Consider the following 144,179-nt stretch of genomic DNA (forward strand, 5'->3'; position numbering starts at 1 on the left):
TCAAAATATAATAAAAGATAAAAATGTGACTTTTATTAATATATAAAATAAGTCAAAGATTTTATTTCTCCTTATTAGTCAGTTTAGGCTTGGCACAGTGACTTATATCTGTAATCCCAGCACTTAGGGAGGCCAAGGTGGGAGGATCACGTGAGGCCAATAGTTCAAGACCAGCCTGAGCAACATAGCAAGACTACACTTCTACAAAAAAATAGAAAAAAAAAGATAACGCCAGTTCAAAGGAGAATTTGAATACATATATATATATATATATATATATATATATATATATATATATATACACACATCTTTTGTATAATAGCAATATGTCATTTGCATAATATGTCAAATTTTTATCCACTAGAGGAGTATGAGTTAATGTTTAGGATCATCTTTTCTCTAAGGCAGAAATCAGTTGTATCTCTACCTACTAGACAAACTCATTTGCATTGCTAAGGAAAAAAATAATTTGAATGACTGTCAGTTTTCTACACCTTGATTTCTACCCCTATGCAATTGTAAAATAGGTTAGTTAATGAAAAGAATTTTACAGGAACATACCTGTATAGTTCAGGCCATCCCTGAAAGTGTTTGCCAGACAATGCCCAGCACTTCACTGAAAGAGAACACACAATAATATTTTGCCCATTTCCAAGTTGGTGACATTTTTTCCTAATGTGAGGAAGGATATACAAATTTTAATTTCTAAGCACTTAGCTATTAAAAGATGATCATCAACCAAACAAGGAGTAACCCAAGAAAGTATACTCAAGTTCTGGAGGACAGGTAATCCATCCAGCACCATTGTTCTATTACTTGAGGAGAGCAGATCTCCAAGATGACAGTTAAGCATCAATCACAGAAGATAACCATTCAGAACAGCATGCAAAATCTAAAAATGCAATTTATCTGTTATCAATATATATTGGAGCATTTGAGAATATCATCCCCAACATTTGACAAATCTGTTGGTGTATTTAGAAAAGAAAAATAACAATTAATGCATAAAAATCTAAACAAATGAAAGAAATGCAATTATTCATGTCAAGAAAAACATGGTTTAATAGGAATATACAAATAAATATTGCCTATAGTTCTTGGATTGAATACAAACCATAATTATACATAAAAATAAAATCAGCTCTGTCTGTTGATTTGATGCACACTTATGATGTAACTACATTGGTTTAATGAATGGTAGGGAAAGATGCCTGAAATAAAATGGCTAAACCATTACCTAACATAAGTTATGTTATGTACCTAAACCATTACATAACATAACATAAATTAAGAAGTGATGTCTAAATTTGATAGATTGGGAAATAAAACTTAAAGAATGTTTTTTATTTTATTTAAAAATACCTGGAAAAAATAAATGATACTTTTGAAAATAGTTGTCTCTGGAAAGAGGTCCTAGGTTAAGTAAGAGCTAAAGAATGTGTTTCTAGTTTTTATTATGTCTTTTAATTTTATTTGATTTATCGCATAAATCTATTTATGTGCAATTATAACATTGACAAAAATAAAAATAATCTCCAATAAAATGAACAAAAGTATAACTGCATATTATGTGTAGTAAAAACTGGATTAACATATGTGGGTAAAGTTGGAAAATTATGTTTAATTGAGGTGACAATTGATTGGGTACCCATCATAAAGTTCAGATTTCCCTTGATGAAAAATGAGAAGTAAAGGTTTTACAGCAGAGAAAATATTATGTGAGTAGGTCTCTTACATTCATATAAGTAATTTTATTGAGTTATGGATACAACAGAGTTGGGGATAAAATTTTGTAGTAAAAGATCTCTGATATTTCCAGACTACTTGCATAAAATTTAAGTCTATATACAATAAAATTACTGAAGATTATATAAGTTTATATTTGTATTTTCCATTCATGTTGTGTTACATGGGTTTGTTAGTCTTTGCTTTTCAGATGTTCTAATACTTTAGCTTTCATTATTCAGATGAGAACACAAAGAAAAATGAAGAATAAATTACATGTGGATTAACATAAAAAACTTTCAAATTCTTGTATGGAAAGTAAGTCTTTAATGTATGCAAGCACATATTTTCTCATAAACAGATGTTGAGGTTACAAAACAACAAGTAATTGAGCACAGATGGTGTGCTTGGCATACTAAAAAATGCTTAAAGGAGAGTTAGCACTTAACAGAGAGAGCAGATTTCCTTTCAGTCAGGGTTCTTTTGGCTTTAAATGTTCCAGATTTTTTTTTTTTTAATAACTTAACGCCTCTTTGCCAAGGGAGTGTTCTGAGCCAGTATGAAAATAATAATATGTCAAATGTTAATGATAGATACAAAATGATTTTTATTCCATATCAACCATAAAGAAACTGTGCTGCATAGTCTAAGTATAAATGGTAATATTACTATTATGCTTGAATTACCTTTGTATCTTCTATATCTTTTGTATTCCATTTAATTTTTTATTTTAGTGAGATAATTAATGCATTCATTTCTATAACTGAGTAAATTAAGCTTGCTGCAGTGGCAGCTTAGTATTATTTAATATTTTTTATAATTGCAGTAAATTAGACCTGTAGCATAATAAAATAGTGTCTACTTTTTCCTATTTATATTTCCTGTTGAAAATGTGTCTAAGTACTTAAACAAAATACTAATGACGATAATTAAGGGAAGAAATGGAGAAAAAAGTAAACTCTTAAATGTAGTTAGTAGATAGATAATGGTTTCAAATTACCATTTTCTATAGCAAAATAACATCAATTTTCATTTTTAAAAATAACATCAAGATATCTTCATCGTGTTAACAGTATTGACTAGAAATGTGAAAAAGAAATTTGAAGATTTTTTCTCTTTATAAAAAAAGGAGAAGAGGCAGACTTTATATCTAAAATTTCTGGGCTGTGCTAAATATTTTATGTTCAATTGAGAAAGAATTTGCATTATTGTATTCCCCAAAGGCATTTTTTCTGTGCAAAAGTTTTCCCTCTGACTTCAAAGTGGGAACCACAAGAGTGCATATTAACATTGAAATGGATGAAAAACAGACTCAAGTTTTTGAATGAGCATAGCAAATTGAAAGGTAGCTATTAGAAATAGAGGTTCAGTCAGGCTAACAGACCATTTAAGTCTCTATTGTATTAAAGTCAAATTTAAAAGATGGACACAATTTTTGCTAAGAATGTGAAAAATTTCAGACAATGGAAATCAAAACACAGGAAGGAAGGAAGCTTTCAACTCCTTTAATGTAATGAAATATTACTATAATTTAATGAAGCAGGTAGAATACTTTGCTCTTGGTTATGGAATTTTACTTCTCATGCTAAATCCAAGGATGTACAGTGATTATGGTCAGAATAACATCACAGGGAAATTGATACTTTCCGAGGAGGAATTTCCATGGATCATTCCCAGGAGGACTTTTCAAAATAGGAGAGAAAAGTATTTTGGGATTTCGGAGTCCAGAAGATCCCAGAATTAAACAATCTCTCTCTCTTTTTAAAGCATCTTAGACTATAAGGGGGGCCATAACAATAGGCTACCACCTAAGATTTTTGCTGTGCCTTAGCTACTGCTGTCTCAACAATGAGTTCCTTAGGACCAAACAGTTCTTAATTATTCTTCACAGTTGTGCTTTTATGGGTTTTGTATTAAATAAAAACCTTAGAAGAATTAGATAGCTCTGATATTCTCCTCTTTAGGACAGGTTATATTTTTAGGATGAATTAGTTTGTTTTCACACTGCTGACAAAGACATACTCGAGATTGGGCAATTTACAAAAGAAAAAGCTTTATTGAACTTAACAGTTCCAGATGGCTCAGGAGGCCTCACAATCACAGTAGAAGGCAAGGAAAGCAAGTGACATCTAACATAGATGGCAGCAGGCAAACAGAGATCTTGTGCAGGGGAATGCCTCTTTTTAAAACCATCAGATCTTGTGAGACTTATTCACTATCACGAGAACGGTGCAGGAAAGACCTGACCCCATAATTCAATCACCTCCCACTGGGTTCCTCCAACAGACAATATGTGAGAATTGTGGGAGCTACAATTCAAGATGAGATTTGGGTGAGGACACAGCCAAACCATATTATTATACCCTTGGCACCTCCCAACTCTCATTTCCTCACACCTTAAAACCAATTATGCCTTCCCAACAGTCCCCCAAAATCTTAACTCATTTCAGCATTAACTCAATAGTTCACAGTCAAGTGTCTCATCTGAAACAAGGCAAGACCCTTCCACTTATGAGCCTGTAAAGCCAAAAGCAAGTTAGTTACTACCTAGATACAATGGGGGTACAGGTATTGGGTAAATACTGTCTTTCCATATGGGAGAAATTGGCCAGAACAACGTAGGTACAGTAGGCCCCATGCCAGTCTGAAATCCAGCAGAGCAGTCAAATCTTGAAGCTTCAAAATGATCTTTATTGAATCCATGTCTTTTTTGAATCCAGCATTCATGTCACACTGATGGAAAAGTTGGGTGCTCATGCTCTTGGGCAGCTCCACTCTTGTGGCTTTGCAGGGGACAGCCTCCCTCCCTGCTGTTTTCATGGGCTGGTGTTGAGTGTCTGCAGCTTCTTCAGGCATAGGGTGCAAGCTGTCGATAGATCTACTGTTCTGAGGTCTGAAGGATGGTGGTCCTCTTCTCACAGCTGCACCTGGTGGTGCCCCAGTAGGGACTCTGTGTGGAGGCTCTGACCCCATAAGGCCCTAGCAGAGGGCTTTCCTTCCATAAGGCCCCAGCAGAGGGCTACCCATCTGACAAGAGATTAATCACCAAAATTTATAAGGAGCTCAAACAACTCTATAGGAAAAAAATCTAATAATCTGATCCAAAAATGGGCAAAAGATTTGTCTAGACATTTTTCAAAAGAAGGCATATAAATGGCAAACAGGCATATGAAAAGGTGCACAACATTACTGATTATTAGTGAAATGCAAATGAGAAATGCAAAACTACAATGAGATAATATCTCACCCCAGTTAAAATGGTTTATATTCAAAAGACAGACGAAAACAAATGCTGGAGAGGATGTAGAAAAAAGGGAACCCGGCCGGGGAAGGTGGCTCACGTCTGTAATCTCAGCACTTTGGGAAGCCAAGGCAGGCAGATCACGAGGTCAAGATATTGAGACCATCCTTGACAACATAGTGAAAACGCGTCTCTACTAAAAATACAAAAATTAGGTGGGTGTGGTGGCATGCCTGTAGTCTCAGCTACTCAGGAGGCTGAGGCAGGAGAATCGTTTGAATCCGGGAGGCAGAGGTTGCAGTGAGCCGAGATTGCGCCACTGCACTCCAGCCTGGTGACAGAACGGGACTCCATTTCAAAAATAAATGAATAAATAAATAATAAAAAAAAAAAGAAAAGACAAAAAGGGAACCCTTGTAAACTATTGGTGGGAATGTAAACTAGTACAACCACTATGCAGTAGCTAAAAATTGAGCTACCATAGGATCCAGCAATCCCACCACTGGGTATATACCCAAAAGAAAGGAAATCAGTATATTGAAGAGATATCTGCATTCTTAACATTTGTTGCTACACTGTTTACAATAGCTAATATTTGGAAATAACCTAAGTGTTCATCAAGAGATAAATGGATAAAGAAAATGTAATGCATATACACGATGGAGCACTATTCAGCCATAAAAAAAGTGAGATTCAGTCATTTGCAACAACATGAATCAAACTGGAGATCATTATGTTAAGTGAAATAAGCCAGGAATGGAAAGACAAATGTCACATGTTTTCACTTCTTTGTGGCGTTTAAAAATCAAAACAATTGAATTCATGGAGATAGAGAGTAGAAGGATCGTTACCAAAGGCTGGGAAGCGTAGTGGGGGTCTTGGGAGGAAGTAGGGAAGGTTAGTGGGTAAAAAAAAGGTTAGAAAGAATGAATAAAATGCTTTTATTTGCTAAATAAAAACTATATATTTGATAGCACTATGGGTTTACTATAGTCAATAATAACTTAATAGTACAGTTTAAAATAACTTAGAGTGTAATTGTTTGTAACTCAAAGGATAAATGCTTCAGGGGATTGATAACCAATTCTCCGTGATGTGCACTTTTCACATTGTATGCCTGTATCAACATATTGCATGTACCAAATAAATAAATAAATAAATACCTATATGAACCTACTATGTACACACAAAGATTAAAATAAAATAAACAAAAAAGCCAAAGAACATTCTCAGCATTTGTTGTCCTTTACTTTCTTACTTTTATGGAAATAGAAGGGTTTTGTATGAGATAGAGATGATAGAGCAAAGTGGCTCAATCTCCTTCTAGCAGTGATTCTCAACCTTGGATTGACTGTTAGTATCAGATGGATAACTTTAAGAAGGTACTAATTCTCAAGCTGTACTGCCAGATATTCGGATTCAATTTGTCATCACAGCACCCAGAAGTCAATATTTTTAATAGAGTTTCCCAAGGAGAATTTTTTTTTACTGTTGATCATTGTTGAATCACCAACATTTGTTTCTATACATACTCAGAACTCAGTAAGTATTTGCCAGATGAATGAACAAACGAATGATAATCAGACTGCTTTCAGGTGAAATACCAATAGCTAGATAGTTGTATATTATTGAAAGATATGTTAACAGCTCAAGGAGAAAAAAATAGGTGGTCCTAAAATTTTATACACCATTGAATTCTTAATGAAATATGAAGAAAAATAAGCATGCTTTGAAGTATGTATACACAGTTCACTACCAAAGCACACTAAATGAAAATATGATGCAATGTCATGCTATAGCCAAATATGTGTATATACAACACAGAAATCATAAACCAATTCTAAAATAATTAAAAGAGGATCCAGTCCACCCTGCCACTTGGAAGATTCTCATTACCACAGGAAATTTCACTGATTGAAGACTACATTTCCTGTATTTGCTTTCCAGTCATGCTATTGCTTTTACAGCGAATAATTTTATAAATTTCAAATGCTGTGTAAACTAAATCCAGCAATTAATACTTAATACCATTACCAAATAAAATATAATTTTTAATAACTACGGTATAATAAGAAATATATTTGGGATCTGTCCCTGGATCCTGGCACTGAGCTCCTCACATGATTTGGAGATGTGAATAAGGTGACTTAGGGTGACATCCCTAGATCACTTCAAAATAATCAGAATAATTGGAAAATTTAATCTCACCTTCTGACCTTGTGGAAGGGGGCTGGAGATTAAGCTCTATAGACTCTTAAAATGTGATGAGCCTTAGACTTGACAAACCCATACGCATGCTGAGTGGCAGGCCAGCTCCACAGCAACAGAAGCTTTCAGCCCAAGACCCTTCTGTCCTTGTTCTATGTACCTCCTGATTTGGCTATTGATTTGTAATCTTCTTGAATTTTGAGACCACCCTCACAAATTATCAAACATTAGGAGGAGGTTCATCAGAAGTATGGACCTCTGGGACTTGAGACCAGCATCTAAAGTTGGGGGCAGTATTTTGGAACTCAGCCCTTAAATAACAGAATCTGCACTAATTTTGAGTAGTTGGTGTTAGAATTGAACTGAATTGTTGAACATCTAGTTGGTGAATCAGAGTATTAGTTGTTGGTGTTGGAAAATATCCCTTAAAATAACCTTTAAAATTTAAAAGTAACTAAAAGTGAAATATTAAAAGGAGAGTTATTAGAAAATACAGAAATTATAATAGTATCACATTTTATAGTAGGGAGTTAACACATAATCATTAACATTAATTAATCATAGAATATGGATATAAGTACTAAATTTAAAATCTTAAACACTGCCACAGAAAATGAAATTTAATAACCACAACCTGAAGCTGTGGTGGAAAAGGGCAGTAAGAGATAGTGTAAGTGCTTCAATTGTTCTAGTGTAAGTGTATCAATTGTTCACCTTTCATAGTTGGCAGCCAACAGATGTTATAGGATGTTATAAAATAGTAAATAGAATTATAAAATTTAAACTTATACTGGTAACTATAAAAGTAATAACAACAGAAACTCTTTTATTTTTCTTTTATTTATTTATTTATTTATTTATTTATTTTTTAAATAAGGTCTTTCTCTGTCACCCAGGCTGGAGTGCAGTGGCTCAAACAAGGTTCACTGCAGCTTCGATTTCCTGGCCTCAAGCAATCCTCCCACCTCAGCCTCCTGAACAGCTAGGACTAGAGGCATGTCAAATTTTTTATTTTTTGTAGAGACAATGTTTCCCCAGCTGGTCTCTAGCTCCTGAGCTCAAAGGATCCTTCCACCTTGACCTCCAAAGTTCAGGCCTTACAGGCGTGAGCTACTGCACCTGGCCAGAAACCATTTTCTTATAAAGAATAGCAGCCTCTAGGGAGTTGCAGGGATCAAAATGGTATTTTTTGTTTAATATTCTCATGTCCTACCATAATTTTTGCATTTATTACTTCTATGATTTAAATATGTAATTTAAAATATCATTTGAACTGCAAAAGAAAGCACCATATAACAGATAATTCAGAAAAACATATTAGTCTTAATATTTTATTATTATGCTTTATAAAATGCACATATTTGAAAATAAAAGACATAACCCTATGTGCGCTGTTTTTATAATTCAGTTACACTATACATGCAGTGCAGTTTACACCTATTATATATTCTAGAGCTCTCTGTTTACTTATTAATACCTACCTATTTCAGAATTACAGGTTGATGTTTTGGCTTGCCTTTTTCAAATATGTTGGGGCAGGTAAAATTTATTAAAACCTTTCAAATTATGTTTTAATTCCACCACACAGATATCTTCCTTGGATATTTATAGAATTATTCACAGAGTATTAGGTAGTATAATGCTGTCAATATTCCTATCTCTTTTATATAATTTATTTCTTTGCATGTATTTTTTACTTTGTGAATATTGTAATTTTGTGACAACTATATGAAACTTACACAGTGTGCAATTAAATTAATCAGGGGCCATCAATGTGGTATATTGAGTTACTGAGCAAGAGAGCCTTAAAAACTACTTAGAACTTGATTAATTTTGATTTATAATGCATCTCTATCAAATAGAGTATCTAAAGCACTAGTTGTCATGACTAAAATATGAAGAGAAATTTAAAGGAGTAAGGTTAGAGAGTACTTTTTAAAATACAATGTGTTCCCATTAATATTTGCAAGTTTATACGTGCAAAAAGAACTTGTCTTTGTAAACTTATGGTCTGTTTATGCGGACACCTGCTTTCAGAATGCAGTTTCCCTTTTGTGAGCTCTAGTGGGGAAGGTAGTGGGGTACAGGGAGTTCACCCAAATACACAATTATGAGGATGGTCCCACCTAGATTTAGAAATTGCTCTTCTACAAAAAAATAAAATAAAATAAAAACTTGTTTCTCAAAAGAACTCTAAGAATATGAGAGCAATGTGTTTGGAGGGGAAAAAATAACAGAATTGATTTATAAATAAATTAAAACAGAACCAATTATACATATAAACAGTAGAGGTAGGTTTACTTAGGCTGTTTGATTATATCTCAGTGATAATAGTTCATTAATCTGAGAAGGCTGTGTGTGCATATTTCAGTATGTTTTTTATTTTTCTGCTGTTTACTTATGTCGTTTGAGGAAGCCTTATAGACTTCCTTTGCAACTTAATCAACATGCATTTATCCCGTAACCCAAATTTGCTGCTCACTTTCACAGTCTGGCTCTTTAAAAGCATTACTGCACTCTGCTGTTTCTCTCTTTCGCACAATTTCATGTTGATTGAGCTCTCCATGACCTATTTTCAATGCTATAGCTCTTTTTCCCCCAACACATAGCTTCCTGTTTTTCTGTTTAGCCGTGTTTGTACTAGTATTTCCTATGGCTAGATGATCACTTCAATTCTGCTTTTAATTTTTTTCTGGCTCTTGGCTCTTGGCAGGTTTTATTTACTTCCCAAAGGAAATTCTGTATATAAAGGGCTGCCTAATTAGTGAATGGTCACAAAAAAACCTTTCTGCCATCACAGAACACTATACAAACATTCTCTTAATGGTGCTTCCTGGCTTCCTTCCTTTAAAACATCCCCTGACAAAGCTAAAATATAGCTATCTTTAAACCTTTGGCCCTCCACTGGAGTGATAGAACCTTTGAACTCTTTTTTGTCCAGTGAATATAGTATGCATTTCTATGTGGAATATGGTTTAGAAGATATGACAAGTTATATTTTCTTTCAGCACTTCCATTTCCTCATCTACGAAAATGGGAGTAAATAGTGCTTACTTTTTTAGTTCATGTTAGGGATTAAATAACATCAACACTTTTTAAAACTCCTAGCAAAGGGGCTGATGCAGAGTGATTTAATTTGGACATCTATTTTGAAAACCACTGCTGATTAAATATTTATTAAAAGACTGCTATTTTTTATTTTAATTCTGTAAGAAATGACATGAGTTGCTAAACAATCTTTGAATGCTTTCTCAGTTCATCTTCATTGAAACTATGATAGAATGTGAGGTGCACCTGCTGTATTATACTCCATTTCTTAGAAAAATAAAACAATAAAAATAAAAACAATTTCAATTATTTAATCAATGACCATTATTGATAGAGCAGAGCCCAAATGTTGTGATATAAATGTGGTAATTACTTCTATTGGTTTGCAGAGATGGCCCACCACACACTCTCACAACACACACATACACATTTGCAGATTTCTCCTTTTGAGTTACAACTTTTATACAATTTAGTTTGGAGAATATAGCCATAGCAAATTCAGCAGAAATAAATTCAGCCAGAAATCTAAGTTATATCTATGGTAAAATCAATGAAGTATTTTTAAATTCAGCTGCTTAACTTTATTAGTGTGGGTTTAATATTACATGTAAAACAATAGCACAAAGTTCAGGAAGTGAAAAAAGAGAACTTCATGATTTTTAATTTCTTATATCATGCATAAAGTGGTATAATATCATCAGAAACTAGACTGTCATAACTTAAAGATGTAAACTCTAAATATTAACATATTCAAAATTATTAACATATTCAAAATTTTTAAAAATAAAAAAATTGTAGCTAATGAGTTAGCAAAAGAAATAAAAGAGAATCATTAAAAGCATACTCATCAAATTCAAAACAAAGCAGCAAAAAAAGACCAGTGAATAAAAAAGACAATAAGCAAATATCAAGTTCATAGATTTACACCTAGCCACATTACTGATTGTACTAAATGTAAATATTTTGAATGAAGACACATTTATGTCATCTTTGTATGTATATTATATATGTATACACACACATATGTGCATATATATGTAACTTGATATATATGCAAACATTCATACATATATACCTGTAACTGTATATATACATCACTTATACATATCTCGGTGTGTGTATGTGTGCATGTGTATACACATGTTATATATACACACATATATATATTTTATATATATATAGTCACCTAATGAACTTATGTAATGAATTTTTCCATGGGTCAAGGCTGAAACTCTGTTTGAAAACCATCCCTTTAATGTGCTCAAATTCTGAGATGAAAAAATTTTCAAATTCTGAGATGAAAAAATTCCTAGAAATTGAAGAATAGGATTGGCACAACCGAACACTAAATAATACAAAATTTTAGACCTCAAGAGGAAAATAGTAACTAGAAGAACAGTGGAAGAAAATAAGAATATATGTCATACATTTAAGAAATTAAGATTTCCCAGAAGTGATAAGTCATTTCAAAAGGGGTACATGATTCTAAAAAGATTCATGGTGTGACTAACAGTGAGGTACAGCTAGAGTGATCAAAGTCCCAATTTTCTCAATATATGCATACTTTATACCTGATAATTTTGTTGTCTGACTGATACTGACTTGCCCAGTATTGACATCTGTATGTTTTGGACCTGCTTGAATTAGTAAATTCCGGTGCAGAGCTTTCCATTTTCCTTAGATGAGCCAACTTGGTGTCTGCAGTCATAGTTTTAGTGCTCATCTTGGGTAAAAACAAAGCAAGTAGCACACTTTGTAGAACAGACCCGAGAAATGCTTCCTTTCTCTGTCAGGATGTACTACCACACACACATATTATTTCACCAAAGATATTTTACTAAGTATTTTTAAACACTTTGTAATCTAAATACCTCACTTAAAAAAGCTTTTACCCAAAGTAGTTTACCTCCAACATGAAGTGTTCAAATGCAGTCCTTATTTTAATATTGTTTAAAATTTGTTTTAAATATTATTTGAAATATTATTAATAGAAAGCTATGTTATTTCTGAAATTATCTTAATATGACTCTTCTTTTTCTCCATATGCCCATATATATCACTATCTCTAGAAGAAACTGTGATAGCATAAATTAGAAAATAAAGTGATCAAAAATAGCAGTATAATTTTAAACCACGAGGTAATAGAGAGTATCATAAATTGAAATTCAGAATTGCAGTTTCCAGTTTTGTTTTTAACTACTATTGTTATCTTGATTATTCTACCAGCTTCAGTTTTCTTATCTAAGATATTATGACATTAAATTAGACGACTTTAAAAGTGTTTTTGTTGTTAAGATTGTGTGAAGTGACTTTCTACAGAATTAAATAATTCTAGTCAAATGTTAAATCATTGATAATTGTTAATTCACCAAGCCAGTTATTGATTTTCTTCAAATAGGCTTATTCAAGTGTATCAAATTTAGTTAAGAGTTTAAATGCACATTTTGAGACTACTGTTTCTCTCTCTGTTAACAATTATTTAAAGATCATTTTCTTCTATTGACAATTATCTCTACCCTGTTAAATTAATCATTCTTTTGGCAGGTTTTTCTAATGTCACTCTTTTTGCTATAGGTAAGTCTGCTTAGTCCAAACTCTTGTTTGAAAAAGTCTGGCCCTCTGAGAAATCTGTTTATTTCTCCCAGGGATTTGGCTCAAACCGACAAGTTAAATAAAGTTAAAGAAGAGGGGAAAACTCGACAATGGCTCAAATTCTGAGTCAGAGCTGCACGGTGTGCTCTCATTATTTTGTTCAACGTCAATTCACGAAACATTAGATGTGCTCGTATGTAATGTGAGTACAAAATGCAAGTACAGACACAAAAGCCAAATATAAATGGAGAGTTGGCTGATTGCAGGGTCAGAAAATATACAAGATGACTTCAGAGCATCACGTAGTGCCAGAAGGTTAGGAAGCACCCAACACAAACACAATGATGGGACTTTGTCAAAGGGACGGACAGAGGAGCTAACTGAAAGAGTTCCCAATGGTCAAAGCTAGAATAACTTTAGCAAAAACATAAGATAGAAATGGATCATAGCCCAAAGCATAAAATAAATATAATTTTATATGCATATAAATAATTTAATAAGTAAATTGGAGGGAATAGACAACTCTTCCATGTAGAAGAATTGTAAGTAATGTATGTAGATACTTTTGCTTCAAGGAGTTGGAGCATGATTGCTCACTTCTTAAGTGGAAGCTGCATATAGTGAGTTCCTTCGAAAGAGCACAGTAGGGAACAGGAAAGGAGAAAAAAGGAACTTTACTGTAGAAAATCCTGACAAACCTAACAAACACGATGTTAGCCAGGTGAGCAAGGTTGACATCAAAAGTGATAATTCATTTTTTATATTATGTACCTTTGATACAATCTGGTGAAAATGGCACCTGACCTCTGTGGCCTTCCTCCCAAGAACACATGACCATTTCTTATTATGAGAAAAAGATCAAAGAAATCTCAATTGAGGGACATTCTACAAAATACCTGACCTGTACTCTTAAAAATTGACAAGTCTATCAAAAACAAGGAAAGAACGAGCAACTGTCACAACTAAGAGAAATCATAACTACGAAACGTCATGTGATTTCCTGAATAAAACCCTGAAACAGAAAAGGATATTAGATAATAACAAAGGAAATCTAAATATAGACTTTAATATTGGTTGATTAATTGCAGCAAATTGTTTTATTAATGTACGAAATTAAGGAACAGAGAAACTGTTGTTGGATATAAGGGAAATCTGCACTACCATCTCTATTTTTCTGTAAATATAAAACTGCTACTAAGTTAAAAGTTTATTTTGAAAAATATCCTTGTCTCTTTTTGGGAGGAATTTTTAAATATCATTGCTTTCATTTCAGTGATGACCTAAAATAATAATGTGATCATATTCTGTTTCACCAAGATGACAATTTATAACAAAATTCTACCAAGTAATTTCAACTTTCAATATTTGCATTTGTGTATACGAAAAATTATCCAGAGCTGCTGAGAAGCAAATATCAGCTTAACTAATAATCAAATATTTGTGCCAAGCAAGTGATGTTAAGCAATCCACAACACATTACTGCTTTGTACTAGTTCTACCCGCTAGGATATTAAAACATTTATCTCTAATCTATTAACCTATATCTTATAAGCAAATTGACTTCGATATTCTATGTTTTTTCTAGATTTTTTCTATGTCTTAATATTCTCCACTTTGATTACTTCATAAAATATATATATTTTTTCAGGTGTCTATTTCTTCTTAGTTTTTGAGGAAAAATTCTCTTCAGAGCTGCATTCCTTTTGGATTATGATCAAGGAATATGTCTTGCTGTACCTCTTACATTTATTTTTTATTTTTGTATTTTTAACATGGGAGCAAAATCATTAACATGAAAGAGTGAAATTGTTTCATTTATGATGGTATATACTACTACTGTGTACCAACATCTTTTTTCCTTTCCCACAGCAACATTGGCACATGTACATTTCAATATTTTAATATCACCCCTCAGCTGATAGGTGCTAAGGTAATGTAAAGAGAGGTGAGAGATGCATAAATTAGTAGCTAATTTATCTATTATATAGCAAAACACAAACTCTTAAGCTAGATGTATATTAAAGTAACTGAAGTTGTTAAAAAAGAAACAAAGTCCTAGCTTTTCTTATTTTTATATTGTTAGATGAATCATAATCCATCACGTTTTGTTTTAAACAATAATGAAATTATATTACGGTAATATATAAAGTTATTGGTTTGTGATGTTTTAATTGGTATTTATATAGCATTTTCAGTTTCATGGATATTAAGAAATTCATAAGGAAAATACCTGCTTCATTTCTCATTTCTTCATACGAAATCTCATTTCTCATTCTTCATTTCTCTTCATACTCTGCTATTATTATTGAAAATAATAGCAGAAAGTGGTATTAACACATTTAATCATTAGATTTATTTCTCAAGCATTCACAATTGCTAATTTGGAAAAGACAATTGTATTATGAAGGATTTTCTCAGAGATTTTTAAATTTATCAAATTAGTATAGTGCGTTTATCTTGTGGAGAATGAAAATTAATTTTAGCCTATTGTTTATTTTTAAGAGCATTTAAAATTTTAAATTGATAAATTACATCAATTGAATTTTAATAAATATGAATCATTTTGTATTATCACAATAATAAAAGAGCTATTGTTCATTATTTTTACATGTATTAACATAATGATGCTGTCTGAAATGCTTGACTGATTTAAAGTGGTGATTTTATTCTTTACAAAATTAAAATAAAATCCCAAACTTTTAAATACTATCTGAAAAAATAATAGACCTTCCTTTAGTATGTTAGACTTTTAAGTTTGATAATTTTTAGTATGTCATAACCCTTTAAACAGGTAATTATGACTTAGAACGATTTTGTAAAAGCATTTCAATTACAGATTAGAAAATTAAAGTTTTTTGAAACCCCAAATTAAATTTTTAAAAACCCCTCATTTGCTATTGGAAAGGTTTGTAAAAGGTAAAAATTATTGAAATTTCAATATATTTATTTTGCTAAAACTTTTGTTGTATAAAAATAATCAGAACGGTATTTTTTGCCAATATTTGATGTTCCCATTTATCATGGTGGCATCAAAATTCCTTCTTTCTCATGAAATAATTTTAAACTTTTTCTTTCTTTATTTCTCACATTGATACATCAAATGGAAATATATCTTGTTTAAAACTGAAGAAGTATGGGATTTACCAGTAAAATTTGCAGTTATGTAGTTATGATAATTCTGAGATAAGGGCAAACAAGAAGTAAGGAGGAAACCTGTAAATTATTTGAACTTATTTATTTATTTATTCATTCCATGAATTTTTTAATTTTAGTTATTGATGTGTTTGGATTTGTGTCCCCACCCAAGTCTCATGTTGAATTGTAATCCCCAGTGTTGGAGAAGGGACCTGATGGGAGGTGATTGGATGATGGGGCAGATTTTCCACCTGCCATTCTCATGAAAGTGAATGAGATCTCACCAGATCTGGTTGCTTCAAAGTGTGTAACACCTCCCCCTTCATGGTCTCTTTCTCCTGCTCTGGCCATATGAAGATGTGCCTGCTTCCCCTTCACCTTCCACTATGATTATAAGTTTCCTCAGACCTTCCCAACCATGCTTCCCACACAGCCTGTGAAACCATAAGCCAATTAAAACTCTTTTATTTATAAATTACCCACTTTCAGGTATTTTTTTATAGTAGTGTGAGAAAGGACTATACAGAAAATTGATACTGAGAGTAGGGCATTGCTGTAACAATACCTGAAAATCTGAAAGCTGCTTTGGAACTGGGTAACAGGCAGAGGTTGGAATAGTTTGGAGGGCTCAGAAGAGAGGAAGACAAAGGAAAGTTTGGACAGGTCCCAGAGACCTGTCAAATGATTTTGGCCAAACTGTTGATAGTGATATGGACAGAGAAGGCAAAGATGAGGAGGTCTGAGATGGAGGCAAGGAACTTATTGAGTACTAGAGCAAAGTTTACTTTTGTTATGCATTAGCAAAAAGGTTGGAGCCATTGTGCCCTTGCCCTAGTGATCTGTGAAACTTTGAACTTTAGAGTGATGATTTAGCATATCTGGCAGAAGATATTCCTAAGCAGCAAAATGTTCAAGATGTGGCATTGCTGCTTCTAGCAGCCTATGTTCATATTTGTGAGCAAAAAAAAAGACATAAAACTGGAACTTACATTTAAATAGGGAAGCAACGTGTAAAAGTTTGGAAAATTTGCAGCCTGGCCATGTGGTAGAAAAGAAAATCCCATTTTCTGGGGAGGAATTCAAGCTGGCTGCAGAAATTTGCATAAGTAAAGAGGAGGCAAATGTTGCTAGCCAAGATAATGGAGAAAACACCTCAAAGGCATTTCAGATACCTTCCTGGCAGCCCCTCCCATCACAGGCCTGGAGGCCTAGGACAGAAGAATGGTTTTGTGGGCCAGACTCAGGGCCTTGCTGCTCTGTGCAGCCTCAGGACTTAGCACTCTGCATCAGGGCCACTCTAGCCCCACTCATGGCTAAAAGGGCCCAAAGTACAGATAGGGCCATTGCTTCAGAGGGAGAGTGCAAGCTGTAAGCCTTGGTAGCTTCAATGTTGTGTTAAGCCTGTGGGTGCACAGTGTGTAAAAATCTAGGTGGGATCCTCCACCTAGATTTCAGAAGATGTCTGGAAAAGCCCGGATGTCCATGCAGAAGTCTCCCACAGAGGCAGAGCCCTCATGGAGAACCTCTACTAGGGCCATGCAGAGGGGAAATCTGGGGTTGGAGTCCCCACTCAGAGTCCCCACTGGGGCACTGCCTGGTGGAGCTGGGAGAAGAGGGTAACCATCCTACAGACCCCAGAATTGTAGATCCACTGACAGCTTCAACTGTACACCTAGAATATCCACAGGGACTCAATACCAGCCCATGAAAGCAGCAACCAAGGCTGTACCCTGCAGAGCCACAGGGTGGAGTTTCCCAAGGCCTTGGGAGCCCAACACTTGCATCAGCATGCCCTGGATATGAGACATGGAATCAAAGAAGATGATTTCAGAGCTTTAATATTTAATGATTGCCTCACTGGGTTTTGGACTTGCATGGTACCTCTGCCCCCTTTGTTTTGAGCAATTTCTCCCATTTGAAATGGGAATATTTACCCAATGCCTATATCCTCATTGTATCTTGAAAGTATCTAACTTTTTTGTTTTTTGTTTTTTTGTTTTGTTTTGTTTTTTAGTTTTACAGGCTCATAGGTGGAAGAGATTTGCTTTGTTTCAGATGAGACTTTGGATCTTGGGCTTTTGAGTTAATGCTGGAATGAGTTATGACTTTAGGGGACTATTGGGAAGGCATGATTGTATTTTGAAGTATGAGAAGGACACGAGATTTGGGAGGGGCAAGGGGTGGAATAATGTGGTTTGGATTTGTGTCTCCACACAAATCTCATGTTGAATTGTAATCCTTAATTGGAGAGGGGCCTGGTGGGAGGTGATTGGATCATGGGGGGTGGATTTCTCCTTGCTGTTCTCATGACAGATAATAGCTAATGAGTTCTTAGCAGATCTTGTTGTTTAAAAGAGTGTAACACCTCCCACTTCACTCTCTCTCCCTCCTGCTCTGGTCATGTGAAGACATGCCTGCTTTCCCCTCACCTTCTAACATGATTGTAAGTTTCTCGAGGCCCTCCTTGTCATGCTTTCTATACAGCCTGCAGAACTGTGAGCCAATTAAACCTCTTTGTTTTATCAATTGCCCAGTTTCAGGTATTTCTTTATAGCAGTGCGAGAATGAACTAATACAGATATTATGGTAGACGCTGATGACACATGATAAAATAAAATGTGGTCTTTGATTTCTTAGAACTTTTCTAACATTTACACTGGGTATGTATAAAATATGTCTTCCTGGTTACAATGTATGTGGGAATGCACTGTGATTAGAAGGTTCCTCTGCTTTGGTAATCAAGGAGACACATAGTCAAGAATCATCTTTCTTCTGTGCCTAGGGATTGGAATTTTGATTTACTATAGACATAGAATATTCTAGGAATTTCAAAGAAACTTAGCAACAATTAAATGGTATCAAATTATTTGGTTAAGATTACACATTTATTTTCAAAGACAGAATTTTACTCTACTTTTAATAATGAAATTATATTTTCTAATGTTGTGGCATTAAAAAATTATGTGACTACATTATTGTTTATATATCCTTTATTTCCTTTTATGTCATAAAGAAAGAAAACAAACCTTTTTTTCATTATATTTATGCAATCTGAAGTTGATAGGTAATTATTTGTATGGCTTCATCTATATTTTTATCTCCTGTTTTCCCTTTGCTACATGACTTTAAATATAAAAACAAAAATAAAAACTCAAACTATTTGCTATTCTAACAGTTTAAAAAAAACTTGAACACAATGCTCCTAATGATTAATAAATGTTAATAGCAATATTTAAAGAATCTTTAAAATTAATGTGACATTTAATACACAGAGCAAATAAGTCATATTAAAAGTGTAATTTCTTTTATTTCATTAGAATCTAACAAATTGTTTATCCTAAATTACTTTTGCTTTTACCCACTCCTTAATTTCTCTTGCTTTCTTAACTTAAGAATATCTTTTTATCTTCTCTAATTCATTATCTTTATTTTATTTATTCTTAAATTTATGAATGATTTAAAACAAAACGAAGCAATATACTACGGCCTATATTTAATTAGAATTGCAGTCTAATGACCTATATGCCTCTTGCATATGTCCAAAGAAATTGGAGAATAGCTTATACCTCATTATTTCACCCTGCCCTACCTGTCATTAACGGCCACTCCTCATGTTTTCATTGCCTTGCTTCAACATGCTGCCTAACTACCCTTCTGTAGCCACCTTTGTATTCCCTGATACTTTTTTTTTTTTTTTTTTGAGATGGAGCCTTGCTCTGTCACCCAGGCTGGATTGTAGTGGCGCAATCTCGGCTCACTGCTATCTCTGCCTCCTGGGTTCAAGCAATTCTCCTGTCTCAGCCTCCAGAGTAGCTGGGATTATAGGTGTGTGCCACCTCTCCCAGCTAATTTTTGTATTTTTAGTAGAGACAGGGTTTCACCATCTTGGCCCGGCTAGTCTTGAACTCCTGACCTCGTGATCCACCCACCTTGGCCTCCCAAAGTGTTGGGATTACAGGCGTGAGCCACCGTGCCCAGCCTCCCTGATACATTTACTAAGTTTCCCAAACATTATCCACTTTTCATATTAACCACTTGATGTATTTTTCAGATACCATAAATAATATTTCTAATAATTTTCCAATCCCATCCAAAATGTGTAAGAATTATTAAGAAATTAATATCATTTTGTGCTCATTATGAGCAGCACATTTTTGAAAGCACAATCTTTTATAAAGACACTAAAGTGCATCAGATAGTTTTTCTGATAATTTTTGTATCCTTAATAAAGTGCAATTGTTCTGCAAGGATAACTACATATAGCAAAAATCCATTAAACTGCATATAGCAAAAATCCATTAAAAATTATGAAAATTTACAGACAGTAAATTTTCTGTTAAATAGAATTTATCAAATTGGTATATAAATTTTTGGAAAGAAGGCAAAGCATAAGAAATCTATCTTTTTATCCCAAAATATTTTAAACACATTCATATACCAGGAATGGTATCACACATAGCCATTTTTTATTATAAGAAAAATAATGTGCTACTTCCTTTGAGAAAACAATCTTTGTCTAGAAATTTCACCAAAAAGCTTCTTAATAGAGCTTTCTACCTTTAGTCATAGGCCGAAGTTTTAACTCCTCTTCTATTACCCTCTACTCGTCAGCTATGTGGCTTCCTATGCACTTTTATTGCACAATGCTTCGCATTCCTTAAGTAGTTTTTTATGATACGATATACTGTCTCTCAAACTAGATTAAATAATTTGATGTCATCTTATTTTTTATATAAATCTAGGTTCAATATTGATACTTGCGGGTTGAGATTTGCCGCAGCATCCTTCAATAACAATATACTTATAAAATTGTACTGAAAGAATTTTCTTTGATATTGTATTTGATAAGATCCTGAGCCAAGGACATAGAATTATGGATAAGAGCAGAGTACGTCAAGAATGATGATGATTTACAGCTTTGGTAAATAAACCCATCGTGTTTAGAGATTGGGAAGGGGCAAAGGTAGGTGAGTTGGGAAAAACACAGCAGGAACAGTGGCTGAGTGTTGTGGCTCCAGCTTATACCCCAGCACTTTGGGAGGTCAAGGCAGGAGGATTGCTTGAGGCCAGGAGTTTGAGACCAGCCTGGGAAAATATAGTGAGATCTCATCTCTACATTTTTTTTTAATTAGCTGGGCAATTGTGTGTGTGCCAGTAGCCCTAGCCACTCAGGAGGCTGAGGCAAGAACATTGCTTAAGACCAGGAGTTTGAGCTTGCAGAGAGCTATGACTGCACTCCAGTCTGGGCAATAAAGCTACGCCCTGTCTCAAAAAAGAAAAAAGAAAGAGAAAAGAAAAGGAAGAGGGGAGGGGAGGGGAGGGGAGGGGAGGAGAGGGGAGGGGAGGGGAGGAGAGGGGAGGGGAGGGGAGGAGAGGAGAGGAGAGCAGAGGAGAGGAGAGGAGAGAGGAGAGGAGAGAGGAGAGGAGAGGAGAGGAGAGGAGAGGAGAGAGGAGAGGAGGAGAGGAGAGGAGGAGGATAAAAGCCCAACAGGTTTACAGGTGAAAATAATGAGAGTGGATTTCGATTCTTAAGCTTCGGGTGCCTGAATTACTTTCAAGTGGTAATGATTAATAGGCAGTAGGAAATACAGGTATAACAAAGAAAGGGAGGGTGATGAAATAGATTTGGTAAAGCCTAATATTTCAAGCCATTAGACTGGATGTAATCCATTCGGACAATATTCAAAGAGGAGGAAGGAAAGAGAGAGAGAGAAGAGAACCAACAGAAGAAAAATGGCTCAGAAGGCTGCCTGTAAGACCAGAGTTCAGTTGTTTTAAGGACAGATTAGTAGACATAGACCAAGAGAAGGCACAACTGACGAGCTTAATCAATGGATATAAAACAAAGTAGTATGTAAATATGATTTATAATTTGTAAACAGAGTCTGAAACTCAAGAATTCTATCTAAGAACATAAGAAAAAGAAATTCACACAAGTTCTGATGGACCACTGAAGCCATTGAGCTCATTTTACAATTACTAAGGCCCTAAACTATGAGAACATTTGAACTCAAGATTCAAAAACCTTAGCTAATAAGCAAACATGGGTAGGAAATAGGAAACTCAGTCAAAAATGGGTTTAGATAATAGGATCATTAAAATACTTATTACAGAAATTGTGATTCACCTAAGAGCTCAGTTAATAAGAAACTCTAATACGAATGCAAAGTAAGGGCCCAACTGAGTGCCTTATAAAATCCCTGTATATCCCCACTAGTTTCCTTTGTGTCTGGAGTAGGCCTCATCCATAAAGCAGAAGTGAATATCATTAAGTCATTTCCAATGCTACGTCTATGGAAGTGAGAAGCCAGGCTTATCCACTGGTAAATATAGGCAGCTTGGGGACAGCAGACCTCTCCAAAAGAAGATCAGACCAGTCAGGCTGACCCAAAGAAGAAAGGCAGGGTCTCAGGCTCAGCTCCTTTCAGATTCTGTAATCATATTAGTCCCTCTTCTTCCATGGATGGAAGTGAAAGCAGAGTATGACTTCCAGGAATGTTCCTCCAAATAGAAACATGAGAATTGAGCATAAAGTATTTTCCCCTGAGAGAACACTTAAGGCTTATTGTCACCCTGTTCTTCTTTCAGGAGTTATTACTGAAGATAATAAGAAAGTTCTATCATTTCTCTAGGCTTGCCTTTTAAAAGTTTCCTATTATAATTTTTTAGAGTAAGTATATGTAATTAAACAGTGATTTCCCACATTTGGTGCTGCCCTAGAGTAAGACGCTTGCTGTCTTTTACACTAAAGCTAAGAACCAAACCAAAGCAGATGAGATTTTTGATAAGAAGAGGGTAAATATGTGCTACTCTAATAAGTCACTAGAATTTGCCAAAGAAGAGGTATTAGCAAGACAATTGTTCATATAAGAATTGTTTCATTTTGATAACAGAATAGGATGTTTACTTCTCTTTCTCCTCTCCTACATCTTGGGAGCATAAAATCTGAAGAAACCTATAAACCTTGTTTTCAACTCAATAGAGAGGAAGTGAGGTGTTACCTGAGAACTTAGGATCTGCCCCAGAGAAGAATTGGTCTGGAGATGTCCTGTACCGCAAAAGCAGGATATAGTTAGGTCATTTGTATTTACATCTGTATTTACATTTATATCCTTTCACTAGGAAAAGTGTTAAATCCATTCCCAATCCTGTATTAATGGTATTTTATTTTGAATTTTTGTTTGATACAGCACTGTAGCCTTTGTGCTGACACAGGTCTCTTCCTAACTAGAGCTTTGGTGAGTCTTTCCCCACACCACTTTGGAAGTGTTTATCATATCTGTTGCTTTTTCAGCAGTCCTCTCAGCAACTGTGTTCATTTCAGATTATAATAGGACAATTGGATAGAATATCTTTTAAATACAAAAGAACTTTGTGAAGAAATATGAAAAATAAATTCATTGGATTTCAACCCAATGTTCTATATTGATTAACTTTTAGTTTCCAGATGTAATGTTGTATCCAAAAGTCTCTGATAAATTACAGTGGCTGTTAATATTTCAAGAGGTTATATCAGATACCTGGGAAATTTTCTCCTGCCAAATTTTGCTATACTTCATTTTTTTAATTATCAGTTTCATAATTTATACCTTTTTTCACAGAGTCTTTAAAAATTTTCCTTTGAAAAAGTTGATTTCTTTCTTTGTTAACTTAGAATTTCTTTTCATTTTTTAAAAATGTATTTTGCCTTTTGTGTTTTGGTATAACTTTATACCAACCAAGAGTGTCATATTTAGACAAGAATTAAAATTATGTACATTTTATTGTAGGTTCTTGAGAAGTTTGTAGTTAAGTGGAAGAGAATATCAGACATTTGCGATTTTGCATTCTGGATTGTGAGCTCTAAAAAGGAGATAATTAAAATAAAATAAACAGTAGTAGACTAACTTCTAAAGAATTAAAGGAAGTAGGCCAGGTGCAGTGGCTCACACCTGTAATCCCAGCACTATGGGAGGCTGAGGCGGGCGGATCACGAGGTCAAGAGATCGAGACCATCCTGGCCAACATGGTGAAACCCTGTCTCTACTAAAAATACAAAAATTAGCTAGGTGTGGTAGTGCAAGCCTGTAGTCCCAGCTAGTAGGGAGGCTGAGGCAGGAGAATCACTTGAACCCAGGAGGCAGAGGTTGCAGTGAGCCAAGATCATGCCACTGCACTCTAGCCTGGTGACAGAGCAAGACTCCATTAAAAAAAAAAAAATTAAAGGAAGTAAAAGAAACATGTAAAACTGAATTATCTAGATGTTTTTATTCCACACATAAATATAGACACTAAATAATGTTCATTTACTTCTCACCTAATTCAATCTCTTCCTATGATGGTTTCTACTATTTTGGTATGATATCAATGTCTGTATTAGTTAGGATTTTGGTTACTTCTATATCAGACCTATCCACGGTGGCTAAAACAAATACGATTTTTTTTTTCAGTTAATAAGAGTTAGGAAGTAAGCCATTAAGTTTCATGCAGCTGCTTAAGGGAATCATCAGGGACCTAGATTAATACTAGCTCCTGATCTGTCATCTTTAGCATGTAATTTTGGTTCCTGCTCCACTTCCAGGGAAATTCACTATACTTCAGTAAATAAAGGCCAAAGGCACTGCAGTTATGTCTTTGGCTACACTACAGTAAACTTCAGTGCAATTATTATTATTATTATTTTATTTTTATTTATTTATTTATTTATTTTTTGAGACAGAGTCTTGCTCTGTCACCCAGGCTGGAGTGCCCGGGCATGATCTCGGCTCACTGCAAGTTCCGCCTCCCAGGTTCACGTCATTCTCCTGCCTCAGCCTCCTAAGTAGCTGGCACTACAGGCGCCCACCACCACACCCGGCTAATTTTTTGTGTTTTTAGTGGAGACGGGGTTTCACCGTGTTAGCCAGGATGGTCTCGATCTCCTGACCTCGTCATCCACCCTCGTCGGCCTCCCATAGTGCTGGGATTACAGGCGTGAGCCACTGTGCCCTGCCAACTTCAGTGCAATTATTTTTAACTCAGTTTTAGCCAAATAAAAGCACGATTCTTTCAGTAAGTAAATAATATACCTGCTATCATACTGCTAGGATAAAAAATGAGTTACAGATATGACATGGCACATGTATACAAATGTAACAAAACTGCACGTTGTGCACATGTACCCTAGAACTTAAAGTATAATTTTAAAAAATGAGTTACAGATATGTGTTATAATTCTAACACTTTATAGTGATTGTAGAGGTTTTCAAAATTCAGAATGCCTAATATTCATATAGAAAGTTTATAAAAGAGACAGATTTTAAGTTCTCAAAAAGAGATACTCTTATTCAACAGGGCAGAGCATGTTTCAAAAGTTTCTATATGCAACTATCATCATAGCTACAGATGGTTCATGAACCACTTTTTGAGAAATACAGGTAAACTTTGATACAATTTATTGAAGAACCTTTCCATTGATTAGTAAAGGTCAAAGATAATTGTCTTTTAATTTATTTGAACTCTATGCTTCAACTTCTTATAATTTTATTCTTAAACTTCTTCTTAATATTTCCCTTCTTTGTTTTTCTTTATTTTTAAAGATGAAACTACCAGGCTCATTGCAAATTATGCCATTTCTAAAGAAAGTAATTATTAAGTGAACTTTACTAATTATTTTTCTGTCTTCATTGATTCTTAAGTCATAGTCAGTCTGGAAGCTGTTATGTACTTTTGGGAATATATTCTGAATCTATTACTTCAGGTAAAATTTAATTACTTCAAGTTATATTTGAAGATGGTGACATATTTAGTATTTTTCAAGTTTGAGAGTATGAAAGCATCAAGTCCTCAGGGTTGCTTGTGAAAGAAGACCTTGTTTCTGTCTGTCTCTTCCCTTTGACGTTGGTACTGATTTTTGTAAATATCTCTTTCAGTTTTCCATTGAATAGAATGTGGTCTACCATAAAGGAAGCAGAGAGGCCAGTAGTTACTATGCAGTTCCTCCCTTCATGGCCCTTATTTAGTGACTTTCTGGAGCAAGCTCATGCTGGATTCTGAGAGTTAATTCTCAGCATCTATTCTCAACTCTGTGTTCTGTGACATTAGCTTGATAGTTAGAAATTGGCCACGGTGGGTATATTTTACACCACAGAAATCAAGAACTGCTACAAACCAGGCTTTTGTTTGGTTTTTACTAGCACATCACAGCCTACATTCACCTGTGTCATCTTGTGGATATGTAAACAGCTGTCAAAGTCAAATTACCCACCTTCCTCACCTTCAGCCCACTAGGAGTCTTGTTTTGCATGGGCTAAGCCAGAGTGCTGATTGCAGAATTACAACTCTTAAATAAGAAACATCTAAACATAAAATGAAGCACCAAGATGACTTTCCATTTCTGTTGTTACAAATTAGGAACCTGATCAAGAACAATGAGGTCTTGTAGTAGAAATGGAGTCACAGTCTTTAATTTATCAAAAAGTTATTTATAAATGTTCATCGAAATGACAACATTGGAATTCTTCTTTGCTTTGGGACATGACTATTTTCAAAAGTAAGTGAGCAAAGGTATGAAAGAAGGAAAGAGAGGAGGAGATAATGAAACAAAGGGACAAAAAAGGAAGAATAAAAGGAAGGAGGAAGGGAGGGAGGGGGAGGAAGGGAAAAAGAGAAAAAGAAAGAGAGAAATAAAGAGAATACTTGGTGAAATCAATAAAAATTTGCACTTGCTTTGTTTTCAATTTTAGTCTAAATAAAAAAAATAAATTGGCCCCTCACGCCTATAATCCCAGCACTTTCCAGGGCCAAGGTGGGCAGGTCTCTTGAAGCCAGGAGTTTGAGACCAGCCATGGCTAACATGGTGAAACCCAGTCTCTACTAAGAACACAAAAATTAGCTGAGGGTGGTGGTGCACACCTGTAATCTCAGCAGCTCAGACGGCTGAGGCAAAAGAATCACCTGAACCTGGGAGGTGGAGGTGAGCCCCCTGGGAGACAGAGTGAAAACCTGTCTCATAAAAACAAAACAAAGCAAAACAGAAACCATGAACTGAAGTCTGAAGATGTGAAATAGAATCATTATTAATAAAATAAAAATTTTAAAAACATTTTCTCTATATAATAACTAGTTTCTAGTAAAAATTTCTTGGTTGCATTAAAATTGTTTTGCTCCTCTTTTTGCAAATAAAGAGTGAGGTGTTTTTGAAAAACAGGATGTACCACGGAGAAGAAAGGTGTTAAATAGCTCTAGAACAAAGTATGTCATATAAATGATTTACTATGTTCTGTAGGATACAGATCATTATTGCTGAGATCATTACAATGGAAAATATTGATTTGTTTATAAGAAAGTATAAAGTCAGAACTGAGTCAACCCTCAAAGAACACTACAGAATGATGCCCTATAAAATCCTACAAAGACAAGCTGTATTGTTAATCAGCCTCTACACAGCCTGATTTTGCAAGATGTCCTTGATTGAGGCACAGCGTCAGCTATCCTTACGTCAATACAGTATGTCAATAGTGAAGAAATATGTTTGTAATTGCTTTTGTTTGTGAGAGAGCTCTATGGAATCCTGAAGGCACTGTGAGATGGGATGGACTACTAAATTAGCACTCCAAAGATAACAGTCCCATATATCATTGATAAACAAATCACCACACATGCATTCTGGCTGAGAGTCTGTATTTTGTAAGTCAATTTAAATGAGTAGGGCACACCGTGTAATAGACTTTTAAAAAGATCTCAATTAAGGACAGGAGTTTGGGAAAGACAAATGTATCAAAAAGACATTGAAAGGAGTGCAGTCACCGTCTCTACCAAAATAACCAAACATTATTCAAGCTTATTTTCCTTGGATTTTCCAAGTAGATTAATTGCAATATTTTAAATATTGCAATAATTTAATAAATAACAGAAAGACAAATCGATATTTTGTGAATAGACAAGGCAGTCATAAGAATGTATTGGCTATATATCCATACAAAAATTATCTTATTTTGATTCTAGTGTTTTGTAAATCTGTCACAGTGTGTGTAGTTCCACCCACTTTCACATGTACCCACAATGCCAGACATCTTTCATATTGGTATTAATATTGTTATTATTATCACCAAACGTACTGCTAAAGAATTATATACTGGACTACTAAAGTAATGGTGAAAAATGTTCCAGGTAATCTTATGTGTATTAAACTTCTTTAACATTTACTTGATAGAAACCTAACTCAAAGTAGAGAAATTGAAAAGAAAAGGGTCAATTTCACAAAAACTGAGGACAGGTGTGGAAGTAACATAGGCATAAGAGTGGATCTGGCGCTCATGTTCTATTCTTAGAAGTGTACTTGTCCTGCTTCTCTTTGTGTTTTGGCCACATTCTCTGCTACTATAGAAAGGTTTCATTCATGTGGTGGGGAAGGGTGGTGAGAGTTCTTAAACTCCTTCCTGCAATGGGAACCCAACAGCAAGAAAATAACTTTTCACCTTCCTAGCATAGAAAGAATGTCTCAGCCTAGTTTAAATTATGTGCCCATCCTGGAACCCAATCACTAGACAGGACAGTGAGACAGTCTGATTGATAAGGTCTAAAACATAAGCCTTCTCCTAAATCTGGGAGTGACTGGGATGTTATGGTTGACAGGTCCACAGTTACTGCAAGAAATAGAAATGTAAATAGTTGCCAAAGACGGAGGTTTCAAGGGCAGACAAAATCAAGAGATATGCACTACGCCATTTAGCAAAGTATTCATATTTGATTCTGGTACTTTCGAGCTCCCCAACAAAAGTAAGCAGAATTTATTTATTTATTTTTTGAGGTGGAGTCTCGCTCTGTCACCCAGGCTGGAGTGCACTGGCACGATCTCGGCTCACTGCAACCACCACCTTCCAGGTTCAAGCGATTCTCCCACCTCAGCCTCCCAAGTAGCTGGGATTACAGGCGCTTGCCACCACGACCGGCTAATTTTTGTATTTTTGGTAGAGACGGGGTTTCGCCATGTTGGCCAGGCTGGTCTCAAACTCCTGTCCTCAGGTGATCCACCCGCCTCAGCCTCCCAAAGTGCTGGAATTACAGGCGTGAGCCACCGCGCCCGGCCAAAAGTAAGCAGAATTTTAAATGTTCTCCAATTCACCCAGGAATAGCTGACGAACATATATAACAAGTTTCAACTAACAACTTCACAGACGCAATCATATTTGCTTCATGTAGTTTGAGTAGGTAGGCTTTTGTCACTTGTAACTGAGAGACCTGATTAACAATGTTTTCCACATGTTGTTCAATTATTATAATTATTCCAAATAAAAAAAAAACAGATCCCAATGAGAAAAGCAAAGCGGTCCCGATTTTGATCAATTTCAACAATTCATCTTTATTCATTTATGTATTTTAATTTCTGTACTTTTCTTACCCTGCCTTTTGAGAGCAACCATGCCCCCAGGTAAGTAAAGATTCCAATGCTGTATTCATTTCAATGAACATTTCTAAGTTAATTTTGTTGAATTAGACATCACTCCATTTCCACTGGAAGACCTCCTTGTTCTTGATGAACTTACTAATTGGTAGCAATATCAATAGAAAGTCATTTTGTTCCTACAACACTGTTAGGCGAACATATTGTTCAATTTTCTGTCCGTTTTGTGGAAAAAAATCAGAGTACCATTAGCCTAAGCCTTTATTTGAAAATGCCAGGAACAAGGATGCTCACTAGGAGTGTTTTGTCTTGGAGAAGGAAGGAGGAATTTTATAAAGCTTTAGCAAAAGGGATTATACAAAATTCAGCTAATTGGGAAATAGTTGGTCAATATCAATTCTGAGAAGAGGGTGAAATTGTTATGTGAATTTGTAGCTGTTTATTGATCAATTCAAATGTAACAAAGGTGAGGAGGAAGAGTTAGGCATTGACTCATGTATAAATTAAGTGGGAAGGAACAGTTGAGAAAGGAGGGGGACAAAAACATGCAAAGGCCGCAATGGACAATACAGTCTTTCAAGATCTCTTACAATTGTATTCCAGCTTATGAGGTATGAACTCATCTCCCCTCACTTATTTTTTTGGTAATATTGTCTAGATTACATGTAAATAGAATTGTATTTACCCTCTCTTATTTATGTACAAGAAGATCTAACTTTTTGGATTTTTAAGTTATTTGTACTTAACCCAATCAACAACCAAAACCAAAACAAAACAAAACCCATTTTTTAAAGCCCCTTTTTACTTTCACAGTTCAAAGAATTAGAGTATTCTCCTATAACTTTGTTCTATGCTCTAAAATAACCTATAATTGGATAATAAGAAAAATGTAAAGCTTGCTTAATACATGAATGTAATATATAATGTAATATAATTAAATGATGAATACATATCCTAATTTATTTTGAATTCCTTTGAAATCTGTGCTACCTTTAAATCATATTACGTGGAAATTAGCATCAGTAATTCTGTTCACTGGAAGCTATGTAATAGGAACCCTGCAAATGTGTGGTAGCTGAATAATATGCATTTGGAAAAATATCAAGTAGTGGCATTTGTCATATAATATGCACATTGGCAATAATGGTTATCAGGTAATGCAAGATAATAATTCAATATGACAGCCTAATTTGAATCAACTGCATGCTTTATTGAATAACATAATTAAAATATGTCCAATCTATTGGTATTTAAATGTATTTATATGGTGACAAAACAGAATAAACCAACATTTAAAGGTTCCCAGTCAACATCATAAAACAACATGGAAAGAAAAGCAAAGAAACCAAGTGGGACCTGTCTATGTACACAGTGTTCATTAGACCCACGTTATGTTTGGTTAGACTGGTTTTGAAAACAGAGCTTTTGCATAAATAATAAATACATTCCCCACAACAGAGAATATCCCTGTTATGATAATAATAACAAATGAAAACATATCAACTAATTCATTTCTGACAAAAGACTGGAATAATCTGGGTTAGCATAAATGTTTTATTTGTAAATATTTCACTGTCAACATATATTTTCAACAAACAATTATGTAATACATAGTACCATTGTTCCTAGGAAGTTATCCAGAATTCTAATATTTAAGGTTTCCTCAAATATCATTGCCTGTCATTGGATTAAATTGATAACATACAGTAAAAATAATCTGAAGTAGGAAGACTGTGACCAAATAGTTCTTTATAAGAGTACATTTAAATATGTCTTCTTTCCTGGGGTAGAGCCTTTCAGAAATAAATGCAGCAGGTGAGAAATAATGTACCATCAATCGAAGACACTGGGCACCTTACTGCCCAACCTTCCCCAGTCCTGCAGAAACCCAGTGACATCAAACTCTCTTGCCTGTCAAGATGAAGAATTCCATAGTGGTTAGACACAGATTCTAGAAGCAGCTACTTATGTTCAGACCTCAACTTTATCACTCACTGCCTTTAAGACTTTGGACAAATAACTTATAATACCTACCTTATAATGCTTACCTTCACACAACAAATGACAAAAGTAAATAAAAAACCAATCCCATATCATTGCTGTGATGGTGAAAAGATTGGGTATGTACAAAGTGCTAAAGACGGTGCCTGGTTCATAATATGGACTGTGTAGATGTGAGTTCATATTATTGTTTATTCCTGTTCTAGGTGTCCACACCATCTTTCTGTGGGGGAAAGCTTTTAAATAAAGTTTAAGCATAAGCCTAGGCAGAGACAAAAAATTTGGGTGACTGACGACTAATTTGAATATGTCAGAAAGAGAACTTGTTGAGAAAGATGGTAATATCCACCAAACTCCAACCCTCCAGGAGCATACAAGCAGAGAGCAATTAAAGGTCGGATTTTTATTTTCTTTCTTTTTTTTCTTTTCCATAGGCTGTTTTTAGAGTACAATTCTATGGGGCTACTTTCAGTGTAGTTTTGGCTCACAGTCTCAGTTCTCAGCCTGCCTCCAAGCAAATACTCAAAATATGTCTGAATTTTGAAGATAAATTTTCCTTTTACAGAAAAAATGACTCAATTAAAAAATAACAAATTTATCTTTCATAGGTCACACAACAACTCATACATAGGCAATCCCATAATAGAATCAACTAATTAAGCTTTTGATTTACATTTCATACCCTTCCCCTTGTTCTAAGGCTTTAAATAATAAAACTCACAGGTTGAAATACTTCCATTTGGAATCCCATTATATGAAACCAAACCAATCAAGGATATATTCAGTAAAAAATAATTTAAAATGTGAGTGATACAGAAGCAAAAAATATAAGTACTAGAACTGACCATACTGTCCAAGTTGAAGTCTCAAGGCAGTCCAAATTTCTAAGGAAATTTCTTATTCTAAAGTCTTTAAAAAGTGTGCTTTCTGAAGTCAGTTAAATTTCCTCCTCTGGTGTTCTATCTCTCATTACCAATAGTACCATTTTTTCAATGTGAATGGCAATCTGGAGATTCATTCTAGACTTTACCTTTCCTTTCAAATTATTATACTGCAAAATCTCTCTTCATTTCCTCTCTAGCTCCCTCTTTCGATTATCTCAATTCAAGATTCAACCAGTTTTGTCGAATTGCTTCCTGGCCTTCTTTCTCAATCATCTTGCATCAAAGTCAGGAAATTCCAAAACCTTAACATGAAACTAAAGTCCCTGCGTAATGTGACCCAACCCGTTTCCAACTTTGTTTCTTACTACCCCCTACCAGCACCCCACTTCGTCACTGCAGCCTACACAACTGTTGTCCTGAACTCTAGAGTTAACATGTTCTCATGTTTCCATGCCTTTATACGTTATTCCCATAGTCTAAAATGTGCCTTTCTTCCTCCTACTCTTCATTCTTTTAGATGAGATTCAAATACTTCTACCACTGAATTTCCATATTCTGGGTTAGCTACTGGGTTAATTAGTGTTTTGTTACTGCTGTTTTCCATTCAGACCTCTTTCCTGACCTCCCACAAGAAGTAGGAGGACATATGTGTAGGAGGAAAGTCACAGTGTACCCACTGCTGTGGCAATTGATATTGGTCTAGGACTGTTGTAGCCCGTCCAACGAGAATCCCTTTCTGAGATTTTTCTTATTGTACCAACATGGAAACTCTCTGTTCTTCCTGGCACATAGAGCAAGAAACATGTGAGCCTGGGTAAGTTAGTGGCTATAGTCTCTATCATTTGAGACAGCCTGTCAGTAGGAGAATGAATGATGCCAAGTAAAGAGAAAAGACAGGTAGAAAAGTAGTGTTGGCAGAGTTTAATTTCTTTTACAAACCCCGAGGTCCTCAGAGATGGCTACTTTCCTATAGAATTTCCATTGATTATGAGAGCTTCTTTGTTATCCTTCCAATGTAGCTCCGCTTTTGCATAAGTAAGTTATTAATAGTTGGATTTCTGTCACTGGCAACTACAAAGTCCTGACTAATAAAAATACCCACACTTGACCACATGCTATTAGAGTACTCTCATAGTCTACTGTAATGAATTTATTTATTTTCTCACATATTCCCTGAATAAAACTGAGGACTTTTGGGGGGCAATGGGTGGGACTTCATATCTGATTCTGCAAAATATTAGCACAATAAAAATATATAATTGTTGAATAAATACGTTAACAAAAGCCTAACTTAGCAAGCTTTAAAAATAAAGCAAATGAAACTTCATTATGTGCAGTTATGAATTTTGAATCAATACATTTTTATAAATTAACTTTTGGGGTTTTTCATAATAAAATTGATTAATTATATTATTTGGCCTCACTTGTCATATACCCCAATGTTATCCTTTTGCAGATAAAAGATACAGGTTTGAAGTGATGAAACATCACCAAGATCATATGGTTGATTGTGAATTTTCTCAACCTTAAATTTAGTGTAAGTGTAATTACACTACAATAGTTAAAAAGAAAAATTTTTAAAAAGTAATTCCATGAGTTAAATTAGATACAATTACTTACTCATCTTTATTAGTGTGATTGCTTTCAATTATGTATAGCTTCCTTTATATTTGTTGTTTCTGCACTAACTGATGAAGCTTCCAGGAATTAAAACTCTAATCATTATAAAAATATATTTATTTTCCTTTTATGAATTTATCTTTTTCCAACAGGCAGTAAATCAATAGTAAAGAATAGAGTGAACATGTCAAGTTGATGCTCCAGGACACTTAATTGATTCTTAAGCTTTTGACATTTGCCCTAAGTATATACTATAAGCACCACCCATCGAAACTTTTTAAAGATGTTTCCTATAGTAAAAGTAAACAGTAAAAATTGATGTGAATCAACCTTACAAAACATCTCTGAAATAGACATCTCACAGAACACTTCATGAGAAATGAAATCTTTCAGAAATATGCATATATATTTTAGTCTGAAAGTTGTAAATAATTCTAAATCAGATAAACAGCATGTGAGATTTTAGAAGGCAATATACACTTTTCTTTTTAATAAAAATATTATTTTCTTTAAAAAAATTAATATTAAGCTGTGATATGGTTTGGCTGTGTCGCCATTTAAACCTCATCTTGAAATGTAACTCCCACAATTCCCTCGTCATGGGAGTGACCCAGTGGGAGGTCATTGAATCACGGGGGCAGGTCTTCCTTATACTGTTCTCGTGATAGTAAGTCTCACAAGATCTGATGGTTTTATAAAGAGGAATTCCCCAGCACAAGCTCTCTCTCTCTCTTTGCCTGGCACCATCCATGTAAGATGTGACTTGCCCCTCCTTGCCTTCTGCCATGATTGTGAGGCCTCCCCAGCCATGTGGAACTGTAAGCCCTTAAACCCCTTTTTCTTCCCAGTCTGAGTTATGTCTTTACTGGCAGCATGAAAAGCAGACTTATACAAGCTGTTTATACAAAAATTCCATCAAAGCAAAGTTAGGGATTTATTTAATCAATTTCGTATCTGCATAAAACACCTTTATTGTACTCATTCACCACATCTATTTTTTCAGGAAAAAATTCACCATAACATAAAAGTATACCACAAATTGGATCACTTATCATCTCCACTGCTGTCACCTTCATTCAGCCTCTATCATCTTTTACTGGATACCTGGATCATTTCAGTAGGTAGTTCAGTAGAGTCTTAACTAGTAAAACTCTTGGTGTTTTACTGTCTTGGACACCCCACCTCCACTTTCTGTATTACACATATTTTCCAGAGGAATGCTAGTAAAATATAACTTAGATTTTGCCTCCTCTATGTCTTTTTTTTTTTTTTTTTTTTTTTTTTTGACAGAGTCTTGCTGTGTCACCAGGCTGGTTTGCAGTGGCGCCATCTCAGCTCACTGCAACCTCCACCTCCTGGGTTCAAGCGATTCTCCTGCCTCAGCCTCCTGAGGAGCTGGGACTACAGGTGCCTGCCACCACACCCAGCTAATTTTTGTATTTTTAGTAGAGACGGGGTTTCACCATGTTGGCCAGGATGGTCTCCATCTCTTAACTTCGTGATCTGCCCACCTCAGCCTCCCAAAGTGCTGGGATTACAGGCGTGAGCCACCGCGCCCGGCCTCCCCTATGTCTTTATAGTTTCTTCCTACACACTCTAGCCCAAGGTTATCTCTCAGAGTTCCAATTACTAAATCACTCTAACCATGTTCCCAGCCACCCACTTTGCGTGACTATTCTGTGAGCACATCATTCATGCCCACGGATAAGGGCATATGCTTTTTCTTCTCTTTGTCTCAAATGCTCTGTGCCATTATTTACAGATGTTGCTTATTTACTTCCTTCAGATATCTGCACAAATGTCGCTTCTTCAGAGGGACCTTGAGAGGGTATCCTATATAAAATTAGTTATACTCCTGTAACATACTTTGCTTTCTTAGAGCAAATATCACCAGCTAACACATTGAATTCTTATTTGCCTATTTTCTGTCTCCATTCACTATAATATAAGCTACATTGGGCCAGGGATATTGTCTGTTTTGTTTACTACCATATCCTCAGAAGCAAGTGGGTGCTCAAAAATATTTACTGGATAAAAGAATAAATGAATTAAAAAATAGAATAGCAGTATTTATTTCCATACTGCAGCATTTAAATATATTTATAATCATTTCTAACTGTTGTCATTACTTCAATCATTTTCATTTCAGAATTCGTGGATTTTATTCTAAGTAAATTTTATATATTCTAACATTGGGGTTAAATGTGTGATTTGATGTAAATATGACATTTATTTATTTTTCTTCCAGGTTTGTGAGTTTGAGAGTGTATTCTTGCTAATTTGACTCTTCATATTAGACCACAGCCCTAGCCAACATCTTGATTACAAACTTGTGAGAACTTTTAAAGGAGAGAACTTAACTAAGCTGTTGCTAGGTTTCTGTTCCACAAAAACAGCTAAAAAAATAAATTTGCATTGTTTTAGGCTGCCAAGTCTTGGGATAAATTGCTATGCTGCAATAGATCACTAATACAGACAAGGTAATTTTGCATATATTTATCTGCACATAGAACTTCAAAGGTAAAAATTCTTGTTCTTTTTTAATGATAAATGTAGAAATTTATCATTAGCATAGGATTTTTTCTTCCAAAATATTTTTTTCTTAATCGTGAAAGGTATCATCACCCAGATCTGGGAACAATCAAAGCACCTTAAAGCTTTTTCATTCTTTTGGCTGGGTGCTGTGGCTCACACCTGTAATCCCAGCACTTTGGGAGGCCGAGGCAGGTGGATCACGAGGTCAGGAGATTGAGACCACCCTGGCTAACACGGTGAAACCCTGTCTCTACTAAAAATACAAAAAAATAAGCCGGGCGCGGTGGCGGGCGCCTGTAGTCCCAGCTACTCAGGAGGCTGAGGCAGGAGAATGGCGTGAACCCGGAGGCAGAGCTTGCAGTGAGCCGAGATCGCGCCACTGCGCTCAGCCTAGGTGACAGAGCGAGACACTGTCTCAAAAAAAAAAAAAAAAAAAAACTTTTTCATTTTTTCTTAATATAAGTTGTTTTAAAAATCCCAGAATCTATTATATGCAAAGGTTAAATATGCTTTGGTTTGTCTATTATGCTCAATTGTCTTCCCACATAGTATTTTATTGTTTCTAAAATAAATTGCTTATCTGTGGAACTTTCCATTTGCTATCTGTTGTAGAGCCTTTTTGATAGTTTATTCTGTTCATTTTTGTTTTGGTCACATCCCTGAGATTACTCTTTGCCCACACAATCTGTCACCTAATTTTATGGCCAATTTTTTTTTTCTTTGTGACTCACTATTGTTTTCCTTTGATGAACTGGAATTTTTTCCCACAGTGATATACTAACTTTTCCTTTTTCTTTATTTATCTAAGACCTTGTATACCAATTTTTTAAAAAATAAAAAAAATGCCAAAGATAATCAAGGCTTTAGGGATTGCTATTATACTTCAGCAAATTTAATTTAGCAGATTTGTGTTACGACACAATAATAGATCATTTGTAAAAACAAGGAACTCAAGAGGGGCTTTTGTTATGGGAAAAGAGTTGGCTATAGCTAAAGCTAATTGAATTTAGAAGCCACAAAACCAGCATCATTATGCTAGAATTTCTGATTCTACACTTCCTTGAAAAGGAGTGGGTGATCAATATCTTGACAAGGAAAAGAAAATCGGAAACAAGTAAAGCATGTTCAGTTTTCATCAGGTTGGGATTGAAAATAGAGAGTAATTATTTCAAGATAATTTCACCTTAGAAAGAAAGCAATTACTATCCCCTTTGCTGCGATTGGTGAATTGCATAAAATCTCTATGTAATTAAGTGTTTACTGTAACCTGGCCCAGCCCTTCATTTCATTAGATTTGTGAAAGAAAACCACTGTATTTCTTTCCCCTATCACTCAGCAGGATATATCTCTGTGTATAACTACAAATAGAGCTTAATTATGCGTCTTCAGTATGACACAGTTCAAACTATTGTTTGTCCTTGGAACTCTTTACCATTAGATATAAGAAAACAAGAAAGGGAAAACAAGAGAATGATGTTTGCAATCCTAAACAACAAAAATATTTATTTTCTTGTTTTAAGTTATTTTCTACACAGGAACTAATGATACATTCTATTGTAAATGATTAGCATCCTGATTTCATGCACATTTAAGTTTTAGTTGGAGCTAAGTGAAAACTAATGGTTTAGTAGCAGTGATTTTATATTGTTCAGCCTAGCAGGATACCTGATCTCAAATTATTCTTTTAAGAAACTTTAGCCTACATTTGAATTATTATTCATTTGAAATGAATATTTGCTTCTCAAATTGTTTGGAAGTAAATTGAATACTTGTCTATAAAAACATTTTCTCTTTTCCAAACTCATTTTTAATCATATATTTTTGCATATCTACAGATTTGAGGCCACACCATTTTATATATAACACCAACTAGCTTACCTCTTAGCCTGTGTGTGGGCCTGCAGATGGGACAGACTCACATTTGTGTTGCAGTTGTCTATAATTACCTATGAAAATATGAAGCAGCCTTTCTAAGCCAGGACTGAACTCCCTTCTCAGTGGAACATGTGGTCAAATTGATTTTTTAAAATAATCCTTGTGGTTTTAAGATGATAATTGTAGTGTTAAAGATAAACTTTGGCAAATTAAAGTTTTTAGGAGTTTATTTCAGCAGACAGCGAAGGAACACAGAGTGTTAGAGCTTCCTCATTCTAATAGCTTTCCATTTAATTATTGTAACATTTGAAAAGTTAGAATACTTAATCAGGCCAAATGAAACCAATTTCTACGTAAAATACCTTCATTAACATTCTGATATATGGTCTACATTTTTCATATAATATATTACAAAAATCAGTGTATGCACATGCATTATATCTCATGTATTGTGTGTGTCTACTATATTGTGTGTGTCTGTGTGTGTGAGTGTGTATGTGGTTGCATAGAAAAAAGTGCATGGTTGATGGACCTGTTAACATTTTTTTTTCTGAATTCTTGTTACTATGATATCCTCTCTCATATTGTATCTATTAATATTTTAAGGCAAAGACTAATTATCCATGATGCTCTCATATTTTTTTAAAATACAAGTGTCTGTATATTCTTCTAATACCAGTACATAAATACGTGCTTCAACTCATGTACAATTAAATATAAAGGAAATTGACATTTGTCTAGTGAATTAAAGGAAAAATAGATAGCTGACTACTTAAACCAATAAAGGCAGAAGAAAATAAAATATAATAGATTAATTTAATTACTTCCTAATTAATCTAAGACAATAATTGCTAAAACTACAATTAAATTCAAACTAGGAAAGTCACTTTCCAAATATGTTCTATAAAATGCTATTTTAGTGGATCTTTTAGGTGTAACAGAAAAAAGAAGTTCAGTAACCCAGTAAGTTTGGACATACTTAGCTTGAGTGAAGCAGGTTTTGTTGCGGTAGTTTGTTATTGTGTATTTATTTGCGTGTATTCTGACATTAGACCCTCTCAGATCTGTAATCTACTAATGTTCATTGTAAATATCCAATACTAGGTGGTAGTGTTACCAGAAAAACTGGTCTTCATCCAGACCCCAAGAGAAAGTTCTTGGATCCCACATAGGAAAGAATTCAAATAGAGTCACAGAGTGCAGTGAGAAGAGACATTGTATTGCTAGTTTAACGGGCATCCCCTTTCTGAGGACACCCATTACAGAGTAGGGTGTCCTCACAAAGCAGGCAAAGAAACACATTGGCTTTAAGTTTTTCTTCTGTTGTGGTCTTGTCTATGTAAAGACTAAACTAAGCTGTGACTACATGCAGTTGGGCTGACAGCATGACAGTATTTATTATTCTATTGATTTAAAGAAAACTATCTTTGACATTTTAGTGTGTAAGTACATCAAAGCATAACTATAAATATCTTAAAAGCACATATTGTTATGGGTATTGGGACATCTGGACTTTTTGCCATTGTAGGAGTGTGTCCTTGTAGGTATATTTAGGCTGTTTCCTCAACTATAAGCATCTTAGGACCATGGGTTAAGACTGGCAAATAATGCATCTTGCTAGTCTTTAAGATTTAGTTGATTCTAAAATGGTGTCACCTTGGCTATCCTAGGCTCCTGTTTCCCTAAGAGTAGGATACAATATTTCCCAAAATTGTTGGCCATGGACATGCTTTACTCTGTTTGTTGAAAGAGCTGACTAATATTTCAGTGAACAATTCCTGGCAAATGCTAGTGTAAAAATATCAAAATATTTTCCTTGAATGCATTGTATGTTGTTTATTGTAGTAGATTCTATATATAGACTAGACTGTAACCCTTTATGTAGATTTTTTTTTTCTTGAGACGGAGTCTCACTCTGTTGCCCAGGCTGGAGTGCAGTGGCGTGATCTCGGCTCACTGCAACCTCTGCCTCCTGGGTTCAAGCAATTCTCCTGCCTCAGCCTCCCGAGTAGCTGCGACTACAGGTGCATGCCACCACACCTGGCTAATTTTTTGTGTTTTAGTAGAGACAGGGTTTCACTGTGTTGCCCAGGCTTTTCTCAAACTCCTGAGATCAGGCAATCCACCCGCCTTGGCTTCTCAAAGGCTAGGATTACAGGTGTGAGCGCCCAGCCTATGCAGATATTTTAATATCACAGCATCACCTGTCTTAAAGTCTTTAAATTTAGTGACCTTCGTGGCCCCTACTTCTTAGTCTCCAAGGTATTTTGACATTAACTTACATTGTATAAGCATAAATTATGAAATATTTCTCTTTTATTACATTTTTTATCTTACTTCTTTCACTTTTTTACTTGATTGAACAAATTCCCCATTACTGGTCATCACAGTCAGTATTTACATGCACCTCTTTCTTTTCCCTACTTTGGCTTTGTGTATCAATGTAACCAATTGGAACTCCAGGCTTGGCTATTTTCATAATAGGCTTACTACTCCTATAAAATCTCTCAGAAACTATGGGCCTGCTTCTACTCTTTCCTTCTTGTCAATTTCCAGATATGAATCATATGCACAGCAAACTTACTTCACAATCACCCTACCCCCGATTTCCCTAAGAGCAGAACCTTATTGAAAGAAGTCTCAAAGCTATGCTAATAAAGTAGGCATCCCTACTGAGCCCTCACTGTTACTCTGAAATCTTTGTGTGTGTGTCTTCTTGATAACATTACCAAAGTTTGCACATAAACTATCCCAGACCTTCTTAACTCTCCTAAAAGTACTTATCCCACTTTGAAACCCTAAGAAAATGACCATGTGTTCTAATTTTTAGAGAATTCAAAGTCATTCTTAGAACATGTGAAAAAGGCAATGTCAAAAATAAAACAAAACTAAAAAATAAAAATAACAAAACAAAACAACACAAAAAAGTCGTTCTTCCTAATTCATTTTATTATCCAAGAATATGGCGCTATTCTGTTCGCCAGGACTAATCCTCTGTATGCATTTGCATCTCACTGTTCCTTAACTTTCTCCAGGACTCTATTTTATTGGTCTTCTTTCGATTACATGTTTAATCTTTTTCTATTTCTTACTTCCTTCCCTTCAGTTTTAACTGCTCATAGGTAAAAAAATCAGGAAATATCAAATTACTTCAATTCATTTCTTTCTTCCTCAGCCCCCAGACCACTTCTTTTCCAAAAACTAGTTCGCACAAACTAGCTCCCCTTTTTCAACACTCATTCTCTCAATTAATTATAATATGATATTCACCTCATTCCTGAAAGTTAATTCTCTAGCCAGCAGTTAACTTCCTTTTCAACAAACCTGAAACCTCTTTCAGTTCTCATCCTAATTGTGTATGAACAGTTGGCCTATTGAGTATCCCTGCTTATTTGGCTTCTTTTCTTGTTTGGCCCTCAGGATCTTGCATTATTCAGTTTTTCCTACCTCTCTGTGGTCTCCTGTTTGTCTACTTCGCTGATTCACGATTCTACAGTGTGTATTTACATACTCCACCACCTGCTGATCTCATTCATATCCATACCTTCAATTTTCATGCTCTATGGTATTGCTTCTTAACTGTGGCTGCATACTGGGAAGATTTTTAAAATTATTAATGATTATATTTACCCCCAAGTATCCTGATTTAATTGATCTGGGTATAGCATATATATTGGGATCTTTATAATCTTCTTAAAGTCATTATAATGAACAGCCTAGGCTTAAGTCACTGCTCTGTGGATTTCTCTTGCTTATAGCAATTGACTTTTCAATTCAAACAATGCCTCGAAATCAACAAATCTGAATCTGTAATATTTTATCTGTTTGTGATCATACTAAGTTCTGATGAATTTACAATTTTATATTATTTTTTGTCTTCTAGCTCCGCTATAACCGACATATTCAAATGCTTTCTTACAGATAATATTACTGAGCATCTCATATATTTTGTTCAATAACCCCAACCGTAGCGACCTGTTAATGCCATATTGCCTCCTGCTTAGACTTTTACAATTGTATCTATTCAGTATACCTTTTCAGAATAATATTTTCAGAAAACAGTTTCATCATATTATTGCCAATTTGTTAGCTACTAAAATTAAGTACAAGCTCATGCAATATTTATTTCTCACTGTCCCCAAGCCTGTTTCATTTAACAAGTCTAGACTCCTCAGATCTTTTGCTTCTTCACTCATCTTTTTATCCCATTGCTTATACTGTTTTTTTTCTCTCTCTCTTTATGTTCAACTTTCCAAGTCCATCGGGGACCAAAATAAGATCTTTGATTTAGTTTCAAATCTGATCTTGTTATAGTGGGAAATTTTCTTATCCTCTTTTGGTCTCAGGTTGGTTGCTTGGGTTTTTTTATACCGGTAAGGTTGAGATGACATCTTTCTCTCAGAGTTTGAAATTGAAATACGATAGTAATTGCAAAGTTCCTAGCTAAATATTAGTCCTCAAAAATGTTAACTACCTTTCCTGATTTTTCCTTCCATATAGTTCTAAAATTTGTGTTGTTATTTTTTATCATCTTCACTCAACTCTTTTATGGTTGTGTGTTTTGCCTCCTCAACAAGCTCTTAGGGACTGTGCCCCGTCTTGAATCATACTTCTTTTGTTACTACCACATACTTAACATGTATTATATTCATTGTAGGGCTCATCAAATATTTGTTGAATGGGTTTTGCTAAATAAATTACAAAATCTTCAGAGTACAGATCAAAGTTTTGTAAGTCTAAATTACGGAGGATTTTTGTGGGAGCTTCTAATTTGTGGCTGAAAGAACAGAGCCAAATAACTTCCAGTATTAAAACACACACACACACACACACACACACACACACACACACACACAGAGACAGAGAGAGAGAGAGAGAGAGAAGAAAAAATAAAACAAGGAAAGGAAAAAATCAATTAAAATAATTTCTGGAAATCAAAATGCAGATATGGTTTAAAACTGGATCTTATTCTCTGCCTACAATTTTAACCATACGGAAATGCTGGGAGAAAAATAACTGATGTGTCTTAGTTTCAACATCACTAAAATGTAGGTAAATTGTTTTTAACTTTCTTTCATATGAGTTATGATGGTTGGCCAATGTCATGAATGAAATATACTTTGAGGTTTCTGTAAAGCATCAAGAAACTGCTGTATTAAAGTGAGATTATTACTGTATATACTATAAATATTGTGTAGGTGTGTTTCTTCCAATATTTAGAATATTCTGTTTCTTCTTCTAATTTTTTCAATGTTTCATTTCTCTTTTTTACTTCATCAAGACAATCAAAGTACAAGTGCTGCACATTAAAAATATACAAATACATCACTCACACCACATCAACTCCTACAGGCAAAAGGGCTTTTACTAAACATTACTCCTCTTCAAAGCACATAATCACAAGCTAAATGTATCAAGAGCCATCTGCTGGTCCAATGTAGCCAACTCCAATTAGCAAGATGTCTATTAGTGTCTATATTTCCAGGCCACTGAAGCTGAAGAGCTTGCCAAGGCCTTCTTGCCACTGGTTGAGGTGGAAATGGTCTGCTCCAAAGCCACCAAGGGTGATGCTTAGAGCCAGAGCAATAGACCACTTATAGCCTCCAGCCCAATTTCAGTGCAGCATTTTGAAAAAAGTAGTTACCCAAGTCATGAATGTGTTTATCATGTATTTGGCAGCATAATGCCGTTGAGGACAGGACCTCATGCAGCTGGTAGAATTGAAACATTCATATTCTGTTTCTGGAGGCTTCCATCAAAATCAAGTCATGTTGATGAGAAAGTTACTTTGGGATTTTAACTCCTAATCAACACAGGCAACAGAAGGTTTCACTGTACAGTCAAAAGTGACTAGCTTCCCATAGACACAGAGGACATTTGTTGTGCAGTCTATAAATTCTGCAGAATACCTGCTACACAAACCATTGCTTGAACATAAAAGGTGTAATTTCGGTACTTTCACTGCCCAACAGGAAGTAGCACTCTGAGAGTAAAAGCAGCACATGGCACAGGCAGTGGGGACCCCACAGCTGAGCTGTTAACAGCCACCCATAATTTTGTTTTCTTAGTCATAATTGTTTTTGTTTTCATATCATTTATTATACTATGATCTACTCTCCCTCCTCTGACTCTCTTTGCTAAATGTGCTACCTGAAGTTCAGGTCTATCCAAATTCAGCTTCCTCGCCCATCCTCAGTTGTGCGTTTTAGGTTACAGACGAAACCTCAGGATGTCTTTGTTATAATTAGAGTACAGTCAACTCTTAATTATCTATGATAATGGATTACTGGGAGAGCCTGAATAAACAAATTGGTTTGAAGATTTGTCACCTTGAGTGAACTCTGTCTCCCATGCTGTCCCTTGGGAGTGGTAGCAAGGGTAGGGTGAGGGAAACAGGCGGGCCAACTCCTCACAGTGACTCATGCTCCAGAGGGTAGCTTCACAGATAACTTCTGGAATGTCCCTGTGTCACTCCTCTCTTAAAGATGAAAGGATGGAAAAAACTGAGAGCCACTAGCAACAAACATTTGTTGAGTGAATGAATGAATGAATGATAGGATTTACTTGATGTGGTTCCCATAAAGAAGAAGTCTCATCTTTCACTTCCATCACCAGTTTGGAGTGACTAAATGCACTCACTGAAGAAACACTGTGGTAGTGCAAAGACATCACTAAGAAGGCTCTACATAGATGAGGTACATTTCTGTCAGTGCTTATAAATCATGGGCAATTTAAATATATTCACTGCAATAAAGCAACAGACCAACAAGGAAACATTTTAAAATTAATGCTATATAAGGAATAATGCTTCTATAAATATTGCCCAATGTTTATAATATTTATATCCATTTCTTTTTTGCTACTTTGGAAATAACTGGTATTTTCCCGTAGGAGATACACAGGAAAATGTGAACCGTTTGTTGAAACAGATGAAAAGATACAGATCTTCTAATTGTGCTGCTAGTTGTCAAATGACTAATGAATTTGAATTCAATCAATGTTCATTAAACATTTGTCAATTGTAGGCATTTTTCTAGTGACTGAGCATGAAGAGATAGTTCAACAAAGATAAATAGGATATTGCAACTGTCCCTTCGTTGTTTCTATGGATACCTGGTGTGAGTTACAGGAGAATTAAACTCCAGACTCAAGTTCTTCCTAGGCAATGTGATACTTTCTATGCATTTTTTTTTCTAAGAAAGAGAATATTATAATTAAGGAAAATGTTATAATTTAGCTAAAGCTGAGTGTATTATTTTTCAGAATTAAGACAGTAAGTATTGCATTAACAGAGAAATGTGAGGAATCCACTTTCCTTGAGGCAACTTGAAGAAGAAAAAAAGCACTCTGAGAGTTCAAAGGTCTTAATTTCAGTAATAATTTCACTATGAACTATCTAAAAACCTTCAGTTGTCTGGTATTCTTTTTGATCTTGTAACATGATGGATTTGGAGTACATAAACTTATAAATTCCTCCCAGACCTAACTTAAAAAAGACTCTGATAAAAGAAAGATTGAATTTCTGAGAAATACATGACAAAAATTAACAGATCTTGGAGACATTGAATATGAGTAGTTGGTAGAGTAATGAGTCTAAGGAGATTCTGAAAAGGCCAATTTGAATAACTGATGTCTGGTTAACAGAGTTAACTGTTAAATCTCTCAAAATGCAGGCAAAATGAGGAGAAAGCAGCAGCCAGGTGATTCACATATTTGACAATTGAGCACTGATTGCTTAGGAAAGCTATCATCAATCTTTTTTTCTTGTTTTCTTTTCCTGACTTGTGTATTCTTGTTCTAACCACCTAGAAAAATTTCCTTGGCATTATGCATAAAAACTCGTTACTCACTTAGCATGGACAAAGCAGACACTCTTCAAGCCTCATTTAATTTGTATCTATGAGGAATGATGAACACTAAGCATGGGCTCTAATTATAAATTTAAGGTAGTGGGGTAAAGCTTAAATTAGTGACTACCCCTGAGCCTAGCTAATGGTGGTATTAGGTGCAATAAAGTGGAGACAAAAACTTGCAGAGCCAGTTTCAGCTGAGCTTCCATGGTGACAGAGACCTTCACAAAATGCTGTTAAGTCTGTTTGTAATGACACATCGTTGCATCAGGCTTTGAATATTTAACTCATATCACATACTTTAACTTCATTAGATATGAGAGTCTGCTTTTTTGTGTATGTATGAAAAGTCTGAAAGATTTTAAGTTCAAAATAAGCAGATAATTTTTTATTTTTATAGTAATTAGAGGATTCTTCATTCTCAGTCATTGCAATTCATTATTTTGTGTGTGAAATAATGGCCATGTAATTTTCTACCTAAGAATGATATATTACTTGTATATCCAACATGTTCATTGCTAAAATAATCCTTTTAAAATTATACATTAAGATAAAGGTAGGATCTAGTCTCTTTCCAACTGTACCATATTCAAAATGTAACTCCTTACATGCCAAAGTTCAGTCATAAATTGCCTCCTCTCTAGCTTAACTAAAGTGAAGTAATATTAGAGGAAGATGGTTAAATGTTATTGATGATTATTCACAGATATTAAAAAATGTTATAAATGTTTCTCAAGATTTCTGGAAACTCACCCCATATATTAGGTCAAAATCCATGTCTAAAATGCATCTTAATTTAAATGCCATTTGATCCTTTTTAAAACTGTTTTGCTTTAAATTTGTATAATCTGACTACCTCCATCTTCTTCAGGCTCTGGAGTTATCTTTCTTTTTGATATATAAATAAAGCCACTTGAAGCTCTCCTCTCATGTGTTATAGGTAATAAATGTTCTAATATTTCCTACGATTACCAAATGGAATGGAAATTTGCTGCTTCTATCTTTTTCATTTAAATTTCTTTTCCTATATCAGGTTTTTTCTTTTTAAGAAATCACGGTGGGAGATTGTTGTTAAGTTAAATTGACATTTTAGGAGGTTCCGAGATGGAACAGCTCCACTCTAAAGCTCCCAGCATGAGTGAGGCAGAAGACAGGTGATTTCTGCATTTCCAACTGAGGTACTGGGTTCATCTTACTGGGGCTTGTCGGACAGCGGGTGCAGGACAGTGGGTGCAGCGCACCAAGCATGAGCTGAAGCAGGGCAAGGCATCACCTCACCCTGGAAGTGCAAGGGGTCAGGGAATTCCCTTTCCTAGCCAAGCAAAGCCGAGACAGACGGCACCTGGAAAATCGGGTCACTCCCACCCTAACGCTGTGCTTTTCCAATGGTCTTAGCAAACGGCATACCAGGAGATTATATCCTACGCCTGGCTAAGAGGTTCCCACGCCCATGGAGCCCCGCTCATTGCTAGCACAGCAGTCTGAGATCAAACTGCAAGGCAGCAGTGAGGCTGGGGGAGGGGCACCCGCCATTGCTGAGGCTTGAGTGGGTAAACAAAGCCGCCAGAAAGCTCAAACTGGGTGGAGCCCACCGCAGCTCAAGGAGGCCTGCCTGCCTCTGTAGACTCCACCTCTGGGGGCAGGGCATAGCCAAACAAAAGGCAGCAGAAACCTCTGCAGACTTAAATGTCCCTGTCTATTAGCTTTGAAGCAAGTAGTGGTTCTCCCAGCATAGAGTTTGAGATCTGAGAATGGACTGACTGCCTCCTCAAGTGGGTCACTGACCCCCGAGTAGCCTAACTGGGAGGCACCCCCCAGTAGGGGCAGACTGACACCTCACACGGCCGGGTACTCCTCTGAGATGAAACTTCCAGAGGAATGATCAGGCAGCAACATTTGCTGTTCACCAATATTAGCTGTTCTGCAGCCTCTGCTGCTGATACCCAGGCAAACAGGGTCTGGAGTGGACCTCCAGCAAACTCCAACAGACCTCCAGCTGAGGGTCCTGACTGTTAGAAGGAAAACTAACAAACAGAAAGGACATCCACACTAAAACCCCATCTGTACGTCACCATCATCAAAGACCAAAGGTAGATAAAACCACAAAGATGGGGAAAAAACAGAGCAGAAAAACTGAAAATTCTAAAAATCAGAGTGCCTCTCCCCCTCCAAAGGAACGAAGCTTCTCGCCAACAATGGAACAAAGCTGTAAGGAGAATGACTTTGACAAGTTGAGAGAAGAAGGCTTCAGACAATCAAACTTCTCCGAGCTAAAGGAGGAAGTTCGAACACATCGCAAAGAAGCTAAAAACCATGAAAAAGATTAGACGAATGGCTAACTAGAATAACTAGTGTAGAGAAGTCCTTAAATGACCTGATGGAGCTGAAAACCATGGCATGAGAACTACATGACAAATGCACAAGCTTCAGTAGCCAATTCAATCAACTGGAAGTAAGGGTATCAGTGATTGAAGATCAAATGAATGAAATGAAGTGAGAAGAGAAGTTTAGAGAAAAAAGAGTAAAAAGAAATGATCAAAGGCTCCAAGAAATATGGGACTATGTGAAAAGACCAAATCTACGTCTGATTGGTGTACCTGAAAGTGACGGGGAGAATGGAACCAAGTTGGAAAGCAATCTGCAGGATATTATCCAGGAGAACTTCCCCAACCTATCAAGGCAGGCCAACATTCAAATTCAGGAAATACAGAGAACACCACAAAGATACTCCTCGAGAAGAGCAAGTCCAAGACACATATTTGTCAGATTCACCAAAGTTGAAATGAAGGAAAAAATGTTAAGGGCAGCCAGAGAGAAAGGTCGGGTTACCCACAAAGGGAAGCCCATCAGACTAACAGTGGATCTCTCGGCAGAAACTCTACAAGCCAGAAGAGAGTGGGGGCCAATATTCAACATTCTTAAAGAAAAGAATTTTTAACCCAGAATTTCATATCCAGCCAAACTAAGCTAAATAAGTGAAGTAGAAATAAAATACTTTATAGACAAGCAAATGCTGAGACATTTTGTCACCACCAAGCCTGCCCCACAAGAGCTCCTGAAGGAAGCACTAAATATGGAAAGGAACAACCGCTACCAGCCACTGCAAAAACATGCCAAATTGTAAAGACCATTGATGCTAGGAAGAAACTGCATCAACTAATGAGCAAAATAACCAGCTAACATCATAATGACAGCATCAGATTCACACATAACAATATTAACCTTAAATGTAAATAGGCTAAATGCTCCAATTAAAAGACACAGACTGGCAAATTGGATAAAGAGTTAAGACCCATTAGTGTGCTGTATTGAGGAGACCCATCTCACATGCAGAGACACACATAGGCTCAAAATAAAGGGATGGAGGAAGATCTACTAAGCAAATGGAAAACCAAAAAAGGCAGGGGCTGCAATCCTAGTCTCCGATAAAACAGACTTTAAACCAACAAAGATCAAAAAAGACAAAGAAGGCCATTACATAATGGTAAAGGGATCAGTTCAACAAGAAGAGCTAACTATCCTAAATATATATGCACCCAATACAGGAGCACCCAGATTCATAAAGCAAGTCCTTAGAGACCTACAAAGAGACTTAGACTCCCACACAATAATAACGGGAGACTTTAACACCCCACTGTCAACATTAGACAGATCAACAAGACAGAAAGTTAACAAGGATATCCAGGAATTAAACTCAGCTCTGCACCAAGCAGACCTAATAGACATCTACAGAACTCTCCCCCCTAAAATCAACAGAATATACATTCTTCTCAGCACCACATCACACTTATTGCAAAATTGACCACATAGCTGGAAGTAAAGCACTCCTCAGCAAATGTAAAAGAACAGAAATTGTAACAAACTATCAGACCACAGTGCAATCAAACTAGAACTCAGGATTAAGAAACTCACTCAAAACCACTCAACTACATGGAAACTGAACAACCTGCTCCTGAATGACTACTGGGTACATAACAAAATGAAGGCAGAAATAAAGATGTTTTTTGAAACCAACGAGAACAAAGACACCACATACCAGAATCTCAGGGACACATTTAAAGCAGTGTGTAGAGGGAAGTTTATAGCACTAAATGCCCACAAGAGAAAGCAGGAAAGATCTAAAACTGACACCCTAGCATCACAATGAAAAGAACTAGAGAAACAAGAACAAACACATTCAAAAGCTAGCAGAAGGCAAGAAATAACTTAAGATCAGACCAGAACTGAAGGAGATAGAGACACAAAAAACGCTTCAAAAAATCAATGAATCCAGGAGCTGGTTTTTTGAAAAGATCAACAAAATTGATAGACCACTAGCAAGACTAATAAAGAAGAAAAGAGAGAAAAATCAAATAGATGCAATAAAAAGTGATAAAGGGGATATCACCACAGATCCCACAGAAATACAAACTACCATCAGAGAATACTATAAACACCTCTATGCAAATAAACTAGAAAATCTAGAAGAAATGGATAAATTCCTGGACACATACACTCTCCCAAGACTAAACCAGGAAGAAGTTGAATCTCTGAATAGACAAATAACAGGCTCTGAAATTGAGGCAATAATTAATAGCTTACAAACCAAAAAAAGTCCAGGACCGGACGGATTCACAGCCGAGTTCTACCAGAGGTACAAGGAGGAGCTGGTACCATTTCTTCTGAAACTATTCCAATCAATAGAAAAAGAGGAAATCCTCCCTAACTCATTTTATGAGGCCAGCATCATCCTGATACCAAAGTCTGGCAGAGACACAACCAAAAAAAAGAGAATTTTAGACTAACATCCCTGATGAACATCGTTGCAAAAATCCTCAACAAAATACTGGCAAACCGAATCCAGCAGCACATCAAAAAGATTATCTACCATGATCAAGTGGGCTTCATTCCTGGGATGCAAGGCTGGTTCAACATATGCAAATCAATAAAAGTAATGCAGCATATAAACAGAACCAAAGACAAGAACCACATGATTATCTCAATAGATGCAGAAAAGGCCTTTGACAAAATTCAACAGCCCTTCCTGCTAAAAACTCTCAATAAATTAGGTATTGATGGGACGTATCTCAAAATAATAAGAGCTATTTATGCAGACCCACAGCCAATAACATACTGAATTGGTAAAAACTGGAAGCATTCCCTTTGAAAACTGGCACAAGACAGGGATGCCCTCTCTCACCACTCCTATTCAACATAGCGTTGGAAGTTCTGGCCAGGGCAATCAGGCAGGAGAAAGAAATAAAGGGTATTCAATTAGGAAAAGAGGAAGTCAAATTGTCCCTGTTTGCAGATAACATGATTATATATCTAGAAAACCCCATTGTCTCAGCCCAAAATCTCCTAAGCTGATAAGCAACTTCAGCAAAGTCTCAGGATACAAAATCAATGTGCAAAAATCACAAGCATTCTTATACACCAATAACAGACTAACAGAGAGCCAAACCATGAGTGAACTCCCGTTCACAATTGTTTCAAAGAGAATAAAATACCTAGGAATCCAACTTAAAAAGGATGTGAAGGACCTCCTTAAGGAGAACTACAAAACACTGCTCAACGAAATAAAAGAAGACACAAACAAATGGAAGAATATTCCATGCTCATGGGTAGGAAGAATCAATGTCGTGAAAATGGCCATACTGCCCAAATTAATTTATAGATTCAATGCCATCCCCATCAAGCTACCAATGACTTTCTTCACAGAATTGGAAAAAACTACTTTAAAGTTCATATGGAACCAAAAAAGAGCCTGCATTGCCAAGTCAATCCTAAGCCAAAAGAACAAAGCTGGAGGCATCACGCTACCTGACTTCAAACTACACTACAAGGCTACAGTATCCAAAACAGCATAGTACTGTTACCAAAACAGAGATATAGACAAATGGAACAGAACAGAGCCCTCAGAAATAATACCACACATCTACAACCATCTGATCTTTGACAAACCTGACAAAAACAAGAAATGGGGAAAGGATTCCCTATTTAATAAATGGTGCTAGGAAAACTGGCTAGCCATATGTAGAAAGCTGAAACTGGATCCCTTCCTTACACCTTATACAAAAATTAATTCAAGATGGATTAAAGACTTAAATGTTCGACCTAAAGCCATAAAAACCCTAGAAGAAAACCTAGGCAATACCATCCAGGACATAGGCATGGGCAAGGACTTCATGTCTAAAACACCGAAAACAATAGCAAAAAAGCCAAAATTGACAAATGGGATCTAATTAAACTAAAGAGCTTCTGCACAGCAAAAGAAACTACTATCAGAGTGAACAGGCAACATACAGAATGGGAAAAAATTTTTGCAATCTACTCATCTGACAAAGGGCTAATATCCAGAATCTACAATGAACTCAAACAAATTTAGAAGAAAAAATCAAACAACCCCATCAACAAGTGGGCGAAGGATATGAACAGACACTTCTCAAAAGAAGACATTTATGCAGCCAAAAAACACATGAAAAAATGCTCATCATCACTGGCCATCAGAGAAATGGAAATCAAAACCACAATGAGATACCATCTCACACCAGTTAGAATGGCGATCATTAAAAGTCAAGAAATAACAGGTGCTGGAGAGGATGTGGAGAAATAGGAACACTTTTACACTGTTGGTGGGACTGTAAACTAGTTCAACCATTGTGGAAGACAGTGTGGCGATTCCTCAAAGATCTAGAACTAGAAATACCATTTGACCCAGCTATTCCATTACTGGGTATGTACCCAAATGATTATAAATCATGCTGCTATAAAGACACATGCACACATATGTTTGTTGTGGCATTATTCAATAGACTTGGAACCAACCCAAATGTCCATCAATGATAGACTGGATTAAGAAAATGTGGCACATATACACCATGGAATACTATGCAGCCATAAAAAAGGATGAGTTCATGTCCTTTGTAGGGACATGGATGAAGCTGGAAACCATCATTCTCAGCAAACTATCGCAAGGACAAAAAACCAAACACCACATGTTCTCACTCATAGGTGGGAATTGAACAATGAGAACCCTTGGACACAGGAAGGGGAACATCATACACTGGGGCCTGTTGTGGGGTGGGGGGAGTGGGGAGGAATAGCAGTAGGAGATATACCTAAGGTAAATGACGAGTTAATGGGTGCAGCACACCACCATGGCACATGTACACATATGTAACAAACCTGCACGTTATGCACATGTACCCTAGAACTTAAAGTATAATTTTTTAAAAAATGACATTTAAAATTTTGTTTACCAAATTCTTAGCAAATATGCCCCTATTAGATACAAAATTATTGGTGCTGCTTAATATCATAGAATCATGAAGACTTTAAGTTATCTGTGTTTTGTAGTTGTTAAAACAATCCTCAAATAGTAAGTTATTTCATTGAAATACTTTTAGAAAGAATATTTAGGAGAGTCTTTGAAAGCTCTTGTTACAAATAGTGGTAATATGTAGTGTATTTCATGTTGAAGATAAACACTTCATATGAAACATTGATTTAATACATTTTTCTAATAATAATTCTAATTATTAGAAATATTTCCAAGACTATAGAATAAAGCTTTAAATTCTTATTAATATTTACTTTTCCCTGGGCTTATCAATGAAGAACTTTGTATCTAACTAATAAACAGGTATATTGTATGTGACATTCTGTAGGAGAAGCAAAAAGGAAGGATGCAACAAAAGAGACTAGATAACTGCGTTATATATCTTTCACACGAACAGCCCATTGTGAACAGTAGAGTTAATTAAATGCACACCAGATGCCTTTAAAAGTTTGTTTGCCTAAATGGCAATTACAACCTCCACATACAAACAAGAAAAATAAAAATAATACAGGACACTATATTTTTAATGATTATAGTACACATACCACTTCTAACCATTAACTGGGTTCTCCCATATTATGATTTGTTTTCTGCTCAGCATGTTACTTTCCCCAGCTTCTCTCAACTCCACTTTTTTCTGATAGGTGGACATGGAATCTTTTTTATTCTCCAAAATATTATAAAACAATACTTTTGCATGAAAAGAATGCTAATGAGGTTTGAGGATAATGACTCAAGTGAAGCTCAGAAAAGGAACAATTCAATTCAAATGTATGACCTCAAAATCCATTGCTAACTTCTCACTAGGAGCCACCTGCTTACTATCACTTTATAAGTCTCAAAACTCAATATTGCAGGGTTATTTTTCATTTTTGATCACTTTTTTTAATTTTACATCCGTTTGTTAAAATTTGAATCCTCTACTCCACTATGGTTTCTTAAGCAATTTTTTTCAAATAAACAAAAATAATGACTTACACAGAGTACCAAGACAAAACAACACAAACCACTGAGATAAATTTTTACACTTGCCGTAGCAAGTTTTCCTTTGCATAGCAATTTAAATTTTTCCCTGATTGATAGATTTACACAATACTTTTTTTGTTACAATCTTTTGCATTTTTTGGAAATTGAAGTTTTGATGTGACACTCTTGATGTTATCTATTATAAAATATGTGTTTAATAATAAGGTATCTGTACTATACTTATAATAATACAGTTTTTCTAAAAACAGTTTTTGAAGAATAAAAGAAATACATGCTGTAGTATTTTTAGCCAACAATCATGTACCTTTTTTTCTATGTTATATTAGCAATTTAAGTCTAAGTGTTCTCATTAAGAATTTATAAGTTGTTCTATATTACTTTTAAGCATTGAGAATTATGATTAATTCATATGCATATAAAATATTGGTTTTCATAACAAGTATTTACGACCTTTATTTCTTTATTTTGAGAAAAACATGGAATATAACAATCTGCAATTCTCCTTGGCCATAACTTGATTCCTCAACATAATTAAGCATTACTGGAAAAATGATTTTTTTCTAAAAATAAAGCAGATTTTTTTTGACAAATTGTCATTTGATACCTGAGCGATAGTCTTTATAATACATAAGTTACATCAACCTCTCTTAACTTTGAAAATTCTGTGGTCTGGCTGGGCGCAGTGGCTCATGCCTGTAATCCCAGCACTTTGGGAGGCCGAGACGGGCGGATCACGAGGTCAGGAGATCGAGACCATCCTGGCTAACACGGTGAAACCCCGTCTCTACTAAAAATACAAAAAAATTAGCCTGGCGTGGTGGCAGGCGCCTGTAGTCCCAGCTACTCGGGAGGCTGAGGCAGGAGAATGGCGTGAACCCAGGAGGCGGAGCTTGCAGTGAGCCGAGATTGCACCACCACTGCACTCCAGCCTGGGTGACAGAGGGAGACTCCGTCTCAAAAAAAAAAGGAAAATTCTGTGGTCTATTCTGGGGTACTTGGATGTTTCTACTGCCTTTAATTGCTCAGCCTGTTTTGTGAATAGAAAATCTTTTCAATGACCATATACAGTGCAACTTTATCTGTCTTATCATATTAGAAAACTTTTGGCTATTGCCCCAAATTAAGTATAAATGTGGTCATCCTTCAAGGAAGAACACATACATTGCTTGTAATGCTTGTGTTATAGCTGATCTCATAGCTCTGTTTTTGTTCTCTTCCTATCCACATACAAATTTTTATTTCAACGATGGACTGTAGTAAAATATATTAAATAAACTTTTATGATGGAGTGAAAGTTGCATAAATACTCAAATGAAATAACAGTAGAATGAACAGATAGTTACCCTATAAATAATCCCCAAGAGCTAAGAGCAGAAACTGCAGCAAAACCTACTGTTCAAACTGATGGGCACTTACATATTTTTGACATATGTATAGTGATGCATCCTTCATTATAAAATCAAGAAAATATTGGACTAATAATGGTTGCTATAATAATAAGAGTCTACTCTATACAAGGTGAGATGCTGAGTATTTTTCATGCTACATCTCCTATCTTTAAAGCATTCCAAAAAGTTAGGCATTATTATTATCACAATTTTCCAGTTGAAGAACTTCATGAACAGAATAGTTGAATAATTTGATTAAAATCATGCAAGTAACTAGGGCTTGAACCCAAATTTGAACCAAATATGTCCGGCTTCTTAAAGGAGACTTGTCTTAATTATTTTGTAGAATAAATTACTTTTAATTTGAGCCAAGAAAAACGACACTTTTGGACAATTAACTAGCCCTGTTAATGTCATATTTCAGGAAAATAGTGTAAGACACATAAAAAATATCTGCAGTACTTATATGATAACAGGAGTTCCCACAGTGGTCTAATTTATTCCATCATTTTCATCTTAGATTAGGCACTATTTGAAAAAGAGACAATAACCTTTGGGCACCTGGAGTCTCCGGATCAGCCCTTTAATACATTTCTGTTTCCCAATTACCCTTGGCTTGGGACCTAGTGCTTTTTATGTTTCTTCCAGGTCAATGAGCTCTATGCATCACTTTAGGAATGCTTCTCTCCACATCCCTTCATTTAGCTTGGTAAAGTGTTTAGTCATCAGCTCTGCTGTGAGTTAATAAACCACACTCTAATGCCATTTCTTTAGAATCATTTGGCTAGATTTTAAAATCACAAAAGTTAGGGCTGCAATCCAGACCACCTCAATCAAATTCACCAGGGTGAAGTTCAGGAATCTGCATTTTTAACAAGTACTTTTTGTGAGTTTGTTGTGGAAACAGGTTTGGGAATTACCTCCAAAAGACTCATGACTTGGCTTGACCTAAATTTAAATCTCCAATGCAGGATATTTTCCTCCTTAGTCTGTCTTACTTTTGAATGATAAATCCCAGTTACCATTACCACCCTCATCCTTTGTGAAACTGCTGTTCCTCACATTATTTGACATTTTGGTATTTTATAATTTTTTGGACGATTACTTCAGGAGTGGGGTGGTATGCGTGGATGCTAAAAGAGGGATATGTAGCTTTGATATCCATCTTCGGGCTCTTTCCGTCTCAGGTAATTTAGAGGTTTTGTGATAAGATTTGTACTTGGAAAGCAAAACAATTATTACCAATCACCATGCCATGCACCTGAACTTACTTGAGAACAGTGACTTGCAAATTTCACAGGATACTAACAAATATTTCAAAATCTTAGCTTCAGTTCTGAAAATGTATAAAACTTTTCTGTTCCCTTGTCTGGGATATGACAAATGCTACTTAGAATAATTTTTTGTTGTTATTGTTGAGATGAAATCTCACCCTGTCACCCAGGCTGTAGTGCAGTGGTGCGATATCAGCTCACTGCAACCTCCGTCTCCTGGGTTCAAGCGATTCTTCTGCCTCAGCCTCCAGAGTAGCTGGGACTACAGGTGCGTGCCACCAAGCCTAGCTAATGTTTGTATTTTTTTTTTTTTTAGTAGAGACAGGGTTTCACCATATTCGCCAGAATGGTCTCGAACTCCTGACCTCGTCATCTGCCTGCTTCAGCCTCCTAAGATGCTGAGATTACAGGCGTGAGCCACTGTTCCCAGCCTAGAATAAATTTTAAAACTTCAAAAATAGTATTTGAAGTCGAAAAACCATACCTTGATTTTATATCTGTATAAGTACCAATGTATTTGCCCTGAGTGATGGAAACAGGAAAGAGAGGAAGTGGTGTTCATTTCAAATAAAGTATGTAAGCAATATTTTACCCGTACTAGACATTTAACTTTTCTTTCATTACTTACAATAATAAGAGTTAACATTTATAGAATAACTATAAAGTTCCAGGCACTATGCTTGCCCTTTTGTTACATATCTAATTTTATTAACATGTATTGGCAAATATTAGGTTCCAATCTCTGTTGGACACTAGAGATATTAAAATAAACAATACAAGTTACTATTCTCTCCACCTCTATTTACAGAATAGCTTTTTCTGTTCTGGAAACACAAATGATGTCCCTTTTTCCCTAGCCATACATTGTTTGGCTAACATAATCATGACTCTTTTGTCTATCATGGCCAATAATAACAACCCTACAGCCCCACCCTAACTAATCTGGAAAGAAATGAGAGATAAGAGTGAACATATCAGGAGAAGCAGAGTTTTGAGTTTTAACTCCCTCCTTTTTCAATTAGTAGGCTACTTTAACCTCTTCTTAAGGTGGTTCTATAAAGAATAAAATAAAATAAATAGAGCCATGTGCAATAAATAAAAACCTAATATTTGTTGTGCACGTACCAAATCTATTGAAGGAATTATTCAATATAATTTGACCAAGTTGAAAACCTTAAAGGTTATCTAATTTAGCTTTTTAATTTTTTTATTTTAAATTATTTTCTAGGTTGGAATCTGACATCCTAGAATTCAAATTGTTTACAGCCTTCAGGTTTCCAGTTCTCTGTTAGTTGACTTTGACATTACCCATTACGCTGCAGCTGTTTGATGTTCAAAAAAGCCTTTAAAGAGCCTCAGCAAAGAAACAAGAAAGTTAGAAGGATATTATATAGGAAACACTTTTAAAGTTTTTAAATTATAAAGATCCTGTATTTTGAAATATATTTATAGTGGAAAAGAAATATGTCATCCCTAAAATCATCAAGTTAAAACAAAAACTTGCAGAAAAATTTTGCATTTCCAATTTCATATGGATTTGCTTTTAGGTATGCAGTTTTTATTTTTAACATAGTTTGTTTACAGGCATTTGTGAAATAATTCCTTTTAAACTAGATTTTACTATTGTATTCTTATAATGAGAAATATTAATATTTATAAATTTCAGTAATCTGACCTTACTCTAATAATACCCGAGAACCTACTTAACACCTCCTGTATTATCAGGATTTTAATTTGCTGTTATGCATAAAGCTAAGACAAATACTTTCATGCATATATGTTTTCACAAATTTTGGAATATTTTCCCTCTACTTATTATGAATTGTAGGAATGCTGATTGAAAGCTGTGAATTGTTGATCTATACTATTATTTCCAAATTATTTTCCAATATGTTACACCAATTGCCGTAAGTAAATCTAGGGGTTTACTTATCAAGGAAGGCCATTTCATTCACTTTATTTTCAAATGGAAAGTTCTTCAATAATAGGAATGGTGGGGCTGTTACATGATAGAAATGCATAAACTCTAACAATGCTGAGAAAATGAGAACTAAATACCTAAAATTCTGATACTTACAGACCAGAGTCATTATAGACATATTTAGTCTTGATTTTTTGTTTGTTTTGTAGAGACAGGGTCTCTCTATGTTGGCCTGGCTGGTCTCAAACCCCTGGCCTCAAGCAATCTTCCTGCCTCAGACTCCCAAAGCACTGGGATTACAGGTGTGAACCACAACACCTGGCCTTATAGACGTATTTAGTATTTATGACTGCTACTTGTTCTCTAACCTCTAGTCTTTTTCTTTTCTGTTTGGCCGTTGCTTGAATTTTTAAGTAGTAACTTGTAAGCAACATTTTCTCATCTCAGAATAATAATTAGTGTTTTAATTTATCATTAACTACCCCTATAGGTATGAATTAAACAAAACTGAAGAAAAATATTCTTCCCAAATTGAGTCTTTTGGAACTTTTATTTCATCCTAGCAGAAATTATAGAATACTTGTGCTAAGACAACTGTTTCGATATCTGATAATTTGATTAGCACTTTCTGAAGCACCATACCTATGGAAGCATATTAACAAGATTCTGTAGACTTTGAAATCAACTTGGGCTGTTGAATTCCTGGCAAATGAGGATGATGTCAATCATCATTCAAGAAAAAACCTAAATTGTCTCCCATCTTTATGCTTATGTCTCAGTCTCGTAAATTATTATTGGGCTTGATCTACTAAGGCCCTCCTTCCTTTGTTTTAAGCAGATTGTTCTGTGCATTTGTACTTAATATACCAAGCTCATGTCATTGACTCTTCTTTTAATTTTATTTTTAAAAGATAAGTGGTATTTTATTATAACAATAATTGAACTCCCATAAGACTTCATAATTTGCAACCAAGGACAATACTAGCCTCTAGGGAATGCTTGGAAACATTAGGGATGAGAGGAGGGGTTAGACGAAGACAATTTTGCTTGTCCCAGTATATAGCAGTACCATTGCCAGTTTGTAGGAGGCATCCTGGTGTGCTAAATGTTTTTCAGTTAATGGGAGAGTCTAGCAGACAAAAAACTCTCCTGCCAAAATGCCAATAATGCCACAGCTGAGAAACTCTGCAGGTTAAGCATTTTTCTTATGCAAACATTCATTTCGTAGCCTCATAAAGTTCCTAAGTGGACTAATGATACAATATTACTAGATATTCTATTTTTATTTATGTCATGGCCATTACAAATATTACTAATTAAATTTAGGTATTCTATCCTATGCAAATTAGTAAAAATCTTAGACTTCTTTGCATTCAAATGTGTTTTGATCTTAATTTTGTTAGTCAGTTAATTTGTTTTTCTAGGGTAAGGATAGTTGTTTGTTTGAAATTTCAGAGAATTTCCTAACTTTTTCAATTCACTTTGCTGGTATACAAAATAATGTAAGAAAGAAAGTCTACATGCATGAGAGCAAGAATCATTTGAATATGTGGTTGAAAGTTTAAAACTAAAGCATGAATACACTATAAAGAATTAATGTACTATTAATCTACTATATTCAGTGAAATTATTGAATTCAGTGGATAAAATATAGTTCTGAAGTGAGGGCTTAAAACAAGCAATCAGTAGGGAATTTCCAAATTTTAACTTGAAGACAATTATCAGTTGAATAATTTAATGAGGAGAAACAAACCTAATTTATGACAGTAACACAAAAGGTATGAAATTCAGAAATAAATCTTATATTGCTTGTGCAAGAAGAGAATAAAGTTTTAAATCCTGCTGAGGGACACAATTGAAGACTTGAACAAAAGGAAACACATAAGGCTCTCAGACAGTAAGTCTCAATATTAAAGTAGTCAGTTTTCCCTAAATGTATACATAAATTTAGCACGCTCTCAATTTAAAATACCAACAGACTATTTTTGTAGCTGTGCAAGATGATTATAAATATTGCAAAATTTATAAAGAACAGGAAAATTTTTTAAAACAAACACGAGTAATAGGAATATATAAATAATTAAAATATACCAAATCTTAAAAGGATTATAAAGTCACAATAATTCAAATTATGTAGCTCTTGAATGTGAATACACAGCCAAATCAATGGGATGGCAGAAAAAATCCAAAAATAGATTCAAAATATGTACCAGAATACGGTTCACAATAAAGGGGGTATTTAAAAACAGTGGCACAACGTTATTTGGCAAATAATGTGGAATAACTTGTAATTACCTAAACAAGATTCAATTATCTCCATAAGTTTAAGCATGTAACGAACTTAATTTCAGATGGTTGAAAGTTTACAACTAAAGCATGAATACACTCTAAAGAAGCATCAGAGAAATTATTTCAAAAATTATTTTAAAAATTATTTATCATGCAGTGTGAAGGCCTGTTTAAAAATGACCAAAAAACACTTTACGAGTTACTTATCCATACATTCAACTATATAACTTAATTTTTTGCTTTAAGATAAATTAAAAGACAAATAGCATACTCTGTGGGTGGGAAGAGTACATTAACAACTTGGGTAGTAAAAGATTAATTTTTATAAAGATCATTTGTCAATGTTTATTAAATTTGAAAATGCCTCTGTTACCCTTTAAGCCAATATTCCTACATCTGGCAATCTAGTCTTACAGAAATGCATTGACAGAATGACGTTGTTTATAATAGTAAATTTTCAGAAAACATCCAAATGCCTATAAGGAGGGGATTAGTTAAATAAATTATTATAATTGATACAATGAGTTTCCCTGCTGCTATCGAACACAGTATGGAATCTCTATATGAACAATATAGGGCCATCTCCAGAATAACCACATCTCAGAATGAGTAAGGAGTTATGTAAGAAAAATATGAGGAAGAGTCTGCATATTCTTCCACAATAAATTGGAAGAAATATGTATAAAACCTAATAAATAGTTTTGTTCAATCTTACTTCCTGTATATTTACGTTTTCATGAAATAACTAATCTTAAAATAAATTGTGCATTATATTAGCAATTATATAATTCACGGTCGGGTGTGGTGGCTCATGCCTGTAATCCTAGCAGTTTAGAAGTCCAAGGGGGCAAATTGCCTGAGCTCAGGAGTTCGAGACCATCTTGGGCAACATGGTGAAAGCCCGTCTCTACTAAAATACAAAAGAAATTACCAAGCGTGGTAGTGGGTGCCTGTAGCCTCAGCTACTCGGGAGGCTGAGACTCAACAATTGCTTGAACCCAACCCGGGAGGCAGAGGTTGCAGTGAGCCGAGATCGCACCACTGCACACCAGCCTGGGTGACAAAGCTAGACTCTGTCTCAAAAAAAAAAAAAAAAAAAAAAAAAGGATAGCAATTATATAATTCAACCTGAAAGAAGATTTATTTTTAATACAGCCAAATAAAAGACCACCCAAAACAATATCACAAGAAAGGTATAATTATTTCTTTTATTATTTTGGATCAGTTACAACATGATAAAATGATATATACTTAATATTTGTCACATCATGTTTATTAAACCAATCAGGCAGTATGAAAAGAAATAGCCTAGTATTTAAAAACTATATATCAGGATAAAATGTATTTCTTTGTCACTAGAAAAATATGTTTTAAATAGATTATGTCTACTTGGAAAATAATTATAAAAGGCAGCCACAGAAATATATTTTGTCATGTACAGTAGATATTTAAATAAATATAAAAATAAAATTTTAATGGATTAGAATAGCTTCTACACACTAATGAGGTGTTGTTATTTTACTTAAGAAGAAAAATGAAATAGATATTTTGTTTAGGATATTTTAAAGTTACTTTCTGTGTCTACCATTTAAAACCCAACTCTAAAATATGTTTTTTCTCATAAGCACACAATGAAATAAAAAATTCTATAATATAACCATTAAATCAGCTTAAAGAGACATTTGGGGTTTATTAAGTCAGTAATACTATTATTAAAAATAAACATTGATGCCACATTTAAAAAAATCGTAGTAGCATGAAGATTTAATTTTTCTTTCCCAAAATGTATAAGGTCAATTACTGTTAATGTTTTAAGTCTGCTAAAATACGTATTCATTCATGTACAAAATGTACAAGCATCATTTACCATCTATAAAACACACACACACACACACAAAAGCTACAAACCTCTAAAATTTAGCCACTCAATTCAAAAAGGGAGCAGGGGGCAAAGAAGTTAATAGGAAAGAGTAAGGCTAACAAGACAGATGATAAAGTAATTTAATAAGAATTCATTGGTCGGGCACGGTGGCTCACGCCTGTAATCCCAGCACTTTGGGAGGCCAAGACGGGTGGATCACAAGGTCAGGACATCGAGACCATCCTGGCTAACACGGTGAAACCCCGTCTCTACTAAAAAAATACAAAAAAATTAGCCTGGCGTGGTGGCGGGCGCCTGTAGTCCCAGCTACTCAGGAGGCTGAGGCAGGAAAATGGCGTGAAGCCGGGAGGCGGAGCTTGCAGTGAGCCAAGATCGCGCCACTGCACTCCAGCCTGGGCGACAGAGTGAGACTCCGTCTCAAGGAAAAAAAAAATAGAATTCATTGAAGGAGGGGAATTAGGTAAGTGCATAAATATATATAGCGTAAGCCAGAATAAAAATGCTTCTTATGAGAAGTACCTCTAAAATATTTCTGGGTTCAGAGATGAGATTCCAACTAATTGAATGGAACAAACGTATATCATAGAAGAGCTAGCACATTAAAAAGACTGTGGAAAGGGTAAGATTTCAGAGCATTGCAGAAGGATAAAAAGGAGAATTCCAAGTGGAAGGATGACCAAGGATGAATCTAGGTCCTGTTACAGAAATTAAGAATAGTCAGCTTTGGTTTGTTTCTTCTAGCTGCATATAGCAATTTCATAGTTAACCTGTCAGATTACTCAAGAATTTATACTTTAACATTTCTATAGATAATAACATTACACTTTCTATCAAGTTCTATACTTATAATTCCAATTCTCACTTAATTTAATAACAAATAGTTCAGTATCCAGACATGAGGGCATTGTATTTCAGTACTTCTATTTGTGTTAATATATTAACATGTAACTGTAAATTAAGAGGTTCACCATGGTAGCTGATGAAGGATTAAAACTTAATGATTGTAGTGATCAAACGCACAAATACATTTGTATAACTAATGAGCAAATGGAAATTCTGAAATGAATTTAAAAAGCAATGGTACTGCTTTCTGAGACTTACAAACATTATTTACTGTAAAATGTAGAAGAATTGAGCCTTAAATGCATTACTGTGCTTAACTGTATAAAAGCAGAAGTTAATTCAAAGTTTCTAAGATGAAATTATCTCTCCAGGCCTACTTCTTATCAGAACCTCTTGAATTCAGATAATTAGTCAAATAGATAAGCATGTTCTTTCAGTATTTTCTCACTAAAGATAAGAATAATTCAAAGAGATGACTTCCACTGTAGGAAAATGATACAATGGGTTTATCATTTACGATGATCTTCTGAATTTGATCCCCATTAGTGAACAATGAATATGTCAGTGGCTTATATTGTTGAATAATTTTATGGACTCTTAGTCAGGTGAACTTTCCTTTCACAGATGACTATTCAATTTTATCTTTTTTAAAAAAATGTAACCGATGCCAGAATTATTACTCTTTATCACTGTATTTTTCCATAGAATGGAAATTTCTATTTTTCTTACCAGCCAACTTGAAATAAGACCTGAAAATATCTATTTTGGTACAAGAAATGATAGTATAAATGCTCACGAAACTGAAACAATCAGAAAATTCTAAATGTCTTCCCAAAGATGAGTTAAAAGACAGGAGAAGGCAGGAACAAATATGTTAAGAAGATTTAAGGAGCAATATATTTTTTTAAATGAGTTAACAATAAAGTTGCTTTAAAAAATTAAATACTTTTCAAATTTTGAAAGTAAAACAATAAGAAAACTGAGTTAAAACCTGCACTAAAAGTATGCAAAAGAATAAAAGAGAAGAAATGAGAAGGATTGGGACCCTTAACCAATGTCCACATATTAAAACTAAGTAAAATAATATTTCTACTTACATGTGCAGTGACACACAGGAAAGATATCAGCTAAATAAAAATAAACTGCAGCAGTACTCAGTTAACAGTACAATAAAAAATAATTATTTCATTATGATTGCATCATGTGTTCATTGGCAGGAAGGAAGCAAAGGAAAAAAAGAAGACGGGAGAAGGAGAGATGAAGGCAGGAAAAGAGAGGAAGTAAGGCAGACAGGAAGGCAAATAAGAAGAAAGTAAGCAAAGAAGGGAGAGAGAAGAAAGCACATTTCTAATTAAAACACAAGCATAGTAGGCCATAATAATGATTGTCAGTCAAGATAAGACCTAAATAATCCCTTCAATTTCTTGAATTCTTACTAGTGTGTTGGGGATTTTGCTGGTACTTTTTTAGGAACTAAGTCTCTTTTAAGCACTTTAGATGAAGAAATAAGACAATCTGAGTTATAGCATAGCAGAATAAGTCTTTTGTCCATGTGGTCTCCTCTCTGTAGGTTCAGAGACAAAATGCTAATAATTATAGCAGATTCTATTTTATCCACAGAAGGGTTCCAAATTCCATCATTGCAACTTTTGTAGATAGGACATAAACAAATAACACTATGACTGATTTTCTCTGTAACCCACACTATACCTCACTCAGTGAATGAACATGGGTTTGGTCAGGAGATCTGAATTGCCAGATAGCAAACATCCACACATAGCTCTTAATAAATTGAGGCTTCTTTATAAAAATTGCTGTTTGTATGCAGCACTTGGCCCTGCCTCATCTGTACCCTATACGTGTCTGATTCCCTGCCAGTATTTATACATGTCCCAACAGCAGCCTGTTTCATAGGCCTCAACAGGTAGAAGGGTTCAGGAAGTGATATACATGATACGTTGTATTATCAAGGATCAATTAAAAGAACCAAACTTTGAATTAATGCAGTTACAACACAGTAGCTCCCATATACTTTACAGATTTAAAAATTCCAATTATACAGTGTTGGAAAAATATATATTACAGCACATTTTAATTCTACTTCTTCATGTTTGAATATTTGGACTGTCTAATATTGAGGATTGCTTTTAAAGTTTATGTAAATCGTTTTCCACAGACGCTAAGGAAGATTATCATATGATTCCCATCAAATTATTTCTGTGTTCTACAACGACAAGCTATTTGTGCTGCATTCGTGATAAATAGTTCATTGCTTGAACTTGCAATAATTAAAGTTCCTTTGGAAATTTCACATCAGAAACAACACATTTCTCGAGTTTTTATTAACTATTGAATACTACAATATGATTTACATTTTTTTGAGTGTTATATTTAAAATGAGGTTTCCTATTAAATTAAACAAACATTAAAACATGAAAGCAGGTCAGAAAGGAGCCATTGGAACTATGTTGACAACAGCACCACATCTCCTACTGTTGTTTCGGAGTCCTGACTGTGGTTAGAACTGATACCAGTGTCCGAGTCTGTGTCATTTGTGTAATTGCTAAATACTCTTTGAGTAAAGGGAGGAATCTCCCCATTGCTACTGGGAACCTCAGATTCCTTCGCTCTGTTTTCCTTTAACTGGCACCCATCTTTGTTGCTAATGTGAAGTGAATTGAATTCCTTGGCCAGGAGTTCATATTCTTTTGCTTTCATCTGAAGCAATGAGTCACTGTATTTAATCTCTTTCTGGATGCCACTCAAATGAGAGTGAATTTTCAAACCAGCTTTCATGCTTTTCTCCAAATCACACTTAACACTCTCTAAATTAGAGCTTTCCAGTTCACTTGCAGCTTCCCCTTCCGCATCTTCATTTATATCAATGCAAACACTTTTTACCTCTTTTTCTATTTCAGCAGAGAGCTTATCAATGAGTATTCGGTAATATTTCAGTCGTTCTTCCAGCTGTTCAATTCCATCACTTTCGCTCAGGTCCTCCAGAGTCTGGTTTTCCTCATACTGCAAGTCTAGATTTTGCTCAACTTCACTGAAACTGGGCATTAAATATGCATCCTGAACATAGTTTTCTCCATCATTTTCTACTCGATCAAGATGGAACTTAGCTTCACACTTTTCAATTTCCAGATCCAGCTCTTTCATTCTCTTGACTTGCTGATGAATAGTATGGTCCTGGGAAATGATCAGATGAACTAATGTCTCCATATTATCTCGATCATGAGAAACTGTGTCCTGCTTAATTTTAGCCAGTTTCCGGAAAGTTTTCCTGACTATTCTTTTTTGTTTATCTGGTGGTAAAGTCTTCATGTAGTTTGCTGGGCTGAGCTCCCACAATTTTTCTGTGTTTTGCACTAATTTGGCTTCAGCTGTCCGCCACAAAGGAACTGGAAGAAAAGCATCTGCTTTAACCAAAACAAATTGCATATTGGGCTGCTCATCTCCCCACGCTTTCCAAAGCTTCAGGATTCTAGTTAGTGGAGGAAGAACCCTTTCGGAGCCTCTCCACTTCTCTATGATGCAGTAATCACTGGGCTTCCCCAGAAGAAATCGTTTCTCTCCAAACGTAGCCTCATGTTCCTCAAGCAAAGCCTGGATGACATCAGCAGAGGTGGTGCGTTTAGTCAGCCCACAGACAAGCTTCTCTTCTTGGCAAACCCAAACCACAATTTCCTTCTCTTCTGAATCCATGTCTTTAGTTGGAGATCTGAAAGAAAAACAAAAGCACATTATATTTCTGTCATTGCCTGTGTAAACTCAGAAAGATGGTTTAACATTAGTATGCTTTCTAGATTTTTACCCTTAATGAGAGAGGCATTTTTTTTCTGTCGCCCAGGCTGGAGTGCAGTGGTGCGGTCTCAGCTCACTGCAAGCTCCGCTTCTCGGGTTCACGCCATTCTCCTGCCTCAGCCTCCCCAGTAGCTGGGACTACAGGCACCTGCCACCAGGCCCGGCTAATTTTTTTTTTGTATTTTTAGTACAGACGGGGTTTCACCATGTTAGCCAGGATGGTCTCGATCTCCTGACCTTGTGATCCACCCGTCTCGGCCTCCCAAAGTGCTGGGATTACAGGCGTGAGCCACTGCGCCTGGCCGAGAGAAGCATTTTTAAGTTGAGAATAAGAGTCAGAAGATTGGCCGGGTGTGGTGGCTCACGCCTGTAATCCCAGCACTTTCGCAGGCCGAGGCGGGTGGATCACCTGAGGTCAGGAGCTTGAGACCAGCCTGGCCAACATGGATAAACCCCGTCTCTACTAAAAATACAAAAATTAGCCAGATGTGGTGATGGACACCTGTAATTCCAGCTACTCAGGAGGCTGAGGCAGGAGAATTGCTTTAATCCAGGAGGCGGTGGTTGCAGGGAGTGGAGATTGTGCCACTGCACTCCAGCCTGGGCAACAGCGTGAGACTCCATCTCAAAAAAAAAAAAAAAAAAAAAAAAAAAAAGTCAGAAGATATAATGCAAGAAAAATATAAAAACCATGGAAAGAATCTTAATTATCTTTTTATTTCCTAGTGTGCTCTGGGAAGAGCAAACTTTCATTCAAGAAAACTGAGGCTATTTTAATTAAAGCATAGGTAGCGATAGTGAAATCATAGAGTTAAAAATAGTACAAAATGGAAAAATCGTCATTCTTTTTCATTAACAATTGTTTATTTCATGCCAACTATATGCCAGACACACCTGAAGATACTAAGGATATAGTAATAAACAAAGAAGACAAGAATGCTGACATGAATATGTAACTAATGTAATATCAAATCACAGTAAATGCTATGAAGAAAATTAAATGGGGCAAAGGAATAGAAAACGACCTGGAAGAAGGGCGGACTATTTTACTTAAAGTGCTTAGGACAGTCTTCCCCAAGGAGGTGACATTTGAATAGGGATATCCATTATCAAAAAGAGGCAATCAGAGTTCTCAGGAAAGAATTCCAGGAACAATGAGCAGAAGTATAAGGATCTAGGGACAGCAATACTGTGAATGTAGTTGAAAGCTGAGGATAGCAGAGTTGGAAATTGCTGCTGGTGGGAAGGAGAGATTAAATAATAGGCAACAGAGGGGATGGAGAAAAGCAACATCTCCTTTCTCCATCCCCTACTTTAGAGAAGGGGGAAGCCAAAGAAAGTGTTAGCTAACACCTTCCTAAGCTAAAGCAACTGGAAAGTTTTAAGTAGAGGTAAAACTAATTTATGCTTTACATATGTCTGTCTTCTGTTTGTGAAATGGACTGGAAAATAGAAAAAAATAGAAGCAAGAAGCCTATTCCATCAGTCTAGAAAATAGATGATGATTTCCTGGACTAGAGTTTTAACAGTACAGATATCATAAAGGAATCAGAGTTGGGATATAGATGATTAGACAGATAGATCCCCCCTACCCAGCACGGAGAGGCACACACATGTATTTATGTAAATATACATGTATATATGGGCTTGATAGTACTTTTCTCTGTTCTATAGAAGGTCAAGGGGAAAAAAACACTTCAGTTCTCTGGAGAAAAAATGACACAGGTAGTAAAAGAAGCAAAAATTCCATGATGTCTAGATCATACCTATTGGAACATTTTTAAGATCATACTTTCCATCATGACTATGCATCAAGTTGACTGTGTCTTTCATAATGCCTCTTTAAAAGAATGCTAAGAAACAAATGACATGAAATTAGTTATGCTACAATGTGATTTATGATGGTATAACAGTTTTGAGTAGTAATTGGCTTCTTGTGAAAGTTAAGTCAAATCATTTATCACTTTATTTATATAGTGCACTCAAAGGATATGACTCCAGGGACCACTTACCAAAGAAAATTTCCCTGCCTTCTATAATAATTTAACATTTAGAATTTATAGTGTTTATGTTTTGGCAGCAATAGTGATTAATTCTATGTTGCTATCTTTATTTTAAATTAACTAACTCTTATACTTTGGTTATTGACTCACATGAAGTAAAAAAGTTATTACTAAAGGTGAAAGATACATCAGGGATGCCAAGTAACACTAAAGATTAGGTCCAACTCCTAACAAAAAATTTCCAGGAAAATATAAGTATTCACATGGAGGAAGTAAAATGTTATAGTTTATTACTCAAAAAATCACACCAAGTTGTGTTAATTCTCTTATAAAATATTTTGCACTTAATGACTCAATACTGAGTATTATATTTTGAAGTAAGTATGATATTTGACAATGTTTATAATTCATCATTTAATAATTGCAAGTAGCAAAAGAGTAGGTTAGAAATTAGAATACCAAACTTACTTTCATATTTTGATTAGTAGAGATATAAGACACAAATACTGTCTAAACAAAAACAAGTAAGTTCTTTAAGTAAGTGATACTAACTTACTGTGTTATGGCTATATAGCACAAGTCAGCTCTAAATAAATCCTTACCTTAATATGTTTTAATTATGTGCATGCAATATCCAAAATTAGTATAACATTTTTTGTACCACATAGAGTTAATTTACTTCAACTAGGATATTTGAAAAGCAATAAACAATATTCTATGTACTTATTGCATGTTAAATTACAAAATTTTATTTTAAAATAAATAATGGTAAAAATAAAATTAAATAGTGGTCATAATTATCAACCTTATAATGCTAATAGTTATTATGTTAAAACTAAGGACAAATTTGTTTTATGTTATTTTTTGGTATTTAAGATTAAATTCTAAAAGAAACCCTGTTCAAAATAAATAGCATTAAAGATAGTAACTATCAATCATAAAGTATCTAAAATGTTCCAGGCACTGTTCGAATCTCTTGCATGTACTAAGTAATTTAATTGTCACCATTCTGTAAGGAAGGTAAAAATATTATCCCCATTTTACAGATAAAGAAAGAGAGGCACAAGAGGTGTTGGTAGCTTGCCTCAGGTCACACAGTGAGTGGTACAATGAAGGTTCAAACATAAGCAAGAAAACTGGCTCCAGAGTCCGCAGTTCTAACAACTACACTATAAAAACAAATTTATAAGTTTTATAATTTAGATATGTGGATTAATTTGGAAATAATATGAACCACTTTTTTAGCAAGAACTTAAATTAGTCTTTGATACCAATGGAATGAACCACAGTGCCCCATTAGAGCACTCAAATGATCGAGGAAGAACTTTTTCCACTAGGCAGCCATAAAGAAATGTGTGCAGAAATTGTTCTCTTCTGTGCCTTTTTAATTTTAGTCAAATCTTGTTCTATAGTTGATGCAGTAATAAAATATTTCTGGCTGACCTGGGTATCTCCCTTAGCTGACAAAACTCTCATGTAACCAAAAACCTCTGTTGTTGTCTCCTCAGAGTAGTCCCTATTTCCTGTAGCAGACATATAAATTCTTCATCCCTACACTAGAGCTCTGAAGGAGACTCAGAAACTGAGCATATATTCATTTTTAATAGTAGAATAGTAATAATGATGATGATGATGATGATGATGATGATGATGATGATGATGATGTATGTGACAATTCCCCAATACTCCCATGACCCCTATTCCAATTGGAATCCTTCCTGCTTAGGAAGGATCAAATTCTTGTGTATTGTGGCCTCCTCCAGAGATCTGCCAGTTTTCAGCTCATATGGAAAGAACACTAATGATCATCATGCACATTGGTTCTGTTACCTACTAAAAAAGTAATGCCTTATTAATAACCTCACAATCTGACTGGCACCAAAACTATCATTTTCTTTTTTTCTTTTTTAAATCTGCCCCGAATGTCCTTCTATTTTCTGCAGTCAGCTATTTCTCAATATTTCGGGGAAATTTTACAATCATTCAAACAGAACAATTTTTAAAACTTCTTCTGAGCACATTTAAAAGTAATAACCATCTATTACTGAATTCAGGCAATAAATCATTCATAACTATTATATGCTTCACCAAGCCTAGAGTCTCCTTTATAGCAGACTTAGGATTTATTTAAAATAAACCATATTTATTTTATAATGTGGCTGCGGCTGAGTTTCTATTCATTTATTCCACAAATGTTTGTTAAGCACCTCTTCTGTGGCTGGCACTGTCATGGGAAATGTGTATGATACAAAGACATGTGTGATTTACAAGAAAATGTTTCTCTCTTATGGTGGGAAACAGTGCCAGGGTTGAGAATGGAACGTTTTGTTTGTTTATTGGTGGTTCTAGCGCTAAATTCCTTATTACATTAGTAGCACCCAGTTGCTAGACTGATATAGACTTATGACCCTCAGCATCATTTCATAAAGTTAAAAAAATTAAAAAATATAGAAAGGATATGGAATAAATATCCATCAAAATTAAACCAGTTTAGAAATCTTAAATAATCATTACTTTATAGACATAAACACTTTCATTTGATCACAGCCCCATGAAAATCCAGTCGTCTGATATAAATAAATATTTTAACACTCGAACTGGGCCTAAATAAAATGTTCCCATCTCAATCTTTGAAAATTTACTATTTAGTAGAAATAATATCTACAAACGCAAACACAACTAAAGTTTAAACATACAAATTTAGACTAGATAGCTTGGTTCGTTATGTAATACCATGTAACAAACAGTTCTTAACTAATGGATTCAAATCTAGTAGTTGAGACACACAACCTCTGATTCTAATGCAACAGGGGATTGCATAAAATATGCACATATATTGCATGTGTAAAATTGTTATTTGTTCTGTTTTACTTTGTGTGTGTGTGTTTGTTGGGGCTGAGCAGATAAACATTGCTTTATTTTGTTTCTAATTTATGAAATCTCATATCCCAAGATTCATGTCCATTTTCTATTCTTACAAATATTTTCCAATTTATATGAACTGATTATGTGTCAATAGTTATTTTTAAATTAACACTTGGAACTCAATGCACTTTTCCTCATAAAATTAATGTTTTACCTACTATAGTTAATCAAACTCCTGGGTTGAATGCTTTTAGGTAAGGTATAATTTTGCCTCCCTTTAATTCTATTATCTTCTTCTTGAACATTCAGTATAAAGGCAAGCATTGAGAGAATCCCCTGTATCTGACTCTGGAATACTAGAGGAATAGGGACTGAGACTGAAGGCAGATGATAAAATTGATATTGATGTTGGTTCCAGGAGTGATCCTCACTAGATACTCTGGAAGGGAGTAACCAACTGGTGGATATCCTAATGGGCACCTCTATAGGAATACCATAATTGTTTGCAAGTGTAGGTTAGTTTAAATTAACTGGTTATAAAATAGAGATTTCCTGGATTATGGGATTCCAAATTTATTACTCCTGTGTTACATTATAGAGGAAAAGCATTTACTCAAAAAAGTGTACATTTAACAGAATAAAGTAACTATCACACTCACAATTTATGCCAGTTTCGGTCTTGAATTTTAGGTTAACTTGATAACTGTTATCTTCGCAATTTGCAAGTAGATATAAAATTTCATAAGCCAGAATTCAATCGGGTCATGGCTTCAAAGTATAGTACTTAGCATCCTAATAGCTTATTATCCATGAACTTTCTTTAATAAATTATATGGTCAGAAAGATTTGAATCAGTTATCTACACCATTACATATAACAAGGTAATTCACCAGATGTCCACTTTAAGCAGGAAAAACAATGAACAAATAAAAATTCAGAGTACCATCTTACTCAGTGTTAATTAGGGTATGTCACATTTTGGTTCTGATTAAAACTCATCACAATCAATAAAACTTAAGAAGTTGTACAATGAAATATATGTTCAAAATTGAATAAGATCATAGCTGTGTTTGGACTTGACTTGAACTAGTTTGTCCATTTCAAGAATGGTTCCTAACAAAAGAGAAAATGCTCTTTTAGTCATATCTAAACTATGACTCCCACAATTTCATAACTACTCCACACAATTATCTTTTTAGTTATTGGAAATTGAATGAAAAGCAATTCAAAACATCATTCAAAAGATTTTGTTACACTATTATATGCACATATTATGCTACAACTATATGTAGTATACATTTATGAAATTTCTTATGCACATAACTATTCTTAGTTGTATATGTGTTTTTGATACCTTATTAAATTTGATAATATTAAATATATCCTAAGGTTTTCACAGAAATATTTTGTTTTGTTGCTTAGCATACTTCTGTTTATTTTAAAGATAGTTTATAATCACATAGTATGTTTGAAAATTATTAATATATACACAAGAGAAATGTTTTAAAGTTCATAATGCTATAATATACATTTTAATTTAATATCCCCTGAAATATTGATGAGATTCATTTGTAAATATTTTGAAAAATATATAGCAGGAACGATTGAACTTGAAAATTTAAATTTATGATTTTATCTTAGTTTTTACTATCAGATTTTAAAAATTTAGCTAAATCTTTTTTTCTAATTCTATATATTCTTCACTATAATACTGCAATATAGATGTCTGGCATATTTCTGCAAATAAAAATAAGAGTAATAGAACTGGAAAATTGTGGAAAATATACTGTATAAATACAGGTTATTAGGAATGACAATAAAATTACCACTATTATTATTTAATACAGAGAATGGTGTAGTGTTTTTAGTATTCTTATTCAGTAATCTTATTGAACTTACTATAGTAGTTAGCAATATTATTTTATAAATATTTTCTAACCTATGCACAATGTTTTTTCACCTGTTTCAACTAGTCTGTTTTTTTATTGGCATGAACTCTACCAAAATAAAATAACTCTTAACCAAATAAGAGGCGTTTTAAAAATCATTAGTATACACTTTGGATCAAAGATGAGCCCAAGAATGTTTTTAATCTTCCCCTGATTTATAGTTTTCTGATTTTGACTAAATTTGTGCTAATGAGGCACATTTCACTGAAAAGATAGATATATACTTGGTTATTCGTCAACACCAGTTTAATTATTCAGGTTTTGCCTTTTTAGAATATCTTCATCATAAATTCAAGAGGATTTATATACTACATGAAACTTTCAACAACATGTGTTAGCCTCAGGGATATTTTTCCATATTCATTCTGAAATATTAGTGAAAAATTGAATATGAAACTTTTTACATTGACTCTATTATGAAGAAAAAGCTTAAAATAGTTCTCCATTGATAATTAGCATTAATAACATAAAAAATTACACAGAATTAAAATGAGTTGGCTTGTAATAAAAAGGCAAGATTCATACAATCAAATATACTTTGAAAATAATTTAATTGACTAAGCACAAAGCATCAAGAAATAAATTAAGTTTAAATCTTGAAGTTTTAAGATAAAATATTGTCTATGATATTGTAACATCAAATTGGAGATTCAACAGAATTTATATTTACAGAAAAAGAATTTAGTGTGGAGGTAGAGAAAAATGAAGATAAATGGATATAATTTGGCAATCTTTATTCAGTGATCCAAAGATAAAAGGCACTAAAGTTGGGGTCTGGAAAATCAATCAAAGAGCAAAATTTCTTCCTAGTGTATAGTAAACACTAAACTTTGGCTGAAATTTTATATATAAAACTTAGCAGGATGAATACCAAACCCTTTCAAAATAATAAGAATAAATAAAATAGTAAATTATTAATTAAGAATAATTACATTATAAGATATGCTTCTAAAACCCATTATATGAAGACTAGGATGCAATCTGTAAATATTTATGGAAAATATTGAGAACTCTGAATGTATTTTTCCATAGAACATATGAAATAACTCTTTATTTCCTAGGCCAGCCTGGAAAGTATAATACTAACACAATCTAGCTACTGTGTAAAGGAGTGATTCCAAGGGAAATGCTTTTATTGCTTGAGTCTCTGCAGAACAAGACTTCGTGCTTGAAAATCAGAGTCTGGACCTTTTCAGTTTCAAGCTATTGGTGGCACCTATGCCTAGAGATTGTGATGGAAACTTCCATCAGATTGAAGCATAAGGCCTGTGAAGCTTTGGGGGCATATCTGAGTCTTGGCCAGCTTCCCAAAACTGGTCTTTGTTTCCTTCTTATTACCATTGTTTATTCTCTAAACTGAAGTTTATCTCAGTGGTTCCCTACCAAGGGTGATTTGCCCCCAGGAGATATGTGACAATGTGTAGAGACATTTTTGGTTTTCACATCAGGTGGCACTGTTGACACACCCTGTTCCAGATTTAAAACCAAACAGTATGTATCCAGTGGGTAGAAGCCAGGAAGATAAATATCCTACAATGCACAAGACAGCCTCTCACATCAAATAATTATCTGGCCTGAAATGTCAATAGTGGCACTGCTGAAAAGCCCTGTTCCAGATTTAAAATAAAACATATTTTCATCATAGCTCCCCTTGTACCCCTTTTTCTTACCACTTCTAGGGAATCTAAGAGTAAAATTTATTAAAGCAAAAATAGCAAGCCAGGGAGACCCACCAATCTCAAGTAGTCTAAAACATGATTAAAGGTGGCATTCTATTTAACAAAATATGAATAGAAATTTTTTTTTTTTGCTCCTTTTCATCCCATCATCAACCTTTATGCTTGCTATAATTAATTCTACCCAACTGGGCCTCCCTTTGTTAACTCCAGAGCTGGTTCTAAGGAATAAGATTAATTTTAGTTCATGGAAAGGCTTCCATTCATAGCCTTGTAAATTTTTCTTCTTGATTAAGAAATTGTATTTGAATATATGGCCACTATATATGGGAAATGAGCTATGGGATAAAAAGAAGATGTGTGGATGACATGACATACTCAGAATGGTGGAGACCCATGCAGTGATGGTTGTGGTAGGGCTGTGAGTCAGCACAATAGGTTATTGCAATTCTCTTATATGCCCTCCTTGAAGTTGTTATTTCTGTCCTGGACAGAAGGGACAAACAAAGATCAGAATTAGGAAGGAAGATTTCTAGGCACTCAAAGGTTAAGGAAAGAGGTGGCCAAGAAATTATTTGCAGTCTTTACAAGGTGAAAGGGAAACCCCACACACAACTGTACGAAATGAGAGAGAGAGAAAAAAAAACCAAAAACCTCTGGTTTAGGGGAGTTGTAGGCATAAAAGATAGGTCTAAATAAGTCAGGGACAGCCTTTGAAAAATAGCTTAGCAATAAAATTAAACTGAATATAATATTTTGCTTTTGTTGTCCAGAAGACATTCTGGAATCTAATATGGTCACAAAGTCACCATTATTCATGTGAATTGGTGACATGCATTATTCTAAACAAAAATATGGTTATTTGTGCTTTCTGATTGCTGAATATAAAGCAATGGTTGCTCCTTTGGGTAGATACCCAGTAATGGGATTGCTGAGTCTAATGGGATTTCTGAATTTAGGTCTTTGAGGAATTGCCACACTGTCTTCCACAATGACTGAACTAATGTACACTCCTACCAACAGTGTATAAGCATTCCTTTCTCTCCACAACCTTGCCAGCATCTGTTATTTCTGGTTTTTTTAATAATAGCCATTCTGACTGGAGTGAGATGGTATCTCACTGTTGTTTTGATTTGCATTTCTCTAATGATCAGTGATGTCGACCTTTAATTCATATGACGCATTGGTCGCATGTATGTCTTCATTTGAAAAGTATCTGTTCATGTCATTGGCCCACTTTTTTATGGGATTGTTTGGTTTTTTTCTTGTAAATTTGTTTAAGTTCCTTATAGAGGCTAGATATAAAAATGCATGTACATACGCATATTTCATTGCAGCACTATTCACAATAGCAAAGACATGGAATCAACCTAAATGCCCATCAACAGCAGACTGGATAAAGAAAATGTGGTTCATATACACCATGGAATACTATGCAGCTATAAAAGAATGAGATCATGTCCTTACAAGGATATGAATATAAATGGAGTCCATTATCCTGGGCAAACTAACAGAAACAGAAAACCAAGTACTCACATGTTCTCACTTATAAGAGGGCGCTAAATGATGAGAACACATGGACATATAGAGGGCAACAACACACTGGGGCCTTTCAGAGGGTAGAGAGTGGGAGGAGGGAGAGGTTCAGGCAAAATAACTAATGGGTACTAGGCTTAATACTTGGGTGAAAGGATAATCTGTATAACAAACCCCCATGACAAAAGTTTACCTATGTAACAAACCTGCACTTGTACCCCTGAACTTAAAAGTTAAAAAAAAAAAAAAGCAATGGTTACTAATATTCTACATTTTATCAGTAGTTGGCTAAGCTAAGATAATGTCATAGCCTGATGTTTTTCATGCTGTAGAGGGTAAATAAATGTTTTCAGCCGAAATTTTCTTTCCACAGAGAAATGGGGATTATCTTTCTAATATTTTCTTAAAACATAATACACGTAATTCCCTTCAAAATTTCAGTTAAATATCAGTACACTTATAATAATATAATCCTCAGTAGATGGAAGCTGATTTTACCCTAATATCATCACACAATTTAAAGTCATAGCATGAAACAAAACCAGAATTAGTACAAAATATTATTCACCTATATGTGTTTGATATTCTAACATATGCAATATGAAATAATAATACAGAGAAAAAAATTGATTTCTGGTCAGAGAAGCTGACAAAGCAGTAAGCACAGATTTTAATAACTTTTCCATAAAAATTAAACTTTTTATGAAAAATATAAATGACTAAGCCAGTTATGAAAATCCTTTCTAGATAGAACATCTTATGCAAATAAGTTACTGAGTCTTATGGAGAATGAGGTCCAGCCTACTGAAAACCTCACCAGCTCACTGTATATGGCATTCATATTAAAAACATGCCAGCAAACAAAACTTGGAGATAGAATAACTCAAAGATGCCAAGTTCGGAAATAGAGTTAGGAATGGGAGCTATAAAACAATAAGAAGACAAGATATTATATTTCAGTATATTTATCTCAGGCTTAAATGTATAGAATGTGTAGAAATTCATACTGCTTTGAATGAAAGCATATAATACATTAAATAATAAAGATGTGTTTAATTATAAAGAACAAGTTTACTAAATTTAATCCCTGTTCCAGAAATTGTAAACTTGTATTTGAGTTTGCAAACCCAGCTCTATACCAATTATGAAGTTTAAAGTGTTTTAAGATGCCATGAATAATCCATTTAGATGTTAAAGAGTCAAATACAATGTCACAGCCATTTTCAAACTAAGAGATCATACTTTTAAATTCAATACTATCTTTTCCCACGAATCAGTTATTAGAGTGCAACTACAATTGGTTTACCTAATAAATTAATTTAGCTTTATTATGACTATGTAAGAGAAAAATATATCTTTTGTATAATATGACTAGTTGTCTTTGTAATTAGAGAAAAGAAGCAATCCAAACCCAAGCAGAAATTTAGAGAGAAAATTGGGTAAGAATAAATGCTTAAATGTACAATTTTTAATAAAAATTTTTATATAAGTAAATTGCATTTATTCTAGGTTACTTTACCTCCAAATACATTGTTCATTTTAAATTATGGTATATAAATTATTATAATTTGTTTCAACATGTATTTGTTAATGGAACTTCAGTTTTAACAAATATGATTTGGTATTAAGGTTATAAAAGAAATGGAAGATAAAGTGATCTTTATATTCAGAAAATTGTCACATAGCTGGAAAGAAAAAAGTACATGTTTAGAGAAATAAATTTTTAAAATTCAAGACCACACTAAGCATTACTAGAAATCATAAGATATGCTCTGTACAAATGTACTATACAATTTCAGAGAAGAAAAACAACAATAAAGTTAAGTAGTCTTTAATAAATAATAAAAAAGACATAGAAGTTGTCCTCAATACCTTCAATTCATTCACAACTTCCACAACCCTTTGTAGAAAGAGCTTCAAGAGATTTAATGTGGGATGAAGGTGGTAATTTAGATCTTGTCTGTAAAGGAGGCCTATTCAAACTGTGCCTTAACATGATTAATGTGGGCATGGTAGCTGAGGCACAGCTACTTAAAAAATAGTAAGATAACTAAAGAACAGTTGAGGATAGGTAAAAGATACATTGGATAATAATAACTCATATTTATTGTATGCTTAGTAAATGTCAGCAAGTGTTGTAAATGCTTTATGCATATAAATTCACTTTTCATTACAACCATATCAAATAGGTTGTATTATCAAACCCATGTTACAGATTAGAAAACTGAGGCACAAGAGATTGTTTGTTCAATGCTACCCTCAGCTAATAAGTGGAGTAAAATAAGTTTAGATAAATGAATTATAATTGAGTCAGACCACTGATGAACTCTCTAGTAAATCCAATATAATAATCAATATGTTTTAGTAAGTTTTTTTCTGAAAACAAAATATAATATCTGAGTTCGATTTGAACCTATTGAGAAAATTTGCTTTTTTGGCATAAAAACATAAGACAATATATATTTATCAACTACATCAATGTATTATCAATATAGAAGCTTATCTACAATGCAATATTCAATAATTGATTTTCTTGCAATCCAGTGGCTCATCATACACAGTCTCCTAATTTTTTAAAGCAGTTTAAAAGGGAACTATAAAACTTGCCGGGCGTGGTGGCTCACGTCTGTAATCCCAGCACTTCGGGATGCCGAGGCGGGCGGATCATGAGGTCAAGAAATCGAGACCATCCTGGCCAACATGGTGAAACCTCGTCTCTACTAAAAACACATAAATTAGCCGGGCGTGGTGGCGGGCGCCTGTAGTCCCAGCTACTCTGGAGGCAGAGGCAGGAGAATGGCGTGAACCCGGGAGGTGGAGCTTGCAGTGAGCTGATATCGCGCCACTATACTCCAGCCTGGGCGAGAGAGCGAGACTCCGTCAAAAAAAAAAAAAAAAAAAAAAAAGGAACTGTAAAATTATTTTGTAATTTCTGTGGTGAACACCGGAATAAATATTGAATTGCCCGTTCAATTCAGATTTCTAAAAATATTTTTAAAAACTGGATTAAACAAAGTTTCTTCATGGTATTGTAAACCTACAAAAAAATATAATGAGTAACTTGGAAGGAATCAAATGCATGCATGTTTGATTACTGGCTTTTTCACATACTAGGCAATTTTTACTGCTTTAAGCATTTTTTTTTTTCTTTTTTTAGAGACAGGGTCTCACTATGTTGCTGGAGCTGGTCCCATACTTAAGTGATCCTCATGCCTCAGCCTCCCAAGGTGCTGGGATTACAGGCACGAGCCACAGTGCCTGGCCGCTTTAATTATTCTTGATTATACTACAATGTTTATCGTAAAAATTAGCAAAATATGGATTTTAAATACGAAAATTTAAAATGACCTATTCATTCCTGCACCTGGAGACAATTAGTATTTAATTATTTTCTAATAAAAAATACCAATATTTAATGAACACTTACTATGTGCTATGCTCTAAGTGCTTTACATGTTCAAACCTATTTAATCCAAACCAATGAGGATGTACTAAAATTATGCCCATTTTATGGATGGGTGAATGAATAAGTACAGACAGATCATTATGCACATCTAAGCTTCAATTTTCTCATCTACATAACACACCCAAATCACAAGTTTGTGATAAATATTAAATTACACAATATATGTGAAGTTCCTAAGCCAATGACTGATAGATAGTTAGCATTTATAATGACTAGTTCCCTGTCTGCTTTAGAAAAACCAAAAGAAAGAAGACAACAATAATGTGGTTATATGAAGACCAGCAGAACGCCAAGTTCATATTTGTAAATAATTAGTACCTTGTCTAGATATTTAAATATACAAAGCTAAAATGTCTCTGCTAGTTTTGGAAATGGAAAATTGAAAAGGATAACTGGTTCAGTTATTTTTCTAGTTTTCTTTAGACTTGTTCATTATTCAATAAATAGGTGATAAGTCAATGTTTTGATGTTCAAATAAATTTGGAAATTATTTGGCTACCACAGTGTTGGCAAACTATAGCCCTTTGATCACATGCAGGCCACCACCAGTTTTTGTATGGTTCATGGGCTAGGAATGTGTTTTACATTTTTAAATGTTTTTAAAAATTAAAAGGAAAATAACCAGCTTAGACATGAAAAACATATGACTCAAATTTCAGTGTCCATAAAGTTTTATTGAAAACCAGCCATGCTCATTTGTTTACATATTGTACATGGCTGTTTTCATGCTGCAATGATGGAGTTGAGCATCTGACAGAGAGTGATCTTATGGTTCACAAACCTTAAAATATTTACTGTTAGTCCTTTACTGAAAGTTTGCCAACCCCTGGATGAACACAGTGAAATTTCTTCACTTTAGGAATTCTGAGGGCATTTAATATGATGTTGTTACATCATAAAGCCCCAAGAAAAGGAAAATGATTTCAGTATGTACAATTTTCTAAATGTATTTGACCTTGGCACAACATTTCACAATATTTAAGGTTTACATGAAACATCTATAATGCACAAATTCAACTTTTTTTACCATATAAAATGAAAAATGTCATTTTTTCCTCAGAAGTCACCTGTATTTGCTAACAAGAAATTAAATAATATTTCCCTCATGTAAATAATGTATAACTGCATATATTCTATTAAAATGCTGATGGGATCTCTTACATAAAACATTAAAAAATTTTTTTCAGGAATACGTATTGAACATCAATCTAGGACACCTTTGAGTGTCTTCTTTAAGTTTTAGAGAATTGTTCAATTTATTTCTAGTAAGTTTCAAAGCATGATATGTTCCCCAACTTGTTCAGCCTTTAAAAGCTACATTGAGGCCGGGCGCGGTGGCTCATGCCTATAATCCCAGCACTTTGGGAGGCTGAGGTGGGCAGATCACGAGGTCAAGAGATCCAGACCATCCTGGCCAACATGGTGAAACCCTGTCTCTACTAAAAATACAAAAATTAGTCAGGCGTAGTGGCACGGGCCTATAGTCCCAGCTACTTGGGAGGCTGAGACAGGACAATTGCTTGAACCCGGGAGGTAGACGTTGCAGTGAGCCAAGATGGCGCCACTGCACTCCAGCCTGGCAACAAAAAACAAATAAATAAATAAAAAATAAAAGAAAAAAAAAGCTACATTGACCAATAAATTCTAAGTTTGTTTGGCTATTTTCTACACTTAAAAAATAATCACCTCAGAAAAAATGAAGGCATTTTAGGTAAAGCAAATATGCCACACATGAAATAGGAAGCTCTGGCCCAAAACTAACTGATTAATTTTACACAGTATGTGGCAAATGTCTTCTGAAGTAACATTAGTTTTTGGATCATAGAGCTGCAATCTTAGGGAGAGATAAACACAGAACTCATAAATAATACAGCTCTTTTCTTAGGTTGCTAAGGAAATTTGAATCACTGTTTTGATAGATAAAGCATGAAATATAGTGCTATGAAAATAGTTTCCTCCAAACACAAACCATTAACATTTTTTAAAAATAGTTTGAAAATTGGAGTCTTTCAGAAAATTAATGACTCTATGAAAACCTAGGACAGTCATCACTTAATAAAAACAAAAGAAAAAATTATCTTGAAAATTAAAATTTGATATATATGTTTGTGTATATACGAGTGTGTGTGTGTGTGTTTATTTGTATTTATTAGTTCTGTGCTCTACTAATGCTACTTTAATTTTCGAAGAAGTAATATTATAAACCAGTCATGCGGGATAAGAAAAACCCTAGACATTCCATAGTGGCCGGGTAGCTATAGAACATAATTCCCATGAACAGGGTAAAGGGAAGAGAATGTGTAAAGAATGTGTATTGGAAACTACTTGGGGTTAAGTAAACTAAGCTCATAGTTCAGATTCCGGAAATTGATTATAGTCCAAATGTAAATATTTAACATGTGTTATTTACCAGATGAAATGGTGAGAAAATATCTAATCTTGTTGGAAATTCGGGTGTACCTGCACCTGGGAGGTTGCTAAAGTGCCCTTACTGATTGGTATTTTGTAAAGAAATATTTCGCAACAAAAAAAAAGTGCTTATTAAAAGGAAAGTCACCTAGCCTTAATGTTTAGTTTACTGATAACTATCGTTATTTCAGCTATTAGTAAGAGATTTTCTTTTGACAGCCGAATCCACATTGGCTTTGCCTTCTTAGTGGAAGATATTTCCTAATGATAATGATTTTGAGCTTATATTTACCTGCAACCACCTGCTCTTCCCCTCTAAATGTATTCCGAGATAAGCTGGTAAACTTGAAGGACATAAGTCATATGCAGGAATTTCAGTTATCCAGTTGGATAGCTGAAAACATGAGGTGAGCCCCGTTATCCCTGACTTCCATTTTCTGAATATACCCTGTAATGAACTGCAATAAAATAACTTCCAGTTGGAAGCTTCATCTGAATAATCAACTATTTACATTAATCACAAATAAATTTCTTGAAGAGAAAAAGAAAATTATTAACTTGTAGAAACGAGAGTATATCAGGGCCTGCCACTCTATTTTGTTAAGGAAAAGGAGAGATATTATTCTTGGGAACATTATTGATAAGAGAAAAATACTAATCATCTATATCAAAAGTATTGTGCCTTTATTTTTCTTCCCTAGGTTTTAAACTCTTTAATATGCTTTGAATTTTACTGTCGCCACCTCTTCTAGGACTTTGCTTTATAATTCACCCCTTCGTAAACTCTTTTTATCTTCTGCCTTTTTCTCTGGTTCTTTCTACTATCTTGTCACATTAAAAGAACCTTCGCTTGACCACATATTCCCCTCCACTATCTTTCCTTCACACACCAAATAGCAATCCATCGTTATTCTCTCTAGTACATCACTTTCCAGAAACTCCTCAGCCCACCACAAAATGTCTACTGCCGGCCAGGCACGGTGGCTCACGCCTGTAATCCCAGCACTTTGCGAGCCCGAGGCGGGCGGATCACGAGGTCAGGAGATCGAGACCATCCTGGCTAACACGGTGAAACCCCGTCTCCACTAAAAATACAAAAATTTAGCCGGTCTTGTTATTGGGCGCCTGTAGTCCCAGCTACTCGGGAGGCTGAGGCAGGAGAATGGGGTGAACCTGGGAGGCGGAGCTTGCAGTGAGCTGAGATCACACCACTGCACTCCAGCCTGGGCGACAGAGCAAAACTCCGTCTCAAAAAAAAAAAAAAAAAAATGTCTACTGCCTCCACTCATCCTCAGTAGCCACTTTTCTTCTTAGGGTTATCAGAAATCTCTTAACTGCCACACCCAATAGCCACTTGCAGAACTGATCTGACATATCCTCTTTGTAACATAATGCATTGTGACCTCCTCCTCCCATTCTTGCAGCTTTCCTCTCCTTGACTGTTACGATGCCATTCTCACATGGATCTTCCTTTGCTTTTCCAGCTGCTTCTTCCCAGATCCCACATGCACCTTGCTTCTTCCACATAGTCAATAGATGTGGATGTCATGCAAGTTAAGATTAGCATGGCCACAAACACTTGACAGTTCTTCCCGTTAAGAGAAGCTCTCTATTTCTTCACCCCTTGAATAGACCTTGGAACTTGCTATGACCAATGGAATGTGGCAAAAACCATGTTTGCATGTTCTGGAGTTCAGGCTTCAAGAAGCCTTGTATCTTCTGCTTAATTCTTTTTGGAATGCAGTCCTGAGACTGCTGTTTGATGAAAAAGCCTGAGTTCAAAGATTACATGGAGAGAAAAGAGGCAAACCATCGAAATCAAGTTGCTCTACCTGAACTGAGCCCTCAGCCAATCAGCTGCTCATGAGAGAGCCCAGGTGAAGCCAGCAGAAGAACCAGTCTTGCTGACCCACAGAATTATGGAAAATAATAAATTGTTCTTCCAGCCACTAATTTGGGGAGTGTTTTATTGTGCAGTAAGTGGTAAGTGATACAATTGGCATCCCCTAGGTTTTCGACTGTGACTCATTTCTTGTCTCACTATACACATTCTTGTGGGTGACTGCAATAATAGTTGCAGTCTGTAAACCAATTGTATGATGATGGTTCTCAAATCTAACTATTACGACCTTGAGCTCTAGACCTATATTCCCAACTTCTTTTTTTTTGCATCTTGATATTTTCATTTTCATAACTTACAGACACCTCAAATTTGACCCATGAAAACTAATTCATCATACTCTTCTCTAAAATATCAAACTATTCCATTGCCTGAGTTCCCATCCTACTGAATGCAATTATAGTGAATGCAAAAATAGTGTTCCCCACCTGTCTACCCAGCTTGAAAACTGAGTTTTCCTAAACACTTTCCTTTGCCTCTCTCCTCTTACTTTAACAACCAATCACTGTTTGTTTTATCCTTTCTCTTAAATATCCCAAATATCTGCCCTCATATTCATCACCCCTACCACAATTCAGATAACTCTGTTTTACTATATATTACTGCAGTAAGATATCGTAGGTTGTTATAAAATCTTTCCCCTTCACATTTGTGCCCCGTAATCTTACCAGACTGTCATTTTTAAACTGCAAATCTATTTTTTAAATTTTTTTATTGAAATCTTTAAACTATTTCTAAGTCCTGCATTTTAAACCTGTCTCTGTCTCTCTTTATCCCACTATCTCTTGTCTGCTCCTAGGGTTGCTTCCATAATCTGACTCCTCTAACTCATAGCCAAGCATTAATTAATATACACATTGAGTTAGCCATTCCTTACTTCTTGCTGATCTCTGACAGATCTACTATGAGAACAACCTGCTGTTACACATATTACATTATTGATTGCTAGACTGGAATGGACTGCATCTGCCACGCTTTTATTTTGACTTCGAGCTTTTCCATAACCTGTTGCCTTGTCCTGAAACACTCTTTGATCCCTTCTCCATCTAACTCTTACTCTGCTTTAGGTGTTAAGTGTTGCTTTCAGGAAAGTTCTCTGACCTTCTCTGAATAACCCCACTCCCACAAACCGAAATGGAAATGTGTGCTCATTTATTTATTTATTTATTTATGAGAGGAAGTCTCACTCCGTGACCAGGCTGGAGTACAGTGGTGCGATCTCGGCTCACTGCAACCTCTACCTCCCAGGTTCAAGTGAGTCTCCTGCCTCACCCTCCCTGGTAGCTAGGATTACAGGTGCGTGCCACTATGCCTGATTAATTTTTGTATTTTTAGTAGAGACAGGGTTTCACCATGTTGATACTTCTACAAAATCTAATGTACACTTAGTAGCAGCACTTTGTACTTTGGATAATGCATCCTTTTTTGCTAGTTTGCCAGTCAAGTCCTGGGCTAAGTCTCACTTTTGAAGTCTAAATGCCTAATACAGTAGGTATTAAACTTGGGAGTGGGGTAGAGATGAGAAGGGGGAGTTTTAGGGAGATATATAAAGGGAATTTCTCAGTCAATAATCTAGATCAAGTGTCTGAAAACTAAGGACCTCGTGGTTATAACTGCCCCACCACCTGTTTTTGTAAATAAAAGTTTTATTGAAACACAGCCACATCAATTTCATTATGTATTATCTATAGCTGTTTTCATACTACAAGGACAGAGTAGTTGAGATAGAGACATTATGACTGGGAAAATATAAAATATTTATTATGTTTTTTACACAAAAAGTTTGACAACTCTTGTCCTAGATAATTTGGCTGCCCCAGAAATCTGCACTGTATTTATTTAAATAATAAAATGTTTATTGAACTTCAATATCTACACAAGTTTTCTCTGTACCATTCTCTAGGAGATCAAAAGGTAAAAATAATGTGATCTTTACACACACACACACACACACACACACACACACCCTTACAGTCTAGTGGAAATAATGGCTATGTTTGAAAGCAATTTCAACCAAAGGTAATGATTAAAGGATCATTAAAAGGGTGACTGCCTTATGTGGCCTGACTGTGATTAATATAAGATTAGTCAGCCTGACAGCCCTGACTGGGAAACCAGTTTGTGTTTTGCCTTGAAAGCCCCACTCCAGGTGCACTGTACTATTCTGTATTAATCAGCCCCATATGGTTGTCAGGAGGGATGAGAGTGGGTTGGATGAAAGGCTGCTTTCACAGTCCCATGTCAGGTGCAATGTGTCCAAACACCAGGTGTTTACTGGTGGAATATTTAGAAACATTCAAATCACACCTTAATTTTCTTCACTCTTCACCCTGATGTTCTTCCCTCACCAAGCCTATCTCTGCCATATTTTCTGTTCTTTATGATGACACACATGTATCTCCAGTTACTCAGAACCAAAATCTAGTCACGAATGGTTCTTTTTTCCATCCTGATATTGGCCCCATGCACTGAATTTTGAATTCCTATAAATTCCGCCTCCATGGTGACTCTTGAATCATTCTTCTCTTTCTATTTAAGAAAGTCCTTTAACTCCCTCGTACCTGGCCCACTCGTATTCTTTCTCCATTCCTTCCAATATTTTTTTTTTTTTTTTTTGAGGCAGAATCTCGCTCTGTCGCCCAGGCTAGAGTGCAGTGGCACGATTTCGGTTCACTGCAAGCTCCGCCTCCCGGGTTCACGCCATTATCCTGCCTTAGCCTCCCGAGTAGCTGGGATTACAGGCACCTGCCACCGTGCCTGGCTAATTTTTTGTATTTTTAGTAGAGTCGGGGTTTCACTGTGTTAGCCAGGTCTTGATCTCCTGACCTCGTGATCTGCCTGCCTCGGCCTCCCAAAGTGCTGGGATTACAGGCATGAGCCACCGCGCCTGGCCCATCCCTTCCAATATTTTTAAATATATTTCTTCAAGTTTAATATTTATGTGACATAATGATTATATCATTTTCTTGCTCATAGCCCTTCAATGGTTCCCACCACAATATAAAGAAAAATTAAATTAAATTTAAAAAATAAAATAATCTGTTTGGCCATTCACAAACTCGCTGATACTATTATGCCAAATATTTTACATTTCTTCCTCTTTCTCCTTTACCTACAATATTCTTTTTCCCAACTTTTTATATTCTAATCTTCCCTCTCATTTAGATTCTAGTATAGACGCTGTTTTGTAAAACCCACAGAGGTTGCTTCTCCTTGTCACCTAACATACCACTCTATCTCAGTCTTGAGCTTCAGGCCCAATATCTTACTGAATACCTCTACTTTATGTATTTAACTGGCATCTGAAACTTAGCAAGGCTAGAGAAGAATCACTAATTTTCCACACATTCTTCCCAACATCTTCTGTTTGACAAATATCTTCAGAATCATCCCTGTTAAAACCCTCAGAATCATCCCTCATTTTTCATCTTCACTCACTCAGTACAAATTTAAGTTCTCTTTCTAAACTGTATCAATTTTGTCACCTACATTCCTTCTCTACTATCATTACACTAGTCATCATATTTTGCCTATACTACTGTAATGTCACCGCAACTAGAGTCCCTGCTTTCACTCCTCGTCCTAGTACAATTACCTCTCTACATCCTAGGCAAGTTGACCTTTTGAAAAATGTAAATAAGATTCTATAATTCCCCTGGTTAACACCCTTCAATGGATTTCCCTTGCATTTAAAGTACAATCAACATCCCTTATAATCCACAAATATCTAAATAATCATACTCCATCTAGGTCCTCAACTACATTCCCTACTCGTAAGCCCCTTACTAACTGGTTTTCCTTCATGTTTTCCACAGCTCCAAACCATATTCTGTCTCAGTTACTTTATACCTTCTGTTCAACCTGGCTAAAACAGTCTTCTACCACAAGCCTGACATGCCTGATTTCTTTGGTTCATTACAGTCTTAACTAACAAGCCAACTCTTCCCAGACCACTCTCCACTACATGAATCTAGTTTTTCCTGATAACAGTAATTACTATCTCAAATGTCTAATTCACATATTGTTTTTGCATTGTCTGTCCATCTACCACTGCATTATACATTCGATCAGAGGAAAAACCTTGATTATCTTTCTCATTACTTTATCCTTAGCATCTAGAAAAATATATGGCACATACTACAAGGTAAATAAATATTTATTATTCAACATATGGATTATATTATGACACTTTAAAATGCTTGTTTTGTATTTCAATTGTTTACATATGGCTTGTGTGTCTTGTTAATCAGCAAGCTCCTTAAAAACCTAATCCATACCTGATTTATCATTAATACTTCACAATATAACTCGATATAAATATATATGTGTGTATGTGTGTGTGTATTTAAGTAGATCACAAGTCTGACAGAGTGAGATTTGTGATCTACTTAGAACATCATGTATATTTTTTTCTGAGATGGTAAAATAGGTTTTCTAGTATCTAATAGCACAACAGTGTGGTTGTAGGCAGTAATAATTTAATTGTACATATTAAAATAACTAAAAGAGTGTAATCAGATTGTAACACAAGGATAAATATTTGAGGTGGTAGATACCTCATTTACCCTGATGTGATTATTATGCATTGTATGCTTGTATCAAAATATCTCATGTATCACATAAATATATATATACACTTACTATGTACCCACAAAAATGAAAAATAAAATATTATGAGCATATTCTGTAAAACAATACATTCCACAGTCAACCATTTTACTTAATCTTCTAAATTGTGATTACAGCAAGTTCTCCTAATTAAAAGTAGAACCACAAAAATTGCTTAACATTGTTAAAACAGTAACTTAGTCTATGTCTTATGGCTATTAATTATAGTTCTAGGAAGAAATTCCTCAACTTTCACTGCTGGAAGAACAGGCAGTCAAGGAACAAAGTTGACTACTTTGTGGTCTACCTCTGTAATGTGCGTAGTTTCCTGCACTATTAACAAAGATGAAACCTCAAAATTCTACTATGGCCTTTTAAGTGTTTTTACTAATCATGTATAATTCTTCTCCATATGAGAAGGTAGTTATTACATGTCTACCCCATAAAAAGGTCCATGGTTTATCAATAGAATCTCTCTTATCTTCCAGAAAAACACAAGATCTTATGTACAGAGCTGAAATAGATATCCTTTTAGGCTTTACTGTGGAAGACTGTGTTTTCCCAAAACAAACGCTCTTCTACTGAATGCTAAATTACCACACTTAACCATAATTTCAGGGATTCCAGTGGGACTGAAAAGGATCAGAGTAAATAAGGAGCATTAAGAGTAACTAAAGGTATATGAGGTGGCTACAAAATGTCCCAACCATTGGTTGAGAACAATAAACATGCACCAGAGGGCATATCAATAGGCCTCTCACACAAAGCTTCTAGCAGTCATACGCCATAATTAATGAGCCTGAAAATTTGCTGAAGTTGGACCACTATCTGCATCAATGGAAATAAAATTTAAAAGACTCATAAAATGGTAGAGTTACTCAATTTCAAGATCTGATACACGGACCAATTTAATGTGATTATTAGAATAAACAGAAGTCAACTGCCATTGACTTTCAACCGACAATGTTATATAAATACACAAAATTATTTTAAATACTTCCATTGTAATTGTAAAATATTGTTTTCCACCAACTCAACTAAGATTATGGATTGCCAAACTGACCATATTACTGCCCGTTTCTTGGATTCTTTTCTTTTGATTATCATATGTGAGTCAGTCTTAGCCCTGTATGATTCAGCCCCCTCCTACATATTTTTCTAAATCTTATTGCATTCCCTTCTCTTGTTCAAGCCTGTTGCCTGTGGGAGTTTAATAAATGCTAGCTAATTATGATGATGCTCATTTTATTTTCCTTTACCTCCATTTACTCCTCTCTTAAATATTTCTACATAGAGTTAATCAACATTTATTGAGCACCTACTCTACAGAGGAATAGCCTTCATCAACTCCAAGAGATTGTACTCTAATTTTCTTAATTGTATTGCAAAAATTATGATTTTGTCTACCCTGTCAAAGATAGTTTTCCATGGAAGAGTGATTTTAAAAAAGTTCTTGCATGAACTATTTTACTATAATAATGTTTTCTCAATTAGGAGTTTAATCTCTTAGGAATGGGGTTTTGTCTTTGCATGTCTGGTACAGTACTAAACACAGTTTACCCATCCTAAAGAAACAAAATTAAAAGGTAGCCACTCAGAACATTCCTATAACTGTGTTGCTAAACTATCTCAAATGAGTAGGAGATATGCTCCACATTCAACAGTGAGGTCTGTGGAATCCATTCAGTCTCACCCACCCAACTTCACTCATATGCATACCTGGCTGTGTTCTAGGGGGATGAGGGGAGGTAAGAGCATCCATAGAGAAGAACAAATGACCATGATTCTTGATTTGTTTTTCTACCAAAAGTCTGGTAAAGTTGTATGTCATCTATTTATTAGACATGGCCCTTTACCACTTGAAAGCCAGGAGCTGGGCCTAGGAGCAAGGAAGATGAGAGGTCAACCTTGCATTTATGGATTCATTCTTTAAGTTACCCATGTATCCACTTAACATAAATGCACTACTGATCAGCTGTATTTTAAGAGTATATGTTGAATTTCTTTATTCAATCAACAAATATTTTTTGAGCACTTACTCTCTGGCTATCTAGGAAGGAAAAATACAAGCAAGGTCCCTGCTCTGATTGGACCTATACTCAATGATTTTTTTAACAGAATGTTTAAATCACTTCATTTATAAAAGCAGGGTGCATTCTAGTCTGAAGATATAAACCTCTGAGTATAATTTTCCTTGTTTGTCAGCAGATTTAATTTGCATTGCTCATTCTTATACTTGAAATATCTTGTTTATTACTGCCAGTGCTAAACATCTTCCCAAGGCTCTACTCCACTTGCATAAATACTTTGTACTTGTATGATCATTTATATTAGTAATCACTTTCAATTTTATCCAACAAATACACAAACTTTCTCTAGAAGGTGTAGTACTACAACAGACTCTACAAGAATGGAATCACAATATATTAAAAATAGTAAAGAATTAGCACTTAAGAAATCAATGTTGTGTTTTGCCAATGTTGTGTTTGGATGTCAAGAAATTAATTAAGCAACCATACATTAAAGTCATTAGAATGCAGAAGTAAGCTGAACTTTTTCCTCTGACATATGCATGGTGCAGATATCATGAGGTTTCATTTTAGAAAGCTGATATGTAAGAGGCAAAGAGATTCCTTGTCAAGGACTGGTATTCATATACACCTGCAAGAGGTAAACACATACCCTTACTTCAACCTTATTTCATTTTCAGAACTACTATCAAAAGAATAGAGCCACATATTTGTGAATTATTTAGAGTTATCATCAGATCTCCTGGAACTACATGCCAATAACATAACATCAAAACTTCCTGAGTTATACAGCCAACGAACACATTATCTAAATTAAATTGTTAGACAGCTTCAAACTTTTTAAAACTTTTCTCCAAAAAATTAATTTAAGTACTTCTCGCCTTGACATGTGTCAGGCACTGACACTGTAGATAATACATTTTATGTAGTACAAAGCTGGCTTAGATTTTCTTGAAAAACAATTCAGGTTTAACCTAGAGCTCAATTTTACCCTTGGCACAGCTCTCAGGATATTTTTGTCAGGGATAAAGCATTCCAGTCATTGTTCCTAATGAGCTATCCACTGCCAACTAATAACTACTTAAGTTACCAGGTATAATCAGGGGAAATCACTTTCAGGAACTCCTGAGAATTTTGAAGATTTACATACTCAAATATCTGGCACTTCTCCATACAATTTTGGATACATTTTAAATCTTGATTGGAAGGATAAACAAAATAGTGCATAATAATTTCCCACTCTGCAGAATTCACAAATTACCATACTTCTAATAACAGAGAGAAGACATCCTTCTTGTCAGCAACTTTTACCCTAACCACAAAATTTAATTCTTTCTTCCGATGAAGCAATCATTGAATGATTTACTTCTAGTGACAATATAATGTACTTGGCCTTAAGAACTGTTGTCTAAATATGTTCTAATTGATGCAAAAGCAACCTGGAATGCAAATTTTATGTATCAATTATAAAACAATAAAGCTATAATATTTTATGCTAATAAATTCAGGACAAGCAAATTTTTTGGAGTCTTTTAATTTTAGGTTGATATTACAAGCATGTCTGCTACAGCCTGTGGTGGATATTCATATATCAGTACGTTTTGTGAAAGCCGAAGGGAACCCTTGAGATGACTTAAGGGAAAATGAGAGAAAACTAAATAGCACTTCAAAATAATTTTAAGTGCCCTTTAAACTGGATTCAATATTTTTATATTCATTATTTTTTATCTTACAAATCACCTATGCAAACTATTCTAATTTCCTATTTTGAAAAATACATTGGACACTATTTCATTATGGTAATGTTATGCTTCTAGCAAGGTTTGGTGAAAGTACCAACCAATTCTCTGTCTCCAAATCTTATTAATTAAAACACTAAGAAATCATACCTTACAACCAAGTGTTCCAAAAAATGGTTTATAATAACATTCTAGTTATCTGAACTTTTACAAAATTTCTGATTGCTATTTAGACACATTAACATTAAAACAATCCTTACCTTGAAAACCTAATCTAATATAAAGACAATCACATTCACAAATGGAATCTATGTGAATGGTAAATAGGTTCATAATCTAAATCCAATTGTTGAATGTCCACATGAATCTCAAATGGACTGGTGTTTCATTATTTACTACTTTAGCTTTTATGTGAGGAACACTGGTTCCCTAGCGACTTTTAGAAAACACTTTCAGAACTTGAACAGCTTACTGAAAAAATATCTAGACTCTCAAACATTTGTATTCTTCATGTTGAACAAAAAGTCTGATGAAGAAGATATGCATCAAGAATCTTTGGAATTCAGTCATAGAATATTCTGTTTTTCTGGAATCAAAATAAATAATTCATCTCCTAAAAGCAACAGATTCTCTTAAAACCGAAGTCTTCCAATTAAACATTACTACAATTAGAAAAATTCTAAAGATTAACTCTCATTGTAAACAGAAAGAATTTAGGTTGGTTCCATGTCTTTCTATGAAAGTTTGAAATGAAAAGCCTGATTATATTTGGGCATACAAACTTTTTAGGCTTTATATTTAGGCATCTATTATTCTCAAATTTCCTGAATACTATTTCCCAAATTGTTGAACTAAATAATCTTTAAATTTAGAAAAAAAATTATGTAGTAGGATAAGATTAGGTTGGTTTCAAAATCCATATAATTATGTGTCCATCTCTTTAGGTTTTGAATTATATTAAATATCAACTAACCCTTTAAAAAGTATTCACTTTTATATAATACCAGCTGATGTCACATGATGAATAGAGAATAAAATAATTAGTATATTTATGGTTTGAGTAAAAATTATAATTCAGTTTACAAAACTGAATAAACAATTGTATTGTAGGTCTACCACATGGCAGGCACTGTCCTGGACATGAAAACACAATGGTGTCTAGACAGATATGACCCCACCTTCTCCAAGCTTTATGGTTTGTATTTTCTAAAATTTTGTATTGCCTCATACTTTGAAGTTTTAATTGCATCCTGTCTGTCTCTAAAACTCTCAACTATCCATTTATTATAAGCACATTTATAGTACTATCTCATGAGGTTCAATTTTGGGTAATTAAATATCACTCCAAGAGTGACCAAAAATGAAAAGAGAGGCAGAGAATAGCATGCAGAAAAATTCTGTAAGCAGACTTTCTCAAAATTTTATGATCTTTAATCCCCAATGTTCCTTCTAACAGTTCATATATTTTCCTGCTGATAAAGATGCAATTATGCTCAAGTAGTTTTTTGTTATTGTTGTCTGTTATATATCATAAGGCATATAAATATATTTGTTATCCAAATTCTTACTTTACATTGTACAATAAATTTTATATGTCTGTATTTGAAGAATATAGTGACTCTTATCAGATAACTGTCTTATCATAAATCACATTTTCCAAGAAAGGATAAATCACTCATCATTTAAGAAAAGATATTTTGTTTCTGTGCTTTAGAATGTGGTTATTCAAATCATTATGGAAACTGTAAACAAAATGAGTAAACTTAATCTTGCAAATAATTTTCACCTGTGGTCTCACCTCTGCTAAGGTGAAAAAACAAAACAAAAGACCCTGTATATAGCATTAGTAAATACCAAAACAAATATTAATTCTATTTCAATACACTCTGTGATCTTTTCACTGCTTAACTTGAAATACCCATATTTTTGTGTCCTAGACCACTGCTGTGGTTTAAATCTTTCTTAAGGATTGAAAAATACAAATCTGTAAAGGGAAATACTTTCATTAGAGAAGCTTACCCATATCCTTACTATTGCCACCTTTTCCAAAACACTTGCGTTTATAACAAAGCATCATCTTCAGGAGCCATTCCATTTTCTGAGAAACTTGAAATTCAACACTATTAAACTCTCTTTTTTATTTTTATTTTCACCTTTTCATAATTTTGCATAGAAAACTTTTAAAAAATGTTTGCATACTCACCTCCTCGAAAGAAAGCTAGTTTTATAGGTAGAGTAGATAGTAGAGTGGCAGAACTGATGTAATGAAATTGAAGAATGCACTTCCCTGAGGGAAACTCAGGGGCGCATGCAAAGTTTTATTGCCCTGTATTTGGCATACCAATGACAGAAATCTCAAATTGCTAAAGCAAAACAAAAAAACCTCAAACAAACAAACAGAAAGCCCTGACTACAGGGATAGTATGCCAGAAACACAACTTGATTTATGAAACCATAAAGTTTTCCAGAGTATTTTTATACATTTGATGACATTTAAACAAATGCCAAAATAATACTACAAAAATACCACTACAAAAATATCATTTAAAAAACAGAGTATTTTTATTTTTGGCTTGGGGGAGGCTTTTCTGGAATATTCTAGAATATTTTAAAATGCATTGTCACCATCAAAACACAAATTTTAAATACTCAAACCACTTTATTTTAATATAGTTTCATTATCTTTAATTACCATAAATAGCATATTTGTGAAATATTGTCAAATTATTAGAAAATAAAGCTTACTTAGAAACTTTTACAGTATTTATTAAGGCCATTTACTTTCTAAAGGAAATTTTGTCACCTAAATCATGAATACATTTGGAATGAGTTAAAAACAGGATTTTCAAAGTAGACATGTGTGCGCAAAATAAAGTATGGAGATTTACTTTAAAGTTGTATTACTCTATATTGTCATGTAGACACTTTAAAATAATTATATCATTTCCTACCATGTAATTGTATCCTTTTGAATCTGCACTGAGCAAATTATGACAAGTACAAACAGGCATGATTGAGAGAAAAGTGGTGGACAATCCCCTATGCCAAAATAAATATATTTTTAAAAAAATATAGCCCATGTCTAAATTTATTCTCAAGTTTTTGGCATGAAAACGTAACATTTGATGTGTAAATAAAATATTTAATAAGACTAAGACAGACATACTGTCCCTAGAAAAATACGTGTGTGTATGTGTGTTTTGAGTAACTTATTTATACTATGGGCATTTCAAGCTTGAAATATCAAATCAAATCAAAGTAAAACAGTAATAATAAGGATTAGAGAGGATAGCTGCTTGAATCCTTCTTTAGTGCTTAAAACTACCTAAAATTCTCAAAGATTTTTTAAAGAATCAATTCAAACAAAGTTTCTCTCCAGAGTGTTTCCACTTTGGGAACATTCCAGGTTTCAGGAATGCCTCACTCTCAGGGGAGCCAAAGCATTGTTTCTGAATTGTATCAGCAGTTTTATTTTTCATCCTACTTAGTGGCTATAAATACTAGTTACATCTTTATCAAAGTTTTAATTATTTCTACAATATTCTAAAGTTCTGTTGAAACAAAATGACACTTTTTATTGTACTACCCTCAAATGCCCAGGGCAACAAAAAAAGAAACTGTTTATGTTGCTAGTTGTGGAAACAGGACTGGTCAAAAGGGGAGAAAGGAGTCAAATATAATCACTCTTTATTCTCTGCGATCCTTGAGCTGGTCACTCCCATCATCAATACTGGGAGAATATCCTTACTATCTAGGTATTCATACTAGCCTAACTCCTTAGGCTAGGACTGTGTCCCCACGAAGCCTTTTTTTATCAGAATCTAACAACCACAAAACACATACTTTCACAGGTAGGGTCCAGAGTACACACACAAGACACACACACACACAGAGACACACACACACTTACTCACACGCTTGACTTTACCTGTTTTTATGCCGAGTCTTTAGCAAGTTTCTTCCAAAGGGAGCCATGGTCTGTCGGGCAAACGAATAAAGAAATTATCTTAAAGTGATCTGAGGGTGGGGGTGGGGGTGTCTGGATTTCCAGGGTGAAGGGAGGAGGGCTGGAAGCTTTCTCTTCTCCTCGGATGTTCCTGGCTTTCAGCTCATTAGTAGCCGGCTGAGAAAGTTGCTGGAAGTTGTGCAACTGCTGCTTAACTTTGAACTGCGGGATTGTTGTGGCTGCTGCACCTCTGGAGACCTGCCCAGCTTCAGCCTCGAAGAAGGCGTTTGGAAGCAGGAAAAGAAAAAAAAAAAAGAAAGAGAGAGAGAGGAAGGGAGGAGGACTCTATTGTGTTCTGTAGTTATTTGCAGACTTAAAGAACTGCCAACCCCACAAGCATGGTAATACCAATGGAACGGGAGTTTCACTCGATCTGGAAATCCCCCCTCCCCCGCTTTCCACACCCAACCACACAAGGTGTACTGAACACACATAAAAGGATTAAAAGTAAATATCCCCCAACTCCTGGTCAGCTCCAGTCTGTGAAAAGTCATCTGATCATGGCAAGCATGAGGGATTGCTGAGAACTCTCTTTGCCAACTCATTCGACCCCAGATCCCCTGCCAGGGTGTCAGGACTTTAAAATATATTAGGGAGAGGGAAGCTGGAAACCGGATCAAGGTGGACTCACAGACCACTTAGAATTGTTAAGTCCCTGAGTTCACGGTCTTAAGAGTTTCTTCCAGGCCCCTGCTCCACACTCTCAAGTTCATCTTGCAAAAGTCGAAGGACCTGAAGGACCACAGGGCTCCAGGGCTGATGCATCACAGTTTGGTCTAGGAACCAGCTGGAGTTTAGTGTTTGACTCCCAAGGCGTTTATGTTGACCCCTACCCCATCTTTGACATTCACTGGGCCTTTAGAGCCCTGGGAATTTCAGAGGAAAAGCAAACTGCTCCTGCCCCTCAAGGAGTAAAGAAGACACACCGAGGGGATCTGCTGGAGCTCGAAATGTGAAGTGGAAGTCTAAGGGAGGGAGGGCTTCATCTGGTCCCAGGAGAGCTCGAATCCAGAAGCAGGGCAGAGGAATGGAGATGGGAGAGTTCGGGTGCCTGTGGGAGGCCCAGCGCAGCTCCCACCAGGTACCTGGCACTCATGGGAAAGCACTATTTAGGGGCAAGGGCCAGGAGAGCTTTCTCATGGACGTGTTTTACTGGGATTTTGCCCCTCCTAAAACCACCCCACCACCCTCCACCCCGCCAGGCTTCTAATCATGGGCTTCCCAGGCAGACGATGAGGGAGGGAGGGAAAGGAAAGCCAACAAACTTGTGAGTTCTTTCTGAGCCTTGGCAAAGAATATGAATCGCTCCTACTTACTTTGGGAGTTTATCCCCTACCCCCAACAACACCAAACAAAAAAATAATCTCAAGGTCTTCCATGATTCTGATACACACTGATTTATGCAGTGCTCAGATAAATCATGTTTTTCATTATTTATTATCATAATCTTTCTCTATTCATCTATATTTCATGTTTCTGTATGTGCATATACACATGTGTCCTATACTATTTCATTATTTATAATATTTTCTTTATAATTTTATATAATAAATCATATATTATATCCATATATGCACCCAAATCATTATGAAGTGAAAAACATTACAATAGCCAATGTTAAAGTTTAGTTACCTTTTTATATCCCTGGGAGTTAGGATAACTAAAAAATACATACCCATCTTAATTTGATATGGTCAGTGATTCCAGAGAAAATCAAGACACCAAAAATAGTAATGACATGTTCTGTGTATATATATGTATATATGTACACATATATACATGTATAAACATCTGTATAAACATCTTCATCTTTGTAAACATAAGTATATATATGTGTGTGTATATATATATATGTATTACATGCTATGTATATATGCACTTCACATGCAACATAAGCTACATAATCTTGGGTGTATTTCTGTTTCCGTTCTTGATTTTGTTTTACTAGCACCTCACAAGAAATGATTTAAACTATTATGGAAGTTTACCTAGTTATTCTAAGTTCTTCAAAATGTAATCCCTTAAAGCTATACTGTTTACTTATTAATATAATTGTTGCAGTCAATTTGCAAATAATTTCACATTTGCAAATATCCCTGTTTCCTTTAGTTTCGGTTCTCCATGCTTAGTAACATTATTTATATACATATGTGTACTATATTTTTCAATAAAAGAGTTTTAATGGGGAATGAGGAAACAATACTATGTCTTTACTAGCATAATCTTGTGTTGAGTTTCAGGTTATCACAAATGAGTTTCATTTAGGTGTCATTAATCCTCACACAAAATGCCCTGTTAATATTTTTCATGACAAGCTCTTTGATGTATAAGAATTACACATAAAAGGGTTTGTACACATTAAATATATTCCATTTTTATTTGACAATTATACCTTAATAAAGCTGAAAGAAAAAGCACAAAGGGTTAATGTCTCTCAGATAGTAGAAGTGGAAAGGAATAAAAAAAACATGAATACTAATGCCTTAATAGAAAAATAAGCAAAAGCAATCTTAAAAGAAAGTAACGAAACCATTGTTTTTTTTTAATTTTTAATTTTTTTATTTTTTTGAGTTAGGATCTTCCTGTGTGGCCCAGGCTAGAGTGCAGTGGCTATTCACAGGCACAATTGTTACACACTACAGCTTCAAACTCCTGAACTCAGGAAATCGTTTTGTCTCTCATCTAAGTAGCTAGTACTACAGGTATGTTCCACCATGTCCAGTTAAAACCATGCTTTAAAAAATTGACTACAATCAGCAATAATTTGTTGTATATTTTAGAATAATGAATAACAGAAGGAGTACAATTTAAAATGTTTGAAACACAAATAATGAATGCTTGAAGAACTGAAAACTTCGTGTACCCTGAGGTGATTATTACACACTGTATGCTTGTATCAAAATATCTCATGTACCCCATAAATATATACCCCGTATATGTACTAGTACTTTTAAGTAACCTTCACTAGTAACTAGGTATTGTATAGTTACATTGAAACAAGACTTTGTTTCACATCTACCAAATTGACTACTTTTTAAAATGATGATGCTCAATAGTGTTCATATGATGATCATAGTATACTACTCTGCATAAATATTAAAAATTGGCATATCTTTTTTGAGAAATGAATTTGGCTATGTAGAGCAATAACCTTCAAAATATTCAAACTCTCATTCAAGTTTTTCTCATAAAAACTTCTTGGAAGAAAATAATAAGTTTCAGAAAAAGTCTTATGCTAATTGATATTAATTCTGAGAACTAAATGAAATAATGCGTACCAATCGCTGACATATAGTGTTAACCTAAGTACTATTTTTATTATAGGGTTGGATAAATTATCTCACACTTGAAAATAAAACAAATGGATGACTGCATGTTATTTCAAAGATATAATGGACTATTGTCTAATAGACCCTTTCAATGATTCTCTGGAAGAATGCATTTTTTCTTACTTACTATTTTTATTAGGCTGAGAGTCCATGAGATTAGATGTTAAATTGTTTTTTTAAAAAAGAGTAAATTTTGTTGTTCAGTAGCAATACTAATTATTTTATCTAGTAGGAAAGATAACACAAAAGTTGTAGTTTTATTGCCTTGTAGAACATCAACCAACTTTACATTTATTTAATTTTCTTTCAGCATTCTGTCTTTAATTCACTGTTTATCCGTAACAGTCTTTCTTACTCTCTTTTGGACCAGCTTTATAATTCTGCTGGATCCTTCACTAATGAGTTAAGTCAATTTTGTCACTTGCTCGCTACATAATTGTATGAAATTCATGTTTTGGCTTCCTGAAAATTACATCCTGAAAAACTATGAGAATACATTAATCCCTTTTCTGAACAAATAAGAAGTCTTTATAGAAGAAAAATGGCTACTTATCCATATAATTTCTACTTTTCTTAAACCATAAAATGTGCAAAAAATGTTTGATAGTAGAAAATATAATGTCCTTTCATTCATTTATGACATGAAGCTCAGACAAAATAGATAGAAAAGATGTATTCCCTTTCAAATAGATTAACATATGAAAAATCAACATTGAAGATGACATATTATACCTGAAAAAGAATAAATGTATATTCTCCGCAATTAAATGAAAATTATTTAATCTTTGGTTGACTTGATATCAAAAGCTAGGCATTGTTAAAACATGTAGTCTGGTAGAGACCCGGCCTGTTACCATATGAAGTCTTATTTGTTTGTTTGTTTGTTTTGAGATAGTGTCACTCTGTCACCCAAGCTGGAGTGCAGTGACACCAATCTTGGCTCACTGTAGCCTTGACCTAAGGGACTCAGGTGATTCTTCCACCTCAGCCTCCTGAGTAGCTGGGACTATAGACATGCACCACCACACACAGCCATTTTCTGTATTTTTTTGTAGAGATGGGGTTTTGACATGTTGTCCAAGCTGGTCTCGAACTGCTGGGATCAAGCGATCCACCTGCCTCAGCCTCACAATATGCTGGGATTACAGGTATGAACCACTGCACCTGACCCATATGAAGATGTATTAATTTCCTTTCTGACAATTAAATTTCACAACTATTTGGGCTGATCTAATGCATGCAAAGAATGGAGAGCAAAGTCTTTGTACAGCTCCCTGACCGTTTACATCAATGTCTTGATTTTCTTCCTCCTGCAATACGTTATAAAACTAAAGTTTTAAAAATATCACTCTCATTTTCATCTTAAATCCTTTAAAGACTCTTAGAATTCAGCACAAACTCTGTAGGTTATCATTCAAGGCTCTTTATTACACAAGCTTTTCTGACTTTTAGCTTTAGTATACATGACTTCACTAAAGGGGCGGCAGATATGGCGTGAGAGTTAAGAGTGTTAAGTTTTGGAGCTGTACAGACAAGGATCCATGTCACAGCTCTGTCACTTCCTAGTAGAGACCTTGGGTAAATTATTTAACCTTCCGAGCCTCAGTTTTCTGATCTGATAAATGGAGAAAATAATAATAATGCAACCTCATTTTCTTATTAAATATAAGTCTGAGAGAATTTTTCTTCTAAAAAACTCTTATAAAGATGAGCTCTCTTCTTATTGCTAGAAATTTACTTTTCACATTTTAATTATTAAATTGGGTTACTGATATAATTACAATAGGCATCTGTGATAAGAGCCAGTTGTCCCCAGGGCCTTCATAAAAAGAACAGCAGAGCTGAAATTCTTCTGATTACACAGATACTTGACTGTGAGCCAATTTGTCGCCACTTACACGGTAACCTGTGAGGAAATAACATACTAGAGAGCTTGTTATAATCAATCAGTTTATCTGATTTACTCAAAATCCCATTCTCAATCAAGCAAATAATAATAAAATAGAACTTCTTTTGTATGGAAAAGAGAGAGAAGAACTCAGAAATAATTAGAGCTGGCCAGAGGGTAGGACCATAATTTGAGTGAGAATCTTCGGACAACAGGTTGTGGCAAAAGGGCATTGTGCAAAACAAAGCCATTTACAACAAAAAGTAGGAAAGCCCCCAAAAGTCAGTAAAAATAAATTCTTAAATTGAATACCAGAGCTACTACAATTATTATCATTATCTACATGTACCTATCTTCAGCAGTTCGTTCCTGTCTTAAATTTGCTCATGGTAATAGGAAACTGTCTCTAAAAATTGGAATGGATGAGGCTTCTCTCACAAAGCCTTTTAAATATGGATGGTAGGTGTCATGGGTTGTAAATTAACCTCTCTAAAAGGTTTTAAGCATAGAAGAAATAACTATCTTGAATGGATTAGGTATATCTCAGAAGCAGGGATTCCCTTTCAACTCTAGGTTTCTATGGTATCAATGCTCTTTTGATTCTCTATAGAAGTTCAGAATGGCACTACTAAGCTTTGAAGTAATTACATATAGTCAGATAGTATAATTAGCCATCCAGTTACAATAGGCGATTCCATTAAAAATAGATTTTAATAAATTAAACTTAATATTTGAGTAGCTAACTGGCTGAATGTTGGCCAGATACCTGTGTCCTAAATAAAAGGCCAAATGTCTTCACTTAGGAGCTATGACTGTTATTAATGAGTATGTATCTAATGTATCTAATGTGTTAATGAGTATGTATCTAATGTATCTAATGAGATAAATCCATATAAGCCTGGCTACTGGTGGAAATTGCTCTACTTTGAAGAAATTTTGAAGGCTATAAAACACAAAATATGCACATAACATAAAATATGTGCATATAGGTATATAAACACCATCAAATATACATTCACCTTCTATGGTAAATGATATAATATTATGTTGTAGTGCTTTACATAGGCATTTTTATATTTGGTGTCTTATTTGGTCACAGCGTGCTGAGCAGGAAAGAAAATAGAATCTCAAATTTACAGATAAGAAAAGTGAGGTTGAGAGCTATGTGATGATTGAATAATTAATCAAAACCAAATCAAGACCAACCTATTGCTGTTAACAAAAATAATAATTTATAATTATAATATAATCACTTAATTGCCTTTGGAAATTTTCCTTAAGTGATACTTTACTTTTATTAAGTAGATTTGGGACTCTTTCCTTTTTAAGACTTATTAAAGATTCTGTGAATGTAATGTGAATTCAACACTGTACAAATTTTATTTCCTTATGATATGGAGAACATCATAGGCTCATATGTATCAGAGCACTAATACTAATTGCTACTGATTGAATTGTGTCCTCCACAAAATTCATATGTTGAAGCCCTAAACCCAATGTGACTGTATTTAAAGAGAGAGCCTTTATGGCAATAATTAAAGTTAAATGAGGGCATACGGGTGGGTCTCTAAACTGATAGGGTTGGTGTTCTTACAAGAGGAGGAAGAGACAGCAGAGTTCTCTCTCTCATTACTCATAAACAGATAAAAAGTCGTGTGAGGATTCAGCCAGAGACGGTGGCCATCTACAAGCCTGGAAGAGAACCCTTACCAGAAACTATTTTTGGACACTTTGATTACGAACTTTTAGCCTCTAGAACTGTGAGAATATGAATTTATGTTGTTGAAGCCACCCAGTCTGTGTCATTTGCTCATGACAGCAGACTAATACACCAATAATATGAAGCAGATGAAATTGGGCTGACTTTCCTTGGAGAAGGACACCATAGTACCATTTGCCCTTTGAGTAAAAACTACCCCCTCTTACTATGCTTTTGTATTCTGGAAGAAGAGGTGGATGATTTGCACCTGCACCTAGGAGCCTCCTGGGAAGCGCAGGGTTCTGAATCCACACTTACCCTTTGAGCAGCAATGTTACAGAATTTTTCAATGAATTAAGGTTTCCTATTGAACTGAAAAGATACCAGTGATGCTAAAAGTGATCCAAATCCAAATGTAAGTAATAGCAGTGGCAGACCATCTGAAGCAGCCGCTGCCACGGCTCAGGCTGCAATGGGAAGGCACAGCCGGGGTTGCATGCTCCACAGAGCCAGCGGGAGCCAGGGACAAGTGGCAACCCCGCCCTACCGAGGTGGCAGGGCAGGAGCTCCCTGGGAGCAACTGCAGCTGTCCAAGCCATGGCTGCGGACCCGGGCCTCCCTGTGCTCTTGGAGGCTGGGAGCAGGCCTCCTGTCTGCCCTCCTGGGCACAGCTGAAGCCACCCAACTCACAGTTGCAGACCTGGGCCTCCCTGTGCTCCTGGGGGCCGGAAAGAGGCGGGAGCCCCGCCCTTCCGGGCCCAGATGCAGTTACCCCAGCCGTGACTGAGGACCTGGGCATCTCTAAGTCTTGGGGATCCAGAAATACCCCCTTTCATGCCTCAGCAGGCTTGAAGGTGTCAGCTCCAACTGCCTGGCCTCTCCCAACTCTCGGCACCGCTCTGATCTCAGAGCAAGACTGGGGCTGAGCCCCGGTGCTGTCACAGCCCAGTCGGGTGTGTACACACTTGGGGCAGCACTGACATGCCAGACCTCTGCTGTCTCAGCCCCCTCTGGACTTTGGGCTCTGATAAGCACAAGAGGGAGGCCAAGTGGGGACTGAGGGAAGCTCGGCACTGGCTTGCCTGGACCTTCTTCATGAACAGCCTGGGCACCATAGAAAGCAGTAGAAGGCAGACAGGCTCCAAGGAAGAAAGGGATGGGTCCCTTGTGAAGCCCCACCTTCCGGCTGGGGAAAGCCTAAAGCCTGGGGGCCAGGCGCCAGTCTCCTGGACCACAGAGGGAACTTGTGGTGTTTTTTCCTGTGCCCGCCCATGGCAGCCCATGGACCAATCAGCAGGTACTTCCTCCCCTCTGAGGCCCATAGAAACCCCAGACTCAGCCAGAATTGGGGAGACAATGGGATGACTTGCCTGCAGAGAGGAGCTACCTACTCCAATGCCTCCTCTCAGCTGACAGTTGAACACTGGATGGGACAACCTGCCTGCAGAGAGGAGCTATCCACTCCAGGGTCTCCTCTGAGCTATTCTGGCACTCAGTAAAGCTCCTCTTCAACTTGCTCACCCTCTACTTGTCCACATACCTCATTCTTCTTGGAGGCAGGACAAGAACTCAGGACCTGCCAAATGGCAGGGTTGAAAGAGCTATAACAGGGCTGAAACACTCCTTGCTCACCACATTGCAGATGAAGGGGAGAGAAGAACTATGGCCCTTCGGGGACCCCAGACCTGGGAAGCTCCCCGAGCCAGGGCTGTTACTCTCTCTTTGGGGCCCTGCAGGTCCTGGAGTCTCCAAGCTTCTCGGCACCACCACATTCCCCAGTGTCAGCCATGGAAGCTGCTTGCAGTGTACCTGGTCCAGCCACAGCCTCTCAGTGAGCTGGTGCCCATGCCAGCACCTGGAGCTGCCCATCCACTGCAGTAGCCAGCGTGCCTGACTTTGTGCAGTGGTCGGACCCCATGCTCCCTTGCTCTCACACACCTCACCACTCCACATCTGGCTTGCCTTAGCAGGAATGGAATCCAGGCAGGTAGCGTGAGCCGAGCACAGCCTACCAGGCTGAGTGGGCAGAACAAGCCCAGTGGACCTAAGCAAAACTCGGCAAAGATACCACTGTTCACAGAGGTTTCTGGCCAGAAAAACGACACCCGAAGGATCCTGTGACATAAGAAATTTCTCAGGTTACAGCTTTCTCACTAGAGTTCAACAGAAAAACCTGCAGGCTTATGAGCAAGGATTTTTTTCTGGAAACCACTCAAAATACAACCACTATGGATCTTCAGATTCTAGCTAAGTGTGCGAGTTTCTGAGAGAACATCAGGAAGTAATGTTTGACTACATGACCTTAAGGTTACTTCTTCTGCACTTGCAGGGGTCTGAGCTTGTTAGGGCAGTGGTCGCAGATCTGACTTTGTTCACCTAGTTTTTGAGATTGAAACCTTTGAGAGCAATAGAAAGCAGGGCAGCTAAAAAGCTAGAACTGCAGGTAAGCTGTTCACATTTGTCAATCTCGGCTCACTGAAACCTCTACTTCCCAGGATCAAGCAATTCTCCTGCCTCAGCTTCCCGAGTAGCTGGGATTACAGGCATGCACCACTACCACCCGGCTAATTTTTGTATTTTTAGTAGAGACAGGGTTTCAACCATGTTGGCCAGACTGGTCTTGAATCCTGACCTCAAATGACCCACCCTCATCAGCCTCCTAAAGTTATGGGATTACATGTGTGAGCCACCGTGCCTGGCCAAGTGTAGAAGGTCTTATTAAAATACTTGTAATGAATAAAAGTGGGTTAGCTTCTAACAAATATTGGCAGAAGTAATGGTGTATCATTTTCAGTATTAGGTTTTAAAAGACTGGCTTCTGTCTTGCTCTGGGGGAAGCCATTTTGTGACCAGCCCTATGGAGAGGTGCACATGGTGAGGAACTGAAGCCCCCTGCCAATAGCCATAGGAGTCAATTTAGATACTCCAGTCCCTTCAGAGATGGCAGCCCTGGTCTACAGTTTACCTGCAATCTCGTGAGACATCTTGAGGCCTTAGCATCTAGCAAAGCTGCTCCCAGATTCTTGACTCTTACAAACTGCTTTAGTTAATAAATGTTCCAAGATGCTAAGTTTTGGAGTAAATTGTTACACAGAGTTAAATAACTGTTACAATTAGACTTAGTAGGTATCAGAGAAAGGTAGCATAAAACAACAAAAGCAAGCCACTTTTTAAACATTAGATTGGCCAAATTTTAAAAGAATAATCCTCCCCATTATCTACCAGGCACACACTATTGATGTGTATTTAATTGAAACTCCCTGCTTGGGGAATAATTTTCCAAAATTACATCTGTAAAACTTTAAAGTGCACATTTCTTTCTTTTTTTACTTAATGGTTCTAATTCTAAAAATCTAACCTAAAGGAGTTCAACATTGTAAATGCCCCAGAAGGTATATTTTGGCATCATTGCATGCAATAGTAAAAAATGAATTGTCTAACAACTATCTATTATATGTCAGGCACTTGCCTTAATGTTCACAAAAGCCTATGAGATAGGCTCATGTTCAAATCTGTTTTATGATAAGGGAAACTCGGAAGAGAGATGTGAAATAACTTGCTTGGGGTTACAAAGCTACTAAGAGGCAGAGAAGAGATATAAAGCTGTGCTTTTAGCAATTACAATAGGCAGCCTCTTGTATAAAGAAATATATTGAATGTACTTTAATAAGTGAATGTTTAAATACAAAAACACACCCCAATTATGGACCTTTTGATACAAATGTTTAAAAGAATAAGGTAGATCTGTAGACAATTTTACAAAGTGATGTCAGCGAATATTTTTCTTTCAAGTGAAACTACATATCAATGGCCTCTAACTAAATTTCCGAAGGGTGTTAAACAGGTTATGCTAATGAATATAGTGACCTAAATAGCTCTAGCAGATTGCCCCTATGTGGAACATGGGTCCATTATTTCTGCAGTTTCTGATTTTTTTTTCGAGAGAGAAATCCTAAAAATCTGACTTTTCAAAAGTGAAATCTTGTCATATTAAATGAATGGTAATAAATTATATTCTTAAAAATCTAAAATCAAATATGACATTTCTGAATGCAGACGCCATCCACTGTGTTCCAGATTGCAATCTCCCTGTACATTAACAATAATAAATTAAGAACAGTTATTCAAAGCCACCTGACAAAACTTCACTGAGACATGATTGACTCCATTATCACATCTAAATAAATAATGCCTTAGTTAAAATGACATTGGCCACACACTGGAAGCAGAGTAAAAGAGAGAGAAAGAAGTGCTGCACCCAAGCAATCTCGATACAAGTATTGCCATCCCAAGAATCTATATATCAGGTACTTACATATTGTGGACCCTGCATATGTTTATAGCAGAATGGTTGAGAACTTGGACTCTTGAGCTATACTACATGTGTTTGAAGCACAGTTCCACCACAAACTGCTTATTCAAACTCTGGGCCTCCGTGTCTCTATTTGTAAAGCAGGATATAATTGAATCCCATAGAGATGCTGTAAGAAAACAATGACTCCATAAATACCAGCTATTATTAATGTGGAGATAAAGTACTGTATTACCACAACCAGGTGCCAGAAAACATTCTTATTATTTACCAGCCTTTCTGCTGACTTCATTCTCACAAAACAATTCCTGATTATAACCACTTGTGTGCAATGAAAGAATGTCTTGGCCTGAACGTGTGAAAGCAAACACTGTAGTAAAGATCTTAGTATATTTTTAAAAATTGCTACATTTTACTTTTATTTTTTAAATCAACAGATAAAATTGTATGTTCTTACTATTTACAAAATATTTTTTGGAGTATACATACATAGTGGAATGACTAACTTGGTTAATTAATATATGTATCACCTTACATAGTTATTTTTGTCATAAGGACCCTTTACATCCATTCAGTATTTTCGAGAATACAATATATTGTTAACTATAGCCAATATGTTGTACAAGAGATCTCTTGAACATATGTCTCCTGTCTAATTGAAACTTTGTGTCCTGTTATCAACATTTCCAAACACCCACCCCCAAAACCATTCCAGTCCCTGGTAACCATCGTTCTACTTTCTACTTATCTGAGTTCAACTCTTTCAGATTATGCAGTATTTTTCCGTTCGTGCCTGGCTTATTTCACTTAATGTAGCATCCTTCAGGTTTATTCATGCTGTCAAAAACCATATAATTCCCTTATTTTTATAGCTAAATACTATTTTATTGTGTATATTTATCACATTTTCTTTATTCATTCATCCGTTGATAGACATTTTGGTAGATTCCCCATTTTAGCTATTGTGAATAATGTTGCAATAAACATAGAGGTGCAGATATCTCTTTGAAATACAGATTTCTTTTCCTTTGGATATATGCCCAGTAGTTAAATTGATGGATCAGATGGCAGTTTTATTTTTTTATTTTTTGAGAGACCTCCGTACAGTTTTCCATAATTACATTCCCACTAACTGTGTGAGGACTTCTTTTTCCCCACATCCTAGTCAACATTTGTTATCTTTTTTTTTTTATAGTAGTCATTCCAACAGGTGTGAGGCAACATCTCATTGTGTTTTTAATTTTTTAATTTGCATTTCCCTTGATGTAGAGCATTACATACAGACACACACACACACACACACACACACACTTACACTTGTTGGGCATTTTGTCTCATTGGGAGAAATAACTATTCAAGTCCTTTGCATATTTTTTTTTTTTTTGGACAGAGTTTTGCTCTTGTTGCCCAGGCAGGAGTGCAATGGTGCGATCTTGGTTCACCGCAACCTCCACCTCCTGGGTTCAAGCGATTCTCATCACTCAGCCTCCCTAGTAGCTGGGACTATAGGCATGCACCACCATGCCTGGATAAATTTTTGTTTTTTTGTTTGTTTGTTTTGGTAGAGACAGGGTTTTTCCATGTTGGTCAGGCTGGTCTCAAACTCCCAACTTCAGGTGATCTGCCCACTTCTGCCTCCCAAAGTGCTGGGGTTACAGGTGTGAGCCACTGCGCCTGGCCCTTTTGCCTATCTTTTAATTGGCTTATTTATTTACTTGGTATTGAGTTGAGTTACTTATATATTTTGGATATTAGCACCTTTACAGATGCATAGTTTGCAGATATTGTCTCCCATTCTATCAATTGCATATTCACTATTGATATGGTCTGGCTCTGTGTCCACACCAAAATCCTATCTTAAATTGTAATCCCAATTGTAACCCCCACATGTTGGGAGAGGGAACCCCGTGGAGAGGTGATTAGATCATGGGGATGTTTCCCCATGCTGTTCTTATGATAGCGAGTGAGTTCTCATGGTTTTATAAGGGTTTCTGCACTTTCCTCACTTTGCTCTGCAATCCTCCTTCCTGCCGCCATGTGAAGAACATATTTACTTTCCCCTTTGTCATGATTATGTTTCCTGAGACCTCTCCAGCCCTGCAGAACTCTGAGTCAATTAAGACTCTTTCCTTTATAAATTACCCTCTTAGGCAGCTCTTTACAGTAGTGTCAGAATGGACTAATACAACTATATTGATTGTTTCCTTTGCTGTGAAGCATCTTTTTAGTTTGATATAATCTCATTTGTCTATTTCTACTTTTGTTGTCTGGTTTTTTTTTTTGGCATCCTATTAAAGAAATCATTGCCCAGACCAATATGATGAAGTTTTTCCCTTATGTTTTCTTCTAGCAGTTTTAGAGTTTGAAGTGTTATATTTAAGATTTTTGTTCATTTTGAGCTGTTTTTTTATACAGTGTGATATAAGAATCTAATTTCATTCTTCTGCATGTTCATATCAGTTTTTCCATTACCATTTATTGAAAAACCTGCCTTTTTCCTATTGTTATACTTGGCATCTTTGTTGAAAATCAATTGGCTGTAATAAATGTGTGGATTTAATTTTGAGCCCGCAATCCACTTATGTTTAATTTCAACATTTATTTTAGATTCAGAGGATATATGTGCATGTTTGTTACATGGAAATATTGCATGAAGTTGAGGGTTAGGCACATTCGATCCCATCACCCAGGTTGTAAGCATAGTATACAATAAATAGTTTTTCAACCCTTGCCCCTCTCTCTCCCCTCAGGCCCCAGTAGTTCCCAGTGTCTATTGTTGTCATCTTTATGTCTGTGTGTACCCAATGTTTAGCTTTTTCTTATAAGTGAGAACACGTGGTATTTGGTTTTCTGTTTATTCAATAATTTGCTTAGGATAATGACCTTTAGCTATATCCATGTTGCTGCAAAGGAAACAATTTTGTTTATTTTTATGGCTGTGTAGTATTCCATGGTATACATGGACCACATTTTCTTTATCCAGTCCGCCATTGATGGGCATCTGAGTTGATTCCATGTCTTTGCTATCATGAGTAACAATATGATAAACATATGACTGGACATGTCATTTTGGTAGAATAATTGATTTTCCTTTGGGTATATAATCAGTAATGGAGTTGATAGGTTGAAAGGTAGTAGTTCTATTTTTGAATTCCTTGAGAAATCTCCAAACTGCTTTCCACAGTGTCTGAGCTCATTTACATTCCCATCAACAATATATAGGCATTCACTTTTCTCCATAACCACATCATCATCTGTTATATTTTAACTTTTTAATAAAAGCCATTCTGACTGGTGTTACTTATGTCATTGTGGTTTTGATTTGCATTTCTCTGAGGATTAGTGATGTGGAATATTTTTTCATGTTTGTTGGCTGCTTATATGTATTCTTTTGAGAAATGTCTGTTCATGCTTTTTGCCCATTTTTTAAAATTGGGTTATTTGTATTTTACTTGTTGATTTGTTTAAGTTCCTTATAATAAGGTTCTGGATACTAGACCTTTATTGGATGCATAGTTTGTGAATATTTTCTCCCATTCTGTACTTATCTATTTACTCTGTCCATAGTTTGTTTTGCTGTGCAGAAGCTCTTTAGTTTAATTAGACATCTTTTGTCAGTTTTCATTTTTGTTGCAGTTGCTTTTGAGGACTTAGTTATAATTTTTTTGCCAAGACCAATGTGATGTATAGAAGTATATTTCTTATGTTTTCTCCTAGGATATTTATAGTTTTAGATCTTACATTTAAGTCTTTAATCCATCTTGAGCTAATTTTTGTATATGGTGATAAGCAAGAGTCCAGTTTCATTCTTCTGCATATGGATAGCCAGCTATTGCAGTGCCATTTATTGACTATAGAGTACTTACTGTATTGCTTATTTTTTTGTCAACTTTATTGAAGATCAGACGACTGTAGGTGTGTGGTTTTATTTCTGGGTTCTCTATCATGTTCCATTCATGTATGTGTCTGCCTTCATACCAGTACTATACTGTTTTGCCTTGTAGTATAGTTTGAAGTTGGGTAATGTGACGCCTCCAGCTTTATGCTTAGGATTGCCTTGGCTATTCAGGCTCTTTTTTGGTTCCATATGAATTTTAGAATAGTTTCCCCTAATTCTGTGAAAAGTGATGTTGGTAATTTGATAGGAATAGAGTTGAATCTGCTGGCTGCTTTGGGTAGTTTGGCCATTTTACAACACTAATTCTTCCAATACATGAACATGGAATTTTTTCCCATTTGTTTGTATCATCTCTGACTTTTTTCAATAGTGTTTTGCAGCTCTCCTTGGAGAGATCTTTCACCTCCTTGATTTGATTTATTCCTAGGTATTTTAGTTTTTGTGTGGCTATGGAATTGCGTTTTGCTTTGGTTCCCAGTTTGAACATTATCAGTGTTCAGAAATGCTAGTGATTTTTGTACATTGATTTTGTAACCTGAAACTTTAGTAAAATTGTTTTATCAGCTCTAGGATTATTTTGGCAGAATCTTTAGGGTTCCCTAGGTATAAAATTATAACATCAGTGAAGAGAGACTATTTAACTTCTTCTTTTCCTATATGGATGCCTTTTATTTCTTTCTCTTTCCTGATTGCTCTGCCTAGGACTTCCAGTTGAACAGGAGTGGTGAGAGTGGGCATCCTTGTCTTATTCTAATTCTTAAGGGGAACACTTCCAGCTTTTGCCCATTCAGTGTGATGTTGGCTGTGAGTTTGTCATAGATAGCTCATATTATTTTGAGGCGTGTTCCTTTGTGCCTAACGTGTTGAGAGTTTTTATCGTGAAGCAATTTTTGAATTTCTCAAAAGCTTTTTCTGCATCTGTTGAGATTAACATATGGCTTTTGATGAGACACACAGACAGAGGGCATAGGCCAGCACAGCAAGCGATGAGAAGTGAAGAGGATAAAAAGGAATCCCTATGGACATTTTAACAATATTAACTATTTAAATCTGGAAACACAAGACATCTTTCAATTTATTTGTGCCTTGTTTAATTTCTTTCATCAATTTTTTGTAATTTCCAGTGTACAGATCTTTCACCTACTCAGTTAAAGTTATGACAAAGTATGTATTACCAATAACATAAATAGTCTGTTAATCCATATTTTGTATGCTATATATATATACTCTATTCTTACAATAAAGTAAGATAGAGAAAGTTAAGACAATCACACAGAATAAAAAATATAGTTATTCTTTATTAAGTAGAAGTGATCATCATAAACATCTTCATCCTCATCATCTTTATGTTGAGTAGGCTGAGGAGGAGGAGGAAAGGGAATGGTTAGTCCTTCTGTCTCGAGATGACAGAGGCAGAAGAATATTTGTACATAAGTGGACCCGTATGTTCAAACTCACATTGTTTAAGAGTCAACTACAGAAGATAAAAAATAATGTCAAGAATATAAATTAATAAAGTTAAGAGTAAATGATAAAGTCAACAAAAGCCAAAACCTAGTTTTATAAAAAGATGAAGAAAATTGATACATCTCTAGCAAAATTCGTCAAGACAATACAGAGGAAAACACAATGTCAGAAATGATTAAGAGAATGTTACTATAGATCCTACAGAAAATATGATATAATAACTAAACATTATGAGTAAATATATGTCAATAAGTTTGATGACTTAGATAATATAGGAAAACCAAAAAGGGATACAAGTTTCTAAAACAAGGATTATCGACCCAGATCATATTAACGCATTTGAAACCAAAGATACTTATCTGAGGCAGCATCTCAAGCTGGTATTGTGAACATATTGTCAGAATTAGTAGAGAGCTTCCTAGAGTGATCATGTTGAAAGATAATTATTGGTATGTGTGAATTTTATCACTTGTATTTTCTTAAGCCATTGATTGTCCAAGTCTTAAGTAATTTGTGGTGCACCATGACATCTTGTAGGCACACATTAGAGGGCTTAAAAATAAGCAGAGGAAAACTTCTGTCATCCTCCGTGATTAGTTTTTGATGAAAGACAGATTAGATAAAAGAAGCAGAACACATGAATAGGCCTAGATTTGTTTGAAAAAAAAAAATTTACAAGTCTAAACTTTCCCACCAGGCCAAGATATTTTCACTGGTAGACTCTAACTAATGGTAAAGCAATGATACCAGTCTTACACAAATGTTTCAGCTATAAAAGAAAAGAGATCACTTCCCAAATAATTTTGAGGCCAGACTAATTATGATATGAATATTAGTTGTATATATTTCAAGGAACAAATAGCACAGAACACAATCTCTTATGAAAAGACAAGTAAAAATCCTTAACAAAGTACAAAATATATTCTACATTATATAAATAGTATAAGACATGACATTATGCTGTTATCCCAACAATATAATGTTGATTTAACATTTTAAAAATTAGCTGAAACCATTATCAAAATAATAAAAAGAAAGGACAAAATTCATATGATAATCTTAATACATGTGGCAAAAACATTTGATAAAATTAAGCACCCATCTATGATTTAAAAATAAAAACCTATCAGCAAACTAGAAATACAAAGAAAAACTACAGTTAGTATAATGCTTAATTGTAAAATACTAACTGCTTCCACTTAAAATCAGAAATCGGACAAGGATTTCTGCTCTCACCACTTGATCAACACCTTTGTACTGGAAGTGTTAGCCAATTCAGCAAGAAACAACAACAAATAACTAAATGACTTATGGGTTAGAAAGAAAGAAAAAAGAAGTGTCTTTATCTGCATACAGTATGGTTGTTTAGGTAGACAATCCAAGGGAATCTACAAAGACATAGCTAATAGATCTAATCAATGAATTTAACAACATTGCAGGGTAGAATGACAATTTATAAATATAATTTTGCTGTCTATATGCTAACAATTAACAATTAGAAATAAAACTTGCTCACTGCAGCCTGGAATTCCTGGGCTCAAGGGATCTTCTCGCCTCAGCTTTCAAAGTAGCTGGAACTACTGATGTGCCTCACCATGCCCAGCAGAAGTTAAGTTTAAAAAGACCTGAAGTAATGGAGAATATACTATATTAATGGATGAGAAGACTAAATACATTGAACTTATCAATTATCTCAAATTAATCAATTTGATTTAATGCAATCCCAATCAAAATCAGGCTTTTAAAATACAAACAAAAAACCTGATTTGAAAATGTATGTAGAAATGTAAAGAATAAACAGAAACCAGCATGATTTTGCAGAAAACAAAGCTGAGGAACTTAAGTTTGTTGATTTTAAAGTTACTACAAAGCTACAGTAATCAAAATACTATATTATTTACATAAGGTCACATAAAGAGACCATTCAAAGAGAGTAAACTTACATGATCTGATCAATGGTTTTTCAAAGGAGGCAGCAAATAATCTCAATGGGGAAACAATATCTATTTAACAAATAATGTGGAGGAATGAAATATAAAAATGAAAACCTGACCTCAACAGCATGCACAAAGATTAATTTGAGATCATTTCATGGATTTAAATTATAAAAGCTAGAATTGTAAACTTTCTAGAAGCAAACATAAACATTTTTGTGACATTGAGGTATGCAACGATTTCTTAGGCTATTAGGAGCACTAATCAGAAAGAATAAAAGTGGTCAATTGATTCCATCAAACTTAACTACTGGCTCTTTGAAAGACATTCTTATGAAAATAGGTAAGCTGCAAATTGGAAGAAAATATTTGCAGTGCATATATCTGAAAAGAAAAACCTCATAACTCAACAATAAAAAGGCAGCCAGTTAAACAATGGATAATGATCTGAACATTATCTGAACATTTATTTTTCTTTTCTAAAGAAAAATAAAAAAGTAGCCATGGCTGGGTGCAGTGGCTCACACCTGTAATGCTGTCATAGGATGGTTAGGGTGTTGCTTTTCCAGCTTGAAACTTCTGTGGCCGGTGGCACTTTTGCCTGAGTTTTTCTTGCGCCCACTGAGCTTGTTCTGCCCACACGGCCTGGCAGCCTGTATTCGGCTCATGCTACCAGTCCACATCCCATGCCTGCCAAGGGTGAGCCAGGTGTGGAGTGGTAAGGGTTGTGTGAGCAAGCACAGAGTCTGGCCACTGCACACAGTCAGGCATGTTGGATTCAACGGGGTGGGCAGCTCCAGGCACCACACAGGCACCAGCTCCCTGTGAGGCTGCAGCTGAAGCAAGTGCACTGCAATTGACTTCCACTGCAGGGACCAGGGAACACAGTGGCACCGAGAAGCTTGGGGTTGCCAGGAACTGCAGAGCCCCAAAGAGGGTGTCACAGCTCTGGCTTGGGGAGCTCCTAGGTCTGGGTTGCCCGAAGGGCCGCTAATATGGTTGGGCTCTGTGTCCCCACCCAAATCTTATCTTGTAGCTCTTATAATTTTCATGTGTTGTGGGAGGGACCCAGTGGGAGATGATTGAATCATGGGGGCAGGTCATTTCTGCGCTGTTCTTGTGACAGTGAATAAGTCTGACGTGATGTGATGGTTTTAAAAACGGGAGTTTCCCTGCACGAGCTCTCTGTCTTTGCCCACTGCCATCCATGTAAGATGTGACTAGCTCCTCCTTTCCTTCCACCATGATTGTGAGGCCTCCCCAGCGATGTGCAACTGTAAGTCCATTAAACCTCTTTTTCTTCCCAGTCTCAGGTATGTCTTTATCAGCAGTGTGGAAATAAACTAAGACAACTGCAGCTTTTCTCTCTTTCCCTCTTCTCTCCTTCTTGTCACCCACAAAGTTATGAGCAGGGGGGTGTTTCAGTCCTGTTTGTGTGACAGCTCTTTCAGTTCTGCCATTCAATGGGTCCTGAGTACTTGTCCTGCATCCAGAAAGAATGAGGTATGTGGGCAACTGGAGGGTGAGCAAGGTGAAGAGGAGCTTCACTGAGCAAAGGAACACCCCTCAGGAGACCAAAAGAGCAAAGGTGCCACTGGCCACAGAGGTTTCTAGCTGGAAAAGTGGCACCCTAAGGATCCTGTGACAGCATTACAGGTGTGAGACACTGCACCCAGCCATGGCTACTCATATTTTTCTTAGGAAGGTGTTCGTTCAGATCATTGCCCATTATTTAACTGGGCTGTCTTTTTATTGTTATGAGGTTTCTCTTTTCAGATATATGCACAGCAAATATTTTCTCCCAGTTTGCAGCTTATCTATCTTCATAAGAATGTCTTTCAAAGAGCCAGTATTTAAGTTTGATGGAATCAATTGACCATTTTTATTATTTCTGATTAGTGCTCCTAATAGCCTACAAAAATAGCTCCTTTCCACAGGCAGTGCATCCCAACAAGTGCCCAGCTCTCAGCAGAGAGGAGACTCATAGTGGGTAGCTCCTTTCCACATGTAGGTAGTACTGTTGAGTGCAGCCTTCAGTGGAGAGGAGACCAGGAGTGGGTAGCTCCTTCATGTAGGTGGTAGTCCCAATGTCCGGTTGAGTCTGGGTTTTTATGGGCTCAGAAGGGAGGAAGTGTGTGCTAATTGGTTCATGGGCAGCCATGGGTGGGCCCAGAGAAAACACTGTAAGTTCTCACTCTGGGCAGTAAACTCTACTCAGAACTGGCAGCCCAGGCCCAGGATTCAGAGTATACCTGGATTGAAAGTGGAATTTCACTGGGGACCTGCCACTTTCCACCCAGGAACCTGTCTGTCTCCTGCCATTAACATGCCATCCATGTATGGGTGGCTGTTGCTGCATCCTGGAGCACAAGCCTCCCGCCACCCAACTAGGTAGGGAGCAGTGCTCCCACCTGCTCTCTGCTCCTGCCAGCTCCATGGAGTGCACAGCTCTAACTGCACCTCCCTTGCTGCAGCTGATGTTCCCACAGCAGCTGCTTCAGATGGGCCACCACCACCATCAATCTCAGAATTTTGGGAAGCTGAGGCAGGTGGATTGCTTGAATCGAGGAGTTCGAGACCAGCCTGGACAACATAGAGAAACCCCATCTCTGCAAAAAATACAAAAATTAGCCAGGTGTGATGGCACACTCCTGTAGTCCCAGCCACTCTGGAGGCTGAGGGAGAAACATGCTTGAGCCCAGGAAATCAAGGCTGCAGTGAGCCAAGATCTCATCACTGCACTCCAGCCTGGGTTACAGAGTGAGACCCTGTCTCAACAACAACAACAACAACAACAACAAAGAATAGCCACTATGCATGAGACAAAGAGTTCAACATTGTCATAAAAAATGAAATTGAAGACCAAGAAATAACACATTACAACAACTACAATGGCTAAAATATAAAGGAATGGTAACACCAAATGTTAGCAAGGACTTTAAAAGGACCCACCATAATGAACTTTTGGGTAGTTTCTTACTAACGTGAGCATACACCTACTCTAAAACTCAGCACTTTCATTCTAAGTATTTATACAAGAACAATAAAAATATATGTCCAGAAAAATACTTATATGTGCAGGAAGTTTCATAAGAGCTTTTTTCATAATAGCTCCAAACTAGAAACAACACAAATGTTAATTGCACAGGAGAACAAATAAAGTTACAGTATATTCATACAATGGAATAATACTCAGCAATAAAGTGGTATGCACTACTGATATGTGTAGTACCATAAAGCAATCTTGAAAGCATTATATTGAACATCAGTAGACACTCACTTAAAAAGTATACAAAAATGGATTCAATTTATATGAACATTAAAAATAGGCAAATTTAAGTGCTTACCTGTGATGTCAGAGGATTCTCTGAGAATGTGCATGAGAAAATATTCAGGTGTGAATATTTTCCCAATTTTGGGGGGGTTTTGAATTACACAAATGTATACAATTGTCAAAATTCATCAACATTTATACTTAGGACTTATGCCTTCCACTGGATGCAAATTTTACCTCAGTTAAAAAATAACCCAAAGAGGGACAAATGATACATATGAAACTAACACTAAAAGACCTCAATATTGGAAAGCAAAGAGACAAAAAGATGCTCAACTTTGGAGAGAAGGAAGAGAAATAAGGTTCATATAGAATCTCTGAGATGGAATCTGATTTAAGATTTTGCAAACATATCCCGGAATGATTTAAAGAGATTAAAGTATGTAAATGTAAAGTAAAAGAGGAAAAATGAGTAAATGAGAGGGGCGAGTTTAGTTTACTGTTGGATGTGTAAGCTAACTTTTATTGAATGCCTGCTACATAACACATTTTGTAATATATGCATACTATATAAGAATAAATATGATCCATATTACTTTATTTTAGAGAACTATTATTATTTTATTTTACAGGTGATGAGAGAGATCCAGAGAATTAAAATCTAAAGCCAGAGGCTGAAAGTTACAGAAATAGGATTTAAATGAGAAACTAGCAAAATGGTGAACCTTGAGGCAGAACTCAGTAGCTACACATCACTTTTTTTTTTTTTTTTTTTTTTTGAGATGGAATCTCACTCTATCGCCCAGGCTGAAGTGCTGTGGCTCACTGCAACCTCCACCTCCTGGGTTCCAGTGATTCTCCTGCTTCAGCCTTCCGAGTAGCTGGGACTGCAGGAGCCCGCCACCACGCCCAGTTAATTTTTTTTTTTTTTTTTTAGTAGGGATGGGGTTTCACCATATTGGCTAGGCTGGTCTCAAACTCCTAACTTTGTGATCTGCCTGCCTTGGCCTCCCAAAGTGCTGGGATTACAGGAGTGAGCCACCGCACATGGCCAGTAGCTGCACATTCCAATTTGTCTGCATAGTGTTGTAAATAAATTGAACTAAAGATTAGCATTTAAAGATTGTAAGATTTTCATAAAATACAATTTTGTGCAAAATCCTGAAAATTGGAAGATTTGCCTTTCTTGGTTTCTATTTTCTTTTATAAAAAAAAAAACTTTGTGGGCTGGGCGCGGTGGCTCACACCTGTAACCCCAGCACCTTGGGAGGCAGAGATGGGTGGATCACGAGGTCAGGATCAAGATCATCATGGCTAGCACGGTGAAACCCCGTCTCTACTAAAAATACAAAAAATTAGCCGGGTGTGGTGGGACGCGTCTATAGTCCCAGCCACTTGGGAGACTGAGGCAGGAGAATTGCTTGAACCTGGGAGGCAGAGGTCGCAGCCTGGGTGACAGCAAGAATCTGTCTGAAAAAAAAAAAAAAAAAAAAAATTGTGGCCCGGGGGCAGTGGCTCACGCCTGTAATCCCGGAAGTTTGGGAGGCCGAGGCAGGTGGATCACGAAGTCAGGAGATCAAGACTATCCTGGCTAACACTGTAAAAACCCATTTCTACTAAAAATAAAGATAAAAATAATTAGCAGGGCGTGATGGCACGCACCTGTAGTCCCAGCTGCTCGGGAGGCTGAGGCAGGAGAATCCCTTCAACCCAGGAGGCGGAGGTTGCAGTGAGCTGAGATTGCACCACTGCACTCCAGCCTGGGAGACAGAGTGAGACTGTCTTAAAAAAACAAAACAAAACAAAAATTTTGTTTTTCTTTATTTCTTCTTAAAAAGCAGATACATGTGCAGAACGTGCAGGTTTGTTAGATAGGTATGTGTGCCACGATGATTTGCTGCACCTATCAACCCACCCTCTAAGTTCCCTCCCTCACCCCCATCCCTTCAACAAGCACTGCTGTGTGTTGTTCCCCTTCTGTGTCCATGTGTTCTCAATGTTCAACTCCCACTTATAAGTGAGAACATGTGATACTCGGTTTTCTGTTCCTGTGTTAGTTTGCTGAGGATAACGGCTTCCAGCTTCATCCATGTCCCCATTTTTTATGGCTGCATAGTATTCCATGGTGTATATATACCACATTTTCTTTATCCAGTCTATATCACTGATGGGTATTTGGGTTGGTTCCATGTCTTTGCTATTGTAAATAGTGCTGCAATAAACATACATATGCATGTGTCTTTATAGTAGAATTATTTATATTCCTTTGGGTATATACCCAGTAATGGGATTGCTGAGTCAAATGGTATTTCTGGTTCTAGATCCTTGAGGAATTGCCATACTGTCTTCCACAATGGTTGAACTAAATTACATTCCTACCAACAGTGTAAAACGTTCCTATTTCTCCACAGCCTCGTCAGCATCTATTGTTTCTTGATTTTTTTTTTTTTTTTTTTTTTTTTTTGAGATGTTTGAGATGGAGTCTCGCTCTGTCACCCAGGCTGGAGTGCAGTGGCTAATCTCGGCTCACTGCAAGCTCCGCCTCCCAGGTTCACGCCATTCTCCTGCCTCAGCCTCCCGAGTAGCTGGGACTACAAGTGCCCACCACCACCCCTGGCTAATTTTTTGTGTTTTTAATAGAGACGGGGTTTCACTGTGTTAGCCAGGATGGTCTTGATCTCCTGACCTGGTGATCCGCCTGCCTCAGCCTCCCAAAGTGCTGGGATTTACAGGCGTGAGCCACCACACCTGGCCTGTTTCTTGATTTTTTAATAATTGCCATTCTGACTGGCATGAGATGGTTTGTCATTGTGGTTTTGATTTGCATTTCTCTAATGACGATCAGTGATGTTGTGCTTTTTTTCATATGTTTCTTGGCTGTGTAAATGTCTTCTTTCAAGAAGTGCCTGTTTATATACTCTGCCCACATTTTGATGGGGTTGTTTGCTTTTTTCTTCCTGTAAATTTGTTTAAGTTCTTTGTAAATTCTGGATATTAGACGTTTGTCAGATGGGTAGATTGCAAAAATTTTCCCCACTCTGTAGGTTGCCTGTTCACTCCGATGATAGTTTCTTTTGCTGTGCAAAAGCTTTTTAGTTTAATTAGATCTCATTTGTCAATTATGGCTTTGTTGGCATTGCTTTCGGCATTTTCATCATGAAGTCTTGCCCATGCCTATGTCCTGAAAGGTATTGTCTAGGTTTTCTTCTAGGATTTTTATGATTTGGGGTTTTACATTTAAGTTTTTAATTCATCTTGAGCTAAATTTTGTGCAAGATATAAGGAAGGAGTTTGGTTTCACTTTTTTGCATGTGGCTAGCCAGTTTTCCCAGCACCATTTATTGAATAGGAAATCCTTTCCGCATCACTTGTTTTTGTCAGATTTGTCAAAGATCAGATGGTTGTAGATGTGTGGTGTTGTTTCTGAGGTCTCTGTTCTGTTCCATTGGTCTGTTTGTCAGGTATGTCAAAGATCAGATGGTTGTTGATGTGTGGTGTTGTTTCTGAGTTCTCTGTTCTGTTCCATTTGTCTGTATGTCTGTTTTGGTACACAGTATCATGAGGTTTTGGTTACTGTAGCCTTGTGGGATAGTGTGAAGTCAGGTGGTGTGATGCCTCCAGCTTTGTTCTTTTTGCTTTTGATTGTCTTGGTTATATGAGGTCCTCTTTGATTCCATATAAAATTTAAAGTAGTTTTTTCCTGATTCTGTGAAGAATGTCAATGGTAATTTGATGAGAATATCATTGAATCTATAAATTACTTTGGGCAGTATGGCCATTTCACAATATTGAGTCTTCCTATCCATGAGGATGGAATGTTTTTCCATTTGTGTCCTCTCTGATTTCCTTGAGCACTAGTTTGTAGTCCTCCTTGAAGAGGTTCTTCACAGACCTTTTTAGCTGTGTTCGTAGGTATTTTATTCTCTGTAGTGATTGTGAATGGGAGTTCATTCATGATTTGGCTCTCTGATTGTCTACTGTTGGTGTATAGGAATGCTTGTGATTTTTGCACATTGATTTTTGTACTCTGAGACTCTGCTGATGTTGCTTATCAGTTTAAGGAGTTTTGGGGCTGAGATGATGGGGTTTTCTAAATATGAAATCCTGTCATCTGCAAGCAGAGACAGTTTAACTTCCTCTTCCTATTTGAATATGTTTTATTTCTTTCTCTTGCCTGATTGTCCTGGCCAGAACTTCCAAAACTATGATCGAGTAGTGAGAGGGCATTCTTGTCATGTACCAGTTTTCAAAGGGAATGCTTTCAGCTTTTTCCCATTTAATATGACATTGGGTGTGGGTTTGTCATAAATAGCTCTTATTATTTTGAGATATATTCCATCAATATCTAGTTTATTGAGAGTTTTTAACATGAAGGTATGTTGAATTTTATCAAAGGCCTTTTCTGAATCTATTGAAATAATTGTGAGATTTTTGTCTTTGTTTCTGTTTATGTAATGTATTACGTTTATTGATTTGCATATGTCGAACCAGCCTTGCATCCCAGGGATGAAGCCAACTTGATTGTGGGGTAAGCTTTTTGATATGCTGCTGGATTCAGTTTGCCAGTATTTTATTGAGGATTTTTGCATCAGTGTTCATCAGGGATATTGGCCTGAAATTTTATTATTTTTTTTTTTTTTTGCTGTGTCTTTTCCTGGTTGTGGATTCCGGATGATGCTGGCTTCATAAAATTAGTTAGGGAAGAGTCTCTCCTTTTCAATTGTTTGGAATAGTTTCAAAAGGAATGGTAACAGCTCCTCTTTGTATTTCTGGTAGAATTTGGCTGTGAATCTGACTAGTCCTGGGGTTTTTTTGTTTGGTAGGCTACTAATTATTACCTCAATTTCAGAACTTGTTATTGGTCTATTCAGAGATTTGACTTCCTGGTTTAGTCTTGGGAGGGTATACGCATCCAGGAATTTATCCACTTCTTTTAGATTTTCCAGTTTATTTGCATAGAGGTGTTTATAGTATTCTCTGATGGTAGTTTGTATTTCTATGGGGTCGGTGGTGATATCCCATTTATCATTTTTTAATGTGTCTGTTTGATTCTTCTCTCTTTTCTTCTTTATTAGTCGAGCTAACCATCTATCTATTTTGTTAATTTTCTCAAAAAATTAGCTCCTGGAATCATTGATATTTTGGAGGGTTTTTCATGTGTCTATCTCCTTCAATTCTGCTCTGATCTTGATTATTTCTTCTCTTCTGCTAGCTTTTAGAATAGTTTGCTCTTGCCTCTCTAGCTCTTTTAATTGTCGTGTTAGGGTGTCAATTTGCGATCTTTCTGATGTAGGCATTTACTGCTATAAATTTCACTCTTAACAGTGCTTTAGCTGTGTCCCAGAGATTATGATACATTGTCTCTTTGTTCTGATTGGTTTCAAAAAACTTGATTTCTGCCTTAATTTCATTATTTACCCAGGAGTCATTCAGGAGCAGGTTGTTCAATTTCCATGTAATTGTGTGGTTTTGAGTGAGGTTCTTAATCCTGATTTCTAATTTGATTGCACTGTGGTCTGAGAGACTGTTTGTTATGATTTCGGTTTGTTTGCATTTGCTGAGGAATGTTTTACTTCCAATTATGTGGTCGATTTTAGAATAAGGGCCATGGTGGCACTGAGAAGAATGTATGTTCATTTGATTTGGAGTGGAGAGTTCTGTAAATGTCTATTAGGTCCACTTGATCCAGAGCTGAGTTCAAGTCCTAGATATCCTTGATAATTTTCTGTCTTGTTGATCTAATATTGAAAGTTAGGTGTTAAAGTCTCCCACTATTAATGTGTGGGAGTCTAAGTCTCTTTGTGGGTCTCTAAGACCTTGTTTTATGAATCTGGATGCTCTAGTATTGGGTGCATATGTATTTAGAATAGTTAGCTCTCCTTGTCGAATTGTTCCCTTTACCATTATGTAATCCCCTTCTTTGTCTTTTTTGATCTTTGTTGGTTTAAAGTCTGTTTTGTCAGAGACTAGGATTGCAACCTTGCAACCACTGCTTTTTTTTTTTTTTCCATTTGCTTGGTGAATTTTCTTCCATCCCTTTATTTTGAGCCTTCGTGTGTCTTTGCACATGAGGTGGGTCTCCTGAATACAGCACACCAATGGGTCTTGACCCTTTATCCAATTTGCCAGTCTGTGTCTTTTAATTGGGGCATTTAGCCCATTTACATTTAAGATTAGTATTGTTATGTGTGAATTCATCCTGTCATCATGATGCTATTTGGTTATTTTGCATGTTAGTTGATGCAGTTTCTTCATGGTGCCATTGGACTTTATATTTTGGTGTGTTTTTGCTGTGGCTGGTACTGATTTTTCCTTTCCACATTTAGTGCTGCTCTCAGGAGCTCTTGCGAAGCAGGCCTGGTGGTAGTGAAATCTCTCAGCATTTGCTTGTCTGAAAAGGATTTTATTTCTCCTTTGCTTATGAAGCTTAGTTTTTCTGGATATGAAATTTTGGTTGAAAATTCTTTCTTTGAGAACGTTGAATATTGGCCCCCAATCTCTTCTGGCTTGTAGAGTTTCTACCAAGACATCCACTGTTAGTCTGATAGGCTTCCTTTGTAGGTGACCTGCATTCTCTCTGCCTACCCTTAACATTTTTTCCTTCATTTCAAACTTGGAGAATCTGATGATTAGGTGTCTTGGGGTTGATCTTCTCATGAAGTATCTTAGTGGTGTTCTCTGTGTTTCTTGAATTTGCATGTTGGCCTGTCTTGGCAGATCGGGGAAGTTCTCCTGGGTATTATCCTCAAGTGTGTTTTCCTGCTTGTTTCCATGCTCCCTGCCTCCTTCAGTTACTCCAATCAATCATAGGTTCAGTCTTTTTATGAAATCCCATATTTCTTGGAGGCTTTGTTCATTCCTTTTCATTCTTCTTTCTCTGGTCTTGTCTGCATGCCTTATTTCAGCAAGGTGGACTTCAAACTCTGATATCCTTTCTTCTGCTGGGTCCGTTTGGCTATTGAAACTTGTGTATGCTTCAGGAAGTTCTCATGCTGTGTTTTTCAGCTCCATCAGGTCATTTATGTTCCTTTCTAAACTAGTTATTCTAGTTAGCATTTCCTCTAACCTTTTATCAAGGTTCTCAGCTTCTTTGCCTTGGGTTAGAACATGCTCCTTTAGCTTAGTGTAGTTTTTTATTACCCATCTTATGAAGCCTACTTTGGTCAATTTGTCCATCTCATCTTTTGTCCAGTTTTGCACCCTTGCTGGTGAGACGTCACGATCATTTGAAAGAGAAGAGGCACTCTGGCTTTTTGGGTTTTCAGCATTTTTTAGTGGATTCTTTCTCATCTTTATGAGTTTGTCTAGTTTCCATCTTTGAGGCTGCTGACACTTGGATGGGGTTTTTGTGGGGGCTTTTTTTGTTGTAGTTGATGCTGTTGTTCTTACTTTCTGTTTGCTTTTCTTTCAATGGTCAGGTCCTTCTTCTGTAGGGCTGCTGCAGTTTGCTGGGGGTTTACTTCAGGCCCTACTCATCTGGTTCATCCCCATGCCAGAGATGTCACTGAAGGAGTTGGGAGAAGAGCAAAGATGGGTGCCTGCTCCTTCTTCTGGGATCTCTGAACTTGAGGGGCATCAAGTTGATGCCAGTAGGGTTGGTCTTATATAGGGTGTCTGACAACCCCTGTTGGAGGGTCTCACCCAGTTTGGGGGCATGGGAAACAACACCAATTTAGTAAACCACTTTGTCCCTTGGTGGAAGGGGTGTGCTTCGCTGGGGGAAAACCTACTTGTTTGGGCTGCCCAGATTCCTCAGAACTACCAGGAGGAAAGGCTAAGTCTGCTGGTCCATAGAGACTGCAGCCACCCCTCCCACTAGGGGCTCAGGCCCAGGGAAATCCAGGTTCTGTCCCTGAGCCTCTGGCTGGAGTTATTGGAGTTCCTGCAGGGAAGCCCCACGCAGTGAGGAAGGATGAGTCAGGGTCAGGCCTGAAAAGGCAGTCTGGCTGCCATCTGCCACAGTCAGAGTGTCGGGCTGTGGGAGACACATCTTGGGACCAAGTGGTCCAGCCTCCCGGACTCCAGCAGGGGGAAAATGCAGTCTGGAGCTATAGAGATGAATGCTGCCCTTCCCCCACCCAGGGAGCTTAGCACGTTAGGCAGTTGTGAGTCCCAGTGCTGGCTGCTGCCCTTTCCCCAAGGAGCTCGAATGGCTTAGACAGCAGTCAGCTGCAGCTGTGGTGCTGGCAGCTTGGTAGACTTAAGCAGATTCCATCTGAGAGGCTGTTGAGAATCTGCGCAGCTCCAGAGTTGGGACGCTAGGCCCCAGTGGTGTGGGTTCATGAGTGGGATCTTCCAATCCATGGTTTGCACAGTACCATGGGAAAAGCACAGTTTCCCCAGCTGGGTAGCATGCTCACTCACCGCCTCCCTTGGCTGGGGGTAGGGGGTCCCCTGCCCCATGTGGCTCTCAGGTGGGCCACTGCACCACACTGTTCTTCCTCTCTGTGGATCATGCCAGCCTCCTAGTCAGTTCTGATGAGAGAACCTGGATACCTTGGTTGCCGGTAAAGGATTCTCACACTTATTATGGTTCTTTTAGATGGGAGTCTCCCAACGCCGCTGTTTCTAGTGGGCCACCTTGGCCTCAGCCCCACCCCTCCACCCCAGTTTGTACTTTCTTGTGGAGAAAAATCATCTGAAGCTCAGGAGCACAGAGATGATCCCCTTAAACAGAACCTAAATAGGATATGTTACCTGCCTGGTCCTTGTAGGTATTTGAGTATGGTTATCTGACATATGACCATGTCCATTCAACTTTAGGGCCAGAGAGACTTAGAAAAAAGGTGATGATGTTACATAGTAAAACAAAAGTTTATCCAAGTAGAGATTCCATGATCTAGGAGCTAAAAGATTTGTGTTTACTGGACGATAGCAACAGAATTGATTGTGCCAAAAGCAAGACATTCTGCTGAATAAAGACAAAAAATAGGCTGTCCAAAAAGAAAGCCTATTTCAAAGTGACTAATCCCTTTGATGTGTTCCAACTTGTGGGGATGCTATACAGAAACTCACAGAGAATAAATTATTTCTCAAAGTAGCTTGACCGATGTTGGAGAATCAATCCTTCCCCTGAGAAAAGAAGTGAGGTCAGACTCAGAGCAGTTAGGACCTATGTGATTAAGAGTCGGAAGGTGAAGGAAATTTGTAACCCATCTAGAATATCTGGACTTCTGTCTCTTTCTCTGAAAAATGAAAGTATGAGACTAGCTCCATACAGCCATTTTCAGTTTTACGTTTTCTGGGTCAATGAATTATGATGACATTAAAATATGGTCTAGTACTGTGAGTTCTTGCTTGATATTTCCATTCTGTACATACTAGTGCCGCCACCTAGAGTACAAAGTGGGAAATATTCTCCTTCCCAGGCACCAAGCTTTGACTCCCCTCAGGCTAAAACCCCACTTTTTCTCTGATTCTTCTATGCATACTTTCTGTCTTCTACCCAGTCACGACAACTCATTGCATTCAGAGCCCATTTAGGTTCTTCATGATCTCTGTGTTTAGAAGAAGGATTCTGAGATCAAGGGTCTGTGTTTTTGTTTAATATGTGTAATACAGCTAAGTCTGAAAAGGTGGAAAAACATGGTTAAACTGATGAATTGGAATTAAAATCACACCTAATTTTTTCACTAAATGTACATTCAAGTTAAAAGTATTAGCCTATACTTTGTTTGGCATAATATTTTATACAGCATGTTAATACAAGATTTTCTTTGACTTATTACTTGGGTCTGGTATTAATGTTACAAAGATTAGCTGTTGCTTTGGAATGAAAACATTGCAGTCCTACCCATACTCTACTTAGTAAGTCCCATTGTCCTTAGTTAAACTCTTTGTATCTCTTATTTTTTTTAACCTGCACAATAGGAATAATATCCTGTGAACTCTGCTTCACGGTATGCTATGTTACATGAAATAAAATTAACCTGGCATATAGTAGGTTTTCAATAATGAATTTGAAAAGTATTCTTTAGATTACTCCTAGATCTGTAGTAGTGGTTACAGTGGCTGTTTCTTCTAGACTCAGAATGCTCTAATGTTGACTATAGTCTTCTCTGTCTGACAGCTTGCCGGTACTTATCCTTTCTGCACAAATTGGCTCACCAAATTTGGGGCCTTCTGTAACACCGTACACCCAGTTTTCCTCAAGGACAACTTAGAAAATTCCAACTGAAATTAAATCAATATTCAAGAATCTTTGAAAGGAAGCATTTTTTCATACTATTTCATTTTGCTAGGAATTTCTCCGAAAGAGGTTTCCTGGATTTTATTATTCACAGATTGGAGAATAAAAATGTCCTTGTGAGAGGTGAGGGAGTGGTAGCTTATTCTAAAACCATCAGGGAGGGATTCTTGGAATTCGATTAATTCATTAACGCATATTGTCAATATTTACCGAATGATTACTATGAGGAGAATTATTTATGTTCTGATAATTTAGGGAAACAAGACAAGAATATCCATGCTTTTATTAACAAAAGACAAAAATAAATGAACAAATAAAGACTTGTAGAGATTGAATGGGGATAGTGGTGAAATAGGTTTTAAAATAAATGGTTGTATCAGTCAGCTATTGCCACAAAAATGGTGTATAACAAGTGACTCCAAAAGTCAATTACTTTAAAGCAAATTATTTAACTCTGTTCACATGTCTCTGAATCAGCTAGGGTAACCCTGCTTTAAGCTCGGGAATCTCTCCCTTACATTGCAGGTGTGCAAGTCAGCTGGGGCAGCTTTGCTCCATATGTCCCTCCTCATTTTGGGATCATCTGAGAAAAGAAAAGAGTTTCTCATGGCAATGGCAGAAGAGAGAAAGGGAAAGCCCTATGTGTCAAGCACAAATCAAGTCTGTCTTTTTCTTATGTCTACTAACATCCCACTGGCCAAAGCAAGTCTCATTTCCTAAGTTAAAGTCAAAGAGTGAGGAAGTATATTTCATCCACTCTGGGAGGAGTAAGGGAATGAATATTTGATGAACAGTAATCACAGTTTTCATTGCAGATCTTTAACAAAAAAGCTTAGCATGTTGCACAAAAGCCAGAAGACCAATGTGCTTGAAACATAGGAACAGAAGGGGAGAATGGTGGAATATGATGATAGAGAGGAAGACAAAACCCACTCAGGTAGCATAGGCCATCATCAGGCATGACAAGAGGAAACCTTTAGAATGTTTTAAGCAGAGAATGACAGGAATAGATTTACATTTTTAAAAACTTTTCTGGAGTTTTTGAAAGCTGAAAGGGATCAAGGTTGTAGGGAGACTACTCAAATGGTTATTATGGCAGCGCAGGAGAAAGATGGTGGTGGCTTGGACTTAGGTGGCAAAAATGACATAAGGAAAAGTAGTTAGATTTGAAATATATTTTGGAACAGACCTGCACCCCAGGGGGTTTTGCTAGCTTGGAAGTGGAGGGGAGAGAGAAACAATGTAAATGGATTCTAGTTTTTAGATCTGTGCAACTCAGTAAATCATGGTTCTAATAATTGAAATGAAAAACTCTAGAGGGGCAGAAGATTATTAGAAAGATGTTTGGAGGAATCAAAAGTTTTACTTTAGACAATAAGTCTGCCTAATGAAACTCCAAGTAGGGCTGCTAATGAGGTGATTGCATATACAATTTGAGTAGTCAGAGATACAAACTTGGAGGTTATTAGGAAATAGATAGGATTCAAAACCATAAGACTTATCAGATTCACTGGGAAAGCACAGTAAATTTAAAAAGAATCATAAACCCAAGGAGTATGAATAATATAAAACCATTACATTCCAAATTTAACATGTAATATCTTCTTGAGAAAAAGAAAAAAAGTGTTTCACTGAATTTGCTCCTGATAGACGGTAGCTCAAGTACATCTGCTCTGTTTCAGGTATTGCAGGTGCTATGGAAATTTTCTTAGACTTTGTAATATTAAAAAAGAAAAGAGAAAGTTTTCTTATAATAAGAATTTGTCTCATTTATTACATTAGATAATTACACTAATTTATAAAACTAAGAAACATGAAAGAAGAAATTTGTCAGGAACATTTTTTTCTGTAATACTTTTATTTTGGTCTTATTCAAAAGGGAGACCTATAAGGAAAACTACCTGAGCATTACACATAATGGGTGGTGATTTTGTGAGTATTTACATTTTTTCCTAGACACGAGAAGCAAGATTATAGGTGAAGTCAGCAATGGCTGCAATGTGGAGCATGGTTAGTTAAATACAGTAACTCATTAACATGTAAGTCCCAAGCAAACCGTATTTTGTAATTACGGTTTAAGTTGCAAAATATGCTTTGACTACAGAAGTCAGTCATCAATTTTTCCAGGTTAATTACCTATATGGATGCAATAACAGAGATAGGAAGAGCTGAAAGGAAATGAGCTAGGAATTTGTAAGGATTATGGGCAAAGCAAGGTTACATGCAGATTGGGAAACTGAACGTTTGTTTACATTTACCTAAATCTCCAAGGTTGGGTTATACACATCCTATGTGGGTGTATGCATGCACACATCCATCTGTATTTCTAGAAAATATACTTTAATTGAACAGAAAAATCAATTGGGTTCACAGACTTTGACATCATTATTTGTTCAGATGAATCAGAGTTACAGCTTCAAATGATAGACTCATTTATAGAAATGGAGCAAACTCACAATTTATCTAAACATTCAGCTGATGATTGTACATGATCCAAGGACAATCTTCTTGAATGATTTTTTTAAAGTTAACATTTCCAGTCAGAGAGGAAAAGGATGATGAGAGAAAAGGCTGAGAAAACTGACTATAAAAGCTCACATAAAATATGAAGATTAATGATAACAAAAGAGTGTTAAAAGGTGTGGCTGAAAGAAACATTTAAAATTAAAACATGGAAAGGGCATGTAAGAAATTAAACGTAATCAGTATTTTCATTTAATTTAGTAAGTATGTATTGATCACTTATGGATTATAAACCTTAGAAGTCAGAATGTTCTCCTTCTAGCAGTTTACAGTTTACCATAAACTGTATAAACAAACTACGGAGCATTTAACAGAAAACTAGGAAAAATAGAAGTAGACGAGACTACTTTCAGGACTCAAACTTGGAAATGTTTTTGTTGATTAAGCCATAAAATACAGGATGATCATAGGAAGGTGAAGGGGAGATTCCAGGTTGTAAAAACACAACAGGCCAAGTTTCAGGTATTTAGGTTACCAAAAGATTGGAAAATCCTGGAAGCTGTTAATGAGGTATTAAAGTCACCAGAGCTATAGGAAAAAACCATAAGGAACTGAAAAACCAACCCTTGATCAGTTGGTTCCAGAGCTTGCCCTTCTCCAAACAAAATAAGCTTACAGACCACTCTTTCTAACTGCCAATTCTTCAGGTGTCTCTGTTGATTATTTTCAGCAATTACCTAATAAAGGTCTGACATAAGTAACAGTACAAGCTTAGAAATCTACCTACTTTAGAGATGTTGTAATCAACAGGTACCTAACAGGTAACATCCACTTAAGAAGGCCAACACAGGAATATTATTAAAGGACAATGCTTAAAATCTTTATCAGATATTTTAAGAACTAGGTAACCCTTAGAAGGATCTAAGGTATGCCGGGCATGGTGGCTCACGCCTGTAATCCCAGCACTTTGGGAGGCCGAGGTGGGCGGATCATGAGGTCAAGAGATCGAGACCATCCTGGCCAACATGGTGAAACCCCGTCTCTACTAAAAATACAAGAATTAGCTGGGCCTGGTGGTGTGCCTGTAGTCCCAGCTACTCGGGGGGCTGAGGCAGGAGAGTTGCTTGAACCCAGGAGGTGGAGACTGCAGTGAGCCGAGATCACACCACTGCACTCCAGCCTGGTGACAGAGAGAAGCTCCATCTCAAAAAAAAAAAAAAAGAAAAAAGAAAAAGGATCTGGGGTAAAAAGCCTTTAAAATAAAAACAGTTCACCCATCTCCATAGCAAGGTGTCTACAATCCTGCATTAAAGGCATCATTTAGGAAGTTCGTAGGGTACTTTTTAAGTGGAAAAATACATACTTAACCTTTATCCCTACAACAAATTGTTTTATTGGTTTATGTGTAGCTTGAAGGCATTAGATTAGAGCAAGAAACAAAAAGCCTAACACATTAAAGAAAATACCAATTAGAGGTCAAAGTTTATCTACATCATAATTTTACCAAAGTTATACATCTTTTTTCCCCAAAAGAAAAGTAGCATATAGCATCTATTTGAATTTGAATTATTTGACATAACTTAATGTTTCCCCTATTCTTGAATATTTATCACATATCTCAATTTTCACATTAACAACTAATATCCATGTTATATATTTAAAATGAATTTCCATTAATTCTTCTCCCCCTTTTTTCTAATTAATTAGGGATCAATTTTGTCAACATATTGAAGAAATCATCTGAGGAAAATAAGAATCACATTTCCTTTTTACTATTAGACTGCTATCACACATTTTAAAAGATCATTCTTTGTATTTGCAATTCAAAAGCAGAGAAAACAACTAATTTAATTATCATGCAAAGTATATATAATTTTCCCGATTTGTTAATCAAAGTGGCTTTAAGAGGATTCTGTCACAAAGATGCTCTGATAGTAACAGGAAAGTAAGCACAAATCCTCACTGAGACTCTGTTAAGTGAAAACCAAGTGTTTCAAGCTTCCATTGCTCCCCCTAATGGTAGGAAAGCAGAAAACATCTAGACGTATGTATTTCACATTTGTCAACTAAATACTTTACAGAAACCTTCCTCCATGTGAGTATGTTCAATATTGTGTTTTATGTAAGTTCAGAAAACAAACTAAAAGTAATAAATATATCAGTTATTATTAAATTTCTGGTATTATATGAAAGACTCCTTGCTATTCTAAGTAATTATTAAATGTTTGGATTTAATCGCTTTGCTTAAGTTTTGGGTAAAGGTGAAAAAGTTAAACTCATAGATTGTATAATATAAATCAATTATCTATAGGAACCAATCCTATTTTTTCTCAACTGTTACTACATGATTGATTTATTTAAAAATTAAACAAGACTCAGACAACTTTACATTCAAATATTCACATCTCTAACAGCACTGACTTGTCAAATTACCCCATGTATCTTGAAATGCTTACTACAAGAAGAAAGTTTTACTCTAAAAGGCATTTTGAACAATTTTCTTTTGAGAACTCAGACAAAGAATGGGTATCAGTGTAACTCATGAAATACATGAAGACTATCATAGAAAAGTGACTTTGGTGAATGGTGGTTATTTAGGATTGTCTCCTTTCCAAAAGTACAATCTCTTTTTTTATGGTGAAAAGAGTATTATAACAGGGAAAGAAAGCCGATGCAATAGTAAAAACTGTTGAGAAGGGAATTATACAAAGAGTGAGACATGGCATCAAGAATGAATTCAAAAAGAGCAGAAAAATATAGGCATAAAAAGAGATAATGTACAGAAAAAAAGTCAGTGATACAACAACACAAATTTTTACCTGCTAGAATGTAAGTAATTTAGAGCTGGATTTTATAAACATGAAATTGTTTTTCTAATACATTCAACCAAAAGTCAGCACACATAGTTCAGTCATCTCTCATTACTTACAATAAAATATTTTCTATTTGTTAGGAAATAATATCTTATTCCCTGGATCTATTATTTCTTTTTATTGATTTTCTTTCTATTCTCTAAACTTAATTGCTTAATTTTTATAACTGATTCTCTGTCTCTATTCCATCTTATTCCAGCATGGATTATTTAAAACCTGTATTAGTTTTGGAACCACTAAACATTTGCTCAGAAGTTTGAATTACCAGAGAAGCACCCTAACTCTTCAAGAACTTCCAAGCCTAAGGAATCACTGATTTCATGCATTCATCCTGGAGATTTTCCTTAAAAATTAGAAATAACAGATCTCATGTTTCACAAAATCAAAATGACAACTTTTGGAGTGGGGGAATGAGAAGTGGGAAAAGGATGATACTGGGGGTTCTTTGTCAGTATGCTGTATGTATGCTGTATGTCAGTGCAGTTGAATGACTCCTTCTGTGCGTCAGAAATCCAAAGCAGCAGCAGCAGCAATTAGGGAAGATCGTCACTTTCACTCAAGGTTCAGAAATGGGGGAGGAGAGCAGGGGGGACAAAGGAAAAGGGGAGGAGAAAGCAGGGCAAAGAGGGGAGGGATGGAGGTGAAGATAGGGCACATCCTGCAAAGATAATGTCTGTACAATCAATGACATCATCCTCCTGCTTATATATATAGGGGAATGGCCAGAGCACCTCTCATAGTTCACTCACTTTCAAAGCCAGCTGAAGGAAAGAGGAAGTGCTAGAGAGAGCCCCCTTCAGTGTGCTTCTGACTTTTACGGACTTGGCTTGTTAGAAGGCTGAAAGATGATGGCAGGAATGAAAATCCAGCTTGTATGCATGCTACTCCTGGCTTTCAGCTCCTGGAGTCTGTGCTCAGGTAAGCAAAACAGAATTTCACAACTCCCTGAAGTGATTTCTTTTTTCTCTTTTGCAGTGTGTTGCTACTTATGTTAATGTATCTGGGGAGAAGAGTTGCTCCCTTTTATTCAGGATTTACCTTTTAGTGACAGAAACTGAGTATCTCTTTCTCTGCCTTTATGATTACTGAGAGATGTATTTTCTCTTTTAAAATCTGCAAAGCAATAAAAGGGATTTCAATGAAACACTGCACGACCTCCTTTGGAATTCAACAACTAGAGGGAAAAAAACCCTACAAAACTTTCAATTAGGCTGATCATTATCTAATGAGAAATACAGAGGCAGTGGCTGTCAACCTGCAAACCCATCATTAAATCCCATTCCATTCAAAATGTTTTACTCTCATCCTCATTCATTCTCTTAGGAAGCGGTGGCCCTCACGCCCTTGTAATAGTCCCCGTATTATTTTCTTGTTTGTGTTAAGATAACAAATAAAGTGAAAATTGATACTTAGTGAAAAATGAAGCATTATTTGTAGAAAATTATTTCTAGAAAAATACAAAAATATTCCAGATCCTTTTTGAGAACAGAATTTGCATAGTCTAATAAGTGTGCTATTAATATAACTGTTTGGCATTTTTTCCATGCCATTTAAGTTAATACAAAATACAATTGGAAAATTGGTATTCTTATATTGATGGAAATTATTTGACTTTAGAGTGTTTTGCATGTGGTTTGAAAGAAGTTATATAGTCCTAAGTATCTACGAATAACTCACTTTGAAAATAAGACTTAAATTGAAAGGTATAACATGAAATATTACAACCATTGCAAAAGGCTCTACTTAATATTTAAGAAATATTACAATGAACACTTCAAAGGGAAAAGAACACATTAGGAAGCAAATGCAGCAAAAATAATTTAACCTGTTCTGTGCTTTTATGTATCATAAATATGACATGGAAATGTTTAACTCAAACTCATGCTATCATTTGATTTAAATTATGAAATTAAAATCTAAGAAGATATAAATGTGATTTATACAAAATTTTAAATTTATTTTAATCATCAGAACATAACTTTCAGCTTCTACTTTTTAAATCTTATGAGAAAAAACAAACTTTTCTATAATTATGATTTTATCTGAAAGTTATATGAGATTAAAGATTCACATACTTCTGGAAGAAAAACTGGGTTATTGATTAAGCACTGTGTTTATTAACTTGAAACTACTTGTTGTAATAATGCAATAGTTATAAGGATTTTGGTATACATTGTTCATAAATTCCTAAAACAGATTATGTCTCTAACAAATAGTGAGAAAAGATCTCTTGTATAATTTAGGTTCTAGGTAAAATTAAGCCAATGGGTTCTCCAATTGTGGCATTTCTTTTTACTGAGTGTGTAGTACAAGGAAGATAGAGTCATTTTTAACTTTATTTTTATTATTGTATAGTATTTTCCAAATTTTCCTTCTCTGTAAAATATTCATTAACAGAAACTTGGATAGAGTTTTTTAAAAATCCAGAGATCCATTTTCAATGCTGTTGTACATGTGTTGTTGAACAGCTCCACTTTTGCTTTAAACAATTTCCTTAAATGCCTATGAAAAAATTGAGGATACATAATTTTGAATTCTCTTAAAGTACAATACAATTCTTTCAACGTGTGTTTTGTAAAAAACATCTCAAGTTAAGTAAACCTCAGTATCTTTATTATTCTAAAATTATCAGTAAGCAATTCCCTTTGGTTTTGTCTTGAAAAAGTCTCTTGTATAGTCTTCATTATGTTGTGTTTTTAAATGTTAATATGCATATTTTCTATATATGTAAACTGTGGCTGGTAAGAAATAAGCTACTCTAGCATATTTGGTAAAATATGTGTTATACAATGTAATCACATTTTTAAAGCCTGAAATTCAAAGATTAAACAACTCCCAGTGATCAATAGCTGTCTGAAAAATAATCATATGCTTATTTTCTTAGAAGTGCTTCTACTATTTTAGCTTCCTATTATGCTAAAGTATAACTATAATTTGTTTTTTAGGATTACTATTTTTAAGAAAATACATAAGAAAGACACTAACCTCTAAGATTTTTTTTTAGATTAACCTAAAATCTGTAGATTATGATATAATTATATGATATGTAATTATAGTAAACCTGATTTTGATTTTACTCAGATTCAGAAGAGGAAATGAAAGCATTAGAAGCAGATTTCTTGACCAATATGCATACATCAAAGGTAACTTTTTCTTTTCTTTAACCCTGAGTTGAAGAACATATGAACTTTCATTATAAACATGGTATCCTTTTCCCATAGTAATAACTTCTCATCAAGATTGAAAAGTTCCTTGAGAGGCATTTCCTTTTTGAAAAAAAAAATTTCTTTTAGTTAAAAGAAGTTAAAGGTGTTGATATGACAGGCAAAGAAATTATAATTCTATCAATCAGCATGTTGCAATTTTAATTAATTGCCACACATATTTACTTGCCTGTAAATGTTTTTAAAGGAACTTGCTTCCATGCCTTTTACATTGGGTATGATGAAAGGTATATTGGTCTCAAGTTAAATGAAAACAAAGTGAGCTCTTTGCCTTTTTTATTATATTGGGGGAAATAAAAAGGTGTTCCTAAATTAGAAATAAAAGTTCATGACAACCTGCAAAAGAAATGTAGTATAGAGGGGATAGCAATGGACTGGTAAGCAGGAGCATTGAGATCTAATCCTGAAACAGTGACTTATTAAATATTTTATCTTTAGCAAGTGGATTAGTTCACCTTGCTTACCTGTGTTTCCTTGTTTTTAAATGCAGGGATTGCAGTTCGTAATCTTCTAGACATTTACCGTTCTACAATGTATTTAGGAATTACTAAACTGTACTCTTCATTGTATGTCTGGATTTAAATTCTCCCTATAACAAACATGTTATTTTTACATGTTCTTTTTTTTTTTTTTTTTAATTGAGCCAAATACAACTTTGTATCCTGGGCCCTATTACTCCTCTATTGGGGTCTTGAAAGCCAGTTTTTAAAATTCCAATCTGTACCTAGGAATACGTTCTGGGGTACATGGGCAGGATGTGCAGGTTTGTTAGATAGGCAAACATATGCCTTGGTGGTTTTCTGCACCTATCAACCCATCACCTAGGTATTAAGCCTAGCATGCATTAGCCCTTCCTCCTCCACTCCACCCTCTGACAGGCCCCGGTGTGGGTTGTTCCCCTTCCTGTGCCCATGTGTTCTCATTGTTTAGTACTCAATCAGAATACCAATGGCTACAACCTCTTCAGTTCAAAAATAGACAACTGAAGTTAATAGTCCGTGTTAGAAAATGGGATAAGTTAGGTGTCTTGGTGTCTTGGTATAGGTTTACCTAATTCCCAGATGCAAGTTAATACATGAAGGTTCTATATAATCTGTGATGCTACCCATAACAATTATTAATGTGTGGAATGCATTACTAGCCTCATACTTTGTAATTGTCCACATTTAATAATACCATCTTTGTCACTGCTCCATTACATGTTAAGCTGAAATGTAATAGAGACAGAATAATTTTTTATTTTTAATTTTTCATCTGTGATATATATATCATTTATATATTTCTGCCATCATTTTAATTTCCTTGCTTTCTTACTTTGCTCTGTGTGTACACACATAAGTGCATGTATATGTGAATATAACTATTGCATTTTATTAAACAGAAGTTATGAGATATTGGCAGTATACAACTTTGTGAACTGATGTTACTAAATAAATAACACTATATTTATTAGACTGGAGTAGCAATTAGACCCTAAATGTGATGGTTTAGCACACTAGGAATTCATTTCTTGCTCATGTAACACAAGTTTTAATTGCAGGGGTTTTTTTAATATATTTCAGATTAGTAAAGCACATGTTCCCTCTTGGAAGATGACTCTGCTAAATGTTTGCAGTCTTGTAAATAATTTGAACAGCCCAGCTGAGGAAACAGGAGAAGTTCATGAAGAGGAGCTTGTTGCAAGAAGGAAACTTCCTACTGCTTTAGATGGCTTTAGCTTGGAAGCAATGTTGACAATATACCAGCTCCACAAAATCTGTCACAGCAGGGCTTTTCAACACTGGGAGGTATAGCAATAACAAAATATTAATATGATTATAGTTACACTAGTTAGCTCTCATTTATATTAATTTCTTAAATTCCCAATCATAATCATAACAAGAAGAGTTACAAGTATTGAAGAAGAACAAGCCATGTTTTGAAGTCAACATTGCTTCAGATCTTCAAAGTGTCCTTCAAATATTTGAAACTCAGCAAAATATGTTTTTCTTCAATATTAAAAAGAGGATATATCTTAAGGCAGATTTGATCCACATGTTTTTATTATGCTTAAGTGGATGGCATGTTTAGACAATTTTTGTTGTTGTAGGTGGTGGCATGTCTAACAAATTTAAGCAACTCAAAATGTTGTCTTAGAAACACAAAGTCATATGTAGTGATCTATAAACAAACACAGAATATAAAGTTTCCAAGTAAAACTGGAATAAAACATAAATATTTGTATTTAAATATATTAGGCAAATAAAAATATATTTTTATGTACATAAAATATATTTTTATGTATATTTTAATGTACATAAAATATATTTTTATGTATATTTTATGTACGTAAAATATATTTTTATGTATATTTTATGTACGTAAAATATATTTTTATGTATATTTTATGTACGTAAAATATATTTTTATGTATATTTTATGTACGTAAAATATATTATATATATATTTTATGTATGTAAAATATATTATACATAATTTTATGTATATTTTATGTATATACCATATATTTTATGTATATTTTATGTATATAAAATATATTTAATGTATATTTTATGTATATTTTATGTATATAAAACATATTTTATGTATATAAAATATATTTTTATGTATATTTTATGTATATAAAATATATTTTTATGTATATTTTATGTATATAAAATATATTTTATGTATATTTTATGTATATTTTATGTATATTTTATGTATATTTTATGTATATAAAATATATTTTTTGTATATTTTATGTATATAAAATATATTTTTTGTATATTTTATGTATATAAAATATATTTTTTGTATATTTTATGTATATTTTATGTATATAAAATATATTTTTTGTATATTTTATGTATATTTTATGTATATAAAATATATTTTTTGTATATTTTATGTATATAAAATATATTTTTTGTATATTTTATGTATATAAAATATATTTTTTGTATATTTTATGTATATAAAATATATTTTTTGTATATTTTTGTATATAAAATATATTTTTTGTATATTTTTGTATATAAAATATATTTTTATGTATATTTTATGTATATAAAATATATTTTTATGTATATTTACATATATTTAAAATATATATAAATAAAATATATAAAAATATATTTTATGTATATAAAAATATAGAATAAGGATATATTAGGTTAGTGCAAAAGTAATTGCAGTTTTTACCATCAAAAGTAATGGCAAGAACCGTAATTACTTTCGCACCAACCTAATATATCCCTATTATTCCAGTTTTATCTGGAACCTTTTGTATTTGAATATATTAGGAAAATAAAAATATTTTTTAATTTATATAAAGGTATATATAGTAAGGATATATATCCCCATCATTTCAGTTTATTTGGAAACCTTTCGGTTCTGTGTTTGTTTATAAATACACACAAAACTTAGTGTGTAATAATGTACTTGCAAAATGCTTTACAATTTATTGTCTTCAATGATATATTTTGCTCTGAAAGATAAATTACAGCTTTGGAAAGATATAGAACAATGTCAGGATAAAGAAGAGAAGGGGGAAGAAAAATAAATTCTTTAACAAAATCAAAACAAATTTTTAAAAATTTTCGACAAGGGAAACATTTCTTTCAAATTAACCTCTAAGAGAAACTTGGTCAATATTTTATATTCTGGATTTACACTAACATTGGGGATCTGAGGGTGTCTTCCCTGCTAATTTAACAAACTTGCGATTGACTACCAAAGAGCTACCCTGTGGATAAGAAGAAGTGCAGGCAGAATTTCTAGTGTTTATTATAACTGGTAAGCAAAAAGATAATTTCTAAACAAAAAACTGAAAAGACCAGTTTTTAATTTACTATTGATTATTTAATTAAATTCCTGGTAAATTGTTTAGTATTTAAAATATGTTTTGGCCAGGCACGGTGGCTCACGCCTGTAATCCCAGCACTTTGGGAGGCCGAGACGGGCGGATCACGAGGTCAAGAGATGGAGACCATCCCGGCTAACACGGTGAAACCCCGTCTCTACTAAAAATACAAAAAATTAGCCGGGCGTAGTGGCCGGCGCCTGTAGTCCCAGCTACTGGGGAGGCTGAGGCAGGAGAATGGCCTGAACCCGAGAGGTGGAGCTTGCAGTGAGCTGAGATCACGGCACTGCACTCCAGCCTGGGCGACAGAGCGAGACTCCATCTCGAGCAAACAAACAAAAAGTTTAAGGTCAAAGAAACTTGAAAAATACATATTTTGATATAGGAAGATGTCCATTATATGTTATTTATCCAAAAAAACCTCAGTAAACTATTATGTAGACCAATCAAGTGCAAATAAGATTAAAACTTTTCCCTATTTTAAATGTTATTGAGTGATTTAAAATAAAATGATAATTTCTGAGCATAGTACAAGTAATTACAGACTATGCACAAAAAAACTAAAGATTAAGAAACTAGATTGTCTGACAGTAGCTGTTTTTTCTCCTCTGAAATTGAATAGCTGTGAGTTGAAATAAAATACTTGGTTGTAAGATTTTATTCATATGCATTGCAATTTAAAACTTAGTCCCCTATCAGTATTTGTTATAGTGACCCCTCAAATTAGAAGACAACCAAAAATACAAAGAAAATTTTTATCTTTAACATATTTTTAAAGTTTCTGTAAATTGTATATTAAACTCTGGACAGATTTCTTAAATGGTAACTGAAATTTTTGAGTCAGAGCCATATTCTTAGAAAAAAAATTATGCTTAATGTTAGAATGGGGCATACTCCTGCCTCATGATTTTAGGCAAGATTCTACATGGTGCTTAACTCCCTTAAGTTATTGAATCTGAGCTTGCTTTAGTGACTAAGCACCAGCATCTAAAGAGATCGTTATCATTTAAACAGAGCTTTCCCATATGTTGATTTCTACAACTGACGAAGTTGGATAAAGCAACTTTCATCCCTCTATTGAGAATTAGATCCTTGGAATGGTTTTCATGTCAAATCAGTAACTGACTTAATTGAATATAACATTTTGTTACCTTTGTGGCCAAACTTGGTTTACCAGATCAAAAACTATATTTATTGTAATATATTATATATTTCATCCTTTTGGTGTTTCCATCATAAATTGAAGCCTGAAAAGTACTCAAAGGTCTATTTGATGCTTTTCTTCAAAGGGCTGGATTAGTGTACGGCCTTGAAATATATAGTTAGTAAAGTTTATAGAAATTTTTTAAAAGAGCTAGCCTGGTGAACTAGGAAGAATACTGAACTGAGTCAGAATTACCATGTTCTTATACTATTTCAGCCACTGAATGGCCGTCTCTCCTTTGAAAAAACAATTTCTTTGAACTTCATGTATCTCGTATCTCACCTACATATGTCTTGCTGTCTTAACAGCAAATGAGATAGAATGTAGAAAAATGCTCTGAAACAAAAGAGTTTATTCATGTAAGTTTCACTTATTTTATCTCTATCTTGCAGTTAATCCAGGAAGATATTCTTGATACTGGAAATGACAAAAATGGAAAGGAAGAAGTCATAAAGAGAAAAATTCCTTATATTCTGAAACGGCAGCTGTATGAGAATAAACCCAGAAGACCCTACATACTCAAAAGAGATTCTTACTATTACTGAGAGAATAAATCATTTATTTACATGTGATTGTGATTCATCATCCCTTAATTAAATATCAAA

General features: G+C 35.5%; 2 protein-coding genes and 1 pseudogene across 2 annotated transcripts in view, besides 5 other annotated features; 1 reads left to right on the top strand and 2 right to left on the bottom strand.

Annotated features, from left to right (window-relative positions):
- On the bottom strand, nt 43,635-44,256 carry LOC100129589 (TM2 domain containing 3 pseudogene; annotated as a pseudogene).
- Nucleotides 44,105-45,304: an enhancer, noted in NCBI's record as "P300/CBP strongly-dependent group 1 enhancer chr12:86176139-86177338 (GRCh37/hg19 assembly coordinates)". NCBI's record gives its function as "activates an origin of replication core promoter dependent on BRD2, BRD4, P300/CBP, MED14 and CDK7 cofactors, with strong dependence on P300/CBP, by STARR-seq in HCT116 cells {active_cell/tissue: HCT116}" and the evidence as "EXISTENCE:reporter gene assay evidence [ECO:0000049][PMID:35650434]".
- Nucleotides 62,447-98,153, bottom strand: RASSF9 (Ras association domain family member 9). The gene is made up of 2 exons (NM_005447.4): nt 97,899-98,153; nt 62,447-67,706 (listed from the first exon to the last, which is right to left on the bottom strand). Exons 1-2 carry the CDS (start codon nt 97,943-97,945, stop codon nt 66,446-66,448), a joined length of 1,308 nt encoding a protein of 435 aa, NP_005438.2. The 5' UTR covers nt 97,946-98,153; the 3' UTR covers nt 62,447-66,445.
- Nucleotides 104,960-105,704: an enhancer, noted in NCBI's record as "H3K4me1 hESC enhancer chr12:86236994-86237738 (GRCh37/hg19 assembly coordinates)". NCBI's record gives its function as "activates a minimal SCP1, AML or CMV promoter by ChIP-STARR-seq in naive H9 embryonic stem cells {active_cell/tissue: H9 hESC(naive)}" and the evidence as "EXISTENCE:reporter gene assay evidence [ECO:0000049][PMID:30033119]".
- Nucleotides 105,705-106,449: an enhancer, noted in NCBI's record as "H3K4me1 hESC enhancer chr12:86237739-86238483 (GRCh37/hg19 assembly coordinates)". NCBI's record gives its function as "activates a minimal SCP1, AML or CMV promoter by ChIP-STARR-seq in primed H9 embryonic stem cells {active_cell/tissue: H9 hESC(primed)}" and the evidence as "EXISTENCE:reporter gene assay evidence [ECO:0000049][PMID:30033119]".
- Nucleotides 125,207-125,340: a silencer, noted in NCBI's record as "fragment chr12:86257241-86257374 (GRCh37/hg19 assembly coordinates)". NCBI's record gives its function as "represses an EF-1alpha promoter that drives an FKBP-Casp9 reporter gene in an ReSE screen in HepG2 liver carcinoma cells {active_cell/tissue: HepG2}" and the evidence as "EXISTENCE:reporter gene assay evidence [ECO:0000049][PMID:32094911]".
- Nucleotides 129,033-129,132: a silencer, noted in NCBI's record as "silent region_4690". NCBI's record gives its function as "represses an Ori minimal core promoter by ATAC-STARR-seq in GM12878 lymphoblastoid cells {active_cell/tissue: GM12878}" and the evidence as "EXISTENCE:reporter gene assay evidence [ECO:0000049][PMID:35858748]".
- Nucleotides 136,039-144,179, top strand: part of NTS (neurotensin) — an 8,698-nt gene continuing 557 nt past the window's right edge. Inside the window, exons 1-4 of the mRNA NM_006183.5 lie at nt 136,039-136,220; nt 138,384-138,445; nt 140,089-140,313; nt 143,967-144,179. The exon at nt 143,967-144,179 is cut by the window's right edge and continues 557 nt beyond it. Of these exons, the coding sequence (NP_006174.1) occupies nt 136,148-136,220; nt 138,384-138,445; nt 140,089-140,313; nt 143,967-144,119 (513 nt within the window). The 5' untranslated portion in view covers nt 136,039-136,147 and the 3' untranslated portion in view covers nt 144,120-144,179. The remainder of the gene's footprint in view (nt 136,221-138,383; nt 138,446-140,088; nt 140,314-143,966) is intronic.

Source organism: Homo sapiens, chromosome 12 (assembly GCF_000001405.40).
Source record: "Homo sapiens chromosome 12, GRCh38.p14 Primary Assembly".
In the NCBI taxonomy this organism is placed as follows: Eukaryota; Metazoa; Chordata; class Mammalia; order Primates; family Hominidae; genus Homo; species Homo sapiens.

Bases quoted from the DNA above. Each gene is read 5' to 3' on its own strand.
- RASSF9 (NM_005447.4), bottom strand. From the start codon at position 97,945: ATGGCTCCCTTTGGAAGAAACTTGCTAAAGACTCGGCATAAAAACAG. The intron at 67,707-97,898 runs GTAAAGTCAAGC...TTTTTCTTTCAG, and splicing joins AAGACTCGGCATAAAAACAG to ATCTCCAACTAAAGACATGG.